This window comes from Amia ocellicauda, chromosome 16 (genome assembly GCF_036373705.1).
Source record: "Amia ocellicauda isolate fAmiCal2 chromosome 16, fAmiCal2.hap1, whole genome shotgun sequence".
Classification (NCBI taxonomy): domain Eukaryota; kingdom Metazoa; phylum Chordata; class Actinopteri; order Amiiformes; family Amiidae; genus Amia; species Amia ocellicauda.
The window spans coordinates 15995938-16140116 of NC_089865.1; the positions used below are offsets into that span (position 1 = coordinate 15995938).

The window sequence follows — 144179 nt, forward strand, 5'->3', positions numbered from 1 at the left end:
GTGGTGGTCAGCACTGCTGCCTCACAGCTCCCGGGGTCCTGGGTTTGAGTCCCAGCTTGGGGTGTGGAGTTTGCATGTTCTCCCTGTGTCTGTGTGGGTTTTCTCTGGGCACCCTGGTTTCCTCCCACTGTCCAAAGTCATCCAGGTTAGGTTGATTGGTATCTCTAAATTGCCATTTGTGTGTGTGTTGCCCAGTGATGGACTGGCATCCTGTCCTGGGTGTATTCCTGCCTTGCACCCTATGCCTGCCAGGGATCAGCTCTGGCTTCCCTGTGACCCTCAGCAGGATAAGTGGTTTCAAAGATGGATGGGTATTTGCAGAAGCTGTATTGTTATTGGTTTGTTATTATGAGACCGCTCCATTAATGCCAAAAAGGCATGAAATATTTTGTCCCTCGGAGCATACAGGGGTAGGCACCCCGGAGGCAGTGATAGTAATGAAAAGCACAGAAGTAATCGCTGTTACAAGAAAGTGTCTGTATTTATCACTTAACTCTGAGATAGTAAAAGATAAGTGAATTACAGTATATAAGTCATCATTCTTATGGACTGGACCTGAAACACGTGGAGCGCCTCCCCAGAGGAGTCCGCCAGACTGGCAATATTTTATATCTCATACTGAACAAAGATATGAATGCAACATAAAGGTTTTGGCCCCATGTGTCATGAACTGAAAGAAAACATCCAAGAAGTATTCCATACGCACAAAAAGTTTATTTCTCTCAAATTTTGTGCACAACTGTTTTTACTCCCTGTTAGTGAACATTTTTCCTTTGCCAAGATAATCCATCCACCTGACAGGGGTGGCAGATCAAAAAACTGATTAAACAGCATGGTCATTACACAGGGGTGCACTTTGTGCTGGGGACAATAATACGACACTCTAAAATGTGCAGTTATGTCACCCAACACGATGCCACAGATGTCTCAAGTTTTGAAGGAGCATGTGATTGGCATGCTGACTGCAGGAGTGGGCCACCAGAGATCTGTGTAGATTCTCTGGCAACAATTCCTGGAAGCTGGAAATGTCTCAGTTTTCTATAGGTGCATTTGTTACGGCCTGAATAAAGGAGGTAATAACACACATCAGGCCATGTGGTTGCTAAGTGAGAACTGTAGGGTACAGAAGTTGCTTTTTACACATTTCACAAGGTGTTTCAAGCAAACATTTATCAACATTAGAGAAATAATTCCAAACAGCATTTTCAATGTCCGAGTGACACATTTGACTTAGCGCTACATTACAGAGACCTAGAGGCCTACTCCGCCACCTTGCAGTCCATTTATGTGGTTAAAACAAAGTTAATAAAAAAACAAAAATGACAGTTTAGTGCAGTTCACAACCCCATTGCAACCAAACACTTTATTTTAGTCTATTGCAACCTACCTGAGTAAAGGAAGTAATAACACACTGTTCTCTCAATCTGTTTAGTGAATACAGTTTCACACACACAACAAGTGGTTGACATTTTCTAGTACCTCAAAATATGGGACTTATCCAAAACAGGGTGATCAAGCCTGAATTGATAGGATAGAGATATTAATTATCTATGCTATTGTAATGCCTCAACATTTACTTCAACCCCTTTGTTTTTGTACGAAAACTGGAACACCACAATACAGTTTCTGTCAATGTGAACAATCATTCTGAACATTACAACACATTTCTAAAACATAATCATACTTTTACATCTTTCAGTAAGACCATTTCACAAGTAAACTATGAAACATCTGTCCTGGGTCTTGCATCCAATTTAGGTAAGGTGTAATTGGATACTGCATCTCATTAGGGAAATACATTGTTGGAGTTGCATTCAACACATGTACATTAGGTAACAGGGATTATAAACTGTTGACCCCAAGGTGTTATAGGTAAGTCTCAGCAGAGGTCTCCTCACCCTGTTCGATTCTACTCTGTGCTGCTGTTCAGAATGGGGAGTTCCTAGTTCTTGTACCGATTCCTCAGATGTCATTTGTATCCTGAGTCACAGGCAATGAGTTGTGTTCCCCACAACCGTCATTCACCTCAGCAGAATCTGAAGCAGTGTTGGTCTCTATCTCAGAACCTTTCTCAGCATCTCCATCAATATACACAGTCTGCTCTGTAGGGGATGCCACAGGTAAGTAAGAATACATGTCATCTTCGCTTTCTGAGCTCTCAGACCAGGCCCACCCCTCTCTTTCACATTCTTAACAAGGACTCTTTCCCCTGGCTGCAACACTGTTGCTGTTACTTTCCTATCATAATATTTTTTCCTTTACCAGCTGCAGTTTGTGCATTTGTCTGTGCAATCTGATATGCATCTTTCATGCAGTTTTGCCACCTCTCAACATAGTCAACATGGTCACCGGATGCCTCACTATTATTCACTCCAGACACTAGATCTATTGGCAACCAAGGAGAACGGTCAATAAATAGAAAGGAGAGTAGCCAGTTACTTCACTGTGAGTGCAGTTATAGTGAGGGAAAAAAGTATTTGATCCCCTGCTGATTTTGTACGTTTGCCCACTGACAAAGAAATGATCAGTCTATAATTTTAATGGTAGGTGTATTTTAACAGTGAGAGACAGAATAACAACAAAAAAATCCAGAAAAACGCATTTCAAATGCATGTTAATGAGGGAAATAAGTATTTGACCCCTTCGACTTAGTACTTGGTGGCAAAACCCTTGTTGGCAATCACAGAGGTCAGACGTTTCTTGTAGTTGGCCACCAGGTTTGCACACATCTCAGGAGGGATTTTGTCCCACTCCTCTTTGCAGATCCTCTCCAAGTCATTAAGGTTTCGAGGCTGACGTTTGACAACTCGAACCTGCAGCTCCCTCCACAGATTTTCTATGGGATTAAGGTCTGGAGACTGGCTAGGCCACTCCAGGACCTTAATGTGCTTCTTCTTGAGCCACTCCTTTGTTGCCTTGGCTGTGTGTTTTGGGTAATTGTCATGCTGGAATACCATCCACGACCCATTTTCAATGCCCTGGCTGAAGGAAGAAGGTTCTCACCCAAGATTTGAAGGTACATGGACCCGTCCATCGTCCCTTTGATGCGATGCAGTTGTCCTGTCCCCTTAGCAGAAAAACACCCCCAAAGCATAATGTTTCCACCTCCATGTTTGACGGTGGGGATGGTGTTCTTGGGGTCATAGGCAGCATTCCTCCTCCTCCAAACACGGCAAGTTGAGTTGATGCCAAAGAGTTCGATTTTGGTCTCATCTGACCACAACACTTTCACCCAGTTCTCCTCTGAATCATTTAGATGTTCATTGGCAAACTTCAGACGGGCCTGTACATGTGCTTTCTTGAGCAGGGGGACCTTGCGGGCACTGCAGGATTTCAGTCCTTCACGGCGTAGTGTGTTACCAATTGTTTTCTTGGTGACTATGGTCCCAGCTGCCTTGAGATCATTAACAAGATCCTCCCGTGTAGTTCTGGGATGATTCCTCACCGTTCTCATGATCACTGAAACCCCATGAGGTGAGATCTTGCATGGAGCCCCAGACCGAGGGAGACTGACAGTTATTTTGTGTTTCTTCCATTTGTGAATAATCGCACCAACTGTTGTCACCTTCTAACCAAGCTGCTTGGCGATGGTCTTGTAGCCCATTCCAGCCTTGTGTAGGTCTACAATCTTGTCCCTGACATCCTTGGACAGCTCTTTGGTCTTGGCCATGGTGGAGAGTTTGGAATCTGATTGATTGATTGCTTCTGTGGACAGGTGTCTTTTATATAGGTAACGAGCTGAGATTAGGAGCACTCCCTTTAAGAGAGTGCTCCTAATCTCAGCTCGTTACCTGTATAAAAGACACCTGGGAGCCAGAAATCTTGCTGATTGATAGGGGATCAAATACTTATTTCCCTCATTAACATGCAAATCAATTTATAACTTTTTTGAAATGTGTTTATCTGGATTGTTTTGTTGTTATTCTGTCTCTCACTGTTAAAATACACCTACCATTAAAATTATAGACTGATCATTTCTTTGTCAGTGGGCAAACGTACAAAATCAGCAGGGGATCAAATACTTTTTTCCCTCACTGTATATGCATGTACCACCTTATTCAAGGACTCCTTCCAGTTTGCTTTTTGTTAATCTCCCAAACATCTTAACATTGATAGCAGTGTACAATTGTGTGATGTACCGCGGGGCACGGGAACAGGGGACCCAGTTGCGGTGTGGGGTGGAGGTGTTTAAACAGGTGTGGGTAGGGTACCAGCAGAACAGGGCAAACAAGGGCAAGGCAAAGACATGGTCATGGTCACAGGCAAGGGTCAGGCAATCAGGCAAACAAAGTGAAGAGGAAAGTCCAAAGTCGTGGTCGGGAGGTCAGGCAAGGAAACGAGGGAACAAGGCATGGGGAGTAACGCTCAGAGATGTAGATTAGACTGACAAAACTTCACATTGATGGAGTGTTCTGTGAGAGGTCTTTATAGGACGCAGAGAACCAGGCTGGAAGGTGCAGGACGAATGGGAGCAGGGGTAAATTGGACAAGTCCACATGGTGTTCAGGATTGTTGATTTAAGGAAGCTGGGGGAAGTGACTGGTACGAAAGGTAGATGGGGACATCTAATGGGGAAAAGTGAAAGTGCTAGATGGTGCCATGGCAGATTGTACCTCTCAACTTTTATTATTATTATTTTTATTTCTTGGCAGACGCCCTTATCCAGGGCGACTTACAACATAAGTGCAAAAATACAGTGAAGTACAAGGCATCAATCATTACAAATTCAATTTAGCTAAAACAGCAATTCAAAATAATACATTTTACAAATTCCAGTTTACAATTTACACAAGTACAGTAAGTGACTTCCTACATCCTGGATGGTGAAAGCTAAGTACTGTCAAGATGTATGGTCACAGACAAGGGCTAGGGGAAAGGGAGCAAGGAGGAAAACAATCAAGAACGTGAGAAGCATAATAAAAACTGTGAAGTGCTATCTAGCAGGGATAGAGGACTAATATTACAAGTGCTGTTGGAAAAGATGTGTCTTGAGTAAGCGCAGGAATGAGGTCAAGGACTCTGCTGTTTTGACTTCAGTGAGCAGGTCGTTCCACCATTTAGGGGCCAGGGATGAGAAGGAGCGGCTCTGGAGGAAGGAGAGTGGAGAGGAGGCAGAGTTAGTCTTCTGGCACTGGAGGAGCGCAGTGGTCTGGAGGGGATGTATGGAAAGACGAGTGACTGAAGGTAGCTTGGTGCAGTGTGGTCGAGACAGCGGTAGGTGAGGGTCAAAGTCTTGAACTGAATGCGTGCCGCTATCGGGAGCCAGTGGAGGGAGCGGAGCAGTGGAGTAGCGTGTGCGAATTGTGGCAGAGATAATACCAGACGAGCCGCAGAGTTCTGGATGAGTGGGCGGATAGTGGATGCAGGCAGGCCGGCCAGGAGGGAGTTGCAGTAGTCCAGGCGGGAGAGGACCAGTGACTGGACGAGTCGAGTAGTTGCTGAGGAAGGGACGGATCCGGCATATGTTGCTCAGGAAGAATCTACAGGTGCGTGTCAGCGTGGTGATGTGCTGGGTGTAGGAGAGCGCAGGATCGAGGGTGACTCCTAGATTTCTTGCCCATTACCTTCAGGATGATAGCTAGTTGTTCTGGATCCTACCATGCCACAGCATTTCTTTAATTTAGAAAACAATTGATTTTCAAACTCAGCACCCTGATCATGATGTATGCGTGCGGGGAACCCAAATCTCAGAACAAAGTAATTAAATATCTTGTCTGCTGCCGTTTTCAATGATTTATTGGTTGTAGCTTACACTTGGGCAAATCTTGAAAAATGGTCCATAACGACTAAAATATACTCATAACCTCCTTTAAATTTATCCAAATGGAGGTAATCAATTGACACCAGTTCAAAGGGCTGTTTTGTTACTATACTCATCAGGGGTGCTCGAATTACTTTTGCTGGTCTTTTCCTTTTGACACAACCACATATACGGCCTCATATACGGCCAGTAAAACTCTCACTAAGTTTACTGTTCGGTCTGTGCTTAGATGCCCCATCTCTTCATGTAACTCTCTATAGACTTGTCCATGATATTTGTTTGGTAACACTAGCTGACATTTGTTCACTGTCTTAATATACAGAACACCATCTGTGTCTAAAACCAGTTTCTCGCAAAAGCACTCTACCTAAACCCTTGAACTAAACCCGTTGATCTCACTTTCACTGGGTTTTCTCTGCCGACTTGTGAATTCTATTGCTGGTCTAATGTCAGTGTCCTCTACTTGATCATTCTTTAAAACAGTCCTGTCTAATGGAGCTACACTTCAAGTGACATCAGTGTGTACAACATTGTCTATGTTCCATTAGCTGTCACAGACAAAATCCAAGGCAACCGTTCATCCTTATGTACCCCCAGTGCCTTTACAGTAGCCTTAATAACTTCTAAGGACATTTCTTCTGTACAAGTCTCTATGAACTCCTCTGCTTCTAATGGCAGTCTAGACAAGGTGTCAGCATCAATATTGGCTTTACCTGGATGATACCGGACGGTGAAATTGAAATCAGCCAATTGAGCTACCCATCTGTGGCCTGTTGCATTCAGTTTCACCGAGCTCAGAACATAGGTCAGGGGGTTGTTATCACTGTAAACAACAAATGAAAGAGCATAATAGAGATCCCTAAATGTTTCCGTGCTTGTCCATTTTAACGATAAAAATTCCAGTTTGCCCGAGTGCAGATGGTAATTCTTTTCAGATGTTGTCCGCGTTCTGGACCCATACGTTATCACTCTCATTTTATCCTCCTGATGTTGATAAAGCACTGTGCCTAACCCCTCTTGGGATGTGTCAGTATGCAGAATAAATGGCTGAGTAAAGTCAGGGTACCCCATAACAGGAGGCTGCACCAAACAATCAATTAGACTATTCAGTACTAATTGGTGATGCTCTGTCCCCTGAACTGGTTGGGACCTCACTGCTCAGGATCCATTCTGTCCTTTCTGCCCCCTAGACATTTTGCCCTTTTTCTTCGATGACTGTGCATTTGACAGTGCCCCCTGCTCCAGTTTCAGGAGATCATATTATGGCTTAACAATTCTAGAGAAATCCTTTATATACTGTCCATAATATCCCAGAAGCCCTAAGATCTTGCGGAGCTCACCAACAGTGGTCGGTTTCTTTAGTTTTAATGCCTGAACAGCAGCTGTGTCTGCAGGGTCCATTTTACTACCCTCTGCTGACACAATTCTCCCCAAATATCGGATTTCTCTTTTAAACCAATCACATTTGCTTGGTCGTAGTTTGATTCCCACTTTCCTTAACCTTAGTAACACCTGTCATGTTCCACATGTTCCTCAAATGACGTGCTGTAGACCAGCACATCGTCTAAATACAGGACACGTCACATCTCTCAGGCTTTTTAAATATTCCTCCATACATCTTTGAAATGTCCCAGGAGCATTCATCAGACCAAAGGGGATTGTTAGATCAATGTATCTTCCTGACCGGACTCACCTATTTGTCCTGTGATTTTAAAGTTTTTTCTATATGTAGTACTAAAATCATGTCTTACCAGGTTGTCTCTTTTGATATGTCCATTTCTTTTTCCTTCACTTCCAATGATTTTGTTAAAGCAATAATTTCTTGGTGCAGTCTATCTTTTTCATGTTGCTCATGTTGTCTCTCTTCCTCTGGTAATTTGTCGGCTGAATCGATATCTTTTAGTTGGATAAAGTCCCGTAGCGCCATTAACTCCACCAGGCCCTCATCCTCCAACTCAACAACAAGTTGGCTTTTGCCTGCCACCCCACTTGCTTCTGTTCCCGAAATACCCAAATAATCGCTAACTTTCAGCAATGCTTCCACTGACAGTGTATGAAGCAGCCATATGACTTCTAACTGCACACTCTTGATCAAAGAATCCATGTTTGGTGTCGCAGATCAAATTCGGTCTGAACTTCTTCGGGCCTCCAGACGTGCTTCTGCAGAACACCGTCACTCGAGCCGCCTCCTTCCACCGAGCGCATTTCTGCTCAGCCCCTACTCCATCTTTAAAAACGATTAAAATTTGAATTTTGGAAAAAAATGTTGCTCCGGTCTTTTTATCGGCCAAACAGAGTATCACTTTAATCCAAGCGGTGCCTCCAAATGTTACGGCCTGAATAAAGGAAGTAATAACACACATCAGGCCATGTGGTTGCGTAGTTTCATCTCTTTTACTAAGTGAGTACTGTAGCCTTGCCCCACTGCGCCTCTTATATTTAAAGTGCCTCAGCTGCTTGCCACACCCACCTAGTGTCTCTGGGGTAGTGAACTCCCACTTAACTCTTGGTGTTCCTGAACTTATTGATTATTAGGAAAAATAATTACAGATAAGGATAAGGGTTATTTAGCCAGTTCCTCACACATTCTCACCAGACATGTCATCCATTGAGCATGTTTGGGATGCTACGATGCTACAAATGTACACATAGCCATTGAAGAAGAGTGGGACAACATTCCACAGGCCACAATCAACAGCTTGATCAGCTCTAAGCAAAGGAGATATCGCACTGCCTGAGCGAAATGGTGGTCAAATGTTTTTTTTTTTTTTTTATAAAGATATCTGTGACCAACAGATTCATATGTATTCCCAGTCATGTGAAATCCATAGATGTGGGCCTAATGGATTTATCCATCCATCCATCCATTTTCGAAACCGCTTCTCCTTGTGAGGGTCGCAGGGACCTAATGGATTTATGATTTCTTTATATGAACTGTAACTCAGTAAAATCTTTGAAATTGTTGCATGTTATGTTTTTGTTCAGTATATTCTTTTACAGCAGTGGTGCTGAATCCTGGTCCTGGAGAGTCCCTATCCAGCGGGTTTTAGAGGTCACGCTTTTATCACCAATTTAAACACCTGGGAGTATTTAATCCTGATCAATGAAGCAAGTGGTGTGGTAAATTCAGTCCTTTAGAAACTATTGGAGCAATTATCTGAATACCTGCAGCCTCCTGAGGGAAGAATTTCCTTGGTTGACCTGCTTAATTGATGAATAATTCAAATGTGTTCCTAGTATTTATAAATTGGTGATTTAGGGTGTCCTATAGGAGTAAGTGGATTGGGGCTCTCCAGGATCAGGATTGAGCACCCCTGTTTTACAGAGACCAACATTCAGGAGTCAGAGCCCTTCTGGAAGGCAGAGATGGCTTCACTACAAGAGGCAGGGCTTTAAGTCAATGAATAAAGTTCTCTTTTTCTTTAAATGGTTTGTTATTGACTTCTTCTTTGACCAGTATCCAACTATGTTAATTCAATTCCATAGAGCACTATAAAGCTGTATTTAGCTCTCTGTTGTGTCGTGTCTCTGGCCCCTCAGTCTCGTTGTCTGCCTCTGTTATTCTCTGTGCTGCTCCCTTGCTCCTCCTGTTGCTTGCCATTTCTTTACTGCCCACAGTACTGCACCCTCCAATGACTCAGCAGTCCTCTAGAGCAACCATGGTGGCAGCTGCATGTCAAGGGAGGGGAACACTTAGGCAGCAGGAGGCAGAATCATGGACTGGTGTGGGGTGCCCGACTCTATCCTATCGGTTTCCCGTGCCGTCTCGTAGGTGGTCCCTGTACCTGTAACAGTCGTGCCCCATCTTCCACTCACCTTGCCCCGGGTGTAGAGCTGGGTCTTTCTTCCCATCTCTATTCAGACCACCCACCTTATCCATGGCCCATCCCACTCACGCATTCGCCCCGTGTGAGCCTCGAGCCTTGAGCCTCCAGCCTCCTGCCTCCTCCATTTCCTCCATTGCCCTCTCTCTCTCTCTTTGTCTCTTCTTCTGTGCTACTGTCAGCAGCTTGGCCCTGCTGTATATACAGGGCTCATCATCAGGGGGGCAGGTGTTTTAAAGGGCTTCTGGCTGGAGGCCTCATTTAGCACAGCTGTGTCTCATTTGGCAAGAGCTCAATCAAAGAAAACTCATGCAATTAATTAAATATATGTGAAAAAATCTATTAGATAATCAACCCAAATAAAAAGGAAAGAAAAATACTTCAAATGAGGTCAAACCACCAATAAGGGCAATCCAATAAAAATAACAAAAGTACAGAAGGTCTGTGCTCTGGCACCTTATGTGACACTGATGTCTTTCCAACAGTGAAGGGCATGGACTATTTCTACCGATGAGCCATATCTGTCTTGAATGTCTTGGATATAATATCCAGTATATCCCTCTCACTGTATTGCAGTTTCCCCTGTGTAATGCTGCAATTTGAGCCAGGTATTCAGTCCACCCAAAAGACTTGGTGAGGAGGTGACCATATTCTACAAGTTGTAATTTAAAATGATCCTGGAATAAGATCTGATGGAGAAACCCCTTCACTTTAAACAGAAGCCATTTCCAGGGCTGAGCCAATGCATAACTTAATCAATAAGCTGACCTGTTTGATGGAGACTACATTCATGTATTTATTTATCTGCACTCTGTGGTGGAATGGTAAGTAAAGAGATTCCCTGCTTCCTCCTGTGTGTGTGACTGAGCCTGTTTACTGCCCTCCCTCTTTAAATAAAAAAACATTGTTAGCCATGTTGCATGTTTTTGTTGTTGTTTTATAAACCAACCAAATATTCTGTTACTCATCTTGGCATAAAGCAACACCAATAAGGTCAATCGGATGACATATATTTTTGTGTTGCAGGATGTTGTCTGCTATTTCCACCTGGATGCACTCGCACCACCTCAAGCTCAACCTCTCCAAATCGGATCTCCTGTTTTTCCCCCACTCTTCCTCACTTTCTGCTGACCTCCCCATCTCGATCCCCTTGGAATCCACCACACTCTCTCCTTCTTCTTTTGCTAAAAATCTAGGAGTCACCCAACACATCACCATGCTGACACGCACCTGCAGATTTTTCCTGAGCAACATACGCCGGATCCGTCCCTTTCTCCCCGACTACTCGACTCAGCTGCTGGTCCAGTCACTGGTCCTCTCCCGCCTGGACTACTGCAACTCCCTCCTGGCCGGCCTGCCTGCAACTACTACCAGCCGCTCCAGCTCATCCAGAACTCTGCGGCTCGTCTGGTGTCTCTCTGCCCCGATTCACACACGCTACTCCACTGCTCCGCTCCCTCCACTGCCTCCCGATAGCGGCACGCATTCAGTTCAAGACATTGACCCTCACCTACCGCTGTCTCGACCACACTGCACCAAGCTACCTTCAGACACTCGTCTCTCCATACATCCCCTCCAGACCACTGCGCTCCTCCAGTGCCAGAAGACTAACTCTACCTTCTCTCCACTCTCCTTCTTCCAGAGCCGCTCCTTCTCATCCCTGGCCCCTAAATGGTGGAATGACCTGCCCACCGAAGTCAAAACAGCAGAGTCCTTGACCTCATTCCTGCGCTACTCAAGATGCATCTTTTCCGACAGCACTTGTAATATTAGTCCTTTTATCCCCGCTAGATAGCACTTCACAGTTTTTATTATGCTCCTCGTGTTCTTGATTGTTTTCCTCCTTGCTCCCTTTCCCGTAGCCCTTGTCTGTGACCCTACATCTTGACAGCACTTAGCTTTCACCGTCCAGGATGTAGGAAGTCACTTACTGTACTTGTGTAAATTGTAAATTGGAATTTGTAAAATGTATTATTTTGAATTGCTGTTTTAGTTAAATTGAATTTGTAATGATTGATGCCTTGTACATAACTGTATTTTTGCACTTTGTTTGCACTTATGTTGTAAGTCGCCCTGGATAAGGGCATCTGCCAAAAAAAATAATAATAATAATGTATTCAGTGAAATTACTTTAATAATGTATTGCAATGTTCATCAATCAGCAGCTTGTTTTTGTTGTAACACAACAGCAGCAGTGTTGTTTTACAGCAAAGGCAAACTTTTTATTTTATTTTATTTTCCATAAAACATAAGCTTCTTAAGGCTAATCATTAGATCATGGAAAATGTGAAAAAGATGCACACAAAAATCCTGAGTTTACCTCCATTTTGTTTTTTAATATTGTTGACATTTGGCTTCATTGATAAAATGTTAAGATATTAATATACATGAAACAAATATTGATTGGAAATAAATGTGGTCTTATATTTCATGTCTGTTAAAAATAAAATGCACTGTTACATGTTAGGCACAAAATGCTTAATGGTTTACTTTGTCTGAACAGTTATTCAACTTTGCACCAACACCTTTCTAGATCTGTAGCGTGCTTTGCCATCTAGTGGATACAGTAATACATTACATTTCCTCCATAATTTGTTGTCTGCATTAGGTTTGGACGGAGCTGAGGTCATGAGGCTGCTCCACTCTCTCCCCCCTCCATTCAACTCTCCCATACATTAAGTCCAGTTTTAACACAATTTTTAACTTGATAGAAATTGTGTGTGTGTTGGGGTTTATATAATACTATTATACTGTGTTCTACTTTATCATGTTTAAATAGTTAAACAGATGTTTATAGAGATATATCAGTTTTGTTATACAGTTATTTACACATAAAAAGTTAATAAAACACTGAAGCTATGAAACCAGATTTCTATATTCTTATTGGTTTTGTCATCTAGGAAAATCTATAGCAAAGCAACAAACACAACTGAAAAAAACTTTATAAAAAATGATCCCATCCTAGTTTTTTGCACTGTTTTTTTTGTGGCTCCGGAGCTGGAGCCAGCAATCCCAAGCATTGCCAACCGTACCTTATGATATACACACTCACCTAAAGGATTATTAGGAACACCTGTTCAATTTCTCATTAATGCAATTATCTAACCAACCAATCACATGGCAGTTGCTTCAATGCATTTAGGGGTGTGGTCCTGGTCAAGACAATCTCCTGAACTCCAAACTGAATGTCTGAATGGGAAAGAAAGGTGATTTAAGCAATTTTGAGCGTGGCATGGTTGTTGGTGCCAGACGGGCCGCTCTGAGTATTTCACAATCTGCTCAGTTACTGGGATTTTCACGCACAACCATTTCTAGGGTTTACAAAGAATGGTGTGAAAAGGGAAAAACATCCAGTATGCGGCAGTCCTGTGGGCGAAAATGCCTCGTTGATGCTAGAGGTCAGAGGAGAATGGGCCAACTGATTCAAGCTGATAGAAGAGCAACTTTGACTGAAATAACCACTCGTTACAACCGAGGTATGCAGCAAAGCATTTGTGAAGCCACAACACGTACAACCTTGAGGTGGATGGGCTACAACAGCAGAAGACCCCACCGGGTACCACTCATCTCCACTACAAATAGGAAAAAGAGGCTACAATTTGCACAAGCTCACCAAAATTGGACAGTTGAAGACTGGAAAAATGTTGCCTGGTCTGATGAGTCTCGATTTCTGTTGAGACCTTCAGATGGTAGAGTCAGAATTTGGCGTAAACAGAATGAGAACATGGATCCATCATGCCTTGTTACCACTGTGCAGGCTGGTGGTGGTGGTGGTGTAATGGTGTGGGGGATGTTTTCTTGGCACACTTTAGGCCCCTTAGTGCCAATTGGGCATCGTTTAAATGTCACGGCCTACCTGAGCATTGTTTCTGACCATGTCCATCCCTTTATGACCACCATGTACCCATCCTCTGATGGCTACTTCCAGTAGGATAATGCACCATGTCACAAAGGTCGAATCATTTCAAATTGGTTTCTTGAACATGACAATGAGTTCACTGTACTAAACTGGCCCCCACAGTCACCAGATCTCAACCCAATAGAGCATCTTTGGGATGTGGTGGAACGGGAGCTTCGTGCCCTGGATGTGCATCCCACAAATCTCCATCAACTGCAAGATGCTATCCTATCAATATGGGCCAACATTTCTAAAGAATGCTTTCAGCACCTTGTTGAATCAATGCCACGTAGAATGAAGGCAGTTCTGAAGGCGAAAGGGGGTCAAACACAGTATTAGTATGGTGTTCCTAATAATCCTTTAGGTGAGTGTACAATACATCAATGGGACTGATTAAGCCATTCATATTTTCAAGTTTGTTGTGTATTGTTTTCATGTTTGCATATTTAAAAAACTGTTGTAAGCTTAAACTCCTGATGTTTTAATATCTATTTAAAATATAATGTCTGGATAAGGGCATCTGCTAAATAATAAGTAATAATTGCCTTTAATAATTAATTCACACTATCTTCAGAAATATTATATTAGGTCAGTATTATGTATCTTTTGTGTGTATGTATGTATATGATACCCATCTTCTCTTCAGGTGACTGGGTTCAAAGTGATGAACTCTTTTCTTCTGTAGGTTTGGGGTTCCATCTGCAAATATAATGTTACAAAATATACCATATTATGGAAACCATAGCATAGACTACAAAACACTTCAATCGACTTGGGATTTTTAAATAATCATGATTTAAAGACCATAGACACCATACCAGTTGATACGAATTCCAGCAATTTCATTTTGACCATAGTAATTATTTGAGGTGCCATAGTGTTGTACCTATTCAAGATAATATATAACCAAATAATAACCAGAGAATGCTTTCAGAAAGATGAGAATATTAATGCATAATTTCATAGGTTTATTTTAACACTTAAATGTATATAGTCCCCCTCACTGAGACTAAAACCCTGCTGCAGGTTTTGCTGCTGACACTGTGAACAATTCTGTATTATTTGGGGGGATACAACAAAACAAAACTAAACATTAATAGTGTTACTCACTTGCTCCTTTCTCTTTGACACTTTCGCAACTTCATGTTTTCCTCTTCTGCTGAGTATTTTCACAATTATCCTCCAAAGCAACAAAGCCAAAACCGCAGCCAATAACAAGCCCCCGACTGTGGCCCCCGCAATCACAGCTAATGGAGTCTTGTAGCATTCTGAGAACACAGAAAGGTGCAACATTATGGTGCTTCCATGCTGCGTTACAATCACTGCAGACCCCCCTTCACACTGAACTCATATACATTTGATGGCAATAAACAGCAAGACTCTACTGAACATGAACCAATGTCCAAATTATGTGCAGGTATAATAACTAATAATAATGAGAAATTATGAAAATAACAATAAAATTACATACCTTTTGTTTAAACGAACTGTGCTTTATGTCCTGTGCGTCTTGTACTAACAGCGTACATGTATTTGGGGTTAACTCAAATTAACTATTTTCAGATGTGTTAGGAAAGACTTGTTAGATATTTGAATACACTTTCATTTTTATTATTTTTCTCTTTTTTCCCCCAGTAATATATTGTCCATGTAACCACCAAAGTCAAAGGTCTTCCTGGCACTGAAGGAAATGCTTTTGAATTGCAAGACCTTCTCCCACTGATGTTGACTTTTATCAAAAATGCTAGAACACCTATTGTGTGTCTGTGGCAATTCCCAATCTTGTGTATGTAAAACAAATGATCATGTGACCACGTCAGGGTTTCTAAGAAATGGTTAAATACAGCTGTCACAGCCCTTGGGAATCATCAGCTACTGTACAAGATTGCCATTGCAGGAGATTCCAAGGTAATCATCTCACTGGTGTACAAGGATGGCAGGTGGGTGGGAATTGTTCTGCAGGACAGGGGCCAACATTGTATAGCAAGGACTGTGCAAACACTCTCTCCAGAAACTCTCCACACCTGGGCTTCCAACCCAGTCGATGTAAGCCTTGTGATGAGTTTGATGTTCTTCTCCCATACCAAGTGTACAATTCAACTCAATTACAATAAACAAAACTCACCTCTTTCCTTTCTGATCTCCGCTGCATACTGTTGTTGCCCATCCAGTTCCGTCATTCTGAAGATCATCCAGCAGTTATCCTTGTCCTTTTCTTTACAAACCTTCACACTTCCCAGATCATCCTTGATGGTGTAACTGATTTTCTGACATGTTTCACTGCAGTTATTGTCAAATGGACCAGTACCAAACCCCAGACATTCAATACAATGACTGAAAGAATAAGAGTAAAACCTAATGAGAAGGCAGGTTTTGTCCCCCATCTTTAATGTGACACTTTGAAACAATGAAGACTGCTAGGGTACTTGCACATTAAATATGATTGTGAAATACTTAATTGATTTTCTATGACCCTGATTTGCTGGTGATCTTTTAACATTATATCTTATGCAATAATACAATCTTTTGATCTATACTTTACACTTTTGTCTGAGCAGTAGTGCTCCCAGTCAAGGTTTGGTTTCTATACAGAAAAATAACCCATAAGAATGTATTTTTATATTATACTTAATGCATAACATATTGAATTAATGACAATATTTAAATAGTTTGAACATAAATACCATTTATCTAATGATCCCTACCCAGTTACTGTTAAATAACTAACTGTAAATTGGACAGTGCCCTCCTTTATGCACAGCATTTAGAAATATGTTTCACATTGTTCTCTTACACGTATGTTGGGCAGGGTGATAGGCAGGCTGGGCACTCTTCACAGAAGGGAAGCTGGTATCCAGATTGGCACTGACACACATTGCACTCACAGTTGCCCCTGCCACTGCACACAGCACCCCTGGAGTTCCTGCAGCCCTCAGTAGACACAGAGCACTGGCATGCAGAGCCTTGAAAACCTTCATTACAGATGCACTTCCCACAGTCACACTTGCCATTTCCTGTGAACAGAATATGGACTCACAATCAACTTCAAGAACAATCTCTTTCAACTGATCTACAAAATTATGTAAAATATATCTACCTCCACAAACTTTGCCTCTGTGGAGCTCACAGTTCATGTCATCACATTCACAGTACTTCCCGTAGATCTTCCTGCCATCTTCACTGGCATGGCAGCTGCAGACGCCGCACACACAGTCTCCGAGCCCAGAGCAAATGGTGCCATTGTCTTTTCGGCACGCCAGAGTCAGATCCCTCTCTGTCTTTTGTCCAACTTTACATTCACACTTCTGACCAACATAACCTGCATTACAACTTTGAAAGAAGCACAGAGATAGTTCTTTAGTTTCAACAGTGATTTTACTGCTTAAATGAGTGTATCAGTGGAGGAACCAAAAAAATGTATTTTGACAATGCTGCTAACATAGCTTTGGAAAAAGCTGGTTAGGAAGGTTTGTCATATCAACTCCATGTGCTATGAACACTTTTCCTAGAAAAGGTATAATCCTTAACACTGTCTGGATTATGCTTGTCCCATTATAACATGAAATATCCAATATACTGTAGGAGATGGGCAGTGAAATGATTTACCAGTGGATTCAGAGTTGAATAGGAGTCATCTTTACACTGAGAGAGGTGTGTCTACAGAATACACTGTTCCTCTGTCATGCTCTTGGATCAGTAAGCTGCTATCAATCAGGTGAGCATGATGGATCCATTGACCTCTCATTATGATTTCTCTCACAAGTTACAACTGTGTACAAGCTCTCAGTATTGTATTAGAAAAAGTACCTGCAGATTCCACACATAACATTTCCAGCGTTGGTGCAGTAATCTTTGTGAGAGTCTGGGTTTTCATCACATTCACATTGACAACGTGTTGATATTTTCACCACCATTGTCTCTGTGAACCCCAGAGGTCTGATTTCAAAGGACTGCTCCCCCATGCAATTCCCAGCTGTCACTGTCACGTTAAAAGTAATCTACAACATTGAAAAATAAATAAACAGGTCAAGAATGATTTAACATGCTAATGATACAGATATTAATGAAATAGAAATAACAAAGAAATACGTCATATTTTTCATTAGTTTGTTCAGTGGAATTATCGCCAATAAATATAAAAAATTGAGAGAGTGCTTGTTTGAGGATATTCATCGTCTATTTGTCCTCAACATTTTGAGGATCCTTCATGAATTACCAGAGTGATTATTCGGCCTGACCCTGATTACTGTATCTCTGAAGAGTTTTCAGAAGGAATTTCTTCTTACCTCCTGATTGATTTTGACATTGCTGCACCTTCCTTGTGAGCCAGTTGTTGGTCTTTCATCACCACATATAGATGTATATGTGACTGTGACACCCTCTGGTAGTTGATTGTGGCCAACAATCACAGTTGATGAGAGACTCTGCATGATAAGATGACAGTTGATTATGGGTCATAGATTAATATTTTAACCAGTCAGTTATACATTTCAGATATATGATATATAAATCAAATTTAATTTGCTCACATATATTTGAATTGCATCAATGTGTACTGCATAATTACAGTTATTATGCCTGATATTGTCAATTATCTATGGATATTATACAGTTAATGCTCATATTATTTTAAAAGGTTCATATTTCACTGTGTAATCTTTTTAGTAGTATGTACTGTGTATGGTTAGATTTAAATGCTTTTAAAAACAATTGAAAAGTGTACTTACATCATACGCATGTTGTATTAGAGTTACAACATTACTGGAGTCACTTGAAAGAACACCAACAGCAGACTTTGGAATCATTTTTGTCAGATCCTGTGAGTATAACAAAGATGCATTAACAGGGATTTATATACTGCAATTCACATTGCTTCTCTTATTTGGGGAACAGAACTGTTTAGCTTGAATTACAAAGGCTTAACTACACTTTTTGAATTATGAAATAGATGTATTTTCTGCAGTCTGCTTATGTCCAAATCATCTCCAGTGTGATAATATTTTATAGGTATTATAAAATCAGCTTTACCTCATATACTTGTTTTGTATTCTCAGTAACAGCGAAGATGGGTTGGATGTTTTTCTCAGATAACTTCTTTGCCAGCTGCCCCACTGAAGGGTAGTCCTGAGAAACAGAATATTCAGATATTTCAATTACCATATGCAATGCACTGTGTGTTCTGACACCTTTCTATCAGAACCAGCATTACCTTTTTCAGCAAATTGAGCTACAGTAGCTCGTCTGTTGGATCGGACCACACGGGCCAGCCTTCGCTCCCTACGTGCATCAATGAGCCTTGGCCGCCCATGACCCTGTCATCAGTTCACCGCTTTTCCTTCTTTGGACCACTTTTGATAGGTATGGACCACTGCAGACCAGGAACACCCCACAAGAGCTGCAGTTTTGGAGATGCTCTGACCCAGTCGTCTAGCCATCACAATTTGCTCAGGCTGTGAATTTGCTCAGGCTGTGAATACTTATGTACATGTGCTTTTTTTTGTTTTTTATGTTTAATACATTTGCAAAGATTTCAAACAAACTTCTTTCACGTTGTCATTATGGGGTATAGTTTGTAGAATTTTGAGGAAAATAATGAATTTAATCCATTTTGGAATAAGGCTGTAACATAACAAAATGTGGAAAAAGTGAAGTGCTGTGAATACTTCCCAGATGCACTGTATATATATTGTAACGGGTTGGGGGGCCCATCACAGAAAGGGCTGTATGTAGGCAGGGTCTGGTCTTGAAACACACAATAGGGAGGCAGGCAGAGGGTACAAAACAGGCTTGCTGTTTTATTGCTTCCCTTAATGGCAGGCACAGTGTCAAAAAGCAAAACAAAACCTAGCTCTGTCCGAGCACTAACTAAACTTAAACAAATCCCCAACTACAAAACAAACACTAACAATAACAGTAAATGCCCGGGTCGGTAGAGCCGAACACCAGGCACACAGAAGCATAAAGGGATAAGGCAGGTTCGTAATCCAAGTTTGTTACCAGTGGGAGGTTGTTAGACTGTCCGGGGTTCAAGAGGGAGAATGGTCCAGATTCAGAAAAAGGGTCTCAATCCAGTGAATCCGTCAACATTCAACTTCACCCGTCTTTCTGCACCTTGCTACCCCAGCCAAGCATGCACACACTGGTTCGTTTCCTGCTTCCTTTTATAGATGAAGTGGTGGGCGGGGCTATGGCCATCAGGAGCCCTGCAGACTTCTGGGGTTAGAAGTCTTGGAGGAGAGGTTTTGCAGTCTCCTCCCCTGAAAGACCCGCCCTGACCCCGGCCTTGCCTCTCACACTGCCACAATACCTTGTCCTGACACCATTTTCAATGGATCAACCCAGTGGTTGTATTAATTGCTAATTTTTCAAGGTAGTGATTTATTTCTGCCGTTGGAAAATGTATGAAGCATCTGTCTGTCATTTGTCAAACAGGCAACTGGACAATTCTGACACATGTGTGCTCAGTGACTTTGGTTTATGTTGTCAATGAGGGTTTACCAATATAATTAAAATGTTCATGCATGCTTACATTTAATTAAGACATTTTTTTGCCTAAACTTTTTTTTTATCTCCTACTACTCTGAGAATGATTTGAATACCAACGACCCTTTGAATATAAAAAAAATGGTTTTATATAATCTCAATGAAAGGCTTCATGCTGTTACTTGTTTTCTTCAGTTTTTGCATCCATTATTTAAACAAAATTATGAATAAATGACAACTATTTTCTATGCTGTAGTATATTAAGAAAACTGCCATATACTCAAGAATATAACCAACACTTCCAGAATTATTTAATTTCATTGTACGCACCAGTTCATTGCTTTTGGAGTACTGATTCCCTATCAGATGGCATTCCCCATCATTGGGTTTAAGAATGGCACCCAGTTTCCCATCTCCAGCCATGTGGAATCCATCATCAGTAGTGTAGACTAATAGACGAGTATTATTCCCCCAGCCGATCTCACGCTGTAAGTTAAACGACACAAAGTACAGAGTCGCACTGGAAACTGAGGAAACTGAGCAAACTGAGTAACTTCTCAGTAACTGTATAAACAGTGAAGGATGATATTGGGAACCACACAGCTAATGCAGTCTACTTTAACAAATAACATAACTTGTGTATCTATGAAATCCCCAGTTACAGTTTTGGAAAATTGAGACATAAATAACGTCATTACACATTTCAGTCATTTACAAATATAAAGGTATACAATTAATTAACCATACTATTGATTTATTTTAATAATGTCTAATAATTGAATTCTCACAGCACTTTAAATCACATATTGTATAATTGGCATATTCAATTTGCTGTTGCCAATTAATACGTAATGAGAGTAACTACAAGTCTCCTGAAATTAATCATTAAAATCAACATATACTTGTTTACATCTGTGATAGAAGTGATCGGTTAGCACAGTTCTGTGAAATATATTCAGTTAAGCATGCCTACCTCACAGACTGCAGCCTGCATGATGGCATCCAGACCTCCCTCAGGTGGGTCGAGGTTTCCTGAGATATATTGCTTAGAAACCTCAGTGTTAAACATGTTTTCCGTTATTAGTCAGGCTCAGCACGTGTTTGAAACCGAATGCTGCCTGGCACTGGGTTTCCTCCACTGGACATGGCTTCTGGAGCTTTTCTGGATTGGTGTTTGTGTATGGCAGAACAGTTTTATCCACAAATGAGCCGAATCCTGGAAAGACCAAACAAAGCCGGTTTCAATAAGAAAAATGAACACAACCAGATGCTTGTTTGATTACTTGCTTTTGGGTATTTTTTTGTGAACAGGAAAAACATCAAAATAAAATTGCATCTCCATGTAAAAAAACACTTTCAATGGCCTCAAAGGTATGCCTGCTGTACTGGTTACCATTCACAGAAAACTAGTTGAAATTCATGATGATAGATAGAAATGATAGATGTTTGATTCCACATACTTGATAAATGCAACTTTCCACCAACATGTGAAATTTTCTGTATACATTAAATAATTAAAACGGTCTTCATTCTTCTCTGTGAGAAAATATATACAAATTAGCTAACTATTTTGATGATCACCAAAATGGCTTATGAAGAACAATAGTATATTCTTCCTTTACTCCAACAGCGATATTACATACCATGACCAATTTTCAGTTTGTTTTATCAAGTAAAGATGATTACCTATACGTGCATTAGAAGTGATCTTTTTCAGGGCCAGTAATATTTGCCTCCCCAGTGTCTTCACGTTGTTCAGATCATCTTTCATGGAGTAGGAGAGGTCCATCAGATAATACAGATCCACTGGATAGCCTTCTGCCCTCTTGAATGTCAGAGGGAAGATGTGCGGCTGATCTGAAGAAACAACACAAAGGTTATGCTTAAGGGCATTCTGTAGATTTTACAATTAGGTGCTGCAAGACATATTTTTCTATCATCTTCCAAAATACGAACAAGAAGCACGTTATAAAAACATAAAACTTTTAGAACCCTTGATAATGGATTGGATACCGGATCACAGACAAAGCATAGTTACTATAGAGATCTTCTTCGAGTTTTTTATGGACATAATATGGTTGACTACTGTCTTCAAGAAGATTTAACACAGAACAATACCTCCTTCTGTGTAAACACAGGTCTGCATTATTGTACCCTGCCAACACTGTCTGTTGAGCTCCCTCTGCCTCATTTCAAACCCCCACCAGAGACAGAGAAATGACCAATCACTGAAACCCTGCAAACTCTCCAATTTGATCCAATCACAGCCCCTCCACTGCAACCCCACCCCTCCCTCCTGTGTGGATTATAATTTAGCAAGGGCTGATTTTATATAAGCAGTGTATTAATCATGGAGATATACAAGCTTAATAAAACAATTACCATTAATAGTTCAATGCAGTTTACATTTTTATAATAAAACAAAATAGTGTTTTGGGAGCTATTAATGGTTCTTAACTGTTTTATAAACCAATTATTAATCATCTATTATGACACCATAACATGACGTGTTACCCAAAACTAAAATAAATTAATCAAATACTCACTACGTCTTAATTCCAGCCGGACAGCTTGAGGTTTCAGCTGAATGGGGGAGCTGCCCCCTTGCAGAGGAACATCCTTTTCTGCAGCATCAAAACCCTTAGGATTAATAATGTCTGATGTTTTACAGCCCCTCTCCTCCAGCTTTGCCTTAGTGTCACAGCGGGCTGAGCCGGGCTCTCCAGGTTTGGTAAAGTTCTGTCATTAGAAAAGCAAAAGCACAGTTTTACCTTTTTTGCTGTCAGACTCAGTAATAACCCTGAATGTAAGGGTATATAATAGATTACACAATGTATTTGAAAGAATGGTAGCAGAATCATTCAGAAAATGTATTCATGACCTTTATGTTATTATCCTAAACAGGAGTCGCTGTGTATTCATGATGGGAAGTGACATTATATAAAGAAGTACATTGATTTTTAATTCAGGTATTTCTGATTGTAGCTTGTGTGGTGGGGATTTTAGAGCAGAAGCCGCCTCTGGCCCTTTCTTTAACTTTCATTTTCATATTAATTTTAGGCAATATAAGGAAGGTTTTTGGATATATTTTGGAAAGGAACGCAGGATCTAAAGGTTCTTACCAGAGCTTTACACCAGGTGCAGAACGCCCCAGATGTGATGCAGTCATTACAGTTGTTCACATTGACTTTTGAGCATTCCTGGGAGGAGGGGTCTGAAGCAAGACAGTAGGAAATTAAATGACTGAGCATGGTTCCTCTCTTTGGAATTTTAGAAAAGGTTTTTATTTCTTTAGGTATGTATAAATGCATGTATAAAAACAAATTTGGACAATTTATAATAAACCTGTGACTACTTACAAGAAACACCAAACTTGTCAACTGGTATACATTTCAAAATACAGGTACACTGCACTGTAATTACATTATATAACCATGATAAAAGCATGTAAATCATATAACCAGGCCAGTAATTACATTATGTAAAAACATCATTACAGATCACATTCACTCTGGGACACCCATACTGGGAATGATCTGAACATAATAGAAGGATGAAAATACTTGAGGAAATATGTATGTAAACAGCTTGAGAGTTTACAGGTGATGAGTTGCATTACTACTTTCATTTTAAATATGATAGAATTTAAGAAAAGGGAGAGGAAGTTTCACACTGGTGAACAAATTCTGAAAATTGCGTTTTCGTTTGTTTATCAACATGCTTGTGTAGCTAAGTATAAATACTATGTTGTAACAGAACATGTAATTTGTAGTAAACAATACCCCTCTCATTTGAAAATGTATTATTGGTATTTTATTTGCTATTTCTTCATTGATAAGATCTGAAACTAATTTCCACTGTATTGCTAAGTCTGACCAGCAGGGAACACAGCAATTTATGAATAAGGGGAAAGCTGTACCAACAGCTCAGAATAAACTGAAAGCTGAAAAGAGTATACATTAACAGTGCCTTCTTTCCTTTCTTATTTACAGGTGCCAGGTTGACTACCTGTGTGTGTGAGACCGGGAACACTGGTTTACACAAGGAACTGATGTTTAACCTATTGACTTGTTCCACTGTGTAAAAAAATGTTATTAGTACACATTGTACACATAGCTGAAGAACTTGGGACTGAGAACATGTTACAGCTCGGTATTACCTTTTAAAAGGTAATATTCTTATGTCTGAATTTGAAATACTGTAATTATACATCATGAATGCTATTCAGTACTTATAATTTGTGTAGCAGTTGATAGTCCTCTATCATTAAAGCAGAGATAGACTGCTGTAAATTTAAACTCACTTAGTTGCATCAGTGTCAATGCCACCTCCAACAAAAGGTGAAACTTACAGTCCATCTCCTGAAAGATAAATGCACATATAATAATGCAGTAATTAAGCACGTTGAACTATGATAAAACCAATACTGAATAGAGTGATCATACACAATTTCCTCATGTTATATTCTAAGTGGTTTAACATTCCAGTGCCTAAAACCAGGCATCAATATCAATTCTGTATTGTGCATTGAATATGGATGTCAGCACTCCCCTTTTCTCATATAAGCAAACCTTTTCAAACTCATACAATATTTAGGTTTGTACTGGATAACATGAGAGCAAAATTGATTAAATCAGCCAACATGTACCCAACTGTGACACCTCAGTTTTATAGAGGTGTCACAGTTGACATCTAAGCTGGCTGACTACTGCCTGTGTCTAGCACACTACTCTCCTCACCCCACAGGTTTTGCCGATCCCCAGAACACCATACACAAGGTAACTAAGTTCTTTTTTTTTCAGGTTAAGCAGTCACATCTAATTCACAGTTAAAACAGTAACAAAAATAATAAAGTGTAGGGCACAATGTCTACACCGCAACACTCAGGAATCCGTAAACCACTAAGAGTCTAATAAGGCCTATAAAATATTTTAAAAGCCTTTAGTGGAGATAATAAGGGTGATATTACTCTAGGGTGTTAATAAAAATACATTAAAAAACATGTTCTAATTTACTATAATGGCGCTATTGTGAACCTTCCCTTAAATGACATGAGGTCTACATCATGAAGTGCCTTACACTATTGGCTGGTTCAAATTATTTCTTAGGTAAACTTATTTTTTGTGACATCATCACCACTGGAACCTGTTACTGCTTGAACCTGCAGATATGTCTTTAGTTCTTTCTGATCTAATTGTAATGTTTCTCCTCTTTCTTTAATTTGGATAATAGTTGATTAACAATATCTGTATTCTGTAACAGAATAAGTCAATAAGCAAGTAGAAATTGACAAAAGTATTTGGTATCCACCCTTCTTTATTTCACATTCAATAGAACAGAAACTTTGCTTTTGATTTATGACGTAACATATTACTTTACATAGTAAAACAAATTAAGATGGCACAGACAAAAATATTGGGACCTAATATTTTGTTCCACAGCCTTTGGAGACAATAACTGCAATCAAGTGCTGTCTGTAGCTCTGAATGAGATTTCTACACTTCTCGACTGGTAGTTTGGCCCACTCTTATTGAGCAAACTGCTAGAGTTATCTCAGGTTTGATGGGTGCCTTTTCCCAACTGCGAGTTTCAGCTCTTTTTCACAGATGTTCCATGGGACTAAGATCAGGACTCATAGAAGGCCACTGAAACGGTCCAATGTTTTCTTCTCATCCATTCTTGGGTGCCTTTTGAGGCATGTTTCGGGTCATTATCCTGCTGGAGGACCCATGTAATCACTGCGGGGTGTCCCTTTACCATTTAATTGTTATTATTAATAGCATGTGAAAATGTGAATTATGCTAATTAGTTGATGTATAAATGATGAGGCTCCAGACTCTTCGGGGGGCGTGAGAGCAGACAGCGAGAAGCTGAGGCTAGCAAACAAACCGGGCGTTTGCAAAACTAAGCAGAGATACAGGAAGCGCAGAATTACAAATAAATCTTCTGCCGTGACAATAACTGTTGGAGACACGTAAGCATACCCATCCTCCCCTTGAAAAGCAGTGTTCTCCACCCCTCTCACCCGGCAAATTGGTTTTAGATCTTTGTTTATTATTTTGTGTTTTACAGGTTGCAATAGGTATCAATGTAATTGCACAAGCCTTCACAGGCAAATTTTTAAAATGAATTATTTTGTATTAATTAATTGTATGTATGTGTGCACAGTTTTAGTTATTTATATTGCATAGATGTGGTCATTGACAGTTGTGTGGTATTGTGATTTACACCGTGTAGTGTTATAATTGAAGTTTGAATTTTATTGGTTGTTTGTAATATTATTTTACTTAATATTATGTAATATAAAGTGAAATATACCTGTGCAAACATTGTGCATTTTATTGAACCTGCTGCTATTCTGTTTATGGAGTGTACACTTTTAACTTCTTATGATTTTATATAAAGTATTATTTTTCTTGTATTGATCCCTTGGTCAACTCCAGTTATTTTATACTTCCATGGTATTTAGTAACCAGACCATACTGGTATAAAAAAAGGTGGTGGAAGCAATACACTATCTGGACCCAACAATTTAACAAACCTTGTTTTGGTAAAGAAAAACGGGTTGATGTTACACCCATGACCTGCAACTGAGCTTTCTGACACTGGGCTGTAAGTTTTGCTTCAAAATGCCTTCTGATTGAATTGTGCCCTGCACAGATTCAAGGCACCCAGTGCCAGAGGCAGCAAAGCAACCCCAAAACATCACTGAGCCTCCTCTATATTTTTCATGGTAGGGAAAGTGTTCTTTACTTTGAAAGCGTCATTGTTTTCCCCTGTAAACATGGAGTTGTTGTGATTTACCAAAAAGCTCTACTTTTGTTTTGTCTGTCCAAAGGACATTGTCCTAGAAGGAATGTGGCTTGTCCACATGCATTTTGACAAACTCCAGTCAGGCTTTTTTGTGTTTCTCTCTTAGAAGTGGGGTCTTCCTGGGTCTTCAGCATGGATCCCATTTTCATTACACACAGTGACGTAGGTGCGAATAGTAACTGTTGCATCTTGAGCTTGAACGTCGGCTTGGATCGGTTTTAAAGCTTTCCTTGGTTCTTTCTCCATCATTCAAACATCCTTCTCTTCATTCTTGGGTCAATTTTCCTCTTGCGGCCACATTCAGAGATGTTGGCTACAGTCCCATGGGCCTTAAACATCTTATTAATATTGGCAACAGTGCTCACAGGAAGAACAGGGTCTTTAGAGATGGTCTTGTAGCCTTTATGTTGACCATGCTTGGCTATTACCTTCTTTCTAACCTCCTCAGACAACTCTCTGGTTTTCCTTCTCTTTTCCATGTTCAGTGTAAAACACACAGTGACGCAAAACAGCAGAGTGAGTATTTTTCTCCATTTAAACTGGATGAATGAGTGATTATGCGATTAAAGACACCTGTGATACTAATTGAAAGAGAATGGTCTGCTTGAGGTATCACTACAATATAATTATTTCATATAACTTCTAAAGGGTATCAATAATATTGTACAGGCCATTTTACAATGCTTTTATAGAACAAGCAAGAATTCAGTTCTTTTCACAGCTTTTTTGTTTGGAGCCACTACAAACCAACGCACTAATGTAATATTACTTGTCTTAATAACGAGTTAATATAACGTGTTAGAGTTTTAATTCGAGTAATAATATTACACAACTATAAGAATTATGTTGCTTTTAAAGCATAATGCTCTGTACATATCTACTTATTCTGTTTATTTATATTTATATTCCAATATATGAACAAATACACGTTTTCACTGCTGGCTCGTGTATTTGTGCAATTCCAGAAAAAAAAGGATTGTGACTCAGACAAAGGGGGGTGAAATGCAATGTACAGACCCATATTGAATAGCTCAAGAAGTGATATAGGGTGCTTTAGGGCAAGGGGGGCAATGGGGATTTGACCTTTGACCTTGAACTTCAGTTGAACTTCGAGTGCCCCTTCCTACGGGGCGTGTACTGCGTCACTGAATAATTAGCATATTTGTGGGCGGAGGTGGGGCCCCTGCCATTATAATATTTGTGGGTAGAGTTGACAGGCCACTGAAATTATAATATTAGGGTGGAGTTGACAGGCCACCGAAGGAATGTACAGGGTAGTGGGGGTCTTCAACTGTTTTTCAAACCCTCCAAAAGAGGTTATGCCAGACTGATTAATTAGTAAAATAGATATTTGTCCCTATGCGAGAGCTGTGAGGCTGTCTCTTCAACAGGGTCAAAGGGGTTATCGCTTTCAAATGGACAAGGGTTATATTGGTGTGATGCTTTTTGAGCTAGGGGGATGGTGAGGAGATGTCTAAGCCTTTTGTAACCTTTTGAGGTGATGTTCCAAGTCCCATTTAGAGCGGAATGTGCCGAGAGATAGCAATCTGTAGACGTGGTGGGAACTGTGGGACGTTTAAGAGGAACAAGTAATTTTCCCCAAACAGATTGTATTAGGAACGTCCAAAGACCCAGATCTCAACCGGCCAAGTATAAAATGTTAAAATAATAAGAAATAACAACATATATAAAGAATGAAAAATAAATCAGGAAAGAAAGAATGAAAGAAAGAAAGAAAAGAGAAACTTTATTAAATAAGTAATTTCTTCACACGGAGCTACTTAGTAATAATGAGAAATATCTTGAGATCTCGGCTGTTTTAGAAGGGGTCTTCTCACCAAGAGATGGTGTAAAACATATGTGCCCAGATATCCTGAACATAGATGAAATGACAAGAAATGGAAAACCAAATAAATAATATAAAGCAACATAATCTACTACTACGCAGTAAAATGAATTTCCAGAGTTACAGACAATATCAAAACATCTTATTTAAAGAAAAGGTTAATATAAAGCTTGAATAAGTACAATGATCATAAAATGTGCGTGTGTGTGTGTGTGTGTGTGTGTTTGTGTTTGAATACAGGACTGCCGGGGCTCTTATCTCAAAGTCTCAGATTCTGATGAGAACGAGCTGTTGTCTAGTTACTAGTATTTATTAAAAAAACTTATACACAATACAATACAACTTAACATAATAATTTAATAAAGGATTCTATCCGAAACGATGTTTGAAACCTGTACTTATAAGGCTATCGACATATAAACATTAATCTTAACCATTAGGTTGTACGAATATATAAAACCATGGTGTCGATTTAATTTAGGAACGATGGCTACTGCAAAGCTTTTTGGAATTAAGGGTACACGATACAGCTGCTGTGTGTTAAAAGATAAGAAAATAAGTTTCAAGTTCGTGAACGAAAAGGTGACGTGAATATGCCGACGTCACACACGTACACAAAGCATGTTATTTAAATGCGGGTCTGTGGGTGAGATAAAGTCCATTTGGTCATACATGCTGTTTCCGGTCCAAATAAGACAAGTGCTGTTAAGATGACCGGACACGTAGAGCGGAGACTAACCTTCTCAAAATTTGAAAGAAATATAATTGCAAAGTGTTTAGACAGCAGTACACCTGTTCACAAAGTGTGTAATTCAAATGTGTTACATTTAAAAACATATTTAAGAAATATAATATTTGAAATGTAATTAATATTTGAATATAATATTATTTAATATAATATTTAAAATGTATTTAAATGTTTAAATTCTTATAGGAATCGATGATTTTCAAACGTCTCAGGAGCCTTTTACACTAGGTATTATTTATTTATATATTTTATAAAATATTATCTTTGCCACAGCCCAATGTTTCTAACAAGCACTGTGTATCTGCAGGATTACAGAGAGCCCGAACGAATCAGTTAATACAGGTAAGACTCATTTAATAAAGTATTAAATAAACATATTAATTATACTTGTTATTAATGTATGTATATTTATTTTCATATTATCGTATTTACTTTCAGATTTGTTCCCAACATTAGATGACGAAAGACCCAGCACTTCAAACGCTGAGCCGAGTAGGTTATACTCTTCATTTTATACATGTAATATCTCGCCAAGATGTGTCACATTAAATTATGGATCTATACGGACAGCTTTTTATTTTCTTTTCTATTTTTAACAGATTACAAATCCAGACCGGACTGTGTATTTTCGGAAAAGAACGCGTTCTGAGGGTGAGTGAGGCCTTTATTTCATTACTCCGAGAGATGGGGCTGTGGGCATATTGTACATGACTGAACATGAATACCATATTGTCTGCAATTTCCAGACCATACAGCGCCTTGGTCCGAAACCAGTTCTTTACAATTGTTTATTAAAAAGTTGTTTATCGTCGCTGGAAAATGAATACAATTCTCAGTGATGATCTTCCATCAGTTAAATGGTCAGCCAGTGCTCTCTGGGCATGGTTTCAGGGTAAGTTCTTTAGCTTCAATTCAGGTAAGTGATCGCAGGCATAGACTCCGTGAAACAGCTTCTTAGTGTAGGGGTTACAGTTCATGAGAGCCGTGAGCTCTCTGGTGTTCATGGTTAATAATAATCATAGAGCACATTCTTTCTCTGATTCACTTCTATAATGTTGTCAAACACAGTGTACACAACCATATTTACAGTACCGGCTAGGGGTTGTTTAAAACGTATTTCCAGCCTCATGTTTCCTGATTTCACCAGCGAGAAATGCTGCCCGCACTCTTCATGGGGGGTTAGGTTGAAGGCATACAAAGTGTAACCGTATTCAGCGCAGTTTATTAGCAGCTGGTCCTTCAGATGTCTCCCTGTAGCGAGAACTAGACTGCAATATTCGCGGACCGCGGAACCATTTTCAAAATCAGGTTGAAAAGGCTTGGCAGGGACCTGCCTGCCATCAACATAGATAACTATAAATCCTGCCTTATAATGTTTAAAATTAAACGGATTCTTGGCATAAGACCCTGTAAATGCATCATTGTCCACCAGCCCGATAATGACGTGTTTTGGGAGCTGTCCGAGGAAGAGGTTGTCCTGATTCATAACGACAGTACCTGCGGCGATGCTGTGTACTTTCACATAGACTCTTTCAATGGGGTACTTGGCGTTAGCCGTCATTAGAGCCTGTGTGTTGCCTAGTTTAACCGCCGGTGAAACGGACATCTTTTTAACAAACAGCAAGGGCGATAAAATAATGAATTTATATTTTTCATCATCATCGCTCGTCAGACAAAAATCATTTTTGTTTCGAATAATTTTTATCTTAATAACCCCATTGAGCATAACTATTTCTTGAAAAAATGTCAGAATGAACATGGCCAAAAAGCCTTGACATCCATGGTGGTTGGTGTTTCTTTGGCAAACAGCCTGGGGCTGAACTATTTGTTTAGAGTCTCCTCGCTATAATTAAGAATACACTCCATCAGCGCTCTATAGGGGTATGTATTATTGCTTTGACTTATCAGTCTACCCCCCAGCGTTACGTGCACTTGCAAGAAGATGGTGGCCACCGGGTAGTTAATAACCCCCACTTTGGGAGTAAAATAAGGGGTTATTCAAATCTAAATAATCTTCACCATTACCGGCTATGAAAAATTCCAGAGGGGCGGCTTCTGAAATGGCCGAAAGAGGCGGAATCTCCAGATAGATACTTTTATCAATACTTGTTTGCAGGCCTGCCGTCAGTGGGGGTCAAAGGGTACAGATGACCCCAGGCCCAAGGCCCAGGGGGGCCCATGCAAAGGTCTATGGTTGACCCTTAAATGGGAACAAGCACAACAATTTACTTACTGACTTATATCACTGAAAATAGAATGTATATGTATTTACATGATAAATAAATGTATTGTTATTATTAAAACACATTTCAACTTGTCATCTGATACCCCATCCCCCTGCTGTTATTGTGAAAATGGTGCGGTTGAAACACTTGTCCAGTCAGATGTGCGGAACACACGCTGTGCCATTCATTGTGCAGCTCCTGTGAAGCGGGAATGACTAGCAAGTCAAAATGCCTCAGCAAAGGCAAAAATCAGAGGCTCAAAAAAGAAAAGCCAGGAGACAGACAGGAAAAGTAAATCAAAGACGTAGAAAAGCAATGGCCACATTTCTTGCCAAGCATAAAGCACCCGGTATGACAGGCGAGGCTGAACATGGTGAAAGTGAGGAGCAAGGAAGACTAGCAAATATAACTTCAGCTCACTGGCGTAACCTTTAGTAACATTAGCACGTTCACTTCACTAGATAAGAAAAACAACACTGCTTCACTGCCCTTATAAGTAGGGATGGGTACCAAAACCCGGTATTAAACAGGCCCTGGTGCTAAATTATTACAGACCGTAGTATTGATAAGCTCTGACGTTACGGTTCTTTTTAACGTGTTGGTGTCACTGATAATCACGCAGCTGCAACCTCTCTGCTCTGTGTTGGGCTGAGCTCCACACACACTAGGTCGACCAGATCCCAACAAACCAAATGTGGGACAAAGAGTATGATTGTGTGGGACAATGTGGGACACGTTCCCAATGCTGAGAAGTAGTCTAAAATTTTCATATGACGTCTGTCTAACTTAAAAAAATAAACATCGCAATTTTCCCTGGCATTACATAGGCAGCAAAGATGGTGACAGGTCCACTTGCACTTGACATCAAGCACAGCCCCGTAATGACAGCCTTCCCTGCTTTCTTCACAGCCATTGGATACAATTATTTTATTGACATTTTAGATCTGTTTCCAGTGAGATATTATTGAGTTTATATAGTGACTTAGCTATTGTTAACATTACTGTTGTTGCTCTAGAAACAACATTCTTTAAAAAAATAATATATTTTTTAAAAGCAATTATTTAGTAAATGATGGGTGGGTGGTGGTGGTGGACGGTGCTGGAGTAGGTGTGGATGAGGGCAGTGCCATGGGAAGTAGGGGTTTCTGTTTTTTTTTGCCAAAAATAAGTAAATAAAATAAAAAGAATTAAGAGTAAGACAATGTTCTTTATTAGACTATAGTTAGAATAGTTTTTCGTATCCAGGTTGGCAATGAGCACCACGGACAGAATACAAGCACTCCGCACAGTCAAAGTCTGTCGCACCCCACCCTCCGTGGATGAGGGGGCCCAATTTGGAAAATGTTGTCCCCCTGTCCATAAATCCTGATGGCGGCCCTGCTCGTTTGTGTGTAAAGGACCATAAACAGATCCAGTTCTGATTTCACACATTCTTCCAACATGTTGTATACAAAAGCCATGATCAAAAAATATATCCCAAACAAGTTCTTGACTTTCTTTTAGGTTATCTTTTAGGTTTTCTTTTAATGGCCTTCTTATTCTGCTGCCTACTCTTCCGAGTTCTGCTATGGTCTGCCGCTGAATAAGTAAGTCTTTGTCTTTTGTTAGCTACCACTCTCCGCCCTCCAGGAGGGTGTCGTCGTGTCGTCGGGTGAGAGGCCTCTCCTGAGAAGAGGCATAGCCATCCTGAAAAGATCGCGAAAGAGTCCACCTATTCTGCTCCCATACATCACATTAGCTCCAGCGAACCCGGGCAAACTGTTCCCGGCCTGCATTTTGTAATAGTTTACAATAGTTCACATCTTTAGGATCAACATAACCCCTCATGACAGTCATTTTAACTGTGTACACAATGTTTCACAGGTCAAATATGTAGTTTGCTTACCAAACCTTACCAAAAAGGAAGGGGATGTCAATATTCTGATCCGATTTCACTTTGATCGTAATATTGTCAAAATGAGTCTTGGAGACAGGTACATAGTGTGGCTTAATTGTGACAACATCATTGTTTTTACCCTTAATATGTATATTTCTTAAAAGGGGGACATAACTATCCCCCACCCTCTGGTGTGAAATGATGTCTGTGTAGACATAAAGGGTGTAAAATCCTGATGGGGCTATTATGTCCTTAAATTCCTCCTCTTTGTTGGCATTAAACCCTAAAATCTGGCCTAGGTTACCGCAGGTTTTAATTCTTATCGTCGGTGCGGTGTAAACTTTATTTTTAATCGAACTGTAATGTAATCTGACAGGGTGTTTCCCTCCAGAAATCTGTTTGTTCATCTCTTCTAATAATTTTTCATTATTTTCATAATAGCCGTCTTGTAATATGAAAGTCCACTGTTTTTTAACTCCGACATCCAAAATTGAAAAGACAGAGTCTTCATTGCATACTACAGCCCAAGTGTGGGGGTACTGTATTTCCGAGAACCCCACTTCCCAGGTCCCCTGCAGTTCTATAAGTTTTACAAACTTGATGGAAAACTAGAAATGGTATTGTTAGGATAAATGTCGAGGGAAGCCTTACTAGGCAGCGTCACATAGAATCCACCCTCTTCCATCTTCATGACACATAATGAAAGGGCCTCCATGCTCTTTCACATGTATATCCCGCACCGCACTAACCAAAACCAAGCTATTGAACTTTTCAGGCCACCCCACCCATTTTACCAGCACATATTTTTTCCTGTTTTCTCAAGATCTCAAAACCCTCATCAATTTATTTTATGACCGTTTTCATTTTCGCCCTGTCCCAGGCATAGAAATCAATTTTGGTAACATATTCATTTTCATCCTCAGGATCAATAAAAAAAGGTTTAGCATCGTGAAAAAAGTTAATTTGTCTGGCATAACGTGTTTTCCTAAATATGATTCTGCTGTACTCCGTCATAGTCAGAGTCATTACAGTTTTACTATGCTTCACCTATAGAGCACTGTCCCAGTCGTGACATTCAAACATCAGAGGCAGCGGAGCAGTTTCACGATCTCTTGTCCACTGTTTTAACGCTTCTAGCTCTTTATCCACATAACCTTCCCTTTTCCAGTCTGTTACATGCATCCTCTCCTTGACTTTGTGCAAGTGTACCTAGAAGAATTGATGCTGTTTTGAATGCAAAGGGTGGTCACACTAAATATTGATTTGATGTCGATTTTTCTTCTGTTCACTCACTTTGCATTTAGTTAATTGATAAATATAATCTATTAACGTCTATTTTTGAAAGCATTCTTACTTTACAGCATTTTTTCACACCTGCCTAAAACTTTTGCACAGTACTGTATGTGTTTTCATAAGTGTGCCACGAAGGTTTGGGTAGAAGAGAAAATAATAGTAATAATAGTCTGAGAAAAAACAATAGGTTTCCCCAGCCTTTAGCTTGTAAACTGTAAGATTATTATTTGTTAGAATGTATTTTTCTATGGAAAATTCTATGCTATCTGGTTTGGTATAGGAAACAGATTTCCTTTTTTTCAAGTCCTTGAGCACGAGTACAAAGTCCAGGGTACCTGCCCTCTGATCGCCTCCTAGCCAAATTCCAAAGACCCCCACTTTTAAGTTACATTTTTATCACGCACCCTTCTCATGTTGTTGTGCTGCCAAAATGTGATTGGTTAAAGTGAAACCTTATAAAGGGGAACAAAGAGAAGTTAGAAGAGAAGATGGAGACGGAATAATACGGAGACGACGACAAGAAGAAGAGCAGGAAGAAGAGAGAGAGCAACACAGCCTGACCAGACTGACTTGTAATATCTGTTTCTTTCTGTAATCCAGCAGAAGATTAATAATACTTATTTTCAGTAGTATAATTGAATGATATTAGTTTTCTATTTTTGTCACAAATAAATGATTGCATCTGTGACTTGACTGCATCTTCCCTCTAAAAAGAATCTTAAAAGAGAAACCTATTGACCTATGAGTTTTCAGTTCAACTATTTATTTAGATTGACTGAAAAACCAAGCATATCAAATTCTCTTACAAAGCTTAATAAACACCATAAACACCATAAAAGCATATATTTTTACCCTCTGTAATAGCATTTATTCCTTAGCAGATGCCCTTATCTTTCTGTATTAACTGGCCCGCTGGGTGAAATGTTTCAGTCAATGCTTTTCACTGCATCTCAACCCCTTTGTCTGTGACTCAGGTCAGCGCGTCTCTCTACGGATGGTATTGGCATATTACTGATGAAAAATAGCAGAGATGTTTGCTTAAAAGCAAAATCGTATAGTTAACAACTGTTACAATATTATGATTACAAAAATCTAATTTAATAAGTAATTGTAAAATGTCAGTCTTTAAAAATACGTATATCTTTCAGACAGATTCTAATAACAGACAAGAAACCCACCCCCCCAAAATAAAACTAAACAGACTTCTTCATACCATACATGTATCTTGTGAGACTAATGGTGAATTACATTTTAATCCATGTATCTTTTAAAAAATGCAATCCAAAAAGAGCCATTTGTTGGACTGGGAAGAGACAACCAAATAAGTTTCCCCAATGCCACAAGTTTGTGTCTTAGATTGGGTTGTTAGCTTTCCAAGGGTTGCTTTCTAATATTGAAAAGACAACTCCCCAAAATCATTATAGTCCTTTTTAAGGTACAGTAGTTTTTTGCTGGGGAGTTATTTTTGGAACTGGAAACATACACCCAAAATAGTTTACAATATTTGTCCATTCGAGCAATTAATAAGGCTTATTAGCGTTCTGAGGCATACTTTTCATTATATTACATTATTTGTCATTTAGCAGATGCTCTTATCCAGGGTGACTTACATTTGTACCCATTTATACAGCTGGGCATTTTACTGGAGTAATCTAAGTGAAGTGCCTTGCTCAAGGGTACAACAACACTACACCACCCAGGATTTGAACCCACAACCTTTAAATAATGAGTCAAGAGCCCTAACCACTACTGCATAATGCTGTTGAGTGCAGTAATTTAGACATCAATAAATCCCTTTTATACCTACATTTCAGTTCAATACAGCTCTATACAGTCTTTGTAACTTCACGATAACCTTCTCCTCATCTAGAACCCATTTCGCGTTTTACCCAGTCCCCTTATCGATGCTGTTGTGTTTGAACCTGAACTTTCAACTTTTTTCCTCAAAAGTTTATTTCGCATTTAAATCTCAAAACTTTCAACTTTTTTTCTCAAAAGGTTATTTCGACTTTAAATCTCAAAACTTTTGACTTTTTTTCTCAAAAGTTAATTTGGACTTTAAATCTCAAAACTTTTGACTTTTTTTCTCAAACGTTTTGAATTTTTTTCTCAATATATATATATTTTTTCTCTCTCTTAAGTGGCCCTAATGCTCTTCCGTACAGAAAAAATCTTACCCATACAGAAGAAAAATCTATTTATCTCCTTGGTAGCTTTGATACAAGCAGCTGTTGTGCAGTTTGAGCAGTTTAGTTTTCCAGTTATGCACTTAGATGATTACATAATATTCAAGAATTTGTCCCCAGCTTGCTATCATCAGGAAAGTGTACAGTTAGGTCCATAAATATTTGGACAGTGACACAATTGTCATCACAATTTTGGCTCTGTACGCCACTACAATGGAATTGAAAGGAAACGCCCCAAGAACAAGCAGGAACTAAAGACAGCTACAGTGCAGGCCTGGCAGAGCATCACCAGGGAAGAAACACAGCATCTGGGTTCCAGACTTCAGGCAGCCATTGACTGCAAAGGATTTGCAACCAAGTATTGAAACTCACAATTTAATTAATTATTATGTTAGTTTGTCCATTTATTTTTGAGCCCCTACAATTGGGGGGACCACATATAAAAATGGGTGTAATTCTTACACCGTACTCTCAAATTTAAGTTGAAAGTATACACTTAAAGCACATCTTGGTTTCCATTAAAATCCATTGTGGTGGTGTACCGAACCAAAATGATGACAATTGTGTCACTGTGTCACAGAGATGTATTTTCAATCCAAAGGATTTAATTGTGAATAGCTGCACGGAAGAGGTTCAAGAGGCAATCTCAAGAACAGTCTTTGAAAAGTTTTGAGGTAGAGGCACTTTTATGCAGACCAGACAGGAGAGAACGATAACAGCTTGCTGGGATCGAGCTCTGCTATGCCTCCTCATCCGTGTGTGCAGACCTCAGTTTTAGGCCCCACTTCAGCTGATGGCCTACTACCCTCGGTTCCCTAGGACCCTGGACCCCCCGTCACTCGGTGTCCCCGGAAACCCCGGCACACATGGTGTGGTTAAGCCTATGGGCCTATGCGGCTCTTTTATCCATCACCTGGTGTTTAGAATATACAGTGTTCTGTCCTGCAACAACAAGGTTGGGTCTGGTTGGTGTTGCATGTCAACAGGTCTATTGAGTTGATGGCTTTTCATCCTCCTCCCTTCTCTTCGGAGCAAGAGAGTCAGCTATACCTGCTCTGCCCTGTGCGGACCGTCAGGTGCTATTTGAAACACACTAATGACTTTCCGCAATCAGAAAAATGGTTTGGTTCTTATGGGGCACGGACACAGGGCCAGGCGCTTTCAAAGCAGCGCCTCTCCCATTGGATTGTGAACAATATTACCATGGCCTATGAGGCCACTGGGACCCGGTGTCTGAACACCTGGTGGCCCACTCAACTCGAGACGTTGCCACATCGTGGGCCCTTTTTCAAGGCACCCCTTTGGCAGACATTTGTGAGGCTGCAGCTTAGGCTTCGCCGCTTACATTTGTCCGGTTCTACAGGTTGGATGTGATGGGACCAGTTTCGTCCATTGGGAATCCAGTGTAAGCTGCAGTCAAGCCCCAGTAGCCCATGGGCTCTGGCTCCTGATTTCCTCTCCCAGTCTGCCCCTGTTAAGCGCGTCCTGATGGAGCTATTTGAACCATGTCTTTCCCTTCCACCGGACTATGCCTTCCAGTTGAGCACCCATGCGAACTGCTCCTGGACTTCCTGACAGCCTGTCGATGTGTTCCCAGGGTCTATCATGCGGCCTCCAAGTAAATTGCCTGGCTGCACTGTATATAGTTTGTTCATTATTGCATTGTGTTGCAGTGGTGCCAGTGTCTGGCCTGTACCCTGCTATGTATATATAACATGTGTAAACAGCAGGACTGTGGCTCCATTCTAGATTGTGTAGACTGGAGCTCACTGCCGGTATTCCCAGCTGATGGCACTCAAGTTGTTTGCTGCCTCGCTGTGTATATAGTTCCTTGGTCAGCAGGTCTGTGGCCCGCTCTGGCTGTGTGCCATAGAGCAAGAGACCGCTGCTGCTGTCTTCAGCAGTAAGCACTTCAGTGGGCTCTTGTGTTCCGCTTTGTCAGCACAGTAGAGCTAATGTTGCCCTGCGTTAGCTGGTCTAATCAGCAGGCGTCAACTGCTCCTGTGTTCCGTGAGTAGCACATGAGTTGGTTCCTGCGCCCCCATGGTTTATATAATTCATTTCTACGGCATTTTAAGTTGTCAGCACAGTGGAGCTCTCCACCCTGTACTATTCAGTTGAGTAGGATGCTCCTGTGCTGCGTGGAGGCAGCATGAATGTTCCTGCTGCCACGCAATACATATTTTGGGTTTAAGCTCAGCTATTTGGTTGACTAGGTGACTGTGTATTATGTTGTGTTTCAGTGGGTCTGTGGCCCCACTTCTGTTGGATCAGGGGTCTACTGCCATGATAATGCGTGGAGGCCGCACAAGTTGCTCGATTGCCCATGCCAAATACTGTGCAATTAGATTACGGCCTCGCTCCTTGCTGCACTAGTAGACCAGCTGGCCTTGATATCGTAAGCGGAGGGCGTAAGTTTTAACCTCTGTAGCCGCGCTGATCAGGGATCGATCTTAACACTAGCCCGCTAGCCAATGGCTAGTGCAGATCGCTGCAGGCCAATACAGATTCTCTAGAACTAGTCTGTGTGGCTAGTGCATATTATCTTACGTTTTAGAGCTGTTACAATCGAAATCTACGGGTTTTAAAACATCGGTGCATCAGTGCTACTTCCGGTGCACTAGTTTCGCGCATGCGCTACCGACCACGTGCTAGCGGTCACGTTTGGTTTGTGTTCTCCAGCCTTGGGGTCACACTACATGATTTCTACAATCCAACCCGATTTTGTGAACGGTGGGAAGCTCACACTTTACTATTTTGCACCAAATGTATGTCTTTTGTGTCGTGAAGGAGCGCACACTACACAACTTCACGACTGATCTGAAATCCTTTGTTGTGGGGATCTACGAAACATCCTCTAAACTCCCCACATCTCACAGAAACACATGTGATCCATCCAGAGAAAAGGTAAACAAACACGGACATGAACATTTACAGGTCACATTTGTGTAGTGCAGATCTGCGCTGCTCCACCAATGGGATCAGTGGATTTCTGCAGATCTGTGCAAAATTGCATAAAATTGCATCCGTCTGTGCGGACAAACACAAAAAGTGGAGAGAAAAGACAATGAGTATGAAGACATGGCTGGGGAGGCGAGTCTACTCTGTGTGAGAGCTGTAGCTGAGCAACACACAGGCTATATCCATCTCACAGTATGATCAGCGCATTGTAGGGATCGATATTTTGCACTGTCCTCGGTCAATTACAGATACTAATTGGTATTTGTATTTGAAAATATTATTTTGCCTGTATTATAGTATTTTAAAATAACCTGCCCTGAAACAACCATTTCCTGAACAGTAAAAAGTGGGGGTCAGCCCCCCTGGAATTATAATGAGTTACTTAATCATTCAAGGAAGAAAATAAAACTCTCCCCCCCCTTACCAGAGAAAACAGCATCAGCCGCCACCTCCCTCTTACCGGAGAAGACATCGTCGGCCCCACCCCCCCGCGCTCTTTCCAGAGAAAACACCATCAGCCCCCCCCGATATTGCTAATTATTTTAACTGACAGTGGTCGTAGGGGTTTTGGCTTAGTAACTCAGCCCTCCCCGGGAATTTCAAAACTCGGCGCCTATGAGTTGAAGTATTTTAATAAATACTTATGAAAATCTTATTCTCCTGTCATGTTTATTCTTCCTGCTTATTTTTTCTTCAATCAGCTCAGCTCTCATTGGCTAATGATCACGTCATCATTCACGATCGTTGCCAATAGAGTCATAAATATTAAACATGTTTAATAAAATCGATCCAACAAGCTTACGTTTGGATCGGAGGGCAAGTGATTGCATCGCAGCCCATCTCACACTACACGACCATTGGTAGCGGGGACGCGCCCCGACCAGGCTGCTTGTTGTGACGATCAGTGTCAATTTGTAATGAGGGCCAAATAGTGTGGCCCCACCATTACTCCGGAAGTATTTTATATAGAAATGCACTGGAAATGCACTCTACTCGCGCATGTCAATATGTAATCAAATGTACCACTTGCAGCAGATGACTTCTTAATAATAAATATTACAGTTCAGCCCAAATGGCAGCTGGAATTTGAATAGTCTGTATTTCATGTGTTTTAAGTGGTATTGTTCAAATAAAGCCTGAATGACAAAACACTGATTGGTAATGAGTGCAAATTAAACAAGAAAACCTAACTCATGCATCAGGTGGTTAAGTTCATACATTTTTTAATCTTGAAGCATTCCATTTACAACGCAGTAAGCAGTTGAAAATCATGCAATCAGTTGTATAAAATAAAATGACAGGAATTTTCACAGACACCCAACAGAAATACTTCCACCAGGTTATTTCGTGCTACTATATCCATTAAAAAGGAAAGTTCCAGTGCTTAGTTCTATCACAAAGTCATGCAATGCACTGTCACCATATTTTCCACTGTGCAGGGAGTATTTAAACTACAGCCAGGTCACACTGGCACTCAATGTACTTTTAGGCAAGCAAGGGTAGACTGGTCAATTTCACTTACCTACTACAGAAATCCATACATAATGTGAGCACAAAGAAGCTTAATCATTATCTACATATTTACAATCATTGTTTATTCCTTTCAGGGGAACAAAATTTGTTACAGTTTTAACCGCCCTATGCAAAACGTCCCGAGGGCGGGCCGAGCATTCTACGTCATATTACTGTAATCGTGTCTCCCATGGGTGCTCAAGGCTGTCACTCCCTACACCGCAGGCCTCTAGCTTTCCAATGAGCCAAGTTACGCAATTTCCGTATAAGCAGAGCTGAGCTACCGGCCCTTTAAGAAACGCGTATGTGAGGGGAGAGGGGGGCACATTCCGTGCCGAATCCTGTCCCTCATTGGCCAGCGGGTCTGTCACTCTTACAGGGCAGGGCTGTAGCTTTCCAATGATAAGAGACACGCCCATCTCCCAGCTGCTGGGCTGTGTGTGTGTGTGTGCGTGTGTGCGTGTGTGTGTGTGTGTGTGTGTGTGTGTGTGTGTGTGTGTGTGTGTGTGTGTGTGTGTGTGTGTGTGTGTGTGTGTGTGTGCGTGTGTGTGTGTGTGTGTGTGTGTGAGAGAGAGAGGCACAGAGCGCGCATGTGCAAGCAGGGCGCTTACAGAATAGACACGATTCTCAGACAGAGCAGAAATGCGGGATACAGCAGGAAAACCAAATACCAAGTAGAAAAATTGAATCAGACACGAAAACTAAAATACGTTACCCTTCAAAAACAAATCACAAATGCTGATTCTGTTTACAGCACTTATAATAGCCATTGACAGTATTAGAATAGTATTAGAATAACCCTCAGAGGGTTAAATAACACAATTTGACAATATTTTCAACAATTTTCTTTTTCTGACAATTTAAAATAATGACTGGATCCGAATTGGGAAAAAAAGTTACCCTCTTCAAAAAGTTAACATCTATCCCTGCTGATTCTAGACAGTTTCCGGTAAGAGTGTGACTGCGGTCCTCACTCCTGGGCGGCCCAGATGTGGCCCTACGGGCCCCCTGGGATTACTGTCTGCAGTTGTGTTGCCGAGGCCCCTAGCGGTGCACCTCAGGGCAGGCTCACTTATCAGCTCACTGCCTCCTCCCTTGCGACGGTTTTGTTATACAGTAACCCCTCCCCCTTGGGCAGTGGTCCCAACTTGAAGATAACGATAGTTTGCGTATGCAACCCCGGTTATCTGAAAGAGGACGCACTGCCCAAGGGTTACAAGGTCACACGGGAGTCCTGCTCCCGGCAAAACAGGACGAACCTGCACTGATGTCACGTTTAATCGAACAGGAAGTGGAAGGGACCTGTTCTGAGTGACATGTGCAGGGGCCAATGGCAGCTTTGATACAGTGGCGTTTTCGATCGGGTTCCTACAGATGTGCGCAGAAACCCCTCTCCGTTGGGCACTGCTTCCTTTTCAGATAACCAGGGTTGCTTTCGCAATGCATCGTTCAGTACATTAGTATGAAAGTATGCTGATAAGCATGGAGATATTTTAATTACATTGAGCAGTAATGACAAGGCAAAGTATTTGGTTTTCATAGTGTGGGGGTTTATTTCACTATGGATTTTTTTTTTCATTTCATACATACTTTATAAAAATATAAAAGCATTTTTATGCTGACACAAACTTATTCCATCTTAAACAATGGGGCTGAATCACATCATTATACAGTTGTACTCAATAATATACACTTGTTTTTTAAAAAAAGAGGAAAATGCAACACTATTTCTTCATGATAATTTAACACATATGCACACATAAAATCACCTGTTAGCATGATTCATATCCTGAATTGTAGAGATAATAGGAGGTTCAGATTTTATACCTTGTGTGTTATGTTCAACACCAGTTTTTCTGAGCATCAGTAGCTGAGTGTCAATGCCTAATTTTATGGAGTCAAGCCATTGGTTTTGTTTTCCATCTATTCACCAAACAGCTAATGACATTTCAGTTATACCGTACCATAAGAGAATTTGATATGCTTGGTTTTTCAGTCAAACTAAATAAATAGTTGAACTGAAAACTCATAGGTCAATTGGTTTCTCTTTTAAGATTCTTTTTAGAGGGAAGATGCAGTCAAGTCACTGATGTGCAATAATCATTTATTTGTGACAAAAATAGAAAACATATCATTCAATTATATTACTAAATAAGTAATATTAAGTTTCTGCTGGATTACAGAAAGAAACAGATAATTATTTACCAGCAGATTCAGAGTTAAATAGGAGTCATCTTTACACTGAGAGAGGTGTGTCTACAGAATACACTGTTCCTCTGTAATGCTCTTGGATCAGTAAGCTGCTAGCAATCAGGTGAGCATGATGGATCCATTGACCTCTCATTATGATTTCACATCACTGTGTACAAGCTTTCAGTATTGTATTAGAAAAAGTACCTGCAGATTTCACATTTCCGGTGATGGTGCAGTAATCTTTGTGAGATTTTCATCGCATTCACATTGACAACGTGACGATATGTTCACCACCATTGTCTCTGTGAACCCCAGAGGTCTGATTTCAAAGGACTGCTCCCCCATGCAATTCTATGTTGTCACTGTCATGTTAAAAGTAATTTACAACATTGAAAAATAAATAAACAGGTCAAGAATTCTATATCATGCTAATTATACATACCTTAATGAACATCAAAGATGGCATTTGGACTCAGGGAAACATTCACAGATTTGTTTGTCATTAGTTTGTTCGATGGAATTATTACCAATAAATATTAAAAATTAAGAGAGAGCTCTTGTTTCAGGATATTCATTTTCTATTTGTCCTCAACCGTTTGAGGATCCTTAATGAATGAAAAGGGTGATTATTCGGCCTGACCTCGATTACTGTATCTCTGAAGAGTTTTCAGAAGCAATTTCTTCTTACCTCCTGATTGATTTTGACATTGCTGCACCTTCCTTGTCAGCCAGGTCTTTTATTACCACATATAGATGTATTGGTCATCATCATGTCCTCTTAAAACTGTGTATATTGCCAGGAGAATTGCAATATGTTTGCAGTACTGTAACGTGATCAAGTACCAAGAAAAATAACTGCAGGCACAATGAAAGGCTGTTTTCATATACCACTAACAAAATACTTATATCAGTGTTTTATAAATACCACATTGATTGTAAATAGCTTACAATGTAATTGCAAGCAGTTCAGAAAATAATATTAAACACAAATACATACATTACAAATAGCAAGAAATTCTTCACATAAAACAAAATCAACCATGGAAACTTTTAATTTAATCAACACTTTTTCCCAAAGTTTTCTGAAAGAATAAAAACAAACATCACATTTGTTAAAGTTAATGTAGCTCTACCTTCATGTAATTTGACCCCTTTATGTCAAATTACAAAATAAGGAATAGCATTTCATGTCCCTCTCGTCTTTTCTCTCAACAGCCGGTCAAAAATCTCCAAATCCCTCTCACAGCTGACATTGGTTTTATGTGATTACTGTGCAGCCCTGCTGATACCTCAGCATCCCGCCCATGCTCTAGGTGATCATATAACATCCTGCAGCACACTTTAACAAGACTAGCTAGAATTAACTCCACTACCTGCACAGTCATGCTGTCAAAATCTGCAGGTCAGCTCTGTAAGTTTGTTTATTTTCATGCTGAATTTCTCTGCTGAATTCCAGCAAATAAGAGTATAGGTAAAAAAAAAAACAGTTGCATTGAAAAACATAACGTTGATTATTTTACCTCTGAATGGTACCAGTGGCACAAATTCAGATTTATCCTTGCCTAACAGAAATGTCTTGAATTGCACTGGTTTTCCACTTTTATCACAGCCTGTTTCCTGCACTGCCTTGCATACAGTTCTGATCAATCTAACTGTCCCGCTTTCTTCTACTGTTTTGTGTACGCAATGTAAGCACAAACTACCTGCTTTGTCTCCACCAAAAATTAATCTCTCCCAGATAGAATGTATTAAATCAACCTGGTGGGCCAAACCATCAACTAAATGCAATCCACAGAAAAGCTAATTTAATAGTTTAAAAGTTTAGCCTTATCAGCCTCACTGTGCTGTTCAAAGTCTTCCACAATCTCTGGAAGAATAACTGATCTGTATTGAGCCATAATGTCATTGATTTTTTTCTCAGTTGCAGCTCTGTCCCCCACAAGATTTGTAATTTTTGTGATAATTTCACTCTCACAAAAATGTACATTCAAGTCACACCCCCCACTTCTGACTTTGTCCTGAACCATTTCTCTGACAGTATCAAATGTACACTGAGCAGAGACTGATGCCTGAGTCCTAAATGCATCCTTGTACCATCCTTAAAAAAATGCCAGCAGTGCCATACTTGTGACCTATTTTTGTTGTCCCATCTGTGCAGAGAGTCAAATCATTGTCTGTAAGAATTTTACTCTGTACATGCTGCAAAGATACATTCATAGCTTCCAACCAGTGTTGGGGTCATTACTCACAAAAAGTAATATATTACATTGTACTTTTTACTCATATAAAAAGTAACTAAATACTTTATTAATTACTCCATCTGGAAAGTAATACGTTACTTTACTTTTAGATTATGTTTCATCACACCCCAAACGTTGCGTGACATCACTAAATAATTACAAAGTTACGCCAACACAAGCCGTCGAATAACATAAAATAACATATTGTAATACAGACTATAAGGCCTTAACAAAACAGGCTGTTCAGATAAAAAATGTTAGCATTGCATAATGCAATTTAAAACAAACACATTATGACACTACTTCCTAGGATGAAGAGTCTCTCAACTGGAGCACTGGAAGGTGTTGGTGTGTTGTATCTCAATTAGATTTTTTTTATTTTAGGAAACTGGTTCAGGATCTCCATCCCCAATCCAGACTTAAATAGTCCATCACTTCTGTGTCTGATATGATGTCTGTATCGTTCCCATCAAAGGCAAATAACTCATTTTCACTGGAGGAGACTGAGGCCACTGGGGCAGGCCTTGCCTGTTGCTCCTCGGGAAGACTGCGACACTCCGCAGACAGCAGTCCCCTAACCATGTCCCTCCTTTCCTCCTCTCGTAACCAACGCAGCTTAAACTTCGGCAATGTGACAGCAGCCAGCAGAGCCTCTTTGCTTTCCAAGATAGATGCAAATCGAATCTTGGTTGCCTGCAATATGAAATTGAAATAAGGCGACTTGCTGGTTTTGCATATCACTTTTATGAAGGCTAAATAATCCATATTACCGGTATTATGATTGTTTTGTTCTGTTTGCATTCATTTGTTCTAAGCCAAACCGCTATTCAATATTTTTGTTTGCATTAATAGCTTAGGCTATTGTTTCGATACTTAGTATATTTTACTTGTAGTCTATTTTAACATACAGCATATTTGTTGCTACTGTGCATAGGCTACAGGGCAAAAATCACAGGGCATTTAGAATAAAGATAATAACACTGAAGTCCTACCTGTACTATGGCATCTGGTAGGCCAGCTGTCATTCAAGAAAGACCATTCTTTAGTGCTAGTGTCTTGGTCATCAAGATTTCCAGTGTTGGTAGCAGAGTACCATAGAAGCAGTTATCCTCCTCTTGCAAGATGTCCAATGCCACAGTGAGGGGCTTCAAGACTGTGTAATATTCCCTCAGGAATTGATACTCCTTGTCAGAGATGCATTTAACCCCCAGCTAAGTGCAGAGAGTGCTCAAATCTGCAATAGGGATCTCGATAATTCGGGATAGGACATCGTGAAATGAGTTCCACCGCGTTGTTGTGGGCACAATGAGTTTTCGGCTGTTCATGTCCTCCACAAGCTCTGAAGTAAAGTTTGAATGGCTTGCCTTAGTCCAGAGAGCCAAGCACTTTCCTGTAGCGCTTCTGCAGACTGCTTTAGAATCGATATTCGATGACAGCCATTTTTCTACATCATTGCTTGATATAAGGTTTAGTGTGTGTGATTAGCATCTCTCCTGTGGAGGAAGAGAAAACTGCTCATTTATGTCAGATTCGGAGAGTGTTTGTCCAACATCTGTAAATGTAACATCTTCCTCTTCCATCTTCTTCACAATCAGTTGCCGGCTGGTACATTTGACATTCTTTTACAAAATTGGACCCATTGTCCGTGACAGTTGCAGTGACTTTGTGTGACAATCCATAAACTGTAGGAATGTGTTCAATTTCATTGGCAATAACATCGTAGGTGTGTCTTCCTCTTATTCTTTTGCAGGCAATTGCTGCTTTTCTGTGATGCTAATTGCTTGAATTAATCCAGTGTGCAGTCATTCCAAGGAAGCTTCTGTTATTACAAGACCAAATGTCAGCAGTTGTCGATACGTACTCCAAGCCCTCAAACATTTTCTTAAACTCAGATTCTATGTCAGTGTATGCTTTATACAGATAACTCGCAAATGTTTTTTCCGATCTGGTGGACCCTGATTGCCTATCATCTGTATTTTGCTGAGTATCTGTCGGAAAGAGGGAGATTCTACCATGGATAGGGGCTGCATTTCCTCCACTACATACCTAGCTATAAGCTTGTTCAGCTCATCCTGGGAGACAGCCTGTCCCCCTGACGGATTAAAATCCAGCCATACTTGTTTGGCTGAGGTAGGCCCAAGTTCATCTTCAGCAGCACCGTTGAGGCCTAGGGGCGCAGTCGCTATGAGTTTTGTCGTGGCGTGTTTCTTTTGGAGGTGTTTAGAGAGATTGAAGGTTGTGTTAATAGCAGTGGAGAGGTGTTTCGTGCCAGGACACAGTTTACATCGAACAGTTATATTATTTTCATTTTGTCTTTCTATCAAATCAAAATAATGGGAGTACTTCCACCCTAAAAAGGTCAGTCTTTTAGATGTGCCAGGGTCTGCAATGTTCCATCTCCCTCCAAAGCATTCGCGCTTGCATAAACAAGACCTTGGAGAAAGATGGCACTCTGGGATTTAGTGTTTTAAATTGGAGGCTGAAATACCTCTAACATTAAAGTGCAGTAAACTTTGGGCTGAAACGTTTTTTAACGACATCTAACACTTATAGTCTTATAGTATAAGTTATACCAGATATTCAAAAGTAAAAACTGGGACACATTGAAACAATATACAAAATAAATGACATCTCTTAAAATTACATCTAGTTTATTTTGTTTACCAGCGCATGGTAAATAACCGTGAACTGTGTTTCATTATTAAATACAGTGCGCTGGGTTTAAATCTGTCCCGTGTAGCCGCTACATATCTATATCATGATATATACAGTATGACATATACAGTCACAGCCTATATATGTAGTTTCTTAAGAAAAACGAATACATGTATATATAAATACAGCTACAACACTCTGGGATCGAACAGTTTTTCCACAGATTCAGTGTGAGCATGTTTTCTCTGTATACCTACATCTTTATCAATGTCACAAAATAAAAAAATCACACATCAATAACATCGTGGCATCAGCTTTTATTTTGAATGGGATTCCTTTAAAAAAAATACTTTTGACACCGTAATTAATGGATCAGTTGTATTAATCGCTAAGTTTTTGTAACGTAAGGTTTGTATTTCTGCAGTTGGTAAAGCATCTATACTTGGATCACCATTAACATATTGTTATAGCAATAATGACAGATGATGCCTCATATCGTCTTATTACACAGGAGTGTAATGCATAGTAAGATTGTGTACGGATACAGATAATGCTCATATTACATTTAAAAAGGTCAAATTTCACTGTGTAATCTTTTTATTATTATGTGCTGTGTATGGTTAGATTTACAATGCTTGAAAAAACTGTACTGGGACCAAAAAACGGCCCTGGACTTTTACCGAGGATCTGGTTGCAGATGAAGTGCAGTCCGGGCAGGGGGGTTGGGGGCTTGCTGGCAATGTGCGGAACACTAGTCTACACGGGGCGACCAGCCCACTTAGGAATCGACTGGCCCACCTAACTGAAAAATGGACTTGCCCTTCAGGCATTTGTGAGAATTGCCCAATGGTCGGTCCGCCAATGTTTACATCATATGCATTTTCTATTAAAGTTACATTACTGGAGTCACTTGATAGAACACCAACAGCAGACTTTGGAATAATTTTTGTCAGATCCTATAACAAATTTGCAATGAAAAATCTGCCAATGGGGTAAGCCAATTTTGCCTGGCTAGAATTCTTAAAACTAGCATAAAAGTCTAGCCACTGAAAAACAGGTAATGGGCCTTAAAACTAGACAAAAATGCAAAAAGTTTAGCAATCGTGCTTATTACAAGCAATGAAAAATATATTATTTAAGATAGACTTACTTAAAATTAGTATTTTGGTTTCTTGATTGAGCTGACCTTAAGAATGTACTGTATACTTTGATCTAAGATTAATAATGAGTAAAAAGGGCTTACAATAAGATGCAGTTTCTTCCAACATCATAATAAAAATAAGTGACTTTGTCTTAAATTAAGGCTCCAGAAGCATTCTTATTTTTTGCATTTTTTTATTTAAACAATAACAAACTCGGCAAAGCTTCTTCATTGAAAAGTATTTCACAACAAAGTCCATCATTCAGGACAAGACCATTTTCTCCATAATCACACAGACCCAAGGATTGCAGATCAATCATGAACAGATTTAAGAAGCGATTTTCTAATTGGTTAGGGCTTGTTTAATAACACAATGTCAAAAAATGAACAGTCCAGCTATTCTAGCAGCATAACATATTCAATCATAACATTCCAGTTGCTGGTTTGCATAATATCCCAGAGGAACAATATTGAAATGACACCAACAAACATGTGGCTAACCTGTGATAACTTTTCCTGAAACATAAATTTGTCAGAAAAGAGACTCAGAGAAACAGAGAGCGAGGCAGACAGACTCTCAGAGTTCTCACTCAATGAAGGTCTTCCATTCGCCACTGGCTTTTTTGTAGGAGAGGGTTGCATCTTGGTCATGGATAGAATCTTGGAGAATTTCAGTTTGCAATACTGATAGCAATGTGGAAATACACTTCGGGTAAGTGAGGTGTAGGCCATGATAATACGCCATGAGGTAGAGCAGTCCATCTGGAAAATTCTCACTGTAGAAGGTGGTCAATGGCGTGCTTCCAATGGCAATCATGCAGTTGTCTTCAGAGACGAGCACAACTGGACAAGACAGTGGTCGTTGGCGCAGGAAATCATTGGGGTCTTCTGATGTCTAGATGACAAAAATCAATGTAGAAGATTAGAAAAACACCACAAGTAACAAATACCTTGACCTGGACTATGACACGGAATGGTCAAATGATTTCTACATCAAAAAACCTAGCCACATTAACCCGACATCTGTGGGAAAAGATTTTCTTTGCTGAATTGCAAATACTGAACACACCACAGCAAGTTTCAATAAAGCTACTCCTATACAATTACAGCATGTACAACACATACCCATTGTCAATGTGAAAATGACAAAAGCTTATCGCAAAAAATAGCTGAACAGAACATATAATGTATGCATGAATAACTGCAACATACAGTATAAAATACTGCAGTAAGTCTCACCGTAAGGACATGGAAAAGAGCCTCGCTGCTTGCGCCCAGCTTCCTAGGTGGCACGGTGCTGGATGGGAAGAGCAGTGGCAGAGCTCTGAACACAGCTGTGGCAATCTCCACTGGCTTGACAGAAAAGGCACAATACAAGGCAGTACCATAAATAACCACTCGTCATGAGATCTCAAAATACAAACTTGGAAATATCAAGATAGTGACCTCACCTCCATTCAAAGTTTTTGGAGGCTTCATGGCTTTCTTCATGACACCATAAAACTGGACCTTTGAGTAGAAGCTATCCCATGTCCTTTACCTCAGAGATGTACTGGGAATTGGTTGATTGAATAATTATCCGCAGCTCATCCAGGACCTGAAAAATAAATTCAAATATGGATAGAAAATTCAAACTTAATTTCCATTGCTAGTCCTGGTCAAAACACTTTGATGACTGATGTCACTTCAAGAAAACCTCTAATGTCTAAGGAATATGAAAATGATGTCAAGATCCCCGCAAATGTCTCCTGGGAAGAGCTGAAAATGTGAGGACTGGTTACAGTAGTCACTGGTTGTAACATCTGCATCCATTTCCCCATCCTTTCGTGGTCTATTTGAAGGAGGACCCTTGGCCTTCCTTGGACTTCTGAAATTTGAGAGTCTCTTCATGAGCTTTTTAGCAACATGGTCCTGCCAAGTACAAATAGTAAACATTAAAAAAGGACAAGAAAAGTTTTCACCATAAACATCAAAAACAAGCAATAGTGACAAAAAGCTACTTACCCACTCACTGTTTGATGACCTGTCTTTTATCATTGGGTAGTACTCCACCAATCGCTTAGCCATGGTACAGACCTCATGTTTGGTGGGGTATCTGGAGTCCTCTGTGGCTCTTGCAATTGAAATCATATTAGTCATAGTGTTTCTTATGAGTCGGCAGAAGAGCTCCTTGGATCACAGGTCACAGCGTGCTTGGTCCCCAGCCGTTTCTGCTTGAAGTAGGAGCCTGTTCAAGCTCACTGTCTGTGAAGACTATGTATTCTGGGTTGGATATATTCACAACCCATAGTCACAAACATGCTAACAAAACAAACTTCAATACAGACAAATCTAAAAACTATGGGCAGATAGAACCATCCAACCCACCCACAACCTGCATCCACTGCCAATGCACCCCCCCACCACCACTTTGAACCTCCCCCCATATCCCTCTGTAGTCTGGAGAGCAAGTGCAGCTCCAGTCTGCTAATGGGACTTGTGCTGCAGAATATGCTGCACATCTTCTTCCCAAAAAAGATTATAAATATGCAGGTTCCATTTTTGCTCACAGATTATTGTCAATTTACAAATATAAAAAAGCAATAGTAATAGCACTTCACTAGCTCGATCATTTTTGGAATATAAGCCTTTTTATTTTTGACAATCAGAATCTTTAATCCTCATTCAAATTAAATCAATCAATCTTAATTGTATATTGTAGAACACCATGCCAAAGCATGTCACAACATTAAAGAATAAAGAATAAGTGCATCATACAATTAATACATAATTTTAATGTTGCAGTATTGCTACAGTGCAGTAAAATGCATGAATCACATTTCATCACGCATTAAGGTTGAGGATTATAATGCTAAAGTACATTTAAAAACCCCATTCAAATCACAATCTACAAGTCCCACAGATAATTCCATTGCCCTGCCATTACACACAAGAAGTAGAAGTTTGTTAATTTGGCTGCATTAGTAACCCTTCCATATTGTTTTGTCTTTTGTTTGCACTTGCACTCAAACATTATCAATGTACCTTTTTCAACGTATATTTACTTAATATCTACTGCTTTTACATTTTGTAAAATAACTAAAACTGGTATATTAATATACATTGTGTGAAAAAAATACTGCAGTGGTATCAATCTACTGTGATTATGAGTGTGCACAAATGTACTGTACAATCAAAGGCATACTTTATTTATTTTTGAGAATTTACAGCTTTCTTTTGCCAACTTTATGAAGTTTTTAAATTGTCTGAGTGTTTGTGAATGCTTGTGGCCATTTCTCAATTTGATACAGGAGACAATGGTAAACAAAATGCTTTCGCCCCGCGTGTTCAACAAACACGTCCATTGTTGACCAAAATTAATCACAACAGGACAGACTTACAGTTTTTGTCCACAGAGGATACTGAAACTGGAATACTGGAAGTGTGTTAACTGGGGTATCATAGAGTATCTAATATAGATTTTGGACTGGTGGTTTGATTCATGGTTGTCAAGAAAATAATAGTTTGTCCTCTATTAGTCTACTGTAACATTGCTCAGTGTATACAGCTGCAAACATGTCACTTCCCTGACTTCTCCAAAGATTGGGTACCAGTCCTTTCATTCTGAGTGTTTGTTACTTGATTAGGCTGTGTGGTTTGGACACTACAATTGGCCTACACTAGCTCGCAAGCTGATGTTTTTGATCTTATAATCTTACAATCCAAATAATTGTTCTCTGAACGTAGTAGACACCTACTGCATACACCAAGGCCTTTTTCAACTGTGCAAGACAGACATACTTACGAATTATTATTTGTGTATTAGCTTAGTTCATAACACAATTTTCATCTTTTTAAATTATTTAGTTAGTGACATGTTGAGGAAAGGCAGACGACATTCACATACTAGCCACCTGTGCAGTGATATGTCCATCAGAGAAGTGTGGTTATAATTGCCTCTGTTGGGAAGAATAGATGGCACACCTAAGTGATGCAGCAGGAGAAACACATTCAAGTGTAAGTGGGTGTGACCCTTTAGTCTGCTGTGCTTACTTGCACTTCTGTGTTTGATTGTCTCACAGAGATTTACTGGAACTGTAAATGGATCCTTTCTTACAAAATCTTGAATTTACTTCAGACATCATGTCATTTTGTTCACAGAGAACTTCTGAAACTACTTTGTACTTATTTTTTAACTGTAACCTCAAACAGGTGAAAACATAATTGTACAATTCCATCCACAATTAGCAAAGCAGAGTTTTCTCCCTTCAGAAGACACAAGTCTTTCAAGATGTACACATTCATCAAGAATTCATCAAGTCCATCCTTAGTAGTGAAGCTGCTTTGTGTGACTGCACGGCTTAGGGCCTAGGCCTAATGGTTGCCTCTCCTCCAGGCACTATATTTATTACAGCAGCAAGGAGATCAGAAAGTTCTTTATCGGTGCTGCTGGCTGTGGTCTTCCCTCTGGAGGAGGCCTCTCGCTGGCCATTGGGGGTGGAGGGTTTGGACCATCAACAGGCTTTGGGTTGCGATGGCTCGTCAAATCTTGGGTGTGAATGCCCCGTTGACCCTCCGTGGTGAGGTGCCTCTGGAGTGGGTTGTGCCTCATCAGACTTCCATGGTGGGGGACAAGGTGCCTCGTTGGACCCTCAGAGGGGGCTGTTGCTGGAAGACAAGAAGGCAGTCATGCTCAGATACTGGTCATGCAGTGCAGGACATTTCCAAAGACAGTTGTGCAATTGCATGTCCATGGCACACCGGCGGCACTATGGGCTAGAAAAACAGAGACTAAACAGATGAGTCTTCAGCCGTGATTTAAAGGCTAAGACTGAGGGGGCATCTCTTACATTGGCTGGAAGATCGTTCCACAGCTTCGGGGCCCTATAACTGAATGCTCTACCACCTTCGGTTTTCTTGTGTATTTTAGGGAGCGCTAAGTAACCGGCTTCCTGTGATCTCAATGGCCGACCTGGAGTGTATTCGATAAGGAGATCTTTTAGGTAGGGAGGTGCTATTCCCTTAAGTGCTTTAAATGTTAATAAGATCACTTTAAAGTCTATCCTGTAGTGCACGGGCAGCCAGTGAAGAGAAGCCAATACTGGAGTGATGTGTTCATGTTTTTTTGTTTTTGTTAAGATTCTTGCAGCAGCGTTTTGGACGAACTGAAGTACAGAAATAGCTCTGTTTGTGCTGCCTTACAGAATGACATTACAGTAATACAATCTAGATGTAACACATGCGTGTATCAATTTCTCAGTGTCCTGTAACGAGAGGAATTGTCTTAGTCTAGCAATGTTTCTAAGCTGGAGGAAGGAAGATCTCGACACATTCTGAATGTGTGATTCAAAGGATAGATTATGATCACAGATGACACCCAGGTTTTGTGCCATCTCCTTAGGGGAGAAATTAAAGTTATCATTACTCAGTTTTGTTAGTGCATGATGAACAGTTCGTTTTTTGTCTCCTAAAATTATGACTTCTGTTTTGTCAGAATTAAGCATAAGAAATGTTTTTATCATCCATGTTTTAATCTCAGACAAACAGCACATTCGTTTTTCTAGGTCTATGGTGTTGTTAGGATTTACTGACAGATATAATTGTGTGTCGTCTGCGTAACTGTGAAAGTTAATATTATGTCGTCGAATGATATCACCTAAAGGGAGCATGTATAATGAAAAAAGTATAGGTCCGAGAACTGAGCCCTGTGGGACTCCGTACCTAACCTCAGTTAAATTTGAGTGGTTCTCGTTAATCTGTACATATTGGAGTCTGTTTGACAGATATGATTTAAACCATGAAAGCACATTGCGAGATAGGCCAATACGGTTTTCTAAGCAGTGTAACAAGATTTTGTGGTCGATTGTGTCAAAAGCCGCACTTAAGTCTAATAAAATAATAACACTGGCGTACCCTACATCGGAGGACTGAAACACGTCATTCAATACTTTTAACAGGTGAAAATTTGTTTGTTATTAAAGCTGTGACCCCAGTTATTTAAAAAATTCAGATACAAATGTGTTCTGTTCATCTATTCTACTCTGTTTTCATATATTGGAAGATATGTAAACTGAACCTTGAAGTAATTAATGACAAAAACAAAATCCTTTAGATGTGTTTCAGTTGTTCTTTGGAACTCTGTATTCCAAAACAAGTTTGTATCATGCTGGAAACTGACCCTTGGACTCTTGTTAATATTATTTGAAGACTGACATTGCACCATACCTTATCTCAATGGGAGACAAAAGAGAAGAAAACATTTTTGTGAAATGTTGTTTATTGGCCATCTTAAAAATGAAATACAAAATGTAGCTTGTGATGCTCTTTCAGCTTAGACGTATTTCTTCTTGTCTGTTCTGGTGTTTCCTGGCAGTGTAGCCTCTCAGAGGCCAGTACGCCGGAGCCAGCATGTTGATCACTGCATCGATGGAATTGGGGTAGAGGATTACAGCTCAGTGTGAAGAAGCTTCTTAGCCCTTTTCATGTTATCTGCCACTGAAAACAAGAAATGGCCAATTAAAGATGCACTGTATGCCATAGATGATTCAATAGATCTTGTGATTTTGTCATTTCTGAATTTCACTGAAACATTTTGGGAGAAAAACAAGATTTTCCTCAAATTTACATCAGCACTAAATTACCTGTAACAACTAAGACATATCTACAATATAAGGCTAACTGAAACCAAAACACATGTAAATTGCTCTAAATAAATAAGTACCTGCTATTTGCCTTCAGGGATCTAAGCTTTTTGACAGAAAGAATCATTCATGAATGCAAGCGAATTTCAATCCCAATGGAACTCATTAGAAAGACAAGAAAAAGAAAAGTTACTTACAGATTCTAATATCGCTGGGCTCGTAAGTATACAGTCTGTTACCGTACTTCCCAGCGATGTCAGCTCTCACAGTCATGGACGGGTCTGAGAAAGAGAAGGGGAAATGTTTTGAAAGCATGTTTAGTTAAAGGAACAGAGCCGCCATTTCAAATGAGACTGCTGCCTGATACAGTGACACAGTCGCCAGATGTTTGACCATTCATTCAACGATTAAAATATTCTGCATATTTATTGGTTATTATTTATTTCTGCACCCATTGCTCAATTATCTGATTTTCCTAAATAACTGGACAATCGTTTTCAGTGTATTATAAAGAACATTAAAGAGTATTCAAAATGATAAGCTTACCGACGAAGAGGACTCTGGGAACATAATGGCCATCAGGAGCCATGTTCTTATCAGTGGTTTCATGCTGAAGGCAAATACATGAATGTTAAGTGAATAGAAATGGAAATCTGACCATAAATATTAAATACAGTCAAGATTCTCTGTATGGAGCTATATCATTTTTAATATACTATTCTGCTACTGTGTTCTTTATGCCAGAGAGACGGATACATATGCATTCCAATTTGAAGATTGCAATGGCAGATTACAGATGGGTTAGGAAAAGTCTATTACGGTTTTCTGAAGTTTCTGAGTTAAGTAGGTTATTGGTAAAAAGCAACATTATTTATCTCCGTTAGATAGTTTAAGATACTTTTATTTATTTTTATTTTTTTAATGTGACTGTACAGAAAGAACATTTTTACATTTTAAACTGGAGCTGACAATTCTCAACACCCATTTTCAAACAACCAAGTAGTATGTTGCAAATAAATATATAAATAATAATACTCTTAAGGTACATAAATGTGAGCTTCTGAAACTTGACTTGTCAAGGCTTACTATCAGATTGAGCATTATGAAGTCCTCCTTGGCCAATTTCTGCACCATTGGATCATCTAAAAACGCCTTTTTAAGAGCTGAGAAAGAGAGGAAACAGAATAAGTATTAAAGTAACTTTACAATTGGGAAAACAATTACCATGTGAAATAACCCATACAATATTAAATCAGAGAAGCCTTTAGTAAATACACATTATTGTTCTAATTCAATATATTTTCCACTTTTGAATGTATTACTTGTACACAATTATTACTAAATGATTAATACCCCCAACCCCCCCCCCCACATACATACACACATACACACACACACTACCTTGACTATGTGGACAGTCTTCTAAGTGATGGATGACCATTAGGGGTTTTTGGCTAAAAAAAAAAATACATTTTACAACTCTACACATCAGGTATATTCTAACCTAGTCCCCTCACCTCAGTGTGGTAATTTGCAATCCCATATTACTTACATTTTTCTTAGTAACTAGTACTCGGCTTAACACACAATCTCGTTGCACTAAAGACTATTTATGATGGCACATATATATATATATATATAACACAAACCTGGTGTTCTCAAACCCTGGTTAAGCCTTTGCTGCGACTTCCAAAGTTGAAACATGTATTTCAAATAAGATTAAATGAGTTAAGTCTTTAGAAGTGTTGTGTTTAGAGGATAAGGCTTCTTACCTTTTTTTAGATTTAGTTAAACCTTCTTCATAAGTTTGGACCCAGGTTATTTCATCTCCCCATCCTGAAATAACAAACATGCACACAGAATTAAGCAAACGTGAAAACATACTAGCAACTATGGTTGGTTCAGCAAATAGTTTAAATGTGACTAAATATGTGAAATAAGAAATCTGATAACTTGATTATCATGCGGAAATTGAAAGTTGAATTGAACTTGTTAGCAGAAATAGGGTGACGCATGACACAAGCTTCATTCATTGCTGTTGAAATACTAAATGACTGCACTATGAGCTTACATACAGAAGAAAATAGCATCAAATTGCATCAAACTCACATGGCAATACAATATAGTAAGAGTGTAGTTTATCTTCACATCGTGGGTCACCCATGAACCAAATAATAATATAAAAATAACAATCCACATATATTGTACAGCTCAGCACTATACATACCCCTAGAGAGAGTTTGGGGCTCCTTTTTGGGTTTTCTCTGTGCAGACACATCCAGGACTGCGACAAACAGCAAGATGCAGAGTACAGATGCTGGATTCATTTTCTGAAAGAAACAGAGAGAACATATTGGGAAATCTAGGAAATGTTGCTAATCTGCATACTAGTATTCCATAGAAATGAAATGTGAGCATTTGTATTGATTGATGTACAGCAGAGTGTGAAATCCTCCTCTTTTCTTTTTCTCCACAATTTGACATCTCTATATTTAGCAGTTGTCAGTGTCTTCCCTTCCTGGAGGGCGATAGGGGGGCAGAGACTTCATTTGAATAAATCAGGCTGATAAAATATTTGTTGATGTGTTTTCAAAAGCAAAAAGTTTTGACACTTCTTAATACATATAATTAGACACTCTCTATGTCTCTCGTGCAGTGTTCGCCTTCTGACAAATAAAAGTTTAATGCAATCACATTCAAGCTGTCAGCTTTCATTTGTGCCGTGGGGTTGTCCTTGAGGCTCCTGTCTATTTAAATCTCTCTGGCAGCGGCTGGACAAATGCCAACTACAGGTGCCCCCATCGCATCACAGTTCCAGGAATGCTGCTCCCATCTGTGACTGACATCAGACAGGCTGCAAGCTGGTATCTTCAAATTCATGTGTCAAACGTTTATCATATGAGCTTTTAAATGTATCTGAATCTGAACAATGAGAGAATAAAACTACAGGCATTCAATCTTTTTTGTATACCTAGGAATCCAAAGGACTCATTAGTGGTTGCTTAGCAGTGTATCCACCTTATGTGTCCATTGAGTCAGAACTAAATTGAATCCCAATGCAAAATAGTTATTTGAGGGCCATTCAAAAAAGAAAAGAAACGCTTACAAAATGACAACCAATGCCTAGTTGTTTGCACTCCAACAATGCCTTATCATCTAATGGTCATATTGCTGCCTTAATAACAGGATTCACAGCATCAGCGTTGCCTTTACATTCTGTCAGCATCTTTTCTACGGGACTACAGAGATGGAATATCAAATTTGATCAGTATGAATAACTGCCTTCATCATTATCAAGATATCCATATCAGGCTCAATTCAAATATCTGACCTCAAAGCACAAATATACAGTAGCATCTATAGAAAGGACAAGATTTAAATGATTTAAGTCTCTCCACCCCAGCTGCAAACTCTACTCCATTGAAAATCCTCATTAACAATTGCTTGGTTGGTCACTTTGCAGCAATGTGAGAAAGATGGTCAATTCTACAATCTTCTGACACGTGTAACATGCTAAACCTTTGTACAGGAACTCGTACTCATTCTCAGCCCATAACATTATCGAATCTGTTCAATATCTGGCAGTCCCTCTGGCTAAATGTGTTCAAATTATGCCGATTAATTGTTTCTTTTTTTGTGCATGTTTTTTTTTTCATATTCAGCCATACTCTGGGATGCCTTTGCATGAGGGGCACTATATTAAATAAATTTGCTTAAAATGACTGTCAATATTTAGAGTAATATCTGCAATACCTCAGTATAAATTACAGTTTATCAAATATAACAATCCACCATTTTCATCTATCATTTCAAAAGGTATATAACAAAAATACCCCCCCTCCAATAATTAGAATTAACTGTACAGTATGCACTTTTCTGAAAATGTTAAACCCTTCTTTTTTAAGATTATGCACCATAATCAACTGCAGCTGAGTCCAATGTCATGCTTACCTGACGTTCAGCTGGATATCCTGAGTTGTGAGTGAAAGGTGGATGAAGCACTTCACTGAATCTCACCTCTCAAACGTCTCTTTTTATAGTGAACTCACCTAGCAGGTGTAGCACTTCTTGAACGTCATTCATTGCAGACCAGGATATCCTTATCTTTCAGACACACTATTCAAACAGACTTCGAGTAATGAGGCAGGCATATGCATAAACATGCATACCTTTCAAACTGCTCTGATTTTAATGCTGTGGGAGGGGAACTACTCCTTTATAGGATTGTTAGAGAGTGTTCTGTGTTTGTTCGATAACAAGTATAACTGAACTACATAAAGGGTGCTGCAACCTGATAAATTCTACATTTCACATTTTATTATATTTAACGTTCAGCACCAAATGAAGACTTAACTATGTATTGTTAGAAACCTTGAATTTTCTTTAACAGAAGAGAATCCACTGCAAATATATTTAAATTTTATAATGACAGACCAAGTTTTTTTGTATAGGGAAATGGTGAAACTATAACTCCCTCTTGAACTTTTATTTCTTAATTATATTACAGTACATAAATAAATCATGTTTAAAATACAACTGAAGTATTAAATGGCTGCAGAATGCAGGAAATATATGCAAAAACTGCAAACATTACACAACTCAACTTATACAACAAACAAAAACAAAAACATTATTCATATTTTAAATAGGGTGCAGAATCATTGCTTATAAACTTAAAAGTGGAGCCTTTTGAATTATTGAATCAATGTTTAAAAACATAAGTGTTATTTAGTTTGTATTTATTTCCTGCATATAAAGTTTTTCATCTCTTAAAAAATACAAATGGCACATTGGACATGACATTGTTTTATGAATATGGGCCACTGTGAAGAAGATGTCACAGTTTGTACTGCCTCATGGTTTTGTGGCAGGGAACTCTTTTTATTGTCCTTTCTCTGAACAACATTAATGAGTAACCACAAGAAATATATGATGACATGACTAACTATCCCTACTTTGTTGTATACCAAACGAACAGCATAGCAGAGTCAGTGATCCCAGACTAGCAGCTGTGTACAGTAACCATGGAGAAATATAAGCACATTAAGCTGAGTCAGCATTAATTAAAAAATACACGGAAAAGGTAAGTAAATATACATTTACATAAAGTGGAACACCCACAGTTTTACTCCAGGACATAGCAATCTTCGCAAGTATACTACAGCCAGTGACAGAAATACACATCAGCTACTACAAGCTGGCCAACTTGCTGCACACTTTTCATCTGTTCTCTGGGCGTGTCCAGTTTAGTTAAAGATGTCTTGACACAAAGCTCATGATGAGCCTTTGGCTAGAATCAGTGCTTATAGGTTATTGTGCTAAGAGTCAAATTAAAGTCTGATTTTTTAAAATTATTATTATTACTACACTAACTTCATTGCATTTACTGATTTCTTATTTATGCATTTTTTATTTTTGGTTTTGTATTTTCCACTCAGTATTTAAAGTCTGAAATGTTACAGTTAAAATGCAATATCACTTTATTAACAAACAATATATATGTATATATATATTTTTTTTGGATATTTCCCTGATTATTTCCAAAGACTCCTTCTTTCTCTTTTTTAATTAAAATGTATTAATCTTTAACCAGGATATTTTACTCCAGAGAGGTAAACTCTCTTCTTCACAATTAATACTTCTGTAACTTGAGTCTGTCTGAATGGAAGAATAGCCTAAGCCTCCTCCCTAAACAATCCTGTAAATAAAGCTGTAAATAACACAGAGGAGAAAGATAACTTGAAGCAATCAACAGGATATGCATTTATTTACTCAAGGAAGGTCTTAGATCTTGCACTAGATGTTGAGGTATTTGAGGCAAATTGCTGTGTGTGTGTGTGTGTGTGTGTGTGTGTGTGTGTGTGTGTTTCATATAGCTTTTTGCAGTACTTTGCAGTTTCATGGGGGCTTGTTTATAAGAGCACTTTTACTAATCTTATCACTCTAAAATTGAAAAGCATCAAACACATCAACAGTAAAGCTAATGAACTAAACCATGAGATACTAAAAATCTAGGCCATCATATTCTGAAGGATGGCTGTGTTGTAATAGGAAGCCTTGTTTAAACAGAGACTTTGCAGCAGGATCTCCACGTAATGCTAATGCAAGGTCCTGAGTTGCTTATTGACGAAGCCAATTGCATAAATCCCTTCAGGGTTATTAAATAGACTGTTCTATTTTAATTTCGGGTGTAAACAAATGGGTCCTGGTTAAACAGCAAGAACAGGAAAATGTTTTCAGCTAAGGGGATCTAGGATAGGTGAATGGTGAGTAAACCTAATAATACCTAAGGCAGCACTAGTGGAAAGCATATTATACACTACAGATTAATGTATTTTTCTACAGTATATCACATTAGAATTTAAACTTTTAAGGGACAACAAGTCCAAACCTCATATTTGGCCCACGGTCATGTATGACATTTCTACACTTTTAAGCTGCCTTCTACCACGTTTTCTTTTCCTTATTGGACCCTTGTTTGCATGTTATAAAAGGTTTATAATGTGAAAAAAGCTTAATTACTCGGGGCTATTTCCATTTTATGATCAATACAAATAATAATAATAATAATAATGCTTACACATACTTACATGTTATCATGAACATTTGCATAAGTACTATTATACTACAGCTTCTAACCTACTTACTAGTAGTACATATGATGACTGGTGCATACTACTCCTAACCTACATTTTACTATTACTACTTTGATTACAAGCTACCACTGATATTAACCTGCATAGTACCATAATATGATACATATCAAGTAATGTATCATGTAAAAAGTTCAATTACATGCAGACAAAGTATCTTCAGATACTTTAACTCTAGATGTTGTTATGATGGTGATGATGTAGTGATGCTGATTTAAAATGTCCTTAGGCTACTTGATGGCATGGCATTTCTGTTATTTACTTTTTCATTTTTACTTTCACTAAAAGATCAACCTAAATATAAACACCAAATTAAGTAATAATATAATAGTGAAGTGCAAAGCTAAAACAACATGTTAATTGTTGTCTGTAATATAGTTTAAGAAAATACTTTACATACAAAAAGACCATTCAACTAATGAAGTGAGTGAGCTTCATAACATGTATTTTGTGATAGTTTTCAATAGAGATAGATTTAACTGGATCTCTGTGTTATGAAGTGTCTCCTATTTTATGGATACCTTACCTAATATCCAGAAACATAAAATAATCAATGTATTTTAATATTATTCTAATTCTGTTACTTGACCTTATTATGTGATTCTCAATTACCGCTATGCGCGTCGCATTGTAATTAAGGCCGTGTGCGCCGATGCTGCCACCCAGAGGACAGTTTGGGCTACTGCAGGTCTGGGTTTGCATATTACAAACCGGGGGTTGTTGAACATGCAGTTGGTTTTATCCACAAAGCGTTTGTGTTTGATTGATGTCCATATGAATTATAATCGTTATAACAGCTGGAAAACATGCATGTACTGCATTTCACGAAGAGTCCCGCAATTGTAATACAATTAAGAAATGTATATATTCATACTTTACAGTGATACCTTATTTATACATTAACACATGGTTTATAAGTATATATAAATTAATTACTTTTATGTTGCTTATATTGTAGCCTATAATGTATCTTCAGTACGCTAAGAATACACCTTTAAATGTGGTTTATGCGCAATTAACCATTGATGAGCAGGACATTTCTCCTTGCTTGTTTTAGTGAGCTTCAGATAAATAATACATGGAAACTGCTCTGCCACTTTTACACTGTAGTTGTAAGCAGCTATATTTCAGTTCTATGGGCTAGGAGATGTGGATCAACCACATTTGAAATCCTACTAAATACTGAAGTAAATGCTGGAGTTTGTTAGCTCAGTGTCAGTGCGGCCCGGCGGAGCCGCAAAGCGCTTTTCCAGTTGTTAGCAGTTGCTAGGACAGAAGCCTTGCTTGACAACGGTACGTCACTCGCGCAGGCGCGGTAGAGGAGCGCGGTGCGTTCTGGGATTGGGAGACACCGACGTACCGAGCGCTCCGTGATTGCGGGTTTGTGCGCGCAGCGGCTGCTTCGGCTCCTCTCTGAGCTACAGGACGGGCATTTTGGAGATACGGGTGCACGGCCGCTAGCATGAATGGGTCAGTGGTGAAGAAAACACAGGACACCCTGGGCAAAGTGATCAAGAAGCCGCCCCTCACGGAGAAACTGCTCAACAAGCCGCCGTTCAGATACCTGCACGACATATTCACCGAGGTGAGGAGCGGGCGGGCGGGCGGGCGGGGAGCTGCTCTCCCTGGGGTCGTGTTTAAAGTTACGGTAGGTCGGTGCTGAGTGTGATGGGGAAACCAGGTGACTAGTGCAGTAGTGTCCACCGCCACAGAGCAGGGTCTTAAACACGGTGTCAAGTTTAAAAGAGACCCCAGTCCCAGCAATGCGGGTCTGCGGGAAGCCTGGGCTCCGGCAGGCGGGGGGCTGGCAGTGGCGGCGCCGGATCTCAGGGCTGGCCAGCCGGCGTGTTTCGGTTGCTAGGCACGCCTGTCTGCCCAGGTATCCCAAACAAGAGCAGGCCTGGGCAGCCTGGAGCCGGGACAGGGCGCACTGCAGTGCCTGTGGAGTGCATATTGAGTCTGTTTGCTCGTTGTAACATTTTATTTCAATGTTTTTTGTGTGTTTTGTTTTTACTTGACCATTGTAGAGTTTCAGTCAGGTCATGCCCCCTTATTGAGGACACATTTTCCTAATCTCTGTCCTGTCAGGTCATGGTGGCTAAACATACCTGGGTGCTGCTGCAGATTCATATTCTCTTCCTTCGTTGTGACTGTGAACTTGCAGTAGTTATTATTATTATTATTATTTTTTTTTTTTGTATTTTAAAAGTTTAATACATTTTTCACTGTATATGATCTTTAATTGATGAGAGGATGAACACATATTTTGTAACGAGGGAGAGATAATGAAAACAGATCTATCTACTGACTGTATCGCCTCACATTTTGTGTCATTCCAGTAGGCCCTGGCCAAAGATAATGTCAAGACCGATTATGCAAGATCATAATCTGGTCTTTGTTTGAAGGGTCTAAGTATTAAGTTCATTGGAGGTTGTGTTGAGTAAGACGTTTTGTTACATGATCATCTGTTTCACCTTCATTTAACATTTAGTACACAGATGCATTCCAGGTCACTATGGCAGTGATCAGTAGAAACTGATTGATAGATTTGTAGTTAGATAGATAAGAAGTTATTCTTGCTGATGTTTTACTAAAAATGTTTTGAGCTGTTGCTATGAATCTTTGTCTCCAGCTTTGTTGTAGTGGGGTGAGGCTATTAGAGTAATCTCTCCAGTAATGAACCCACAAGGCACGGGTTTAATAATGAAGAACACTAGTTGTGTTAGCTGGGAGTAGCAGGGCCAATCCTCGCTCTCAAATACAGACTGAAGCAAGTCTCAGACAAGATTATGCAGGGAGGTAGAGCCTGGATGAAGAGGATACAAACAGGGTGACATTTCCTCTTGCAAATAGTGTAACCACACTGCCCTCTTTAGTGCCTCAGGCTTTCAGACACATCTGCCAACTGTAAAACACACCTTCAGTAGTGTGTGAGATCCCTCACCAAAGCTTCCTCTTTTAAAGAGATGGAGTTTAAGGGGAATCTAAAACTGTGTTCACGGTACAGTCTCAGTTTACACTCCTCTACATTTTACCAGTGGCACTTGTGTAGACGGCCTAGAATAGATTATAGTGTTGGACAAGTACAAACTAATTATTCATTGCCAATGCTCTATATACAATTGAGGATTATTTTCGTACTGTCGCGTGCCATGCTGACAATGAATTTATGAACACATTTTGAATTTGTACTGTTGAATCAAACGGGAAAAAAAAATGGAAAAAGCTTTTTTGTCACAATCTGGTGAGCTGTGTCCTTTTCATCAAAGCTGTATTTTATAGATTAACTTGTCTTCTAGAACCTGCTCTTTGACAATCAGTCAATTTTCTCCTTTCTGTTTGCACAGGTGATCCGGACCACTGGCTTTATGAAGGGCCTCTTTGTAGAAGCAGAGATGAAATCAGACAATGTGAAGGTAAGGATTGAATAAATTGAATATTTAATACAGGGAGCACCTGTGAACTTGTCACATAAAGTACTAGGTCAGTGTCTTACAATTATTCTCCTGTAAGTGACAAAGGCAGGTTTCCTAACCTCTGCTGTAAGTGAATTAGTCTCAGTTGCACTTGTTCAGAAGAGCTGGTGTTGTGAGGCAACAGAAAGTGAGGAAGGTCAGGGAACGGTCTTTCTCCACACTAAGCAAATGCAAAGCGTATCGTGACTTTCACACCTGATCCAGTTGCTTATTTTTGTAATGCAACAGGTGCAGAGAGCAGTGTGCATTGATGCCCAACATGCATAATATATGAATTCCCAACACTCCTGAAAATGACACAAACATGATTATGATAATTTGCTGGCTGGAGATAAAAGACGAGGCTCGGCACTGAACTCGGAGAGACAAAGCGTTCACAGGCAGATTTCCGACAGTTGTGCTGAATGCATTTGCAAAAAAGTAGTTTTTTTGAAGTCCCGATGGCTTAATTAAAATGTTATTGAGCCCGTCTACATTTTAGAGATGGTGTAGTGTACTATGAGTGGTTAAATGAAAGCATGCTGCGGCAATATTATTAATTTTTTGAAGAATAGAAGAGGAAGAAATCATGTTGTGGTTTTAATATTATGTGTCAGTTCATAATGTTTTGATTTGAGAACATGTTTTGAGATCTGCTTTGTATATTCTTTGAACTTAGCTTTTTCCTACTCAAATTTCATATCAAAAGGGTTTCACATTGCCAATGTAAACCTCAATATATATTTTTAATTCAAAACTATGCCTCCAATGTTGGTTTCCTCCAAACAGCTTGTGTTTCATTGTTTTTGCCGGTCTGCTTTTGCAGGATAAAGACGCTAAGATCACATTTCTTCAGAAGGTGATAGATGTAGTTATCATGGTGACGGGTGAGCCGCTGTCAGTTAAACCAGCGCGGATTGTGGCCGGACACGAACCAGAGAAAACCAATGAGCTGCTTCAGGCATTAGGAAGGTGCTGCCTCAATAAAGTAAGTGTGAATCACCTCCTGAAGGAAAAATACATAATTTAAGTATTAAATGATTAGTTGCTTGGACTAGAACATATCATAGCTCTTTTGCTGTAGTATGTAGTCCTTTGTAATACATTTATCTAAAAATAGTACATATATAATATTACATTACACATTATAGGGTGTTACTGTAAATGTGTTGTGAAAAGCCTTCTGTCCTCTCCTGCTTGGTTTCAATTCCTTTGGGCCAGTATTCCCAATTCTGAGGCTTGTTTACCTGTGACTTCCATTTTCAAAGCTAATTGGGTATCTGAAAGTAGCAAACTCAATATGTATAACAAATTGAGTCCCATTGCATAGAAGTTGTACAATGTTGGATTCACTGTGATATTGGTATATCAAATTTAAACTGTTATAGTCTAATTAGGCCCAAATCTGGCTAAATAAACTCATGGTAAAATTTTGAAAGCAGTTATTGCCTCGTAGTTTCCTTTAATCGTACCCCTTTGGCACTATATTAAGACACCACATCTGTAAGATTAGCAGAGTATATTATTTCTGTATTCTGTGTTGTTAACCTGTATCTCTTACTGTGGCAACTATCTGTATATCAGAGCTCCTTGGAAGCTAGCGCTGTGTATGAAATATGCATATATATTTTTTCTTTTAAGCATACTTTGAGAATTAAAACCTGACATACGCCAGCTTTTTAAATATCTCCATGGATTTATTTTGTCCTCCCTTACCAGCTGTCCGGTGAGGATGCGGTGAAGCGGGTTCTGGCGGGAGAAAAGCCAGACCTCAAAGGAAAGCCCACCACCTCGAAGTCACAGGATAAGGAGAACCGAGAGAGCAAGGAAGACGACAAGAAGCGCCACAGGGCTAAGGAGGTAAAAGAGTTCTATGTTTTTTGTGTAGCTCTGTAAAATGTGTTTTTAGCCTTTCAAAAGGTCAGAACAAGCCATTCTGTGTCTAATGTCAAAATCTTTCCATTTGAGAGAATATTAATGGTATGGTATGTATGTTTACGTCAGGAGAAGAAGGACGCTGAAATCAAAGACCGCAGCACCAGCAGAGACCGAAAAGACCCGGACCTGCCAAAAGAGCAAGATGGCAGAAAGACTGAGAAAGATCGACACAGGGAGGAGAAAGGGCGGGAGCGCGAGAGGACGAAAGATCGGGACAGAGAGAAGGACAAGAGTCGGGACAGGGAAAAAGACAAGGGCAGAGAAAAGGACAGAGACAAAGCCAAGGAGCGCGATCCTCAGAGAGAGAAAGACAGAGAGAAACGGAGGGAGCGCCCCAAGGACTCAGAGGAAAAAACAAGAGAACCTGAGAAAGCAGAGAAAAGGGTGAATTTACAATCAATTAACATTGTCCTTAAAATCAAGTACTGGCCAGTGCAAACCATATTTTTAATCCATAGAAGGGTGACTTTATACAGTATATACGGCTGTGAGAATAAATCACATTTATTGGAATTGGAATTTGTTTCAGATCATAAAATGGCATTCCAAGGTTTGAAAAGAAAAGCTAGGAGTTCAAATTACACATTTGTTTTATGCCCTTTTAAGTTTTGGCATGAATGTAGGGTTAAAATATGAGTTCTGAACAAGGTCTTTTCTGTATTCTTTTTATTTGTAGTCAAGGGCGGCAGATGAGACACGAAACAGAAAACCCTCTGAGCAATCCATAAAATCAATCAAAGATGAGGTGAGCTATGTGACCCCTTTGTCCCCAGTGTATATGGGATGTTCAAATGTGTGTGTTAATTTGAGAGTGAAGAATGGATGCGCAAACACTTGTGATTTCAGTGTCTGAGAAATATGACTTCAGTTTGGTCAATCCAGATGATAGTGTTACGTTTAATTCACTGAAAACAAATGGCAGCTTTTAAACTTTGAATAAAAGTACAAGAGCAGGGACAGGATCTTGTTGTATAAGTAATTGCAGCACTCATTTAAACCTCATGAAATCTATTATACAATTATAGATTTTTCCATTATACTGGCCCCTAAGCCACTCAGTTCAGCCTTGTCTGTCGTTACCAGGGTATTTATCTAAGATTAGCTGTTAATGCCCCTGATTTATATGACTGTTTGTCTCTGTTCTTGTTTGCTGCTTTGTTTATTCTCCAAGTATCCTTCAATAATATGAGCGAAAATGTACATTTGGATGTGCTAAATTATGTCTCTAGTATTCTCCCTTTGAGCTAAACCTGTACATTTCACTCCTCCCCAGTCTGAAGACGACGATGAGGTATTGCCCATGCACACCTCAGTTAGTTTTAGTATTGGTGTTTAGCTGTATCCCCTTTATACTGCATTTTATACAACTTTCTTTTTATAAATGCTAGATTAGGTTTGCAACATTCAGATTACCCAGATCACACTGTGGTACTGGAAATATTATTGAATAGACGTTTCTGTTGTATTGTGCAATTCCCAGCATGTAAGTTGCCTTCATAGTGAAAGTCGTGTGGTGCTGTGTAACTCCTAGATCCCTTGTTCAGCACATAATTCTGTTATCCTTTTGTGTGCTCATCTTTTAATTCAGTAATACAATATGTAATACTCTTGTAATACAGGAATGCTTTAGACCCTAATGGTCTTCCACTTCACACATTCTTTGCTCTGGGTTGTGTTTTCTGTATTTTACTGGCATGATTTGTTATGGAAAGTAACAGCAGTTCAGGATACCCAAGGACACTGTACAAAAAGTCAGAGCAAAACATAATAAGGAAACAAACAACATAAAATATAGGTAGGAGAAGCAGAAGAAAAATGTGTTAGTGTATAGGCTGCATATTATTGATGCAAAAGTGAGCAACAATGTCTATATATATATATATATATATATATATATATATATATATATATATATATATATATATATATAAATCAACAATGTCTTATATATCTGTCTTTGAAGCCTCCACAAGTCCTTGACACTGAGGTATTGGGCCCTTTAATATTGCTTGGGTATATGTAGTCCACATTAGAGTGATTAGTGCTTCTGCTTATTGAAGTGTGATTTTTATTTATGCTTTGCTTTGTGCATATATGCTACTGTACTTAGGGCTGGATCAAATCAATACTTTCAGCCACTTTGATTGCAAAATACAAGATATTGTGATTAATAAATATCAGAAAGTGTCTTCTAAAAATACTTTAAACCGTGATAGAGTATTGATAGATTGATACTTTGCAATTCAAATTCAATTTGATCTGTTCCAGCCCTAAGTCTACTCTGTCATACATTAGGCCTATATATGATAGATTGAATTCTAACATCAGTGAAGTTGAGGACGCTGCTTTCTATGTAGGATAGAGTTTCAATGTGGAACAGCGCTTTTGTATCTTCATTACAGTTACATATACAGTGCTACAATAGTAACCAATAAAATATTTATTCCCACAGAGTATTTTTATATACTGACAATGTATTAAACTTTGGCTGCATTTTTGAGTCCTGCCAAATGTTTATAGTGAGGGCTTTATGGATGAGTGAAATTCATTATTTTTTCCCTCCTGTAAGCCTGCAGAGGTCTTTGAGCAGGTATTTAATATACCTTTTACATGTGTCTACTGTATGTCACGTACATGTTTTAGTCTGCACATGATCTGTACTATTGCTGTTCAAAGTAGTACCATTATCTCAATGGTGAATTCTTGATTTCTGGAAAATAATTCACTGATACTTGTTTTTGAATGTGGTAGATATTACTTTTTATTTTTGAATGTTTTTGGCTTTTAGATTTTCATTTCCATGGGTTTATTTTGATATTATTATGTGCTTTTTTAAGAATGTGTTGAAGCCTTCTCTGAGCACGTAAATTAAGTTTATTTGTGTGGTAGAATTTATACTCATGTACAAAAAATGTACCCGTTATCAGATTATATCCTGTTTTAATAGGTCACACAATAGAAACAGCCATGGATTATTCAGTGGGTTTAAGTACTTTATCTTTCTCTTTCTCTAATCATGCATTTCAACACGTAATTAATTTTGTCATTCTTCTCTGAAGCCTTCAGTGAAACCTGAGACAGAGGTATTTTCAGTATTCAAAACTGTGTATGCTGATGTGTCTTGTCATCACTGTATATGTGCTTGATATATTTTTAGCAAGATAAACTTGTTAATGAAGAAATAGAGTATTCTCCATTGTTAACTGTATTTACAGTCACTGGAGATGAAAATTGATCCAAATGAAAGGAAATCAGTTAATTGGATCCTTGCTTGAAGACTCCTGCATTCTGCATTCAGTCTTAAATAAAGAGTGGCCTGTCTTTTAATGATAACCATAGGGCTTATATACCCCAAGGATGTATTTGTTCTCCAGAGCAAGTTTGAGAGTCTTTGGTGTCTATTGATGCTCTGCTCCTATGACAATCACCCAGGTACAGATTTCCAAGTGTAATACTTTATTTTTTTTACAGGTTCAGAGTCCTGCAAGAATACCTCGACCTTCTTCTGCCAAGGGACAGAGGAGAATGCCCAATCCCGGAGGGCAAGGTATCATCTCTCAACTAGGTCTTTTACAAATTCTTTTTTTGTGTGTGGTTTCTATCTTCTACTATGCATAATATATTTAATTACAGTTAAATCTGAACCAGAATACACACATTGTGTCTGTTAGTTCAGTAAAAAAGTATTAATTTCATACCAATATGTATTTTTTTGTTTAAACTAAGAGTATGTATTTTTATCTTTTCCTCTCTTCACTTCCAGATGGATCAGACAGTGAAGCAGGTGAGTCATTTTTACTTTGCAGATTTGAATATCATTTGTGTCCGTTAGATGGCACTGTGGTAACGCAGAACTCAGAACTAATCCTAATTGTTTTTATACCTAAAATGCACCTATATGGGCCTTACTTGATTCACTATTGGGCAGAAATGCTTCACAGTTCTTAAAATAGCTACTACCGGTATTGATAATAGAATACATTGTGTTAGATACACGTTTTATCAAACTGATATTGCCCATATCATTTTGTATAGATGTAGAAACCCCTTCTGCCGAGAGGTCTGCCCCTTTGGAGAACGGTGATGTCACTGATGGGCTGCCTCCTCACGCCACACAGAGGTCAGATGTCATCTTACTTTAGTTTTTTTTCTCACAGGCAACTTTAGCCCAGGAGGGGGTAGGCCTTGATAAAGGAGATTGCTGTGGCTTCAGGGCAGCACTCCAGTTTGTTGCAATTAGTTGTAATGATCCTAAAAACCCTCCTGTGCTGAAATTTTGCAAGTATGGTCAATTTCACTTCAATCGTATCAAGAAAACAGCATGAGAGTGTTGGCTTGAACAGGGTACGCGCTGGCTGTTTCAAATTCTTGTTTCGTGCCTCCGGGGATCTGGTTTGGAGCTGTGGTGGAATTCATTGATGAAAATCTCTCGCTTTTTAAGAACCACAAACCCTCCAGTGCAGAAAGCTGCCTTGACTTTTTGTGGAAAAAATCTATAATCACAATGTAGTTGGTTAAATTGCTTCTTAGATGTTATATTTACATTTCAACAGCTGTTCTATATGATTTGCTTTCACTTCACACTATTTACAATACAAGATTTATGATATGCTTTGTTACCATATCTCTTTACAATTTGAAATAATGCATATTGGCTGTTTTTTAAGTCGGGTAGTATTTTTGTGAATACAGTTTCAGTTGAGTCAGCCAGTACAAACTGCTGAATATCTGTTTCTGCCAAGGCCGTTCAACACACAACACATCTGTAGTACTTGGAGAATGTTTTGATAAAGCATTGGTCACATTTTACCATAGTTGCGTTTTTTTGCCTGTAGTTTTTTTTCAAGCTCAGTACAATCTTAATCATTTTGATTTCAAACATCCTACTGTTGTGTGTGAAAATATCCCCATCTCTCATAGTAATTTCTGCTAAATTGTGTAATTTGTCCCTTCATCATATACAGCAGGGTGATTTTTATGATGTAGTTTATTTCATACTGCCTCCATCTCAAACGTTATTATTTGCAGTGACTGCGTTTGCTAGCAGATGTGTGGGGGTAGTGGGTAGTGTCAGTAATCCCTGTGATCCCGTTCTCTGTGGCAGCAGGAGAATACCCAGGCCCAGCAGTGCCCGACCGGCCCCGCCCAGGGTCAAGCGGCAGGACAGCACAGACATGCCCTCTGTAGAAAGGTGAGATAGTGGTACAGGTGTCTGCATGACACAGAGGACCACTTTTGGTTCATTTTACATCAATAAATCCTTTAATTAACATTGTGAAGAAACCTAATTTTAAGTAGCCCTTAATGGGGAACAAATGGTGGTGTTTGAAATAGTGTCCACACCCAGAAGTCTTCCAGTTTCCAGCTACACTTGTAAACAGCTTTTTATTATTATTTTGTGATAATTTTCAACGACAATCTATTGTGACAGTATGGCCTCTAACCCTTTTCATCAGTAGGCTTGGCAGTGGAAAGCCTGCGTCAGCTGTGATCGTAGAGGGGAAAAAGCTCTCTGATGATGAGGAAGATGATGATGAACAGTTTGTGGTAGAAGAAGCCATGCTGCTCCCCCCTGACATGCCTGAATTGGAAATGGTCAGTCCATCGTAGTGAAGTAGCACAGTCACAAGTTATTGCAAACTACACATATTCCAAAAATGCTCAGCTTGATTGTGGGATACATTCTACATTATTTCACTTGGTTATAAATTGAAGTACCCATACGAACAAGGACATCTATAAGATTTTCCCCTTGCTGACATATGAGTCACAGTTGTGTCCGTCTGTTGTATCTGTCTGATGTGGAAGTGATACCACCTGCAGCAGTGCATTGCAGGGTGGAGAACAGCAGACCATCTCGTAAGCAGTTCAAAAGTTCAGACCTGTCTTATTTTGCGCATTTAAATTCTTCTCAGAAATGATTTATATCAGAGATGATACGCAGGATTATGGGAAGGAAACCAGCAAACCGCTCAGTGTCAATAATTGTAGCGTTCACCCACATAATGGAGGCTATAGTGTGGTTATGGGAATATGCAGCTTTTGTTTTGAACCTTTGCTTCCAGATGAAGCGTTTTGGTGTTGCATTTCAGTGGTTTGATCAATTTGGCCGTTTTTATTGTATACTGAACTTGGTCTCGTTTGATTTTGGTTTATTTATATATATTTCTTACATCTCACTTTTTGATATTTCATTTTTTCCCATTTCAAACTACACTTTTATTTTATTCTTTACTAGGAGCCTTCTGTGGAGCTGAAAGGTGATGACAAACATGGTAAGTTGTACTTAAGGTTTCTGTAACACTATTCACCGGCCGGGCCAAGAGTCTGATCTCTTAATAACTGGAATCATTAATTAAACCCAGAATTGCATCATTGTTTCAGAGCCAGTTGCAGTTACATAAAATACATTCTATGATATACTGTAAGTCAGTTCTGTTTTCTTTCAATAAAGTGTGTCATTTTAGGTCTGGGTCTCAGCTTAGTTTTAAGCTATTTGTTTGCCGTTTCAGTGTCAACTTTTTCAGAAACATCAGCGCAAGTGGTCAGTCTAAAGGCCTTGAACAGCTATAAAGATCTTGTACTGACTTTTTATTTTAGAAATGAATACTATCTTAAGTTTAAAAATGTCTGACCCTCACTTTTTATTTAATGTATTTATTAATCTGGCATTTCAGGTGTGCTTGTGAAAAAGATTTTAGAGACCAAGAAAGATTATGAAACCTCGGTATCTACCCCAAAGACAAAGGACCAGGTAAAACATACATTTATTTTGCATTAAAATACCTGTGGACTAACACATGTAAATTTATACAATTAAACATCTTTCAACATTAACCTTTATCTGAACTATTTGCCTTTTTGGATTTGTCCAATTTGCTAAATTTAACAAAAAGCTCCATCCTCTGTACAGAAAATAAAGCAGTCCGTTCTCTTCAAAGATGTGAGCACCAAGATTATTAATACAGACATATTTTGTCATGTTAAAATAAAAGGGCTTGTTTTGTTTTTTCACTAGGTGGCACTGCAGTTATATTAAAACGTATACATTTTGGAATATACGTATAAGCCTTTAATTGAGTGTGTACTGTCAAATTAATGTGACTTTATTTAAGTACTTAAATTAAACTACTGAGATGTTTTCATGCTAACTACATGGTTTTTGGAAAAGTATATACCTTGGGAATGCTTTTTATGTATAAAAGCTATGGCCTCCTATCTGGCACAATGTAAAATGGGAAATATACAGTGGAAATCTAAATAAGTTAAACCAGACACGTGTATTTATTGAGATGCTTTAATACATTAATTTTATTTTTGTATATGTAGGTATGATTTTAAATGTGAATTATAGTTACCAGGTGATTTGTTAAGGTTATTACTGTATTTTAAATGTCTTCAATGCAGTAATATCTTTTAACCAAATCTCAGGAATTGTAAATCACTGCAGTTTTTCTATTTAATTTGCATCTTTCAAATGCAGAGGGTAACAGGTACATGTTCCCATGAATATTTAACTGTGGAAAATTATTAGGATCGCATAGAGTACTGATGTGGATTTCATAGCCAACAGCAGAAACAGAGTAAAGGTGAGAATAATAAGAAAAAGATGCATAAAAGTAAGGCATCAGAGGACCTGCATTAAAGTATTAAATAAAACCCAATATAAACAGTGAACAGATCTGATTACTTTTCGTATAACGGGAGATTCATATTTGACCTCCATTTCTATGTATACATTTCTTACACTCCCATCTGCTTTTCCAGCGCCCAAGTTTCTTTTTTTTTCTCCTTTGGCCAGTGAAAGCCTCTCCAGTCAATATTTTCATAATGATTCAGCTTGGACTGCGCTTGTTCATGCCCTGCTGGTATATGTTGCCTGTTTTGGGTGGTCCTCCTTAATTGACCAGGCCTTCTGCTCACAGCTGTCTTCCGAGTGGTTCTCTCTGATGGATGCTGTATTTTGTACTGTCGTTCATGCAGAAAAACTATTTCATTACTCTGCCACATGGTTTCCAAGAAAGTTTTGTGCGCTCTTGACAAACTGGACTAATCTGTTTAGGTTCTGGCATTCAGGCATCCTTCTTTTATAAATACTGTACTCAACATTTTCTGCGAAAAGCCAAATGTGCCTTTCAATACTAGGCCTGCCCTGGGTTGCAACAAGAGTGAAACAAAGTAATAGAAAACATGATCATAATTGATTTCTATTACTTTTAGGCTCTCGTGGTTAGTGCACATTTCTTCATTTCATGTATTCTTTATATATAGGGATTCCATGAAGGCATTGAGATCCACTTAATATTTTTGTGAACAAATGTTTTTTTGTTGTTGACAGAAACATAAACAAATGAGAGATTCTGTGGTCACAAACATTCTAGCAACTTCCAGAGCTTTATGGACTGATTTGTTGTATACCCCCCCAACACATGAACACACATTGTTGTATTACTTCCTAATTAAACTCAATATCTTCATCATATGTTCCAAGGAATGCTGTCAACATTTGCATTCACAGGATCTGTTTATTACATTGATTCCACAGTTTTTACTGGTCATGATCTTAGCAAATTGACTCTCCAGCCAGCCAAACAGGCCAGTTTTCTTGGTGCTGGTTTATGTAGCCACCCGTTTCCCCTTCCCCATTTCAGATGTGCTTCGTCAGCTGTCTAACAAGGACTCTAATGATTTCCTTCCTGACTTGAAAAGGTTGAGGGTCAGTGTAATAAATACATATAAAAAAATCTTTCTTCTTCTTTTTCTCTCTCTCTCATACATTGAAGTTTTACAATGTAAATGCCAAGCAGCATTTTAAGAGACTCATGCAGCTGGAGTGAAAATTGAGATGTTTTGTTTTATTTTGTTTTTTGTTTCATTAAAAAATGAACACTTGAGCCCCCCAGTGGATAATGGGAACAGCAAAAAAACTGTTTATTGCTTTATTTCTGCCATAGTTGGCAGTGGTGGAGAACAGCACTGCCTTGGGCTGTAAGAAAATTGATAGTTCATGTATAATTCATTCTCTGAAGCTTTCTAATTCACAGGCAGATTTAATATACCCCGAACATCCTGCACATTCCCATCCAAGTGATTTTCTTAAACCCTTTTGTAATTGGGTAAAAACACATTTACTATGGTGTTCTTCTTTTAGCTAAAGTACTTCATACCTTTAAAGTATGTATTGCTTAATGCTTTTAAATAGTGAAGTTGAAAGCTTATTGATGGACTTACTTGTCTAATGTCTTTATCCAAAGCCTTTCTCTACAACATTTATTTATAGAATTATGTGGTACTTCAAAAGTGACATGGTGTTGAGCTGTGATGCAGATGCAGTCCTGATGTTTCCAGGTGTGTACTTCCACCTGAGAGGTGGGGGGCAAAACAGCAGAGTGTTCTGACTGACACAAGAGGTAGTAAAGCAAGGGGATGTAAAACAAGATAGAAGTGGAGGTGATAGAGAGATAAGGTACTGGAAATAGTAGGCATGGGGTAATGGAGATGGCACTAAACATGGACAATAATTTCAATTTGGTTGTGAGCAAACAGAGGTAGTTGGTGAGTAGTCTGAGATGTATTCTTACTGATAACATCAAGATGTTTTGTGTTAGGACTCTAGCTAGACCAAATGCAGAACATAACAGTGTTCCCTCCCTGGTGTGAGGCAAGAGTTAGGGTAGTCAAAGAACGGATTTGCAAAGAAGGATTGCAGTTAATGTTATTTTGAAGATCTAATGTCCAATTAGAGTAAAAGCTGAGTTTGTATTTCTATACATCTGCAAAAACTATGGTAATATTATCAAACTTTAAGTTGTCTATCAGATAAATAAATGGTGGATTGGATCAACTTTTTTCCTCCCCAATGGCAACAATGCTGATTTCCATCATTCACCACAGGGTGAGACGCTGAAGAATTTAGTGTATATTTTAGGAGTGACCTCCTACATGACCCCCCAGATCACTTGTATATTATTCTAAGATACATTTGGAGGGCGTCTTTTTATTTAGTTGGCCTTGGCCTCTCAAAGCAGCTGCGTTTTCATAAGCAGACTATTTTTTTTCTTCCCCCCTCTTCTTCTTTCTCCTTTTTTTTTTACACCATGAAATTATGGTGAAGCTTTTCAATGAATAAATAAACCCTGTTGTGCAAATGAACCGCTGTTGAGTGAAAGTGATGTCAGAGAGAGGCCAGCATCTATGAGGAAAGAAACCTGCACAAAAATAAATAATTCTGACTAAAAGATGTCGGAGTCCAGGTCCTCAAGACCATTCTTCTTTTTTTAAGTCATGAAGGTGTATTTCTCCAGTTTTACAATCGCCAGTTTTCAACAGTGGAGGCCTAATGTGAGCTGAGACGTAGTTAATAAGTGATTCTCATCTTTCTTCACATGCTTACAGTAATGGCACTGCTGTTGAATCCCTTGGAAAATGTGCAGATCTCCATATCCTTAGCACTATGTTGGAGCTGGTGACACCCTGCTCCTCTTTCTCAGATTCCTCTGCCATTTGTATGATCTGGCAGGGTGCCGTGGTCTCTGTCTATGAAGGAGACCTCAAAGGTGCACTCATAAAGAATGCAGAATAAAGAATCCTGACCTTGAACTGCTCAAAACTCCACTTGGAACTCACAAATACACTGGAAGCATTAAATATGCAAATGAAAAAAGCAGACTCGGCCTGAGTTGACGGTTGCTGCTGCCCTGTAAAGCCTAGAGCAACAGTAGGAGCCTTGATTGCTTTTGCTTGGCAATGAAATGGAATACAGCTCTGCAAGGGTAATAAACCATGTCTTAAGTTCACATCACAGACACAATTGTATGGGCATTATCCTTCGAATGATACTTGCCTGGATTTTACAGTGAGTACATTTAAATGTGGAGCTAATTAAGTCATTTTTATGATCATCTTATTTAGTACACCCTAGAGTGTAATTTGTAAAATACCAATAGATTTTAATACAGTAAGATTAGAGATTCGATTGGCTGCAATTTGACTTTAAATCGTGTTTTTTGTTTTTTAAAACTTAGTATTTTTTTTTAATCCGCAAACCTGTTATGCCGGTCATATGGTACTTTGAATACATTTCCATCCATTATTTTAACCAGTCTGTAGAGCACACATTCTTCTGATTTTTCCACTCAGCAAATCAGTCACAAAGGAGAAGCACAGATGCACTCATACTGTGTTAATCAGGAATGTATATGCTGTCTTTGTAATTGTCCCAATATTATTGATATGAGAGTCATGCGATGATAATACATTGTCAGTCCCCACCCTGAAAAGCCTTAAGAGTTTTTTGATTGAGAAGGTTCTGGGAGCCACCTGCTGTTAAAACACAAACCCAGGGCGCTTCAATCACACACTGAGGTAATGGGAAAAGCAGACTCCATCGACTGCTCTCAAAACAAATATTTTTTTTGGTTCCTCGTGAAAAAGCGGAAAAATAAGGCCGCTTAGGGCTTGTAGATCTTGACAGAGCCCCTATAAACGATTGATTTATGTTGGTCAAGACTGAGAGTGGCAGTTTTTTGGGGATGAGGTGTAGGATGATAGTAAACAGACCGAATCTGCCCGGTTTCCGTACTTTATGTACAGTAGGTGAATGTTCTGTGTAGTATTTAGTTAGGCGGGTGTTTAGGAGCTTGGAAAAACCACCCACATTGCTTATAACCATTAGCTGTTTGAACCCTTTCTCATTTCAAGACATAAAAATATGATACAAAGGTAGCATAATGAAAATTCCACTCATTTCCTGTTATAAAACATTAAAGAGACCTATATAGGTCTCTCTGTATGCTGCTTTGCAGAACCACAGGAAGCTGTACTCATGGCTTCATTAGAACAGCAATATGTGAGATATAGACGCTAAAGAAGTATGTTCCATGCTGGAATTCTCATCACTTGAACACGTTGAAATTGCCTTCCTGAATCCTGAAGACTTTTATAATGGCCATTCTAAATCATTAGCACGTACAAGAACCATACGCTGACTGGTATATTTCCAGCAGTTACCGTAATGCAAGTGTCCATTCTGATCAAATTTGACGTAGAGTTTATATGCACAGATTGAATATGAAAGCGAAGGTAGGCTGTAGGTTGAATAATTCCATTACATGAAGCAGGTGCTGTGAAGTATAGTCTCGGTGGGAGGGAAACGTGTTGGCCCAAGACTTCAATTTTAAGACATACGTGTGTAAAATTTGTTACTGAATATTGTAGTAGAATAACGTTCACTGATACAGCCTGTTAGTTAAGTAAATAAATACGAGTCTGGGCAAGCATTGTGTATGTGTGCGTTCCACTGCAGGCACAGAGTATGAGGCTGCAGTTGGCTGCGGTCCACACACAGCCTGCAAACACAGCTGAGTAAACATCAGGGGCCTTGTGTGCCCAGGGAGGCCATCGGATACCGGGCTGACGGGTGACTGGAGCAAAGTAGCCTGCTAACCAGACACATTAAGGGATGGATTGTGTGTCTTCAGTTCTAAATAGGATATTGGTTAAATTAGTTAAACAGAGTGAAATCCCTTCAGTTGTGTTTGGTGTGTTACATTTTGGGCATTTCTATTTTAATTTAGAAGATTATCATTGCAGGCCTGGAGATTGTCCAAAATGCATTGTGGAGAAATAAGTTGAACTTTTAATTGCCCGCCTACAATACACATCTACATAAATATGAACTTAAGTGTTCCTTAGCCCACTTACTCCTTGGAAGAAAACCTGTCATCTTCTGGTATATCATTGCATTTCTTCTGGAGAGTCTCACTGAAGCCGCTTCTCTCTCTGTGTTCAGGACTCGCTGGTGTCAGAGGCGGCAAGGAGGAAAGAGCGGGACCTGGTGTCCAGGGACATCGAGAAGCTGCGCTCCTCCATCCAGACTGTGTGCCGCAGCGCCCTGCCCCTAGGCAAGATCATGGACTACATACAAGAGGACATGGACTCCATGCAGAACGAGCTGCAGATGTGGCGCCGGGAGAACAAGGAGCACGCACGGGCGCTGCTGCAGGAGCAGAGGTGGGGCCAGAGCTTGGTTCAAGCTCCTCTGGGTTATGTTAGTTGCATTAGAAATGATCTGCTATATTCAGGGCTGTCCTGAGGCAATATTGTCAGACATGCACATCCTGTTCAATTCATATAGTACAGTGGAGTGCAGAGGTGTCGAGAGCCGGAGCAAGGAAAATTTTGCCTGTTCTTCACTCAGACTTTTGCTCAAAGCCTCAAACGAGACGGTTTCTATTGTCACCTGTGGGGACCCTAAATTGGTTCCGTAACCTTAAATGTCCTAAGCTTAATGGCACTTGAACAGATGGTGTTTTTTTGTCTTGTCTTTTCATTTAGAATAACAGACAGCGCTGTGGAGCCCCTAAAGGCTGAACTGGTGGAGTTGGATCAGCTCATCAAGGAACAGCAAGACAAGATCTGTGCTGTGAAGGCCAACATCCTGAAGAACGAGGACAAGATCCAAAAGATGGTGTCCAGCATCAACTTCTCTTCCAGGACTTGAGGACCACAGCCAAAAAAAAAAGACTTCACATTAGGCAAAGCATAAGTAAAAAGCACTGATAAAAAGGAAAGGCTATTTTTATACAGTATAATGTATTTTTATAACTCGGGGATCCATACTCTTCTGCATGCGGATCACTCTGAAAGCACTTTTCTTCAGTTCAGCTGCCGTGTGCAGATGTGGGCTGTTTTACCCAATTATATATCCCCTGCCCCTTTCTGTTGAAGGTGCCTTCTATGGAAATGCATTACTGGCTTCCACCCAATAACTCCCCAGTCATGTGATTACAGAGTTCAGATCTGGCGAGTTGTCATGGTTTTTCTCACTTTGTTTTCAGCATTGTCAGAGTTGCTCTTTATACTCTGTTAACTGCGTTCATATCCATATTCTTGACTTACGCCTGGAAAATCATGTTCGTAAAAACTCCTTCACTTTATATTTGCAAAGATTCATCCACCCGTGTCAGTAATTATTTGTTATCCGTGATTTATAACTTCTAGTACTGCAAAAGCAATAGATGCAGAAGTTGCATCTCAGTTCTTTTCGTTTGAGAGAACCATCATGCCAAAACATGCCCCGCCGATGTCCTTTTCTTTATCTGAATTTTATCTGCACCACTGCACTTTGACTTGAACAATTAACCTCAAAGTTCGGAAAATGAAGTGCACATGGAACTGCACCTGTATGGTAAAAAAACACTTCATTAAATAGTTGGTGCAAATGTTCTTTTTTTTTTATAAGGAGAAGAGCAAAAACAGATGGGTTGCAAAATCACAAATCTGGAGCTGTGCAATTACATAAGTTTTGACCTGAGCAGTTGAGAGTTGTTGTTTAAAGGCTTCCACATGTAATAATGTTTTTAAGCCGACTGTACTTTATTTTTTGTATTAGTAGACATGATTGTAAAATATTTATACCAGTCCAGTTCTGCTTTAAAAAAGAACTTTCCACAGAACAAGCACATTTCTCAACACATTTCTGTAATCTGTGATCTGCTCTGCTGTGCAAAATGCTTTTGGTGTTTAGTCTCAGCTTGTTAATCAAGAAGCATCCTAATGAACTCTGATTCTTAAAATGTAAAGACCAGTATGTCCCCAAAAAAACAATAAGTGTGTGCATACAGAGTGTCATGATTTGACATCCAGGTAGCAATACACATCCAGCTACGTTCACAGAGAGGAATTCTTGCAGAAGCCACTGAATCTAGTTAATCTTAACTCTGTTCGTCAGACTTAAAAGTAGAATATTTAATATTTCTGTCAAGTTAAAAATACAGTTCTACAGTATTCAACTGGACACATTTTCTTCTGCTTTATAGTGCTTGCTATGCTAAGAAGAAAAGTTGCACGTTTGTATGTCACAAATAATCTTTGTTGCATTACATGTGTATCAGCTTTACATCATATTATATGTAGGTTTCAGATATTTAATGTTATCATATTGCATTTAATATTTATCCAAATTCACCAGTATTATTAGACATTACATATTCTTTAAAGCAGGTGTTGAATTGTAAACTCAGATATTCCACGTGCAAAGCACCAGTACAGCTTAATCGACTGAAAGAAATGTTTTCTGTACATTTAACCTCTATATGGCTTTTACATTAGCCATTCATTCAAAGGAATCATTTAAGGTTAAACAAAAAGGGACCCTTTACACTGTAATCTGTTTGTTTCATACCCACTGTTGTATATTATGTATATTTTGAGTCTGTAACATAGTTCACAAATAATTATAATTTTTGTAGTGGAGTGGAATAAATGGTAAAATTTAAGCACACGTTTGACTCTCATTGCCAAACAATCAATACATGTTGGTTTGCCTGCTTTCACTTGAAATTCTGCTGCAGTGCCCCAGTACATTATAGTCTTGTGTGTCTGCTGCCGTTGCTGTCTTTCTCCCAGTATTATAGATGTTGGTAAACCTCACTACTACTGCTTGTATAACAAATCACTGGCTGACCTCCAGTGTGTATATGTGACACGATGAAGATGGATTCAGAAGTCAGAAGTGAGGAAACCAATTTAGTTGTTTCAGCCGGTACAGATTCTTATTAACTTGAGTGGTTTTGGGGGGTGGTGGGTGGGGGTTTGCTTAAAGAAAAATTAAGAAAACAAACAAAGGAAAAATCACCTTTTTGTTGGCACACTACACTCCCCTAGCTTCAGTGGACTGGAAATAAAATGAAAAACATAAAAAACAAGCATCAGTCTGGTCTACTTCATGGAGAAGCACATGAGGTGAATACAAAAATAAATAAAGGTATAAACAGAATGTTATACTTGAACGGTACGTAATTAGAAAACATGCCACAAACTTTTAAAGATCCAGAAGGGAATGTATAAAACTAGGATACAATCAAGAATACATTTTTGTTTGTTAATTTCTTTTCCTCACTTTAAATAGGTTATGGTGCAATGTTTGTGTGCCTGTTTGTGTTCTAGATGGTGAATTTGGTGAACCCCATTGGCCCTGCTGGTTACGGAGAAGAAAATCCACCTGGTCCTATCAGCTGACTGACCCTGACGTGGAGGTAAGATAGTTGTCTCTTTGGAAATCTTTATCAGCAATCTTCTACCACAGTGGAAGGACTCTGGTGGGTAGTGTGGGGTGATATTGCTCATAATGTGATGAGGTTAAGAATATGCAAGGGTTAAAAGGTTTTCATTCACATTGCAACATTTAGACTAAGATCCAGTGGTGTATGACCCATGAGCAGTTATAACAAAGCAGGCACATTTCAGGTCAGTTCGTAAGTGTCCAAACAAAAACCCCTAATTCTTATATTGTCCTTATTTTCACATTAGAGTAAAATTTGGCTTGCAGACTATACAGCAGCTGCCCATCATTCTCAAACCCAAAGAGCTTAAATTGTGAATAAGTCTGAAATCTCAATTAACTCGGATTCGGCAAAGCATTCACGACCAAGAGTATGGAATTGTAAGCTTGGAAAGTGGACATCTGCTAAAAGAAACGCTTTGCTTAACTTTTTGGCTCGAACTTGCACGTGCCTTATTTGAGCTTGATGGACAAATGGGCTACAAGTGCTGGTGCTTTTCCATTTGTGCTTTGTCCTTTTGCAGTGTGGCTAAGAAAAGTAAGTGATTTGACTCTACTAATCCTCTCAGTACTGGGCCACAAATGAATGTAGCCTCGTGCCCCCTAGAATAGGCTGGACATGCCATTGCAATGACAGTATTTTAGTAAGCAATCCAAATTAAGAGCATGAAATGTGGAACTGTCAAGAGCTTAATCCTTGTGCACAAATTCAGCAAATCAAATTGTGCACTGCCTGCCCATGTACAAGAGTTCACACACTGATAAGATGGTTTATAGTATATTCAGGTAAAGATAAGCATTTCCTTTTTTTCTTTTCAAATGATTATTCTCAACAAATGAATTCCAAATTAGAACACACAAATAACAGGTTTGGTGTTCTTCAAGGTGTGTGAGCATACATTTGAAAAAGGTTGTCTCTTGTTTTTTTAGTAATTACTTTGCACAGACTCAGTGATGTAGTAATTAGTTAAACATCCATCTTTATTCACAAATGCAAATTACTGCTTGTGCTGCTCATTACTGTGGTAATAATAGCCTACAAAATGAAAGCCCAGATAACCATCAGGTTTATTTCCAGATCTGATGAACTGGTAAATAAACCCAAATTGTAAAATGGAGCATTGCTTTTAGCAAAGTGAACTGGACATAAACAAAAAGCACAAATTAAACACCGAGTGAAAGCTGGCGTCCTAAATTCCCCAGAGCCGAGCCTTTTCTGAGTGACTTGCTGAGAAGCCTGTCCACATAGTATTTATTTTTAGAAAATGGACTACTGCTGTAGCAGGCCGGTTGAGTGTCCTGGGATCAGTTGTCATCGAGCTGCAATAAAGCATGTTTCCCCTAGTATCTGAAATAAACAGCCAGCAATGATAGACACAGTGACCTACAGACCACCACAAACCGGAAAATTTCGAGAAATGGGTCGAAACTCTCTCCTGGAGGGAAAAAGACAGGGACTCTTTTATTTCAAAAATAAAATGAGGCTGAAAACAGAAACCTGTATCTTTTACTTGGTATTTTAAACAATGCTGAATATCATTAGAAGAGAGAGTGAAGGTGTATACCAAAGATGACAATTTGGCCCACAAATGCTTGTGTATTAATAATCTTTGCATGATCTTTTGCATAATGCATGTGTGACAGTGGCTTGAGGAGAATCATTCTTATAGATATGGCTAAACATTAATACATGTCTTCCGAATAGCAATATGTGAATAGTTTTAAAATAAAAGGTTTGGTTTGATAGCATACACATTTCAGACAATGCGTCAATGCAGATAGTCTTGTGTCTTGCCACTCCACCTTAAACTCGGGTCAGCGAGCAGGAAGCCGCTGTCTCTGCACTCCAATCTGAAACGATGAAGGAGGGACTTCAAAAGCTCAACTTCCAGGTTGCTTTTGCAGGCGCAGCTCCACCGATAAACACAGTGCGGGGAAAACAACAACTACGCGTTTTACGGATCTAGGAGAAGACGTTTAAGAAATGCAAAGGCAAATACGCGTCTAAGCGCTGGGGGGAGATGGCAGAAGGAGGACATGTGGGGGCAGAAGCGGAGCTGCCCGTGATCGGCGTGACCAGCCCCACAGCTGCAGAGCTGTCTGGCTGCACTGATGCAGGTACTGCAAAGCAATCGGGCGTGACGTCATGCGCCGCTTATTTCAATCTAAAGCATATAACTTTCAAATGATCCTATATATAACAAGTTGCGTGTTGACTGTTGCCCTGCAGAAGTTAAGAGCTGCACCAGATCTACAGACGCAGCGACAGGTGTGGTGCTGTGTCTCGCAATGAAACCATGAATGACAAACACAACATTTATGTGCATATTTTTGTATTTTATCAAAAGCTTGTAAACGGTTTATTTTGAACATTTGCATACATTAAAACCTACTGGTCGCGTAGCTTAAGAAATATTATTTAAATGTGTATACATCAAAGGCTGAAGAAATCGTATTGTCTGTAGTGTTCTGCATCTAATTAAGCAACATGCCACACCTCAAAATAAAATAAAGGTTTACAGTGGCAATGCACATATATGAGAATCCACACTTGATATAATTGAATGTCTTCTAATTTTCTGTGTTACCAGTGGAGATGGCTGATGGCGCACCTGTTATAAAGGCATCTGTCATTCCAAATGTTAATAACCTGGGTTGACAAGTGTCTCCCTACTGTCTTTTCCATTTTTGCATTGCTTAATAACTGTGTCCACTTCTCTTTAAAATGTTTTTTCCTCCCATAGCATGTGTGCTCGTATCTTGGAGGAATTCACCAACAAGTCTGTCTTTGCAGCTCTGCCACCTCTTTGATGTGCATCATCAGAAAATCCACCAATTTAAACTCATCTCTGTGCCCATGTCTTCTGTGTGTAATCTTCAATAGTGCTAACTGTCTCTCAAGACAAGTTGGCATTTTAACCTGACTGGCACCTTAGCTCAAGGTTACAGTAGCTGATGGCTGTCTGTTGTGCAGGCCGTAACCTGAAGGAGTGGCTCCAGGAGCAGTTCTGTGACAAGCCCCTGGAGCAGTGTGAGGACATGCGGCTTCACAACGCTGCCTATGTAGGAGATCTGGAGACGGTCAAGAGACTCCTGCAGGAAGACGGCTTCAAACGGTGTGGGAGCCGCTGGCGTAGCCTTTTCCACCTGCGACACACGGGCACAACACAGCCAGTGTGCCAGGAGAGAGGCTTTATCTGTTGACACCTTTGCATGATCACCTTTTATGTTGTTGTGCACCTATTATGCTTTTTAGCTGTCTTTTTATATTCTATGTGGTGATTTTAATATTTTAGTGAAGGAAATGTCAGAGACGCATAATAACTACACCTTTGCAGGCCGTGAATCTGATGAACAGCATTAGTGGAAAAACACTGGCTTGTAGCCTGCATTGAATGAGTATGAGTCAGTGGGGCCTTGTCCACTCCTGAGCTGCCCTTGCTTTTCCTTTGTGTTTCCAGCTGTAGCCAAGCTGTGTACTAGAATGCGTTTATTGACCTATAGCTCGAAGGAGTAAAACGGTCTGGTTCCGATGTCTCCTAAACCAGGGTTGAACATGAGCTTCGCCAAAACGCATAGCTGTAGAAATGGAGCGGGTCGTTCTTTGGAGGTCTGTTGAATTAAAGACAATATTGGTACAATCTCAAGCTGTGCTCACACCAGTATGCTCGCCCTGTCTGCTGTGGCTGCTCTTCTCCCTCTCTCCCAGGAGGATCAATGAGAAGTCAGTGTGGTGCTGTGGCTGGCTACCCTGCACCCCCCTGCGCATCGCAGCCACCGCCGGCCACGGGGACTGCGTCAGCTACCTTATCAAAGAAGGGGCGGAGGTGGATCTGGTGGACGTGAAGGGGCAGACGGCACTCTACGTGGCTGTTGTCAACGGGCACCTGAACTGTGTGAAGATCCTGCTGGAGGCAGGGGCGGACCCCAATGGGAGCAGGCATCACCGCAGCACACCCATCTACCACGCTGCCAGGGTGGGCAGGGTGGACATCCTCAGAGAGCTCATCAAGTGAGAGGGCCACCTCCTCATTCATGTCCTTCTCACGCACAGAGGGTGACAGAAAACACTTGGGCACGGTTGCATAAGCATAGACTAAATCTTTGTCTTAGCATGATTATAAGTCATACTAACGATAGACACCGTGTTAAAACTGTTGCATAAAACAGTCTTTCCTTAGACTGGTCTTACATAGTCAATCATGCTATGCATTCTGAGTAATTTAAGAAAAAAAAAAAACATGACGGACACGTCTCTAAAACAGCAATGATCCCATTTCACATTAACAGTGACAGTATAGCCATTGTCTCTGGCAAACTTAAATTCTAAAGGGATGAGGAGGCTAACGCTTCAGGCTAAAGTCTTAGTCAGTCTTAGTTTTTATGCAACTGACTAACTTGCATTAGACTAGTCTAACTGTCAAATTAAGACTAGTCTAATGTTCTAATTCGTTTTACGCAACCAGCCCCTGGAAGTGTAGGCATTCATTGGACACAGGTAGTGGAAAAGAGGGATGCATTTTATTGACAACCTTAGCCATTCAGAAATCAAGAACCAAACCGACATATAATGTATAACACCTCACCGTATTATTCACACTAATAAGTAGGGGATGAAAGCTCTAAAATACAGCCAATTAGTTTGTTTCTGTACAAATATGCCTTATTTAGTCTGTTTTACAGTGTATAGTACTTGTTGTTTTCTCCATTGCTAAAACTGATCTTATGTTGTTGGGCTTGTGCTGTACAGTGTTTGGTTTTACAATACATTGATCGATGCTCTTTCCTGACACAGCACTGATTTTGAGATTGTTGTACATTTTCGAGTTATGTGCCACAAGATGCAGTGATTTCAGCAATATTCTGCACTGCATTGCAGGCACAATGCTGACGTGGATGTGGACCAGCAGCTGGGGCCCAAGCATCCCTTATTCAGTGCAAGGAAGCTGTCCACCCTGGTCGTGTGCCCTCTCTACATCAGTGCTGCCTATCATCACCTGGACTGCTTCAAGCTGCTGCTACAGGCTGGATCCAACCCTGACTACAACTACCTGGGTCCTGTAAGTCAGGATTCTCTGACCCGGGGCCTAGCCTCCTGCGTGTTGGACGCTGTGCTGCGCCACGGCTGCGATCCTGCCTTCATCAAGCTGCTTGTGGAGCACGGGGCCGACCTGAGTCTGGTGCCCTGGGACAACCCCGACCCGGAGACCATGGGCAGGAACCGAGTCAACCCAGAGGCCTTGAAGATTTTCAAAGAGGCCAGGAGTAAGTGTCCCTGTGACACCACAATAATTGGATTTTATTCAGTGGGGTTTATTTATATATGTATTTAATTCATTATACTTTCAGTTTCTAGATTATTTGATAAAAAGTATGTTTATTTGCATGCTCTGTGTCAATGGCAAGTTCATAAAAGACATCGAAATAATCTACTTTGGTGGTTTTAGGGACAGTAACAAAACTAAATTAACAACCGTTTGATTTGTAGTTAAACTCCAGTCAGCTGTTGTTACACCAGTCTAATGACCTTCGTTTCTGTGGTTTGTCATCTTGCGTCTCCAGGATCTCCGAGAAGGTTGACCCAGCTGTGCCGTATTGCCATTCGGAGAACACTGGGCAAATGGAGGCTTAACCACATCCCAGAACTGCCAGTGCCTGACATGGTCAAGCTCTTCTTACTCCATGAAACCTGTTAAAGAACAGCGTCTGCCATGAGTAATGTCCCGTAGCATACAGACCTCCTGAGAATGCTGCTGTTGCCCTTCATGCTTCTTTGAAAGATCTCATCTTCCATAAGTTAGCTGCCCCTCCATTTTGGGAGGCCAGTCTCGTAAGGTGATGTTGTTGACTTTGCTAATAACTGTGCTCTGGCATCACATTATTGACTCAAGCAAGCACCTTTATATATCGGTGTCCTTTCCTGGAAAATTTCTGTGCCTTGGAGTTTATTCCTTGATGAGATCTTCCTGTTGGCTGCGGTTTATCTCCTTCTTTGTGTGAAAGAAGTGCCACTGGCCATATCGTGTACAGCACTAAAACCATATTTATATCACCATTCTCCTTTTCCCCTCACTTTCACCATTGCTTTTTTGTATTGAATTGACGCTTCCTGCAAATTCTGTACCTGAATTCAAGGTGAGGTTTCTGTTAAGATAATAAAACATTACAATTCTACTTTTTTGCAGTTGGTTAAATTGATGTTTGCTATCCTGAGGATTTTAGTAAACATTACAGAAAATATTTAATTTGTCTAATCTCAGTGGTTATCTTTTTTATTTTTTAATGATGGCAGGTCAGAAAACCATTATCATGTTGAGCAAATGTCATGTAATTTAGCTTTGTAAAGTTGTCCTTCAGCTGGTAGTTCTGGCAATTCTATTATCCAGTTAAACTCATCAATATGATTTAAACATCTGATAAATATTAAAAGTAGAAAACAAAACACCATTTACTGTTGACAGGGCAGTAGGCCCCAAATTCCCTGTAAAAGGCTTTATGTTGGATCTGTTGAGATCTGCTTGTATTAGCTTCCATAAATAGAAAAAGTCTTCCATATGGGTTTAGTATTCCTTTGAGGTAATAAAGATATCCACATCTTCTCATCACACTGAAATATTATAAAGCACATAGACCTCATTTGTGTGACATACAAACTGGGGCTGAAACCACACCATGCCGAAAACCACAAGCAGTGGAAAAAGCAAAGCCTGGGAAAACTGGGAAGCAGAGCAGCTTGAGTAACAATGATGCACAAGAGGGATACAGTGGAGACGAGAAGCCAGGATTTATGGTGTGTGTGCAGATAGGTGGGTTACGAAATACACAAACTCGGGCAATGGTAAAATCCTGCATATTAAGTTGTGGTTTAATTGCAAGCAAACTAAAATCACTTCATAGCAGGAGAAGTGGCAAAATGTCTGCTGAAGTCATGCTGGCAAGGCTTGGCATGTGAGGCTTTGACGTGTTTTTTTTTTCTCTTTCTTTTTTGCGGGTTTGATTTTCTTTTTTTATGAGGAACTGGAACCAAGCCACCTTGCAACTTGACACTCTTTGAACAGAGTCGATGGCTTTTTGATATTTCCTTTAAACTGTGGAGCCGTTTTGTTTTCCCTCGCGCTCCCCATAGACAACCTAAGTAGCATGAGAATATTCCATCATCTCGACTGCCTCCCTTGTGTGCAACAAAAGCCACAAGGCAGTGTGGCACACTTGGCTCGCATTCCTGTTTTAAAAATAAAAATTTAGTGCCTGAGAGTGATGGCTGCGAAGCACCACTAGAGACTTTAGGATTAGTTTTACCCTTAGTATGGCTACTATATGCTTTTAAATCTTGGCCTTGTTAACTCTTGGCGTTAAGAAACAAATAAATGAATACGTCAGTGGCTTGCTTCTTTTCAAAGTTTCCAAAGTGATGTGAGCTTTGCATGTTTTGTTTTTAATTTTTTTTTCATTTTCTTAGATATGTAATGACTCACGGATCTCTGATAAGGCAATCCCTCTTTTGTTAAATGGACTTATATAGGTATAATTTTTATTGCGTGTTTTCTTAATCAAGAAACGATCTGCACTCGCGCCACATTATATGGTAAATGACTCTAGTAATCTTGCAAATGCTGACCAGTTATGCCACTGATCTCTGTTGTATTGAAATTCCCCTTGAAAGATTGTGAGATTCTGCCCACGTAATTGTCCAATGACATAATTGACCTGATTTATCAAGGTCTTTGATCTGAAGTACAATATGCAACATTATTGAGGAATTTTTAAGTTAAATAAAATCAAATAAAATCTGTTTAGATAATATAGAATGGAACATGCTTTTCTTTCCAAGTTGTGTGATTTATACACACATTTTTTATTTTCAATCAAAATCACTTTTGCAAGAAATTCAGAAGTGTGTATAACGGGAGGCATAAAGGTGAAATGTATTCTGATATTTTAATTATCAGCTATTGCTATCTGAGCATGGGGAAGATATTCCCTTTCAGCAATGTAGCTATCGTATTTTGAGTACAAATAACGGAGGGCAGAGATATCTTTCAGAGTGCTCTAGATGGCAGTCTCTTCATGTCAAGCGTACTGTCTTTATTTATTTTGCTATATCTGTTTTATAAATTCAGTCTTTAATTTTCCCAAAAGTATACCCATTTGCTCCATAGGGCTGAGATTTAACCTTCAGTCTCCATTTGTATATCACCGCTGGATTTGATTTAAACTTCAATTTATCTTGACTCCTAACTAAATTAAAATTATATTTGTTACAATCTGTAGTTGCTTGAAAACAGAACTCACATTGTTGGTGCCTAAACCGCATATTGTATTATGTCACTCGTGTTATTAAAACTCACTGGAAAATTATAATTCAAAATATACCATATAGATGAGATCACGCATATCACTCATCAGGACAAGGCAGTGATCTGTGTACTTAAGTGATAAAAACGTGAATATTAAGTTCATATTTTTTAATTTTAGTGATACCATACAGACTTATTCAGTGTCTTTTAATATGTTCACAAACTAATAGCTTTTAAAACACATGTGAAAAAAATATATTTTAGGGTGCTGCTAATGAAAACAATAATATAGATATGTATTTATTTTATTTAGATATTTTTACTTTACATTTTCTTTTGTGTGTGTGTGTGTGTGTAAAAAGTTAGTATTTTCATTGTCCAAAAGCCCCTCTTTGCCCTGTAATATTAAATGTGTGTATATAATATATTAGTAGTGTAATTTCAATTTTTATAACAAATACAATTTTATTAAATTTATGATTGTTAAATATTTTCTTACACTTCTAAGAATGTTAATCAGTTATTAGAAACACAGGAGAAAAAGATGTTCGCACTGCTTTATTTATTTGTTTTAACTATTCAAATCTTTGATGCAGTGTCTCAGTGTAAGTAAGTGTATTTACTTAACAGTAGATATTCTTTGAATGTAGAATTTTTATTTTAATCGCCAATAATGTTTTTAACTTACCTTTACCCTGTGTTTAGAAAAGGTTAAATAAATACATAAGCAGAAAAAGAGGAGGCAACACTGCATTCAAATGGCTAATTTTGCAGCTTTGCCCACCTTTTAAAATGCCTGCATTTTACCATTAGATTTAATTTGTGTATTTGTGTATCGGTTTCAGTGAGGAGAACAGAGCAGAAAGGTGAGGCAAACATTTAAACAGAGCTGTCAAGGGGCTGTAGTTTACAGGTTTTTATTCATTTCACTGCATGCCTAACCAGGTAGAGACAATTTCTCCCTGTTCCAAATACTGTAAAAAACACTAGTTATAAATTGGTTACAATAATAGCTAAATTGACGTCTACAAAGCAAAATATTTTCTATACATTTTCCCCCATTCTATTAAATAGCGATTAATAACCTGTGAGAATGTATGTCTTGGTTTTGTGCCTTCTATTTTCATGCAAACACTTATTTGGTGGACTGAAATGATAAACATTGTTACATAATCCCATCAAAGAACAAGAATTTAAGCCAATTGGATTAGAATAGGTTCAGATCATTTGGAGCTATGTGAATCCTCTTGAGTGTAATGTTATTGAATGTGGTTCAAATCAAATGAACCAAGAGCACTAGAATGGGGTCTTGGTTTGTTTGAAAGTGAACTCGATTTTTAAAATGTGAAAGTAAATGCATTCTGGTTCACTTGGAAACAAACTCCAAACAGCAAACCCAACTTTTGGAAGCGACAGATTAGTTTCCTCAAAGCACTACAAACTATTTCCCAACACTGTAGAGAATCAAAATAAGAGATAATGTAAAATATTTTCTATTGATTTTTTTAGACAGACCTCATGCTCAAGTAAACTGCAAGGTAACCCAACACTTTTTGAAAGTGCAATGTCAAACCAATAGAATCCTGGATCGCATGCAAGTGGACTACACAAACAAACTGAAATTCACTTACAAGAAATTCAAGATCGAATATGTTTTCTTGGTATGAAACCTGAACCCAAACTGAAAAGAACAAACAACAGCTGTTTGTTTGCAAGGGAACCATGATTTAAATGATTTGCAAGTGAACTAGGTGTGAAAGTGCCCTTAGTCTCCAATATATTCCATTTGAAGCATATTCTTTTTAAGAAAACATTTTATGAAGCAACAATTTCCTTTTTTGACATTTGTTATGAATCTGTCCACTAAAAACAAACATTGTGTATTGGAGCAGAGGTTCATAATTGATAGTATTTACAAACCCAAGCTGCATGTGGGTAATTATTTCATGGAATCATAGGCTCAAGAGAGATGGTTTACAGCTGAGGGGCTCTATGTTCCTGGATGGTGAACAAAGTGCTGAAATTAAATATGGTTGAAGTATTTGAAAGAATATGGCATCCCTGTTAGATTATGTAGCAATTGTCTCTCTGCTAATAAACCAGGCAACAAGGACAAAAAAAGAAAAAAGAAATAACCAGATTATAGCCACTGTGGGAATGTAGTAAAATGCGTTTTCCTGAAGTCTGGAATCCCACATTAAACCTGCAGGCATGGAAATCAGCAACAAGGCCTGCTCTCCAGGGAAACCAGGCCTAGCCCAAGGCCTGTGAATCCTAAAGGCAGAGTGGTTCACAAGATTCCAAGATGAGGTAATCACAATGTATCATCCAGTGCTTTAAACCCCCTCGATACCAATACCACTGATCTTACCCCTTTCCAAAGCTTCATATGTCACGATGGCTCTCTCAGTTCAGTGTTTTTAACTTGTGCAATGGTGAGCCTGTGCACATTTGCCCCGAAATTTGTGGCAGAATCAGGTGTGTGGCCCAAAAAAACTGCCACAGAGAAGGACAAGGTCAATTCCAAATGCTAGAGTAAATTACGTAAAAATGACAGACACACACGAAAAACAGGCCCATTTCCAAATGTAAACCCACATTTCACATGTAAATGCTACCGAGATAATGATATAGGCCTATATCCTTTAATGACAGTGTTATAAAAGTGAAAATAACTGGTTACTTTATTGTGGGTTTAAAGGAAAGGAAGGTGCTGATGGATGTTTCATGGTAGCAATGGTGTATGTCAGGTTAATGGTAATGTGGAATGTGTTTTATTTGTGGTTTATTTCCATTTTTCTTGTTTCCTACTATCATTATGCTCTCTATATTGTTGTGAGTCTGTTGTGCACTGTTCAGTACTGTACAGTGTGTTGTAAACTTTGAAAAACACTTATTCACGACTTGCTAGCTCCATCAGTGACGTGAAAAACAACTTGGGTACGATCAGAAAAAAATAGTATTAAACAACTCGACCTGAAGCACAAGCCACAGCTGCTCACTGTTTAATTTGAACAAGTTGTCACATTACAGCCATGGATTCGGTGATGTCAGTGTTGTTCTCATGCATGTAAACCAGACTTTGTCATTTTCCTGAAAAACAGCACAAGCTGTTTATTTAATCTGTGTTCCAGACATTTGATTACTGTGACAAAATATTCAAATGTATTTAAATATAAAGTTTAGTTGATTTATCTTGGAAAAGAAGAAGGGTGCAGTGGATGAAACTGAAAATAGACTTATTGTTGTTTTATTTGCAGACAATCTCGTCACAGAGCCGATGACTCTGGATAAACAGAACCTGGAGTGGAAGTCATTCAACGACTTCCTGTTTCGCTTTGTCCATCATCACCAAAAAAAAACAAAAAAACAATACATATGTAACGTTTTGATCTGACTTGCTTGGCAACATGTATGTTAGTGATTATATTGTACCCTCGGCACCTGTTAGCGTATGGTCAGGTGAGCAGATGTTTTTTCCTTTAGTCGTGCAAGCGTCTGAAATCAGAATGCTGCAGCTCGGTGAAACATTTGCTTAATCACGACGTCCTGCCTCTGCTCCCCTGTTGGGAAACCTTGGGAGGGGAGGGCTGGTGTGACTCTTGACTTCTTGCCTTCTAGTTTTCCTCCAGTGGAGACCCCCTTGACAGAAAGTGGGAGCAGATCCAAATCTACTGCAGAACGCCAGTTCCAATCAACCATTTCCTCCTGCGACAAGGAAGCAGAAATGAGTTTTCCAGATTCCAGTGGGGTGAGGAAAATTAAAGACTCGAGCGAAGTCCGCTAGTGACGGAAGGGCTGTTTTGGCAGTCCTCACCTTCAGAAAGGTTCTTGTGTTTCCTGTCACTATGCGAGGTCCATCACAGCTTTCACTTCATATTATTTTTTATCACCTAAGAGGCTTTGTGTCTGCTGCTGGTTATTCATTCAAAGAAATAAAATGTATGTATATATTTTTAAATTTTATACTGTGTCTATTCCACTCTTAATTATCCTCTGGAAGGTTTGTTTTCAACCCAAGAATTAAAGCAGTTGATGTGTGTTGACATTCTTCATCAACTGCTTTAAAAAAAATATATATATACAATTTAAATGTTCAAATGATGTTGAAAAAATCTGTTCTTACTTAGAAAGCAGATTGTGTAACCCCTAACTCTACAGCTACTTTAAGGCACAGATCTTACAATAGACATTCACTCTTTTGGGGGATATTCCTGAAAGAGAAATGTTGTTCAGCAGGAAGACCGACCATGAACATTAGATGCTCTAAACTAACCTTTGCATATAATATCTCTTGGATTTGGGGAAAAAAAAGTGTATCAGCATGGCAGAACCACAGTAATGTATACTAACACATGGTACAAGAAACATACAGCAGCCTAATGCACAGAGCTGTCTGATAAAATGTAATAAGACCCATTACAGAGTACAGTAAATGTGTCGAGTCAGCCCATGAAAAGCCCGGCACACTTTCCACAGATTAGCAGACCTCTGTGGTATAACCCGATATTTCTGTGTTGTTTGAGAAGCACAGAGCAGGCAATCCTGTGTCATGGCCTGCTTTTAGAAGCTTTTACTAAGCTGAAAAAATACAAATACGACAACCCTTTAGATTGTATATCCTCATTTGAAATGGAATTGCTACGTTAACAACTAACTCGTTGCTCCTAGGGGCAGGAAGCTTTCAAAAGACATTAAATAAGAAAGGTAAACCATTTGATAATGACCCTAAGTTGTTTGTGTTCTAATACAGTTTGATTTTCTCTTAAAAGACAAATAACATGACAAAAAAATGTGTTTTAGAATGAGCACATCTTAAAAAGTGTCCTGCTGTTCGAGGAAACCATTTCCAAAGAGAGTCAAGCCATTTCCACAACAATTCCTAGTGAAGTAACACAGACCACAGGCCAAAATAAAACCCTCACCATTCAAATAATTTCCTCGAGCCATTGGACTTGTGGTTTATGGAGTCATAAAAACCCTTCTTGTTGATTTACTGGTTTAGATTGAAACCGTAAGCCCCCCCACTGTCCCCTCTGTCAGACAGTCTGTCCCATGACTGCAAGGGAAAAGCCTGTGACTGCGAAACTCGAATGCAGTTCTTTTTCTTCACAGAAATAGTCACACAAACTAATGAATGTACAAAAAATCCTGCAAGTATGAATCCCATCAAGTGATCTAAATATATTCTTTAAAAGTTCATTTTTTTCTAAATGTGTTGAAAACCAAAAAGCTCTGAGTCACTGAATACATGAGTCACAAAGTAACCGCCCAGTCAGGTAATACTTTAAGAATGTGAAATAGTTTAATTTGGGGATTTTTTCCTTTTTCCACAGTTCAAATGTCTCACTATGCATCATAGTAACGATACATACTGGTAAAAAATCTGAAGTAATATGAAGCATATGCTGAGTTGTGTCAATGTAGTTGTGTATTCATTGTTTGAACTCAATTTCAAAATGTAAATTAATAACTGAAAATGACTGGTAACTGTATTCTCAATCCAATCACACTAATTTTATGGTGTGACCTTTTGAAGTGCTTTTGCGCCTTATCATTGAAGCTCAAGTCTACCGTAGCAAAACGTGGCGCAGTTCGATGCAATGGGCCGGTCAATAAAATGTCACAGCTTGAGTAACCACTGCGCCTTTTTCCTAGAGAAGCTGCTCGATGGAGAGAAACTCAATTGAAAAGCAAGACGTCGATGACAGTTTGAAACCGAGATGTTTGTCTTACTGGAGAAGCCTCATCTGAGTTTGGGTAAACCAAAAAAGTCTTCTGTTTCATCCTTCATTTGCTTACTTTTTAAACATAAATTTATTCACAGAATTGGACTCTGTAATTTAGTCTTTCAGGAGGCCAGTGAAACAGAGTCCTCAGTTTACTGCTTTTGCTTGAATTTCATTTTCTCATCATATTATGTCATGTTATGTCAGTGATGTATGTCACATTACAGTAAGAAAAAACACAATTGTTACACATTACAAAATAAAAAAATCAACAACTAAACGTAACCAAAAACAGACGAAACAGCTGGATACTGACATTTTTAAATTATTCCAAATGTGCACAGTCATGACTAGGAGACGGTGGCCCCTTGGTGACATTTTTAAGGACTCCAAAGTGACCTTCTAACAGCTGATTTTTCACTCAATCATAAATCATGTTGCGGTTTTCTAAAGAGAAATATGACAAAGCTCTAATGAAGAGGGCTAAGGTGTTATTGCTATTTTCCCATGAAATTTAAACAGGATCACGATATATGATTTATTTAGAAGTATTCAAGATGGCATTTTCTTGTTTTCGTTATTGAATAACGAAAACAAGAAAATATATATGCAAATATTTCTTTACCAGATATTTAGATTTGGAGCACTAAATACTATCTGATTGTAAGGTCATACACAGTGGATAGAGCGTGGTCTATATTTAAGTTTTGAATTTAAGGTTAAATAACTTGGTGAATCAACCTTGTTCTTTGTAGTTTTCTGAGGAGCTATTGGTTAATGAAACAATGAACAATGATGCTGAGCTACAGACATCCTTTAAAACACTCATCTAATCATGAACCAGGTTGGTTGGGTTCAAGGCTAATTTGGTAAACAGGAGATAGAATAAAAGAAAACAAATACAACTAGTCTCCAGCCAAGTCGGTGTGGAGTAGCTCTGTGTATTTTGTTCTGTCTATGCTTGGAAGAACTGAAATCGCCGGGCTTGTTCCAATTACTTTTTATAACATAACACATAAACATTTCAACTTCTGATGCCTTCTCTTATTTATTGTAAGGCACTTCCACATCCTACAGTAATGGCCGCCATATTTCTGTGATAAAAAAAAAATCAACAAAACAAAACAACTTTGCATGCAACACTGCACACCACATTGTTTTTCTTTGTCTGATGTTTGATCAGTAGGACCCGTGCCAGGGAGGTTGTGTGTTTATAATATCGAATGCTTACCACATGTGCTTCAGGTTTGGTCATGTGCCCATTTCCTCTCTCCTTCTAAAGATTTACACGATGGTGTATCTTTTACCAAACAGGGCTGTTAATGAGTCAATCAGTCTTCCCACCAGTTCCCTGTCACCCACACACCAACCTGCCATGGCTCTACATGCAAACCGAACGAAAGAGCAATATTTCTTATTGCAGAGTTATTCAAGACCAGCTGCTTTCACAGACCTTGATTAGCACTAATCTTGGGCTACCATACCTGAAATAACATTGGGTCTAAACAGAGTCTGGGAAACCAACCCTATAACTTTTTTAAAACGTACCAAATAGTATAAAAATATATTTAGTATAAAATATAACCAACAAGAAAGCACTGTTACCTACCTCGTTAAATAAAAAAGAAATACAAATATATATATATATATATATATATATATATATATATATATATATATATATATATATATATATTTGTTTTATTATTTTTCTATTTTATTTTAATGGCTAGACATCAAAGTTTCCTTATTTGGATGATCTCCAGAAAGAGCAGCATTGTGTCTGTTGTGTTGTTACATAAGCTGTCAGGGCCATCTGTTCCAGAGTTTTTCTATTTGCTAAATATATCAAGATTCCAGTTCGATTTGAAAACTTTCTGATCCCGTCTGTTTCCCTTCCAACATACTCTCTTCTGAGAAACATTCAGTGTTTAAAAATAAATCTTATTTTATTTTATTTATGGAACTACAACAAATCAGAAAATGCTTAGAAAAGCTCAATCGTTTGTTTGTTGAGAGACAACCAACAGAAGGTAATGCTTAATGGTGATGCGTGCACAAAACTTGTCCCTCGCCTCACTCCTAAAGTATTTAAATAGCCTCTCCATATGTCATACCTGCATCCTGTATCAGATTTACAACATTGCAACTGGTAACACGGTGATACAGTATGTACCTTTTGTGGCAGAAGAAGGTTTGTCCCATTACTTTTGGAAGTATAGAATATCATTTTCCATATTGGAGGTGGCAAATGGTTTCTAAGGGGAGTGTTCAGACATTAGCACGCACAGCCATCCTGCCCTAATTGAAACAATGCTAAGAGCAGAGGCAGCTGTTTCACCAGACTTAGCTGTTTTTCAGTAGGATATTTATTTATTCAATATCTGTCCGCAGGTCATATCCATTGAGACATTAGATTGTTTCCAGGGACCCCCTGTTGGCAGGCTGCAACATCCCAAGATATGACAGAAGAATGCAACACGTGTCAAACAAAAGAACTCATACGGGCAATGGTTTAGTCAAAGCATCTGCTGGGGCCCAGGTTTGCGATCACCACACGGCTCTTTCAGAAATGTCAAGAAAGAGTGTGATGGAAAGAATCAGGGAATTGCAGTATTTTCAACAAAATGATGTGGAGTGTTTATAGCCGATTCGAATTTCATAAAAAATAACGTATTTATGTGAAACATTCAGAAAGTGTGAGTTTTTTTTTCTTAGGAATGTTCTGATGACAGTGTTGTGTTTACACCCAAGGAAAACAGGTACCAAATTAGAGATATCTGATATAATGGCATAAAACAAGATCATTGTCTGTTTCCCGAAGATGTCATTGGCTAGGAAATGGGGAGTCAACGTGGAAGTGGCAAGAAAACGAAAGACTGAATCGAAGAACCAATTCAAATCAAAACCATGGTGTATCTTTCAAAATAAAATCAATAAAATATAGGATATAGGGGATGAATGTAAAAACAATCTGCTGGCAATTAGAACATGTCATCCCTGCTTTTTCTTTATAAATAGCATTTATATTGAGTGCAATTGTCAGGCCTACCACGTTGAATCCTTGGGTATAGTGTGAATGCCAAGTGCACAATTTCCCCCAACCCTAATTCAAAGCATCTTTCGTCAAGTGAGGCAGTGAAAAGGATGTGGCTAAAACAAATAAAAGAATCATAAAGGGGATCAAAGACTGCCTGCAAATCCGTTCCTTCTGGCAGAAGACTTAAAAAAAAAAAAAAAAAAAAAAAAAATCCTCATCCTAACCAGCCTTCTTCTGCGGTCAGGAGAAGAAATGTCAACATCTCTCATGGAACCGGTCACAACTTTGCATCTGATTGATTGAGTGGACACCAAACATCCCCCCACCTCTTACACATCTTTCAAAGACCTCCATCGTTCTATAAAAGTACACATTAAACCCTTTTCATAATACCTTCTATTTATAAAGTAGATTTTTTTTTTTTAGAGAGATTGGGCTCAAAGGCAACCGCAGATGTTGGCATGAGGACATGACAATTATAAAGCACAGGCCACCAGGAAGCCTGTAATGATATCAAGGCTCTAGTGCCTCACCAGAAACATTTGGTTTGCAGAGGGGGCGAGAGGCTATTATGAAGCTATCTTTCTTCACAGCTGTGTTCCCCCTTGTCTTTCGAGACAACAGACAGATGGGTGCTAATTTAATTTGTTACACTAAGACTACAACTGAGGGTGGATCAGATCTTGTACCTTCGCACACTGGCAGTTGATCCCTTCTAATCTGAATCAGGAGTGCTTTCTCAATGGGTCTCCCGTTGAGTGTGGATCAACTGAGGAAGGAGTTTGTGCAGCATGCAGATCGGGCTCTGTACATACCCTTTTACAAGGAGTACCCGGGTGGCCATATTTTCCGAGTGTTGTAGCTAAATAGGCAACAGCGACTCCTGTAGCTTGCTGGGTGCCTGTCACTGTCAAATATATATTTTTAAAGTCTTAGCTCTGCTATTACCACTGTGGATTCACAGGGCTATATTTCATACCTTTTTTTAACATGCTAAGGAAAGAGAAAAAAATCTAAGAAATGGGGTGGTGTCACATAAATATTTCAGTGTATGTGAGCTTACTAACACACTCTAAATATCATTAATATACCATTTGGGTTTTTTGTTTTAATCTGTAAAGATATGAGTGTGAAATCCTCCATGTTGCCTTTAGTGTGAAGAGAAATGTTCACACTGACGACATGTTTTTAAAGGATGCGTGTTTTTACCTTAGATATGATAGAAATGATCAACAATTGCCACTGCCAAATTGGGAGGTTATAAAGGAAAAAGAGAGAAGGGTTAGCCTTCTTGGTGAGGGAAAAAAAAAGTTTGCTTGAAGTATTATCTGTATGAACTGCACACTAATCACTATATATCCAAAATGTTTCCTGCACTAATTTTATAATACTTTTATAATAATTTTAAAAAACACATTGGCATATCAGCTTTTTAAAACACCATTTTTAATTTGTATCAAGTCACAGATTGACATACTGAAAACAATAGAACCCAAAATTTGGGATTACTTCACTTTTCAATTGGTAGATGTTTCATAACACATCAAAAGTCTGAATATTTGCAAAACCACCCAATGACTCATTTCCCCTCAAAATCAAAACTATGCCTCAGACAAACAATTTACAAGAGACTTATTGTGTTTAGCGGTAAATACATCTTCCAGACATCAGGTTGGGAACACAAAATGCTCTGAAGTCTAATTAGAGTCTTTAAAATAGTTTAAGAAAGTAGTTCTTGTTGTACAGGACTAGAGAATTCTGATGGAAATGTTGTACAAATATTGAGCCAGTGCCACCCAAACCAAAAATCTCAAATTGAGGCAGGACAAATTGTGCACATAAACAAGAAATAAGAAAAGTCTGTGTAGACCCTAGTAATTAACAAGAAGCATTACCAGTATGTTAATCCACTTAAACTAAATAATCCAACAAATAAACTCAGATGTCCGGAAATTATCTGTATTTGTACACAGCCTTATAGAATAACCCAGTTTTTGGTCTTTGAAAGTACCATTGTTTAGAAGTAAGAAACAATATATCCTCTACAATGATTAGATTTCAGACAGTAATACCAGAGGAGATTAAGGAGAGAGTGTGTCTTGTCTTTAGCAAGTTTAAACAATGACAAACAAACTACACATTCATTATATACACACCGATCAGCCATAACACTATGACCACCTGCCTAATATTGTGTAGCTCCCCCTTTTGCCACCAAAACAGCTCTGACCCATCGAGGCATGGACTCCACTAGACCTCTGAAGGTGTGCTGTGGTATCTGGCACCAAGACATTAGCAGCAGATCCTTTAAGTTCTGTAAGTTGCGCGGTGGGGCCTCCATGGATCGGACTTGTTTGTCCAGCACATCCCACAGATGCTTGAATGGATTGAGATCTGGGGAATTTGGAGGCCAAGTCAACACCTTGAACTCGTGATTCATCAGACCAGGCCACCTTCCTCCATTGCTCCGTGGTCCAGTTCTGATGCTCACGTGCCCATTGTAGCTTTCGGCAGTGGACAGGGGTCAGCATGGGCACCCTGACTGGTCTGCGGCTACGCAGCCCCATATGCAACAAACTGCGATGCTCTGTGTGTTCTGACACCTTTCTATCAGAACCAGCATTAACTTTTTCAGCAATTTGAGCTACAGTAGCTCGTCTGTTGGATCGGACCACACGGGCATCAATTGTATAAAGTGTAGAATTGAGAACAAGGGCAGTGATGTTCAGACTGTACAATGCACTAGTTAGAGCTCATCTGTATACTGTGTACAGTTCTGGGCTCCACACTTCAAGAAAGATATCGCTGAACCTTTTCACCCTGGAACAGAGGAGGCTACATGGGGACTTGATCCAAGTCTTCAAAATCATGAAGGGCATCGACCACATCAAACCAGAGGAGCTTTTCCAGATCAGCAGGAACACACGCACCCGGGGACACAAATGGAAATTGGGCTTCAAGGCATTCAAGACAGAAAACAGGAGACACTTCTTCACACAGAGAGGCATCACAATCTGAACAAACTCCCCAGCAATTTTGGAGATGCTCTGACCCAGTCATCCAGCCATCACAATGTGGCCCTTGTCAAAGTCGCTCAGATCCTTACGCTTGCCCATTTTTCCTGCTTCTAACACATCAACTTTGAGGACAAAATGTTCACTTGCTGCCTAATATATCCCACCCACTGACAGGTGCCATGATAACGAGATTATCAGTGTTATTCACTTCACCTGTCAGTGGTCATAATGTTATGGCTGATCTGTGTATGTATATATATATATATATATATATATATATATATATATATATATATATATATAGTGTGACTTACCATGAAGGCCTTTGAGGTTGTTGCTAGGTATGGTGTAACATTAATTTGCTTCCCATATATACTTCCTGCTAATATAGATAAGGAACAAGAAGTTGGTTTCCTGCTTGCTTTTATGGTTTTTGTATTAAAGAGCTGAATCTATTGTGCTTATTATGTGGAAATGACAAAAAAAAAAAAAAGCCCCAAATACTTGCTGTGAGGTGTTTTACAGTAAAAGTTCTTGGAAAATGAATGTAATTGTAATAAAGATACTGAGCTCAGAACACCTTGCTGGGGGCTGGTTCCATATGTGTCATTAAATCATTTGTAGAGACCTTGAAAGAAATAGTTTTTGTTCATTAAAATAACTTTACAAATATTGGATGCTTATCACATAATAAGAAACACGTTGCTCCATCCCTAGATCCTTCAGCCATGCCCTTTACTGTAGGAGATATCTCGGTTTGAAGTGGCCTTTGATCTGCATGGCATAGTGTAGGCTTTGCAAGACTTCCTTCCACTGAAAATACTGTGCAATTTGTTACACAGGGCAATAACTTTTTAAAAAGGTCACAGACTTACTGGGCTTACCGCTGGTTTCCTTCCACCCCAGATAAAAATCCCGCAAATTTTAGGCAAATGGCCAGATGTTTTGGGGGAAACCTGCTCCCAATAAATGATCAATTCTGCTTCTTGGTAATTACATAAACGATATGATGGATGACTGTGTTCATTCACATTTGCAAATTTATTCAAGGTGGAATCTATATAACTTTTGAATGACATTTTCATTCACCTGTATTCTAAACAGCCTGTGTGTGCTTCAAAATAGTCCTTCTGTGGACAGATTTGTTTTTCTTAATCTGTCATAGTTATTTAGTTTACCTATATTAAGGAGTTATGGAAAAAGTATAATAGAGAAGTTGTCCTGGGATTTTAGCCATGAGTGTTTGTCAGTTTCCATCATGAAAGAGCAGACACTTCTGTGGAATTTCACTGCTTCTTTCGAGCAGATACTATAAACCATTGAAAGCAATGTCACTCAGGAATAAACTGTCACAATATGAAGTTTTGAAATGACAATTGCAGGTGTAGCTCCAAAACCCCCACTGCCCCTGAAGACCATGCCTCCTCTGTAACCTGCCTGAAAAAATATGCCATTTTATTATGGCGTTATGCCATGAAGTTTCGTGTCTGGTAAATATTTATGGCATTAGAAGAAAAATGAAAAGAAAGTCTGCCATTGACATTTATTTCTCAGCCTGGTTATTGCAAAGAGTCATCCGTGCATTTTTCCTAAACAGCTCATGTTTCTTGTGTGAATTCCAAGTATTTTCAGCTTTTTTCAGCAGGAAATTATTTTTCATTGCCCCCGAAAGAGGTGAGCTTTGCCAAGCAGCCCAAGTACGCCTTTTCTCTGGTCTCTGTGCCAAGTCCCCTTCGAACGAGAGCTGTGTTCAGTCCTTCCCAAATCAAGCAGGTTTCCACTTCAAGTCAGGAGAGCTGAGACAGGTTCACTCATCTTTCAGTTACATGTGAAACAATCGAAACAAAACAACTTGCATACAGCAACATTGGCTGTCCTGACCATGTTTTTCAATGTGCTAAAAATTATAAACGGTTTTAATGTACTGGTGCAAAGGTCTATCTTTGTTTAGGAATAAAAGCTTGTTCAGTAACCACCTGAGTGTATAAAGAACAGTACAGTGGATTCTCAGGTCATCTGGGCATCAATTAAATAATTTAAATTGGAGTTTATTTTTGGTGCTGCCTCACAGTGTAAAGAAAGTCATTGTTATGTTAAAAGCTCAGCCACATACTTATTGGTATTTAAAAAAAAAATTAAATTTAAAAACGAAATCGATCCCCTTAACAGCCCAGCTTAGTCATGCACATTTCTCCTCGGCCAGTCACCCTAAGACAAACCAGGGAGAGGAAACGTCAGCTGCGCAACTGACACCTCACATGTCATGGCTGTCCTGTGAAAATAAACAACAGAACCAAGGAGTGAACAGATTGTGAGACATTGCCCCGGTTGTCTTCGAGCAGGCGGATACCATCAGGGGGAGTCACTGTCTGTCATAGTCACAGCTCAGTGCAGGTGGGTTGGTAGTTGAAGATATGACTCTAATTTAGCAGGGAGAGTTCTTGGTAAACTGTGCCTAAAGGATGATTGTACTGATCTGTATAAACCTGAAATGAGTGGATTATGAATCTGCAGACATATCAGAAGTATGATAAAGTAACAGTACAATATAGTTGCCTTTCCTGCCTACTACTTCACTGCTTAAAAAATATAGAAGATGCTTGGGCCTTTTTGATTCACATTTAATTTCACAACTGCTTTTTAGTAAAATAATTGATAGACTGTACAAAAGCATTGCTGTACAGGGGAATGTGTACAACAGGTTCGAAGTTGCTTTACTGCTTGTACGGTGTGGTATTAGGAATAATAACTCAGTATATGGATAATCCCTTCCTTAATGTGCTAAATATGAGCTCTTCTCAGTGTTTAAGGTTGTAGTTTTACACAGAAGAATTCCAAGGCTCTCCTACTAAGACACCCTGAGGAGAAAGAAAGACAAAGCTACTTGAAAACATAGGCAGAAGGCTTGGCATGTTTACATGTCAATGCATTTGGACAAGTCAGTATGTTATTAGAGTTTGCTTAAAGCCCTCAAGCCACATTAAGGCGATTCTCTGTCGTGATTCATAACAGATTTTCGTGACTGGCAAATGCTGTTCCATTCGGGAACGTACTTGAATGGGGGTCTCCGGGGTAAAGTGAAAGGCTCGGAACATCAGTGCTTGCTCAGTCCACTTTGTCTTTTTCGCACTTTATGAAATGTTATGATTCATTGATCTTTTTTCCCTTTCTTTTATGCAAGTGCTTTCGAGAGCCTACGAATCCTATTTCCTGTTTCCTTTTCTTGTGATTAGTGTTTATGCTTAATAATCTGTTTCATATAACCTTCCTTTGTTATTTGCGTTTTTGGCGGGTCTGAAAGACATATTTATAGATTACTCAGCACTGAGAATTTATACTACTGTCAGGAGGGGAGGCACACAGGAAGCTGCAACACCTACAGCTCCTGTCATTCGATCCACACATTAAAATGTCAACATTTAGTAATCTTTTAATGGGAAAAGCATATCAATAGCACTGAGGAGTGGAATTGTGTTGCTGATTTGTTTTTTTCAGAATACCTTAATATAAGATTTTTGCTCATAACTGAATAATTTTGTTAGTGTAGAATACATTTTATAGTAGTTTCATTTTATTTCCCTCTATAAACAAACAAACAAACAAACACAAAATAGTACAGTACCAAAGACTATATCTATACACATATCACAAAGAAAGTGACTTGGCAGTAGTATGTCAAGGGGTCTTCCTGACTTCAAGCTTGCTTAGCTGGTCTTGGCTGACTGAGTTGCTGGTGTAGTTAAATGAAAATGGAAATCTATTAAAAATTGAGTTTTTTTTTGTTTGTTTTTTAACCGGAAAAAAGCCATCATTGATTCAGTGTGCTGTGGATATATCTTCCACTTACATTTTTGTTCTTACAGCTTTATATCCAATGTTTTGTTCTTTTGTTCCTCTGTAGTGTTTCTGTGTAGATCATATGGTATTCAACCTGTTGCAGCAAAAATATATTTGGAAAATGTTATATAATGTTACATTGCCTTTATTGAATATTGATTAATTTGTCTTATTTCACTATGTCTGTGTTAGTTTTCAGACTGCTGTCATTAGTAATGTAGCATTCAACTGGTGCTGTAATTACAGATATATTTCAGTTTGGGTTTGGCTTCACCATCTACTGACCTTTGAGAATTGAACAGAGGAATGACTGTTGCAATAAACCAGTGCACTTTATTGGTCTTGTATGTTAATTTTACTTATAAACTACTTGGAACATTTAAACTATATGAACTTACAAGATCAAGGATGTGGCACAGCATTGATTTTCTGAGGATACAGCCCAGATTTCTCAGCTCCATGTATTTTGTTTTCTTTTCTTTTTTTTGTGTGTGTGTGTGTGTGTTTGTGTTCTGAATGCAAATATTTCACCCTTTCATGTGCATTTTCAGGCAGCTGAATGCTCTGCACACAGAGTTGGGTATATGACTCTGAAACCTGAAATGACCTGGGAGCAAATTTCCCCTTTTGCAGAAATTAAATCCTTAATTGTTTTCAGATGTGAGCATTACAATTATTTATTTATTTTTACAGGAAATTAATGTATTGTTGTTTATAAACATGCATTTCAAAGAGCATAAGTCGGGATTAGATGTGTGGGCCTAAGCTTTCAATGAGTGATGGGGATTTAAATGCATCTGTAAAGTTTAATCCCATGGTATGGAATATATATTTTTCTGTTCAATAAATCTGTCCTCTATTGTTATGGCATGTTGTATATTGGATGTGGATCAGTAACTTCTAGTTCTGCTGGTACACAATGCCTTCAACTGATGTGTCAAGTGTGTGTTTTCACTTTAAATAACTGACATTCTCTTTTGTCTTGACTTAAAACAGTCGAGGATTAACATAATGCTTACAATTATTACAAAAATTGTTACAAATTCCGCCTCTAACCGCAAACTGTGATCTATTAGACCTGTTTAACCCATCAAAGGTCAAATGTATTTTCTTATCCTATATTTATGATCATGTCAAGTGTTTGTACATTTAGTCTTGATTCATGAAACTGGCCTTTTGTGCTAACCTTTCGCAATTTTCCGGATGAAAGAACGAAGCAATTTCACAATACAAACACGTCCAGTTCGTACAGCCTGGACAGTGAAGAACCCTGAATTGTGAGCCCAATATATTTTTCTGCAAACTTCTCTCAAGTTATCTAGCTCGTTTGTTTTGTTGATTGAACACCCTTTCCCAGTTGAAAACCAAAGGGCACACTACAGAACCACAATGCCAAAGGGAAGGATACTGTACATGTTTAAATGTATATATTCTATTCTTTATTATTCACCACATTTTGGCAATTGGTGTCAGATTGAAAAAAGAAAATTAAACTGCAATCCCCCCCCTCCGGTCATATAGTTTTCCCAGTACATGACGTGTAATCCCTTGCTGCGGACCTGGACCACTTTTCTGACCCCTGACAACGTTGACTAATCAGTCATCTGGAGTCTCTGCACTCTAGCTGCCAAAGAGCGACTCACTCCATGCTTAAAATATGAAAGGTATTCATAGGACGGCTCCCGCACAATGCATGCGGTATTCATCTTTGCATCACAAGATCTGCCGTTGTGTGCCAACAGAAAGGGGAAAGTATGATCATCTGGCTATTACTCTTTCAGATGGAGCTGCTTTGAGAGAAGGTTCACAGATTTAATAGTCTAACCCTTGGTTTTGCACTTCTCTTTCTAGTTCATATATCACTGTCTCTGCTGTGAATGTTTTTTTCACCTGCCAACTGACTCTCTGACCTTGCGATGTAATGGCGATAGGGTCTTTTCCATGCTATTTATTGCATTTTCTTCTTGCATATCTTAGTGAGATATATTATTTTGAAGTCTGTAGTCCATGGAAATTACGTCTGTAGGTTGCATATAGTAATGAATATCTAATATATTAAAATATGGAGCAAGGAGACCAGGGATGGTAAACTCCGGTCATGCAGGGTCACTGTACTAAAGATTTTCTGGGTGACATTAAATAGTATTTACAACCTGGGAAAAGGGTTAGCAAATAATTGGTACCATTAGTGATTAGGGAGCTCAGCTGCACCAAATGGCAATGTTCCTCGAGCAGTTGGCCACCCTTGTATCAGACCGTCACGATACATGATTAAAATACAATTTTCCTAAGCTTTGAAGTGGTCTGTGAGGAAATTGTTACAGTTTGATGTCCCTTGTCTTTCTTGGAAACATATTCCCAGGGCTACGTCACTTTGCTGTTTCGTTTTGAGACCATCAGTTTGTTGTTTAGCTTTGATGCCTACACAGGCCCTACCAGAGCACAGTTTGCTAGAGCTTAAAAAAAAAACAAGTTCTGATTTATGAAGCATTACAGTATGTAATGGATCTCTACTGAATCAAAGCAACCTGTAAGATAATGTCCACGCCTTTTAAAGATAGGGCATTGAATTAACAGGATGCTTATAAAGATGACTTAACAGTGAGTAAGTGAATGAGTAATCCATCTGTTGAAAAGTATTGTAAGATTAATAGGCATACATTAATTGCATTCCCTGAGATATTGCTCTTTGCTGCTCAAAACATATAGTAGTCAGTTTTATCCATACATGGAGCATACAGAGAACAGAGAAATCCAAAAGAAGCTATACAGCTGGAGATTTTCCATTTTCCAAAGTTTCCAACTCTTGAATTCATAGAATTAAGCATAATTCCCATCTGCATTGAGTCACAAGCCAGCTTTATCTTTCATGACTTATTAAGAGATTCAAAACTGCTAAAAGGGTGGAATTGTTGTTTTCATGATTCACTGAAGGCACAGACGAGTCTGTATTGAGGAACTGATGATAAAAACACACTGTGGCTCAGTGAGTGGTCTGTGCTTCTGGTTGATGGTTTGTTGGGTCACCCTAGAGAAGAACGTCATAATACTAGTCAGTTGTGAAAGTGTCTCATCCCATGACCTTCTGAAGCACCTCATGAATTGACCAATTAAAACTGAATACATCTATATAGCATACAGGAACTCTAGCTCAACTTCAAATTATCAAAGCAAAAAGCTAAACCAATTGTCTTACACGATGAATTTAAATTGTAAACATTCGACTAATCTACCGATTTAGGATTTTGTCCTAATAAAAGTGCCAGTCAGACAGCAGGTTTTTTGAGAATGCTATAGGTCTGCTAAATACAACAGTTTTTATTTTATTTTATACCATCAGTCTTTGTTCTGTCAACTGTCGAGGTTATGGGATGCAATAAATGTACATCTGGCCGGTTTACAGGAACCTCTCATTTGTCACGGTTCTTTTAATCTGATGGCCACGTCTCCCAGACTGCACTAGGATGTGTCAGGCGTTTTTTCCACTCTCATCCGCTTTGCATTTGTGCGTAAAGGCCGGGTCACATTGACACCCCATCCAGTGGTATCCACAGGCTTACTCAATCGCTCTGTCACAGGCAGCAATCTGGAGCAATAATTAACACCATCCCCCCAAACTGTAAAAGCTTATCGTTTTATTAAAAGAGAAGAAAAAAAAATCGAGTTCTGACGCTTCCAGCATTTTTTGGTGCACCCACAGGCGATTTGCTGAAACCTTTCTGTTTTAATGTGGTTCTCCGGCCGGCCCTGCCCCCAGGGAGAGTGTTTATGCTAGCAGAGTTTATGTAGATGATGCGTTTTCCAGATGAAGCTATGAAAGGAAGGAAGGAAGAAAGAAAGAGAAAGTAAGGAAGCAGTGAACAGAAAACACATCTAAATTATTAGAAAAGATTGTTTGTTAATGAACTGTGAGGTGGGGGAACAATTTCATATGGTGGCTGCATTGTATAATTCTGCTTGTCTGTGGTCCACCATATAATCATAGAGGAGTGCTGCGACCAAACTGGCTGGGATCAGGCTTTGTAAAAGAGATACTTACCTGTGTCTTGCCACTCCTTTGGAAGGGCTAGCCCCCTTAGGAAAGATGAAGCAGTGCTCAAATCTCTTCAGCTGGGAGAAAAGTCATCTTGTAACAGCATAAAAAAGCAGTGTTAGTTGGCTTCCCCATTGTTATATTTGGCCACAGGGTTCTGTTTTACTGCTTTGATGATCTCAATGTATTTTCTGCATGTTAATAACTGTTTTCTTTTCCCATCTTCTGTGAAATTCTGCAGTGAAACTAGTTGGGTTCATTGCACCCCTGTACAAATTTTGGGGGGAAGCACCTGATTTCCCGTAGTTCAGTTATCCCAGGGCAGAAACTCACACTGGCTGTAGCTCAACTTCTAAAGCTATTTGATGTAGCCCGTGGGATTCACTGGGTGGGAAAGTAGAGACAAAGGAAATCTGTAATACCCTAAAGCAATGTATCTGAATATGAAAAAGAAATAGTGCATATTCAATACAGGCAAATGACACATTCCTCAGTGGTCGAGGACATGCCGAGTCAGCATTTGTTGGGTTAGTGGACGTTTTCACACTAACTATCAGCATCTTCTGAGTTGTCAACTGCATGTTACCTGCTGAAAATTCAGTTTGATCTATAATTAGCTGAGGCCAGAAAAGGCTCAGATGGGCGTCTTCAAGAAAGAGATTAAACCCTTTTACATTTTGTCCAGATTGGAAAGAATTTTGCAATGATTTTAATCTAATCAAATTTTATTGCAATTGTTTACGTAAGCACCACAATCATTGCCAAAATATTTAAATCCATATTACATGAACTCTCATCTGAACATTCTCATATGTCAGAAAAGTAATATTGCACTCTTTTTTGTTTTCCCTGGTTCAGGGAAAGAAATGTATGCAGAACTCATTAAATCTCTTAATAGGCTTACTAAAGCCTGCTAACCACATCCTCACATTTCTAATTTATATCTTCAAGCAACTCTCGACTGTGGCCGGGCCACCCTTGTGTCACGCACAGATCTGATGGATATCATAGCACTATGAAATTCCTTTTATTAAACACTCTGTGAGGTTTCAGAAAGTGAGGGAAGGGATCTCCAAAGAGCTATGAAAGAACAATATTTATGTAAAGATGGAATGTTTTATTTGAATATCTGTGAAATGAAGGCGATACCATCATGTTTTTGTTGCTTAGATGGGCCTCCAGACCCATGCAAAATGAACAATGTTTAATTTTGTGAGTCAGAAACCACCTTTCACACCAACCTGTATGTATAGGAAATCCCCAAATTCACCTCTCACAGGTAAATGACACCAGACACGTTGTATATCAGTATAAAGTAGAATAAAGGCCTACATTTAAACCCAAAACAAATTGACACAGGTCTTCAGCAGTCTGAGAACCAGCTCTAGAATGGTTGGTGTAAATATTTCATGAACCATGCTTTAAACATCTCTTGCTCCAAGACAAAAAATAAATAAAAGAAAAGAAATACAAATTCCCGTAGCTTAAAAACATATTAAGAATCAGGTCCTAAATGTAAAGTCAAATCCATCAGACAAATAAAGTAATTTTAAAGCTGACGGTCAACAATATCAAATTTCAACACCTGCACATCCTCTGATCACACAGTAATGGTGCTGATTTTGCCTCTTCTCATATGAACTGGGAGGGGGGGGTGTTAAACCGCACAATGTCCATGTGCTCATACATTAGGCTTCAACATTTCACTGCGCCAGTGTCCTATCTTGGACATGAAGTCATTCTTAAACTATTATTAATGGGGAAAGATGTTTTTAAATATAGTTCTAGTTGAAAATGCAGAAACCTTCATTTGATGCAATACATTGATACATTTGATTACTTTAGATACATGTTGTTAATGAAACTGTACTTTTATCAATTATCCATTTTCATGCTTGGATTAACTTAATTCATCCAAGCATGAAATAATTAACTCTATGCTTTTCAATTCCACATAGAGAAAATTGCCAAGATTCAAGTTCATTGAACCACACAAGAAAATCATTGTTTTGGCAGTCCAATATTTACACACTGTCTTAACTCACTTCAGCTAACTGGAAAATCAACTGGCTTGTCTTGGCAGAATAATTTAACAAACTCAAAAATATATCATGTATGGTAGTTTAACTATTTTTCTATCTATTCACATAGTAACAGTGTTCCAGATAAAGAGTGCAAATACTTTTGACTATAACTGTATGATCAGGATTCATTTAAAATCTCCATTGCTGATTTTGTTTGCACAGAATTAAAATGAAATGGGCAATATAAAAGTACAGTTTGAAACAATGCATTATATAACCTACAGTTATTATTCATGACATTTCTTCTAAGAAATTATTTTTGCATATCATAGGCAAGAAAATGTGTTATGTCAATAGAAATAATTTAATATTGGCTGCTGTGACAGGTCTCCACTTAAGCTCACTGAGCAAAATGCTCTTTACTTCTTTAGTGCATTACTTTTCTTATTCTTGCAGTGTTATCACATAAGGCTTATTTTTCTGTTTAAATTATAATCTACTAAGGAAATGTTTTAATATTAATTCTCTGATGCACTGCTATTTTGCAGAAATGTAGATGTATAAAGGTATACATTTATGTATTATTCTCCTTCACACTTTTAGTTGCTCTGCTATGGAATTGCAAATAAACAGAAAAACAAATAAATAAAAGCAAATACCAAATGCACTTACTCAACTAAATGTGATTTATGCCAGTCCTGTACAACAGAATCTATAAGTACAAACATAAATAATGAAAACAACAGAAGTCACCCATTTGGGAAGCAGTTAAAACTGAAAAGAATGTGAAATTAAAAAGGGATAATTAAAATAAAATTCAATAATTTTTTTTTTTTTTTAAGTTTTTTTTTTTTTTCATTTTTAAATAACCTTATTTATCGTAACTCCCAAGTCGAGAGAACTTCAAAAAGAAGTCGCTAATTGCAAGCAGATGTGCTCATTTACTGGTTCGAAGCCCTTTTACTTTCCAGCCCCACTTCGAACAGATTGCCTCCAGGGACACAGACTGCACCAGTTCTGGCTCTCCTCAATAAACATAATCCTGCTCATATTAAACCACAGGTCCCTTGGTTTTAACTTTAGACTGGCTTGCTTTCAATGACATTTGGATGAAATGTCATTGTTTTCTGCAACTTTTTGCATTTTCAAATGGGATGACTTAAATCCAATATGTATTTATCTGAAATTCAGATTGCAAAACAAATAATTTAAAGACTAAAAACAAAGAGATATTTATCTTAGCTGTGTCATACAGGCTAAAATAACCTGTATTTACTACTGCAACCAATTATGTTAATAAGTAAATATGGTTGCTGTTTCAAAGCTATCAATTAGTTTGTATATTATTTACAGTCATTCTCCTTAAAGCTAATAAGAGGACAACTGTAATAACCTTACATGTTCTATCAGAAGATAAAAGTTGTATTTAGCTCAATTTACATTAGAGTAACATTAGTGATATATGAACCACATGGAAAAATAATCTGCTTTTAATGGCATATTTAATCTGCTATGCATCTACAAGAGTTGTTATGTGTATGAGCTTTTTATATCCCTCCCGCCACCCCCTATGCCTGCTGAACTGGGTTCTGCTTGTGACAGCACTGGCACTTCACTGCCTCTGAATTCAGAGTTGTCAGCTGAGTGCTTTGCGGGCCTTTGTGTTAATGGCAGAAGGTTCTGACAAGTGACTTGGCCGTTGTGCTTAAGGTTAAGAACAGAACAGAAATAATACTTCCTTGCTTTGTTAGTTTTTCTCTTGCTTATACAAACTTATTCTTCATGTCTGCAGGAGCTGAAAAGGTGTATTTTCTTAAATTCTCCACGAATAGTAGAAATATTTTGCCAAATTGACATGTTTAATTATAAAACAATGTATTTCTGTTATTTCATTAAAAAATATATATATTTGATATACTACTCAAAACTAAAGTTATAAGTTATAAGCAAAGGTTTATAATATTTATTTGACATTATAATCACTGTTTTTTTTTTATTTCCTCTCCATACCATTTCTCAAACAGAGAAATGGTATGGAGAGGAAATAAAAAAAACTGATTGTAATGTCATATAAAAATTATAAACCTTTGCTTACTTGATAGGATCCCCAAATGATTGAATACATTGGATTGTGTTCCCAAAATGTGCATTCTGGGATATTTTAAGGGATTTATAACTGTAAAACTATGACTGACATTGTGGAGGCAATCAGAAACTGCTGAAAAGTACTGACTACATCATAGAACATGAAATCTAGTGCAGACACAACCATTTTAATTGTAAAGCCCTTCAGGAAAATATGCATTCTGAATAATAATCATAGTACATATTAATGATAAAGTTGAAGGACATTTGATTTAAAAAAATATATTGGAATCTAAACAATGGCTGAGTCTGTGCTAGAGGTCACAAGGTCACATTCTAGGATACTGTGTACTTTCAGGAAGAGCCAGTTTCAATGCCTTCCACATGTACGTGTTTACATTTATAAATAAATCTAATCAAATTCAATAATTCAGGGATTTTGACAAATAAGCAAACATGATTTAATATGATGCTCATAGGCTTACATGAACCCCTTTACAAACTCCAAACAAAATTATGAACAGAAAAAAAATAATGTTTTCTTTACAGCAACTCTCTCGCACTCGTACCAGAGTCCTGTGTGTGGCTTTTAGCACATTAGTGATTAATGCCTGAATGTTTTTCCTAAAGAGCAAGATTTTCACAATAGTAGTTTTGATTTCAGAAAACACTTTTATGAGCCTTTACCCATGTTAAAGTGAGACGCAAAGTGAGATATCAATCTAGTGTTAATCAAGCGATTCTTGTTTAATTTTTTTCTCTTGAAGGCTAGGGAACCATAGCAAGGTTGGAAGAAATTATGGAAAATCGGAATGGCCGGATCATTAATTACACGTAATTACTCTAATCTGATGTTTCAGAAATCAGCAGTGTGAAATTCTTCCAACTCTTTGAAACGGAGTCATTGTTCAATCATTAATTGGGTGTGTGTTTAAGTGGTCTTTCAACTCTACAAAACATTTGCTGTGTTGTTTCAAGGTTCACGGTTTCTGTGAAATGCACATTATGAAATAACACAGCAGTTTTGCAGTTTACAATAAAGAGCAAGAACACTTTTCTTGAATTTTCTTGAAGTGATCACAGTCCTCTGCAGCCCTTTCTTTAACTCTCTGCTGTGTCTGTAATTTAATTTTCACAGGAATGCGTGTGAAACTCTAATTATATAGTGACTGAATGACTCCAAAATAAATAAGTGCAATAACCTCAAGTGTGCAATGTGCATTGTTTACATAATTCACTTGTTAATTTATAGATATTCAGAACCCAGGTCCATTCATAATTGTTATGTCATTAAATCCCTCATAATGTGTACAGGACAGAAAGATAGACCTTCGGGTAAACAAACAAGCCAGTAGTTTCAATCAATAGCAACTTCTCTTGAGAACAGTGAGTGCAACAATGGAAATACATGAAGCACAACACAGATGTACTGCACTATTTTATTGAAATTGATCTCCATTAGGACCTGTGGCATGCTTCATAACTCGTATACAGTTATGTATGGATGAGTGGTGTCTGCGTTATTCTAGAATTTCAATAGTGTCCTAGAATAACACATGGTACACATGGTACAGCTGTCAAATTATCGAACATCTGCAAAGACTTAAACGGAAGCAATTATTAAAACGCCCAGTTAAACCAGGGAGACCTCTAACGCTGCATGTGTGACAGAGGATGAAGGAATTGACGTTCCTCAGTTTTCCCCTTGCCAGTACAGGAACCCAGTTGTGTTGTCTATAATTAGTCATCATACTTTGCAAATATTAGCATTTTTTTTGATAAATGGAATATGATGCTGAATATTATTCTGGTTCAATTTGCTCAACATGAACTATAAATACCTTCAGCATCAATGGTGTTTACTTCTATATGATGTAGAGACCTTTTTGAACCACCTTTGTGTGTTTGTGTGTATACTGTAGAATTTCCCAGGCCGTAACAAAGTGCAGACCCATCGTATTTTAAAGGACTTTGCCATGCTCCTGGTCTTAAGCTTTAACTACCACACTATACTGCCTTATTGACTTAATGGCTGACACTCCCCTCTGGATGTATATCACTTTGTGAGTATAATGACAACCTTATGTTAGGAAATGTAAACAGATTTGCAAAATAAGAAGGCTCCAGTTATTGCTTAAACTGTCTTCAGAAACTAGTCATAACATTTAATTAAATTTTACTTAATTAGAACCTGTATTTCTGGCCTGTCTGTCATATTCAAAATTGTAATAATGGTATTTACAATTATTACCACAATGTGATGATCAGACATAAGCCATCTGATGAAATGATCAAAAAACATCATCATTCAGGACTTTGGGCACTGGAAAAATGTAAAGTGTTAAACAGTGACTCAAAAAGACCACTTTTTGAAGTGTTGGTTACCCATTATGATGATGTATGACATTTCCAGCTATGTTCAAGATGCTATTCCTTAATTTCCTTTAGAATGAATTTCCAGTGCAGCTGGCATTGTGGGCTGATAATTATCCATGGCACAAGTTAAAAGCCTTGAGCAGAAAGTATCAATTCTTAACGAAGATAAATTATCAGTGGATAACACTTGCTATTACTTATCAAACATTTACTAATCAAAACATTTAATGAATACTAATGCCTGCTTTACTTGACACCTGTAAGACTGATCATAAAGTTAATGCATGATCTGATTATCTGATGTCTTTATTTGATTCCTTTAAATTATACCTTCACTTCTTTAGGCGTGCTATTGAAAAATCGAATCAGTTTTTACATCTGATCCTGAATATAGATTCTATCACCTTGCAGAACCTGTGTATCTGTATCAATATGAGTATCAGTTTTCAAAGGCAGACTAGACTACAATAATTGACTACAATCAATTTATCAGGACCCTATGCAGTAGCCAGATGTTTTAACAATTTGTCCCCCTAGAACCATGCTTTCATATCCTCCTTTCCAAAGATATTATTCGGCCGTCTGCTTGTGGATTGTAAATAGTTTTCTCATTCAATATGTAATCTTCTATTAGCTTTTTTTATGCCAATCAACTGTTCATGGAACCAGCAACTCTCATTTATTGAGTAGTCTGAGTAGTTTAATTCCAACCAGCAGAGGCCAGTTAGATAGATAAATGTCTTCCATTTTGTATTGGCTATGGTTATTATTAAACATAAGTTACAGGTAGTATTATTTAAATTTTGATTGAAAACACAGGCTATTATTATAACATTAATACAGATGATAAGTGTGGTTTGTTAGCATCAGATAAATGTTAGAGATGTTACAGGTGATTACAGGTGATTTTACAGGTGTCCCCAGCTGTAAAATCTTCATTGCTATTTTGCCAAAAGTTGGCAAAAAATTTTGTCCAAAAGTATGTTTTCTTTCCTGAGATAGATAACTAGCATCAGATTGCACAGCTAAGGAGGAAGTTCAAAACGTAAAAGATATACAATGTAAGGTATACATATACAGTTATATAAAATGTACCTTGAGGGAGTATAGGTGGAGTTTCTTACAGTAACTACAGTAAAAGATCACTTTTATTCAATATAGTGTGTGTTGGTGTTATTTTCATAATGTTAACTTTCATACTTTAGTGTATTTAATTATATAATGTACGGATATTGCTTAAATTTAATTTATTTCAAGTGATTCAGCTAAATACAAACCTGAATAGGTTATTCTTCAAATTAAAAGTCAGGCGTAATTCATTGCATTAATATATAATTAATAAGAAGAATGTACAAAATGTATTGTGATTTGACAGACTTTTTGTAGAATAAAGACGCCTTTATTTGATTTATTTTTTAATTAATTCAGTTACAAACACAGTTGTGATTTAAATGCGTGTTATAGCGGCTTGGTACTTGATAGGCTTCCATCATATGGTTTTGACAGCATTGTTTTCGCTTTGCTTGGATTTTAATTAATTAAGATTTGCAAACACGCTCTTATTCACAACAAGCACTCAGCTGATATAATCCACGGCCCTGGGCTTTTGAAAGTGCAAATGGCAAAATGGACGAATCTGTAAATATTGGGACACTGTCCGGGCTGTATGGGAAACAACTTCATCTTTAGGCACATGGGCTTTCCTCCCCCCCACCCTCTCTCCCCTAAGTCGGCTGTTTCAAGATCAACTGCTTGCTTTGTATCCTTCTCCTTGTTTTTGTCAAAGCAATGACTGATCTATTAGAAAGAAGGCACGTGTCCTAATTAGGTCCTTTTAAATCCGAAGAATAGAGACAAGCATCCTGCTGGGCAACCTGAAACTATTTAACCATCAACCTGTATCCCTTTCTCCATCATTTGGAGTTAGAAGACACACGAACTTGACCAAAGCCTTTTCTTTACACCGCGTTGAAAAGATCCCGGCTTTGCACTACTGTCATATTTACCTTTTGGAAAGTCATAACTTATAAAAATAATAATTATAATAATAATTCATATCAGTAGTTATTAACCGTGTATAGGATAGTTATTGGAGTAGGTGAAGATGGAAGAGATATTTTTTGACTTCGACCAAGACGCCACATCAGACTATGCTTTCTGGGGACAAATGGATCCCAACTTCCAGTTTCAGTCCCAGCTGGACGGCTTTCTCCTCGACTGTCCGTCCATGACAGGACAGCTGTCCCCGTGGTCCTCGTTCGGGTGTCAGGCTGTGTTCCCCGACGCGCAGCTAACCTTCCCCGGTCTGGAGTCCCACTCGCCGCCGCTGGAAGCCGGTGCTGAAGTGGACAGCTCCCCGGCGGAGGAGCCCCAGGAGAGCGGGCAGCGCAGGCCGCGCAGGCTGGCACCGCACCCGCCCTACAGGGTCCAGCGCCACGCCGCCAACATCCGGGAGAGGAAGAGGATGCTGAGCATCAACTCGGCTTTCGAGGAGCTGCGCTGCCATGTGCCCACGTTTCCGTACGAGAAGCGCCTGTCCAAGATAGACACGCTGCGGCTGGCCATCGCCTACATCGCGCTGCTGAGAGAGATACTGCTCTCGGGCTGTGACCCCAAGTCTTATGTGGATGAATGCATGAAAAACGGCTACAAAAATCACACCAACGCAATCTGGAACACCAGTGGTAGGTGTCAACACTACTACTACTGTTACTACTAGTACTGCTACTGCTACTACTGTACTACTACACTATATAAGTAATGTGTTCCATTTAAAACATTCTGTGTTTGTTCAAGGAGTACACAACGTTGTGTTAAAATTTACCAAATTACGACACAATAATGTGTCTTTTTAACACAAGTGTTTTTCCCACATAGACTATGTTGTCCTTGAACAGTCCTTTAGTTTACTACTACTACTACTACTACTACTAATAATAATAATAATAATAATAATAATATTAATAAATGCCAATTTATATGTTTGTCCTATGTTGGACATATATTTTATTATTACACTGATAGTATCATTGCTTATCAGTTTAATTATATGTATATATCATGATACGATTTTATATGACTGTAACACACATTACACTCTTGTAATACGGGAAGAAAGTAACGGATATGAGCAAAAGAGAAAATACGAGGTATATAATGCTATGTAAATAATACTTTTGAAAATGCTCGGAAGACATAGTGGTTCAGTATTGGTATTAATCAGTCCGGATTTAATATATATATATATATATATATATATATATATATATATATATATATATATATATATATATATACCGTGGACTATTACCTAGGTGGAGTACAAATCTCTAAAATTAATGAATTAATAATCGCCCTTTATCTGACAAAATAAGACATAAACGACATAGTCTATTTATTTGTTTAAATTATCATCTTGATTTTAATACAACGCAAAAGCAACAGACATCATAATAAATGAAAGTTTTTTTTTAAACCGAAGTATAAATAGTATTAGTATGCTTTATTGGGTTTAAATCAAAATTTTCAACTTATGTTGAGTCCTTGGATCAACGTAAATTATGACTGCATTTGTCACATGAACAAACTCTTATTATACTATAGTCCTTTGACTTTGTGCAAAGAGGTGGATCAATTAGATATTCTGTTCTGGGGGGTTTTGTGCAGTACAAACAATGTACTATATTATGGAACTAATTTGACTTGTTTACAATGTTGCATTTGAGATGTAAAATAATACATATTTAAATGAAGCACTTTCCTAATCAAGTCATTGAGTAAATAGGTACTTTAAAACCACAGCACCATAGAATATTACACTTTGGGAAATCTCTACAGTCAAATCCCCCTTCACAACCAAGTTTTAAAACACAAAACGAAAATGCAAATATAAACACAATCAAAAACGACATGGCTTTTAATTGCGCTCCAATGGTTTAAACAGCAGTCGGTATAGGCCGCTAAAGAGCCTTTTGTTCCCGGCTGTTTCTTCCCATCTGCCTGATCCTGTTCAAAGGCCCCTTTTCCAAGACAAGTAGTTGCACTAGCATCAATAGGCCATCGCTTTCTTTAGTTAACAAATCCTCCATATTGCACTTAAGAGAGGGATAGGTTTAATGAATGAATACACTTCTTAAACAGATGCATTCATAGACGACATGTTAAATGGTCATTAAAATGCATTTAAACTGTTGTGTTTGTCTTGCTTTGTTTTCTTGTTAACTTCAGATTTGACAGCCCGCCTGTCCTGGATAAAGTGGGATTAAGTTTCCGCCCCTCGTTGACGAGGTGACGTCACCGTTCAGAAACAGCTGCGAACTTCTCAGCGGATCTCCGCGATCTGGACAATACAGCGCTGCTAATATATGTTATATTCAAATTCATGTTTTTTTGTGGTTTTCACCTCTTTTTCAAACTCCCGATTGCTTTTTGTTTAGTGTCCCTTGTTTGTGCACACCTATTGTGCACAGCTATTTATTCTCTTTTAATTAAACATGTGTGGGATGTTACTAGCCTTGTTGCCACTAGGTTGTTTAAATTAATTGTATATACACTTCCCATACAGCAGGTGGACTCCTGCCCAGGCACATTTTGGCTAATCCATCATTAGCTGTGGCTGCAGATCAAAGTGGCTAATTACGAGATCAGTATTTCAAAATAACACGTTATCTTAAATAGTGAAATCACTACTTATTAATTAACCTAAAAAAACACGTTAATATCCGATTTTAAGGTAAGGAACCGTGTAATTTAGATCAATGCAGCTATGTAGAACTTAACACTTATGGTAAAACATTGTTTTCATACTACTATTCCACGTCTTTTGTAACTTGTGTCTTTTGTAAACTATATATGTATGTATATATATAATGAAGGACAAGCTGGTGTTAATTATAATTAATTAGGATGAATGTATTGTAACGCCCTCTGCTGGTCAGCTTCGGCACTGAAGGCTGCAACGCCCCGAAACGGAGCGCAGGGCATTGTGGGGGAGGTTAGCAAATATTATATTATTTCAATATTCCTCCAGTACTCAGTGAATGTAACTGCAACATAGTACTTTTACTATGTACTAATCCACATAATGGTTAAAACCATTGAAACAATGGTTAGCGGACTTTGGCTGGACAGACGAGTGGCTGATGAGCTCAACGGACAGCGTTGTGACACCGCAGGGGCAGGGGGGATGTCGAGCAGGGCTTCTGACAGTTAATACATGGAAATACACTCACCTGAAGGATTATTAGGAACACCTGTTCAATTTCTCATTAATGCAATTATCTAACCAACCAATCACATGGCAGTTGCTTCAATGCATTTAGGGGTGTGGTCCTGGTCAAGACAATCTCCTGAACTCCAAACTGAATGTCTGAATGGGAAAGAAAGGTGATTTAAGCAATTTTGAGCGTGGCATGGTTGTTGGTGCCAGACGGGCCGGTCTGAGTATTTCACAATCTGCTCAGTTACTGGGATTTTCACGCACAACCATTTCTAGGGTTTACAAAGAATGGTGTGAAAAGGGAAAAACATCCAGTATGCGGCAGTCCTGTGGGCGAAAATGCCTTGTTGATGCTAGAGGTCAGAGGAGAATGGGCCAACTGATTCAAGCTGATAGAAGAGCAACTTTGACTGAAATAACCACTCGTTACAACCGAGGTATGCAGCAAAGCATTTGTGAAGCCACAACACGTACAACCTTGAGGCGGATGGGCTACAACAGCAGAAGACCCCACCGGGTACCACTCATCTCCACTACAAATAGGAAAAAGAGGCTACAATTTGCACAAGCTCACCAAAATTGGACAGTTGAAGACTGGAAAAATGTTGCCTGGTCTGATGAGTCTCGATTTCTGTTGAGACATTCAGATGGTAGAGTCAGAATTTGGCGTAAACAGAATGAGAACATGGATCCATCATGCCTTGTTACCACTGTGCAGGCTGGTGGTGGTGGTGTAATGGTGTGGGGGATGTTTTCTTGGCACACTTTAGGCCCCTTAGTGCCAATTGGGCATCGTTTAAATGCCACGGCCTACCTGAGCATTGTTTCTGACCATGTCCATCCCTTTATGACCACCATGTACCCATCCTCTGATGGCTACTTCCAGCAGGATAATGCACCATGTCACAAAGGTCGAATCATTTCAAATTGGTTTCTTGAACATGACAATGAGTTCACTGTTTCCTAACTGGCCCCCACAGTCACCAGATCTCAACCCAATAGAGCATCTTTGGGATGTGGTGGAACGGGAGCTTCGTGCCCTGGATGTGCATCCCACAAATCTCCATCAACTGCAAGATGCTATCCTATCAATATGGGCCAACATTTCTAAAGAATGCTTTCAGCACCTTGTTGAATCAATGCCACGTAGAATTAAGGCAGTTCTGAAGGCGAAAGGGGGTCAAACACAGTATTAGTATGGTGTTCCTAATAATCCTTTAGGTGAGTGTATGTCCAACTATACCCCCCCATTGATGGCCTTAAGTATTTTTGTTAGAATATTTTGTCTGGTATGTTCTCTATCTATGAGTAAACCATTTGTAATATTTTTTTATAATCTGTAATAAAAATGAATGTAATGTGATCTGTGATTTCATAGTCTCACTGCAGACACGTCATGTGCTAAATCAACCCAAAAGACAAACAGCCATCCTTGCCTGACAACCAGTGAAGGACTGCCAATGTTTCATCTGTCCAGGAATGAGATCATGAGTGGTTCACTGAGCAGGTGCTTTGACCGCAGAGCTAGGTGCAGCCCATGCTGGTTGTGTTCATGAGCACTGTCTCTAACGTGCAGCGTTTCTCATTGTGTGCTTTCTGAAGGTCTGGAGCTCTACCTGAAATATCCAGTTCACAGGTGCAGCTTGATGGATTGGAGCAGCTCTCTGTGAAAGAGGCAGTGCTGTGAGTGACCCTACACCATCTGCTCTGTCCCAGAGCCTGTGTGTAAGCATGTTGTAACCCTCTTGAATTCAAGATGAGTAACTGAGACCAGTACAGTCTTCCTCTCAATAGTTTGAATTTAGTTGTTAGTAAAAGGTGATTCCTGATTCCTTGATGGTTTACCATAGAGTGATGGTTTACTAGTTAACAGATCCTCAACTCCTGCCTGAAAATATATCTTGTATATCAACCTCACACTGTCCTCTCCAGCACTAAAACAGCAGGAACAATTATAAGAAACAGATGCTGCACCACGATTTGAATAGAGGTCCAGCCAGCCTCAAGTCAAGTGCTGCATACAGTGAGCCACAAAGGATTCTTCTATTACTTCACTTGTAGTTGTTAGAAGATCTGGTAACTCCACCACACAGTGCCCCCTCTGGCACCAAAACACAGCACAGTCAACAGTTTCACAGAAGAAAGATACTGCACTAGGATTTGAATCCAGATCCTGTTAGGTTTCAGTTACACAATGGAGTGAATCTCTAAGGAATCTGCACTTATTTGCTCAAATATCTGGTAAATCCAACATAAACTGCCAGGTAAGGTCTGAATGTTATTCAGGATCTGATCTTTGTAACTAGAGATGGAAATCTGGCACATACCTGTTCATATGGTTAAATTATTAACATGATTAAAACTGTTTTATTGAATGTAAAGCCCTGCTGCCTCATTACTTACTTCCCCTCTAAATTTCCTCCTGATACACAAGCCATGCAAGTGACTTCATCACAGACCCTCGGTCTTGCAAGTAAATGACATCTATTGTGTGCGTGCAATGTTTTTTTTTTAAAGAAGTGCAACCATATTAGTGATTTTAAGGTACAATATTCATGGCTCTTTCAGTAGCTTCCCCTACTGTTTAGCCATAACATGTGGGATTTCACTCTGTTAATAGTCATACTCTGGAACACACAATTACTTTTACCTTTTGATATTCAGATGTCAATTTCAGACCTGCAACTGAATACAATTTTGTTTTCTGATTAATCTCTACTCTCCAAGGGAGTGCGATCAAATTGGTCTGTGTCTTAAGGACTGACTGTCCACAGGTAAAATTAAATAATGGGCTTTCTAATTTTATATTTCCAGGATGTATTTTATTTTGTTAATACATGTATACAGGTTTCTACTGTATCACTACTGGACTCCCCTTTCTTGCATCCTCTAATTGACTTCACACAACTAATCCACTAAAATCACCTTTAAATGGTGTTGGCAGTTTGGTCTGGACTGTTCTGCAGAGTGTACTGTAGGTACTGTGCTTAACAGTATGGTTCCATGTTTTTGGATTGCCTATGTGGTATTTTTATATATCAGTGATCATATACTACATTGTTGAGTAATCTTTTAGGACTATTTCTTTTTGAAAATTAAGACTTTGGAGAGTCCTGAAATGCTCACATCCCCAGCAAAGGAGGACGCAGATGGGTTAATCCGTATAAATCTAAAGTGCATGTTTCTGCAGGGGGGGGCGTACATTAAAAGGACAAAAATGTATATGCACAGAATGAAATAAGTGTGAGGTTGGGTACATTTTCAATTTAGGATCATATCTCTATAGGAGTCAACAAGATGCATTTCAAACAGATTCTTTATTCCTGTCTGACTCTCTTTATTTTGGGATGTTACAAACAATAATTTAAACATCTGTTTCACTAAACTAAAAATAAAAAAAATATATAAACAATAACCTAATAATAAAAATAAAGACAAAATGTCACAGGTGAAGAGGTATCTAAGCATGCAATTCAGTGGTTTAACCTTAAGGATTGAGAATAATGGCCAATAATAACTATTGATTCCTTGAACATGCCTAAACCACTCAAATAATATATTGGTATTTAATTAAATATCTTTATTTATTACTTGTATACATTACAATACAATTATAAATTATTATACTTTATTTAAACTTAACAGAGTCCATGCCTGCTGGATTTATCTTTCAAAATCCCAATATAATCTCAAATTTGGACACCTCCTTAAAGAACTGTTTAGATTATGCCTAGCTTTCCTATATTCTTTTATATCTTATTTTTGTATTCTCTGTAATGTGTAGATTACTGTTTTACATAATTGTCGGTTAGTGCTTCTTAAACCAAGAAAGGTGTCGTCTTGGGTAACGGTCTTCTCAATAATAATAATAATAATAATAATAATAATAATAATAACGATATGTCACAGCAGCTATATAGGGAGTGAAATAGGTGTGGTATTGCAATGGACTTGGGTCAGATTAGGGGTATATAAATAGGGCATATATAAATGCTTATTGGAATTGGGCCAGTATTGGACCGGAAAATATTTATGAGTCTGCCAGAACCGGACCAGCACTGTCCCATATGTCTGTGTTCTGGCCCTAATGTGGTACGTGCATCTGGGCCAGAAGATGCAGGCTGGTTTTGTTCCATAGTGCAAATCGACAATGGCCCAGATCTGGTATATGGATCTGGGCCAGCTCTCCAGCCACATTTGGAATCATTCTGTGCCAGAACTACTTTGCTGTCTGGGTTGTATTGGAATGTATTTGTTTAGTTATTAATTAATCTACATTATTTATTAATGGAATTATCAGTGATTTCAGATTGGTTTGTATGGAGCAGTGGTGAAAAGTTTACTCACCCCTGTCTCAGTAATGTCGATTTAATAACCCTAATGATAATGCAAAATCTTCAGCAACCTGATTCAAATGGGAAGTATTTAGATTGTTGCCAAAGTTATCCAGCCCAGACATATCACATTAGAATCAGGTCTAATGCAAATCTTCATAATAATGAATTATGAGAAAGCAAGTTAAAATAAACAATCAAATACTTTACATTTAATATACTTCAATACATTATTTTCAATGTCTAGTAAGAAAAACACAACAATTATAGTTAAGTATTATGAGCTTATAGAAATATGAAAACCTCAAGTAAATCACTTGTGACATAGGTTTCCTTTCAAGGCTATTTGTACTTTATTATTGCTATCACTTTTCTGTATAGTTGCCATGACATTTTCAATAAATATACTGTACTTACACATGTGGGAATATTTATTTTCTATACATTTCTTTTCACTTGCCAACTTTGATGTTTTGCTCATGGAAAAGAGGTAGTGTTTCATGTCTCCGCTTTTATCCCCAGCGGATCCTGAAGTACAACATAGTGCAATTTAGCACAGCTTCAGGCAGTTTGTTTTGCATGCTTATTAAGATAAGGGAATTCCAAGGAGATTTAAGTTGAAGTTCTGGTGTCATATTATACAACCAATTCACAATTGTTGTCATCAAGGGAGATTGTCATTTTAGAATTGAGGAGGTCAGGTTCCTTTGATTTTTTTTAAACTCTGCATTTCACAACAGTCTTCTTTTGCTATCATTTACCATGCTGTAGGCTGTTTTGAATTAAATAAAATCAAATACTGTTGTTTTTTGTTGTATATGGACACTGATGTTTCTCTTTTTTTGTAAATGGAAAATAAATTAAAACTTAGAGAGAAAGGGGACGTGTGCATTCAACTCCAAGGTGTATTTATGTGTTTGCTAATAAACTGAGTTGGTGACATTAAAATCACAGCTGTCCAATTTCACAGGCATGCATTTCAACCACAGACACATTTGTTTTGGTCATTTCCCCTTAGGTTAAAAGCACGGCTCTGGTGATCTGTCAATATGTTCTCACTTAAATGTTTTAGCAATAAGATATACATAAGCTCATTAATTATAGGTCACATGCATAATTTCCACACACACCTATATTCTCTGAATCCTAGAACTAACACACAATTACTGGAAGGTAGTTGCTCTCTGAGACCAACGGATTTATCAAGTTTTAATGGCTGCGAAAACATCTCTTTCATCATATTTAGCCCTTTTTAATCAGGGAATCAATTGTGGAAATAGCAGATAGCATTGATAATCGATTCTTAATTTGATGTTAATTCCCAAGACGCATTAAAAACTGCTGCCCTCCTGTGGTGGTTCTTTGTAGTAATACATATTTTATGAGCAAATTGCAGCTCAAGTTTCTGGAACCAGATCAAGTCCAATGGTGTGGAGAGAACAGACACCGCAGTTTGTTGTCAAGATTGTAATTCCATTATCATGTAGGAATAATTGGATACTAGCTATTTTTAAGACATGTATTTTGTGAAGGAAGGACATTGTGAAGAAAAGTGAAGATTATATTGGTTCACATTTGCCTTACATTAGAATACCTGATTACAATCTACAGCTTTTGAAAACTATAGATGTTGAATGTGAAAAAAAGATGCATGTGATATCCTTTCATCAAGACAGTCCATGTCAGAAGGCAAGTGCAGTCAAGGGTGCTGGCGAAAGGGAATCTGCCCCATGCCAAATTCTCTCTTTAATTAAGTACATAATCCAAACCATAATGGCCTAGCTGGGCAAAATAGAGAGCAATAATTAAATCTCTGGTTGCGGGTGATTTCCAAAAATTGCTCCGCTTTTGGTCTTGTGGTTAAAGATGTCATGTGAACCCTCTTGACTTGCGTCTTCCTAGTTCATATTCAATACACAACCATTTAACATTAATTTAATCAAGCATCGCTATGTATGCATGTGTGCAATAGGTTATTTTTATAAATCTGAGGAGTGATATTGAACTCAATGATAACCTATAGAAAGCTTTGAACTCTTCTACTTTGTCTTCACAGTGCACACATTTTTTAGATACCCTGGAAGTGATTTGATTGGATGATGGTGTTCACCTGTGTTTGTCCCTACTCAGTAGAAACGTCTAAACTTCAAGTCTAACAAGGAACATAGACGTTTTTTGCAAGAGAAACATTTAATATGAGAATGTGAATTTTCACTATCAAGTTTCTGTTACAATAGCATGTTTCAGTGGTTATATGTAAAACTACCCTTCCTAAAACACTTCTTACTGTAGGAAAATGCCTTTTTAAGAGTGACAGCTAATGCTTATTTTAATACATCTTGGCTTAGTTTATTGTTAAAAGCTGCCTCTGTACTTAAACACAGAGCTGTGCAAACCACTTTCTATTAGCTCAGGAGAATGAGTACTGAAGGTTTGTCAAACTATGTATATGTGACTGCATGAAAGTAATTAATCTAACCTTGAACTTCATGTTTGTTACGTTTAGAAGTGCAATAGAATTACTATTCATGTAAAAAGGTTTGATAAAGGGTACACTTCTTGTTGCTCTCAGGCTGCTAAAAAGCTGCATGGTCCACAACTGACACAGTGTGTGCTTCTTGCTAATGCTAAGCTTTGATTTGTTTATTCATATTTCTTATTTGTTAATTTACTGATGTGCCACAATAAGAGTTCAAACCTCTGGAAGACCTATAATGCCTTGACTTAGACTGAGATGCTTATTTACTGTGGGGTAACAGGTGTGTTTATTGTGATCAAATGTTAACTTCTGAAACCTCCAAGTTTTCCAAACGTAATCATGGTGTAATCATGGCATCGCTCTCCTGCTGTTTGGGGAGGAGAAGTAAAGTAGAGGAATTAACATGGGAGAAAGTGAAATCATGTGTCAATGAGATCAACTCTACTTGCAGAAGTCCCTATCTCTGCTGCTTATAGCTACTGTTAGAATCACTCTAACCGACTGTTAAAAATAAGACCTTCAAAATTTTAAAATGTAAACCTTGTTTGTATTGTTTATATAACTACACAGCTATATAGGCTATTGAAGGACTTTCTACATAAACATAAGAACACACATTATATTTATGATGTATGTCCTATTTGTGTAAGGCTTTCTGTTACAAGTCTACAGAGCTTCCAGAAAATACACTCTTCAGATCAGTGTTATTCAGACTTTTTCGTTTTCTAGTTTTATATTTCTGTAGGTATACTGATTTTCTTCTACATATATATACAACTCCCCTTAAACCCTACAACCGGGTAAAATCACTTATATTGGATTTGCAAATGGACTGACAGTAGCTTTTGAAATGTTCACCTCTGTGGAATAAAATATTAGTGGACTGATTTGTATTTCATACACAGAAACATTTTAAAGAGAGCGATGTTTAGTGAAGGAGTTCCATTTCCCAATACTTTCTGTGGGACCTAAACTAGTCCCCACAATTTAAATCAGATTCTATGTTTGCAATGGGCGAGGATGAGTCCTAAACCATGGGTGGCACTGAAGGTGGCAGAGGGTCACTTAGTATCCATCTCAACAGACTTCACTGCATCAGCCTGCTGTTAAACCAGCCCGAGCAACTTCAGAGACTGTTGATTGTTATAAAATGTGAAATATGACTGGTATGGCGGTGCTTATAATAAAGTCACTTATAGGGCCGGTTTCGTGTGAGTTTAAGAGAAAGGGGGGAATATCCATGGCGACGGCATGCAGTGCCTGCACAAGCCAGCCGTCCCTCTGGGGTCCTGAGCACCGCTGAGTTTTGATGTGCAAGGTCTTTGCATCCTTGAGTATCGAGCTAAATAAACTTTCTAAACTGCATTTCAAACAGACAGCTCGTAAAATTATTTCTGGCATCGTTCAGGGGCCCTCTTGTGTTCATTTTGGCACTTTTGGGTGTGAGTATCAATGGAATCAAATAGTCAGGCAATTACAAATCATACAAAAAACTGCCTTATGAAATAAAAGAAGGGCATGTCCAGTTCTCTGATATCCCCGAAGAGGAAACAGTTTTGCTTGTCTTATGAAAACCAAATGAGAACTGAAATCTGTTCATTGATATCATCAGTAGAAAGGAGTCAAGGATTCTCAGATGTTAAATAATCAATGCCAAACAGAAATTAGTAAGCAAAATATACATTCTGATAGATAAAACCACACTTAGAATTCCTTGTATCAAAACCTGTATTTATATTATTATTATACATATTCCACGCCATTTCAAATCTTCCAAAAGGAAAGGATGGTGTCTTTTGAAGGCATATGAATTATTTTGCCTTGGTGTTGTTTTATAGTAAACAGAGATATTGCAGTATAGCACTGGAAAGCCATACAAATATTTTATGCCCCACCTGCTTTTCTCATTAGCATGACTTCTCACAAGAGCCTCATAGCTAATAACTCAGATTAGTTTGAAATAAATGTGCTGCTGTTTTACAGTATGGTTTAGGACTGCTGACATCTCCCCACCTCAGGGAGTGTCACTGAAACATTTTCAGGCTCACACTGAGATTCTCGATAATTTCCTTCTGGATAAAAGGCCTGGGCTCTCCTGATACACTGTGTCAATATATACACAGCAGAGAAGAAGAAAAAATAAACGCACTCTGCCTGTGCACTGTTTAGGATCTCGCAACAGAGGAGAAGGAAAGGAGGTGAGAAAAACGGCTTCACGTGAAACACTGTGTCAGTTTAGTAAACAAACCCAGCCGAGGGACAGGAAATGGGGATTGCTGATCACAGCGAACGTTCAGTTAGAGCAAGTACACTAGACAAGCACAGCAGGCTGTGGTACTGAGCAGACACTGAAGTGTGAGGCCAGGCATTATGCATTGACATTGGCAGTGAGTCCAAGTGACTTTCTTTTCTTTTTTTTTTTTCAATGTCTTCAAGTGTGATTCTATGAAAAGGTTGTTGCTGTGACTGATTTTTATTGCAACTGAATGATAACTAGGGACCTGAATTTAAATTGAATTTTTTTCATTTCTGTTTCATGCCCCAATTCATTCAGGCTGTTCTGATGTCAAAAAAGGGAGCAACTCGATACAAGGAGAGTGCACCTAAAAAAAGGCGCCACTCGTGCTGAGTTGCTCTGATATAACTGCCTACAAATCGATGGCCTGTTTCTTGCACTTATCACAATGATTTAAAACTGGGCAGACCTGGTTTACAAGGCTGTCCACAGGGCCTGCGGGTTTTACAGTGTACTGTAAATCCCATCCCTCCATTTACAACATTTACACTTGCTCTTCACTCCATACCTCTCCAATCAGCAAAGCAAACAGCCCTATTTGCCGAGGGTCTCCTCCGCTGTGTGGGGCCAGCTGTGGCTAAAGGCGCTTTGGATCTGAAGCTGCATTGTGGCTTACCTTGTAAGCCGGGTCAACAGTGCACGTTAAATTAAAGAACAGTATTCACATACGGGAAAGTGAGGTGGGACCTGCTCTTTTAAGACTAGAATAGGTGTTCCTCCACATTCTTTTACTTTTGATTTGCTCCATTTTGCAGGTCAAATGGTTGTTGCAGGTTCTTTTGTTGTTGTTTTTGATTTTGTTCTTCTTTAATCCATATATTTTGTAACAGTTCTAAGAAACAGTGTAAGCTATTTGTTATACATTCTTGTTTTAGACATGCATATCTGTTGTAAAGAGACTGTTAATTTGTTCAGCAGTAAATGCACTTTCTTGGCCAACTCCTGTGCATTGTGTGTAATGGAAGCATTCTGGTCCATTTGACTTTCTTCAGTTGAAATCAAAGAAAGCAGAACTGTGCGCCAACCTTGGCACCGGGAGTATGGATCTGAAAACACAGTGACTGCGTCTTGACGTTATATAGAGTGCATGCAATCTGCATCATATTAGACACAACTAAATGTTTCAAGCTGTTACACGCTCCCTAATGAAACATTTATGAATGTCTCTAATAAGATTTCAGGAACACCTTGTCATCGAGGTTAACAGAAAATGGTGGAACACCGAACTATGAATGGGGAGTAACTCCACTGGGTTTGAAAAAACACTCCTAACACTGGCACACTGATGCAAGTATTAATTCTGGTGTTTTTCCCAGTACAGTCCTGGGACATAAGGACAGCTTCAAACATTCACAAACATTTTAATATTCTTCTTACGGATAGCAACACATCCCATAACATCCCATGTATTTAGGTTCTGCAATGACAAATATTAAAACAATTATTGATAGAGCCTTTTATTTAATCAATTTTCTCAATGTGAAAATAGTGTTGCATTAGTCTAGCATTAGAGTGTTAAATACATATGTGCCAAATCAGCATATATTTAGTAATGCATAAACTGGTTTCTCCAAATTATAGTTCACTGTACTTAAAAGGGTCTAGATAAAAGTGATTTGTCAAAAGAAATCACTTCATACATTTACTATTTCACTAAAAAGAGCTGTAATTAAAAGAGAGTGGGTATTGAGTTTGATTTAAAACACCTTAAACATATTTGCTTCTGTTTTACCCTTTTATTTCCAATTCATTTTGTAGTTACAATGTTTTTGTTTGTTTAAAACTGACCTCGTATCTGGGAGGGCTCCATAAATAAACTACAATTATAGATACAAATAATAGGTGACTTGTCCAAACACAGAGTTTGTTTAAACATGTTTACTTGGCCACTTCACCTCAAAATGTAAGATTCACACGGCTTTCTGAGGCAGCAGAGTAAACAGTTTGTTTTTACTCAGCTACATGTGAAAAAAAAAAAGTCATAAAAAAGACAAGAACTTGAACATTTAACAAAGAGCAATATACTCTGTGGAGAACATTAAATCATTTAAATTAATGAAAGGGAATCTGTAATATATAGTCATCAGAGAAGCAGGAGTTATGGTATGTAATCCCCTTAAACATATGCTATATGTGTGTGTGCAGAAAAAGGACGTACAATGTGGATCAATTTGTCTTGAGCATAGCTAGTGCTACTATGATGAAGGACATTATGAATCATCTTTTGTTCATTTCATTGGGCTGCAATGACTTATCTGTCATCTGTAGTGACTTACGTTTAGCATGGTGGTGGTGGTTTTCTAAATAATTTCCCCTTATTGTAAAATAACTTGACTGCACTGATTATTATTATGATTATTATTATTATTATTATTATTATTATTATTATTATTATTATTATTCAGAATGTATATATTTCCTGTAGGGCTTTTCCATTAAAATGGCTGTTTCTGCAATACTACTACTACTACTACTACTACTACTACTACTACTAATAATAATAATAATAATAATAATAATAATAATAATAATAATAATAGTGTTCATGAACTGATGAAGACCTTGTAGTCAAAACATAATTATTTTAATATTAATAATGGCAATAAAAAGGCAAATGTTAAGTGCAGGGCTATAATCTTCTTTCAATTGTGTTAATAACAAAACAAAACAATTCAATCAAATCTAACTACTCAACTTTAAATGTGTCTCTTATTCATTCTATGATGTTACGAATAGATCTAACACAAATGACTTGAACCTCTGCAAAAGGGATTTATTCGTATGGAAGAGGTCCATGTGGAATTGATTTAGAGGTGTCAGAGAGATATAAAAATATCATCTCCATGGGATGAAATATAACGTGATTCATCTTTGATCTTACATGACTCATCCTTGCATTTTTTGATGGTTCAGTCAGAAAGAACTTCTACTTTGCTTGGAACCTCAGGTAACCAGAATTTAATAACCAGAGTCTTTGTAATCGGATAGATGCCAAACAATATCCAGTGTTTGTCAATAAGATTGTCATCTAATGTTAAAGTATCTGTGCCTGCAATGTGAAATAGCAAAAGTATTTGGAGTTGTAATCTAATAGAATCTGAGTATTGTTTATTTTTAAATTATATGAATAGAGTAAAGATGGTGATAAAAATTGCAACAAACCAAATTCATCATGCATGCTTTTTAACTGCATTGTATTGCACATTTTCAGTGCAACAGGCCATTTTTCCAATTTTGAAAAGGAGCACTCATAGGATACCTGCAGTAGGCTGAATTTGAACTACAGCACTCTGAGCAGCCTTGTCTGTAGTAAGCATATGTGTCCTAAAAATATTAACTTGTTAAGGGGTGTAGATAAGTGAAGGCAGAACAAATCAATGTATTCGACTGTTTGCCCTAGCAAGGAAAAGGATCAGACTTGTGGGTACTTCAAAAATGTCACAAGCACTCTCCAAAATAACACTCCCTCTCACGAGTTAGCAAATATCCCACTTGCCTATTGAACAGTGGACACAAAGAACCTAGGGTCATCCCACGCAACCATTCTAAACCAAAGGAAATCATGAAAATACATACTATGTAAAATTACCCAATGGAATGTGATTGCTTTGAAAGTAAAGAGAAACAGGAATGTGACCTAAACATGACCTATTACTGCTTGACATTTGGCATCCCTGTGCATTTGGATACCTGATGCTGCTAAAAGCATTGTGTCAAGGACTGCTAAAATAAGCATGCCGCTATGAAAGCTCATGAGATGCAGTTATCGGAGTTTTAAAGGCAACCTGCTGATATCACAGTCCAGATTCACAAAGGTGAAATGGTTTGCAATTGTATTGGATTAATAGAGTAGTTCCTCTCCCCAGCTTCAGTTTCGAATTTGATAAGTAATTAAATAAAAATGTTGTTCTTGAGTCTTCATTAATTTGATTGTTTAATGAACTATTTTTCCATTACACAAGGATTAATATTAATTATATTAATTATTTACTTATGTTCTTAGTATCTATATGCATTTAAGTGATAGGTCCTTTGGTAAAATTAAAATAGTGTGTGTGTATATATATATATATATATATATATATATATATATATATATATATATATATATATATAAAATGAATAAATAAGACTTAGATAAAACAGTTACCCCCACTTGCTACAGAACAGCAGACAAATTGCCACCATTTACGAACTGATAATATGAGCCACCTGTGCTTCAAAGTCTGTATATATAGAAGATGACATCACAAGGAAGAACTCCGACAGAAAGCATTTCATCAGCCAGAGATTACTGAAACGTTTGCGCTTTTCGGTTACTTTAAAAATATATATTTATTTTTAAAATCATATATACTGTCTATCCAGTAATAATAATAATAATAATAATAATAATAATGATAATAAAAGTAGTTTCTTAATCTATTAATTTCTAGACTATCGTTTTTGCTGTGGCATTTAGAGAGATAGTTAGATAATCATCATGATCATCATCATCATCTACCTATATCGATCAGTGCAAGAAAGCCTCCGCAAGACGTTTCCATTTGCTTCCAATATATTCGTTAAATCTGTGTTTTTAAATTAAAAGGCGCTATTTTAAATAGATTACAGGTTAAGGTTCATACTGCTGTAACCCCGCATAAAGCACTATTCTATTAAATTACATGGCATGTATTTATATTGTCTTTCATTGTATTTTGATATAAATGATTACTGATATATTAATAAAATGATTCAATTTTGTATGCACGCACTGCACGAAACCACTACAAATGTAGAAGTATTAGGCACAATAAAAATGCATTTTACCAGTGTCTTAAGTTATCGTCCGTATAAATTAGTTTCTGCAAGGTTCTTAGTCAAGCAATGCCGAATAGTATTTGTATTTGCAACTGTTGTTGAACAAATATAATAATTTGCCGAAATCTGCTGTCAAACCTTAAGAAGAACTGACTAGAAAATACATATTGTCGGTGTTAAACTATATAGCGCCTTTCATTGGTGACAAGGACACTGTAGCTACAATCGGGTAAAACATAACTGTCCCAATCGACAGATAGATTTCAAATTATTTGTAGAGATAAATGTGTGTTGCCTATATATTATATTATTATTATTATTATTATTATTATTATTATTATTATTATTATTATTATTATTATGACGAAGATGATGATGATGATGATGATGATGATGCTGTGGCTGAGAGTGGTGGTGATAAAGAGACGATAATACTGACAATTATCTTAAAACTGTTTAAAATCTGTCCTCAAGGAAACAACCGAGAAAAGGTTAATAATTGTGTGCGAACTGATCATCTGCGTTGCATGGGAATTAAATAAATACACAGCGGAGCAGAAGGGGAAGGTGATGGATATTGTTTTATTTGTATTCATACTTATGATTACTTGCAATGCCTGTAGTTTATATTTACTTAATTTTACGGAATTAATAGGAACCAAGACATTCATAGAGATAGTATTTATTATACTAATAATTATTATTATGAAAGCAGTTTTGTAGGTGCATAATGTGTGTAAAATGTCATGTGTAACTTAAAACTGATCCCTCCCGTTTATTAGACGACCAATCACAGTCCAATGCTACCACCCCCTCCATCCAGACCACTATTTAGCATCTGAAACTGGGATAAAGTTTCCCAAAAAAAAAGAAAAAAGAAAAAGAAAAGAAAAAAAAGTAGGGGAAAAAAAATCTGGCGAGCAGAAAGCTGTGCCAAACCAGTTGCATTTGAAAGTGGTATACCCCGGACATTCAAAGCAGGGAAGAAAGGGGGAAAATACAGAATCTCAGCCCTTCTGATCACTAAGGATATATTATTTCCTCCAACCACGGATTCAAAGGTGGAGCCGGTGATTTCCTCGCTAACCTGGCCTTTCTTTAAGCGAGCAATGGAAGAGAGCTCAAGTTCGCCCGTGTCCCCTGTGGACAGCTTAGGGACCAGCGAGGAGGAGCTGGACACACAGCAGAAGCGCCTGGGACGCAAGAGGAGATACAGTAAAAAGTCGAGTGAGGACGGCAGCCCGGGCCCGGGGAAGCGGGGCAAGAGACCGAGCCCCGGCGCGCCGTCCTACGAGGAGCTGCAGAGCCAGAGGGTGCTGGCCAACGTGCGGGAGCGCCAGAGGACCCAGTCGCTCAACGAAGCCTTCGCCTCCCTGCGCAAGATCATCCCCACGCTGCCCTCGGACAAGCTGAGCAAGATCCAGACGCTCAAGCTGGCCGCCAGATACATTGACTTCCTCTATCAGGTGCTGCAGAGCGACGAGATGGACAATAAGATGTCCAGCTGCAGCTATGTGGCGCACGAACGGCTCAGCTATGCGTTCTCGGTGTGGCGGATGGAGGGCGCCTGGTCCATGTCCGCGTCCCACTAGCACTGGGCACACTGGGTCATGCCAACAGGGGTAGGTATCCGCATACCGTGGAGGACAGTGTCAAGTTGACCCTAGCACCATGTATTACCCTGCTGTTGTTCGCTAGATTACTAGAGCTGATCATTTCATATAGCTTTCTTCTTCTTCTTCTTCTATTCATACTACCACTACCAAGACTAAAACCCGTTACAGCTTGATATAGGACTGAGTGTAAGTGCAGAGAGCAGAGGCAATGCATCTGACTTCCACAACGCATTGCTGTGCATGGGGGTCTGTTGGCATCTTAAAGGTTCAATGCTTGTGTCCATGAAGAGTCGCTAATACACTAATACATCGCGCAGGGGTTGTGTATTTATTTATCGATAGTCATGCAAAGGGAACAGGTTAACAGGTATGTGCCTACTGCTTATGCTGTATCTTCTGTGGCTTCCTCTGAAGTAGGAGTGGGAACTGAAATGAGAATAAAGGTCTTTCTGTGTGATATTTGGGATGTTGACCTATGGAGACTTTGCTGTACTGATATACCAGACACAGATATTCAGCATGGCATTATAGCGAGTACATACCTAATTTAATGTGTTGGAAAAGACCATATCATTATTGTTTAAGTGACTGGACATAAAACATGACCATATAGCTGAATTCCATCTTATTGCAGACACGTGGGGTTATGGGGTTTACTCTTAAATTAATCATTTCAAGCCTATTTTAGATTTTAACCAGACCAGGGGGAAAGCACAACTCTTGTCGATAGAGAAGATGTTTTTGTACCCAGTAAAATACTTCCAAATTCCTTAAAAGTATCTGGAAGCATGGTACTGAAGAGCAGCTATTTAACCCAACATAAACAGACAAGACATTAGAGTGGCAGTGTGACATGAAGTCTAAATCATATTAGGTAAAAGCATACACATAACTAGCATGCTACAGGCGTTTTATTCTAACATGATAACACATATAACTTAAAATAAGTAAACACTTAACTTGATAGACTACAATACAAGTGATTAATCTGAAATGTGGGTATGAATACACATACTACGTGTTTAAGGTTTGGAGCCAACATTCCTCTGCCAAGTACAATTTTAATACCATTATTTTCTTACTGTTAAAAAAAGTGTGGTTGGGACCTTTATGATCTTTAGCAAGTAAATCAAGAAAGAAAGAAAGAAAGAAGCCTTTCTCTAAAGAGCGAAACTCAGTTTTGACAGCTCACAAACATTATGTAAGCCTGCCTGATGGTTTGTAACATTTAATTTTACTCTCTTGCCATTTGAAAGTATTTCAGGAAACGACTGGCCATGAGAGAAAGACTTGAGTGAATGAATTGTCCCTCCTGGATAATTATGATTTATAATTGAATGTTTTCCTGTCTGCTCACCACAGGAATGAATGTGCTTGAGATTGGCCAGAGAGTTCAAACCAGCAGCTGATTACAGAGATGCACAAATAAAAGCCCCAGTGGCCTGCATAGAAACTCATTGACTTCATGCTTCCTCTGGAGGGTCATTTACTTCTGCAAAGTGTATTATTGCCAAAATAAAAACAACACAAAGCAAAAACAAAGAACAAGAACTTTCAGTTAGTCTCTCTAAAGCTTTGTTTGTTGTATTAAAGAGTAAACAAAATAATACCACACAAGAGAAAAACATTATAACACATACGTAAAGTAGAAACTATTTTTGTATTCATCATATTGCAGATATTATGTATCTGAACATATGTCTGAATGTATAGAGCTATAATGTATTCACATATCATAGCATATTATATGTTTATTCTTCCTGTTCTTGTTATTAGAATTGGTAGTAAATAGAGAGTGGGTCTCTAGGGTTGATAAATAAAAATGCAGGCATACAAGTAATTAGTTCAACAAGAATGCATAGCTTTTTTATAACAGATTGTAGGGAAAAACATTAATATGTGCAGTAAACCGTTTTTGAATAAATATGTGCTGCACATTATGGGTTAGGTTTTAGAAATGTGATGAGAATGTATCTGATCCAAATTCCAGTCATGTATAAGAAAAACTGACTGATTCCCACACTGTTTTACCTACTTTTATACCAGACTATTATTTGTAAGTAGTGTTGCATCAGTATTTGGTTATACTTGTCTTAATAGACAAGGAAGTCTAAATATATGTATTCAAAAAAAAGTTTATAATAACAATGTTGTTATTGGGGGTGGGGGGTTGTATATAAATTGTTAGACTGCGAGTATCTTTTGCTCATAGACAAGTTTTCATGTATTTATAATCATTATTAATATCCATACACATTGTCTGTAATGTTCACATAAAAGCCTCGTTGCAGATATTTATTATTTAGTGTTGCTATCGAAGGCAGTCTAGGCCAATGTTACAGTTTCTAAGGAGAAGCTTATTAGAAAACTGTAAAAGAGTTACACTGTGTCATTTTCAGATCAGTAATATATAATAATTATTTTGTCATTGTGTTGCATTTCAGGAAACACATCCGTGTCTATTTAAAAATATTAAAAATAATATTTCCTGGAATTTTATAGATTTCTCTCTTGTTTTGCAGACTGTTTACTTCTATAAAGTCTGAAGACGCCCAAGAGTTTATGGAAGAACCTCTGCACCTCAAAAAGATGGGCATCACACTCATCGGGACGTAGGGCTCTGATTTCTGGTGGAGCACTTAAAATTGCGACATGACTGCATTCAACACAACAATGAAACAAAAGAGGATATTCAACCACAGCCACATTTTTACTTAATTTTATTGACCTATCGTGTTCCGCCAGACATGTTTCACAATATAAAGAATTTATTACCGGTAGAATGATTCAGGAGAGCCTGGTTTTCTGTATATCCCTATGTTTTTGTCTGTTTGTTTTTTTGTTTGTGTTTGTATAACTATATATATATATATATATATATATATATATATATAAATCAATGTTTTTTTGTTTTGTTTTGTTTGTAATATTGTACATACCTGTAAGTACCTTCCAAAAGGGACCAATGCAATTATCGATAAATGCTGCATGGATTCTCCTCTTGAACTTGACTTTCAAGCTTCATTTCTCTATTCAGTTCAATGTAAATTTTGCTTATATTATTTATTAAAACGAATATTTTTTAACAAGCCCAAAGTGAATTGTTTTATGTCCCCAGGAGTCAATATTTTAAACATGACTTGTATTTGTACATGATGTATTTTGCTTATCTGGTTCGACAATTCAATATTATAATTTAGAATTATTAGAATTAGTTTGAGAGTTTTAATACTGCAAAATAATCAGCATCAACATGACACCATAACCTTCGTGTCAGGAATATATATATATATATATATATATATATATATATATATATATATATATATATATATATATATATATATATATATATGGCTAAATACTCAATGGATTGTTTAAATAGGAGTGAAAGAAAAAAACGCTGACAGTTTACTAAAAAATGTGCATTTTTGTTTTTATTTCCTTCTCTTGTGAAAAGAAAATGCCAGATCAAACCCGTTATAAAATGTAAGAGCTTCATTAGGAGAACAGAAACCCGAGCCTGTTTCAACCCAAGCCATATATATAAAAGCTCTGTCTACTCTAATAACAAGTCATCATTTAAATAGCCATGCCTGGGGGGCCTTCTTTAACAAGCGAGTAAACCACAGATAACTTGAATAACTATTTGCCCAGTGTTTAAACACCGGACTCCTACCAGACCCTTTTCCCCTTTCATTTCAACCTCCTTAAAGTATTCAGTTTTGATGCTTCTTTTTTCCCATAGACAACTTCAGAAAGGTACATCTAAAAAACAGAACATGTGTTTGTGTTCTCAGCTCATGCACCATGTGAATGGTAAATGTATTTATTATTATTTTTATTAATAATAATATCTGCATTGATTATGTGTTAAGCTTGTCATGATGAATGATTTATTGAATATAAAATGCGTAATCTTTTGGTTTAATTGACTCTGAATTTATGCATGTTTTTAATTCCATAAAGTTATATATGAATAGAAGCAAAATGTTGCCTTATGCCAAATAGTAATTGAATTATTGAACTGCTCGGGAAGGTTTAACGTCTGACACACCTGTGTAAAACTATAGTATAACTATCTGATAAGTCTCTGAAGGCATTTTTTTAGATTATTTTATTTTTATTTTATTTTTAGTGCTATCATGTCAAATATGTTTCATTAAGTTATGAAAGTAGATACAGTTCACTGATGCAGTGCTATTAACAAATGTTCTTTTTTCGTTACGATTGCTGCATCAATTAAGAAGTCAAGTGATCAATACAAATACTGTACGAACTCTGATATGAAAGCAGGTGCTATATAAATGCTTTAGTTAAAGAATAAACGGACCTTAGGGTTCATATTGCAGTAGTATAAACATAATTTACAGGAAAGCATGTTTGACCATTTTCAGCACCTGTTTTGCCTTTTGTTCTGTCGGGTTGACAATCCATAATATTGTTTAATGGGCATGCTAGTAGCCTAGCATAACTGAACAAACATTATTATTATTGGGTTGTGTTTGCAAGAAAAAAATTGGATTTGGTTTTGGTCGAAACAATTATGTCGCATTTGAATTTCTCTTTGGCCGTCCAACGACGATTAAATAATAACAATAAGATCATCGC

General features: G+C 38.4%; 4 protein-coding genes and 1 pseudogene across 10 annotated transcripts; 3 read left to right on the top strand and 2 right to left on the bottom strand.

Annotated features, from left to right (window-relative positions):
• Window positions 1–13710: 13710 nt before the first annotated feature.
• On the bottom strand, window positions 13711–41588 carry LOC136711548 (integrin beta-2-like; annotated as a pseudogene).
• Window positions 41589–55899: 14311 nt separating this feature from the next.
• Window positions 55900–60385, bottom strand: agr1 (anterior gradient 1). The gene is made up of 8 exons (XM_066688219.1): window positions 60227–60385; window positions 58503–58605; window positions 58048–58111; window positions 57677–57729; window positions 57362–57438; window positions 56822–56885; window positions 56473–56556; window positions 55900–56129 (listed from the first exon to the last, which is right to left on the bottom strand). The coding sequence occupies exons 2-8, from the start codon at window positions 58600–58602 to the stop codon at window positions 56080–56082; spliced, it is 492 nt and encodes a 163-aa protein (XP_066544316.1). The 5' UTR covers window positions 58603–58605; window positions 60227–60385; the 3' UTR covers window positions 55900–56079.
• Window positions 60386–64264: 3879 nt separating this feature from the next.
• traf3ip1 (TNF receptor-associated factor 3 interacting protein 1) lies at window positions 64265–83599 on the top strand. Of its 7 annotated transcripts, none has more exons than XM_066687822.1 (19): window positions 64265–64513; window positions 66276–66344; window positions 67210–67371; window positions 68103–68243; window positions 68388–68705; window positions 68998–69066; window positions 69595–69612; window positions 70285–70308; window positions 70891–70911; window positions 71381–71404; window positions 71793–71886; window positions 72085–72105; window positions 72357–72441; window positions 73426–73512; window positions 73778–73916; window positions 74560–74596; window positions 74999–75075; window positions 81112–81332; window positions 81657–83599. In XM_066687822.1, the coding sequence occupies exons 1-19, from the start codon at window positions 64391–64393 to the stop codon at window positions 81820–81822; spliced, it is 1896 nt and encodes a 631-aa protein (XP_066543919.1). In that variant the 5' UTR covers window positions 64265–64390; the 3' UTR covers window positions 81823–83599. The 7 variants fall into 7 exon arrangements, with proteins under 7 accessions (XP_066543919.1, XP_066543921.1, XP_066543920.1 ...); XM_066687824.1 differs by having other exon boundaries at window positions 73781–73916; XM_066687823.1 differs by having other exon boundaries at window positions 73429–73512.
• A 2629-nt stretch (window positions 83600–86228) lies between these two features.
• Window positions 86229–90558, top strand: asb1 (ankyrin repeat and SOCS box containing 1). The gene is made up of 5 exons (XM_066688068.1): window positions 86229–86502; window positions 87359–87500; window positions 88094–88396; window positions 89264–89649; window positions 89947–90558. Exons 1-5 carry the CDS (start codon window positions 86406–86408, stop codon window positions 90078–90080), a joined length of 1062 nt encoding a protein of 353 aa, XP_066544165.1. The 5' UTR covers window positions 86229–86405; the 3' UTR covers window positions 90081–90558.
• A 48103-nt stretch (window positions 90559–138661) lies between these two features.
• On the top strand, window positions 138662–142449 carry twist2. The gene is made up of 2 exons (XM_066688235.1): window positions 138662–139574; window positions 142091–142449. Exon 1 carries the CDS (start codon window positions 139062–139064, stop codon window positions 139542–139544), a length of 483 nt encoding a protein of 160 aa, XP_066544332.1. The 5' UTR covers window positions 138662–139061; the 3' UTR covers window positions 139545–139574; window positions 142091–142449.
• Window positions 142450–144179: the final 1730 nt, after the last annotated feature.

What these genes read in the sequence shown, in the direction of transcription:
- traf3ip1 (XM_066687822.1), top strand. Translation starts at nt 64,391, where the DNA reads ATGAATGGGTCAGTGGTGAAGAAAACACAGGACACCCTGGGCAAAGTG. An exon ending in CACAAGTCCTTGACACTGAG is followed by an intron (nt 70,309 to 70,890) that starts GTATTGGGCCCT and finishes CCCTCCTGTAAG; the next exon opens with CCTGCAGAGGTCTTTGAGCA. An exon ending in CAGTGAAACCTGAGACAGAG is followed by an intron (nt 71,405 to 71,792) that starts GTATTTTCAGTA and finishes TTTTTTTTACAG; the next exon opens with GTTCAGAGTCCTGCAAGAAT.
- agr1 (XM_066688219.1), bottom strand. Translation starts at nt 58,602, where the DNA reads ATGAATCCAGCATCTGTACTCTGCATCTTGCTGTTTGTCGCAGTCCTG. An exon ending in GCCCCAAACTCTCTCTAGGG is followed by an intron (nt 58,112 to 58,502) that starts GTATGTATAGTG and finishes TTGTTATTTCAG; the next exon opens with GATGGGGAGATGAAATAACC. An exon ending in TCATAATGCTCAATCTGATA is followed by an intron (nt 56,886 to 57,361) that starts GTAAGCCTTGAC and finishes ATTTGCCTTCAG; the next exon opens with CATGAAACCACTGATAAGAA.
- twist2 (XM_066688235.1), top strand. Translation starts at nt 139,062, where the DNA reads ATGGAAGAGAGCTCAAGTTCGCCCGTGTCCCCTGTGGACAGCTTAGGG.
- asb1 (XM_066688068.1), top strand. Translation starts at nt 86,406, where the DNA reads ATGGCAGAAGGAGGACATGTGGGGGCAGAAGCGGAGCTGCCCGTGATC. An exon ending in CAGGAAGACGGCTTCAAACG is followed by an intron (nt 87,501 to 88,093) that starts GTGTGGGAGCCG and finishes CCTCTCTCCCAG; the next exon opens with GAGGATCAATGAGAAGTCAG. An exon ending in ATCCTCAGAGAGCTCATCAA is followed by an intron (nt 88,397 to 89,263) that starts GTGAGAGGGCCA and finishes ACTGCATTGCAG; the next exon opens with GCACAATGCTGACGTGGATG.